Source organism: Ornithorhynchus anatinus, chromosome 5, assembly GCF_004115215.2.
Source record: "Ornithorhynchus anatinus isolate Pmale09 chromosome 5, mOrnAna1.pri.v4, whole genome shotgun sequence".
NCBI classification, from domain to species: Eukaryota; Metazoa; Chordata; class Mammalia; order Monotremata; family Ornithorhynchidae; genus Ornithorhynchus; species Ornithorhynchus anatinus.
In genome coordinates, this window is record NC_041732.1 from 2,645,767 (window position 1) to 2,779,120 (window position 133,354).

At 58.6% G+C, this 133,354-nt stretch overlaps 6 protein-coding genes across 9 annotated transcripts; 4 read left to right on the forward strand and 2 right to left on the reverse strand.

The window, feature by feature from the left end:
• Window positions 1-15,959: 15,959 nt before the first annotated feature.
• On the forward strand, window positions 15,960-30,789 carry MEIS3 (Meis homeobox 3). 2 transcript variants are annotated; one of them, XM_029064524.2, is made up of 13 exons: window positions 15,960-16,078; window positions 18,366-18,550; window positions 19,613-19,760; window positions 20,134-20,184; window positions 21,314-21,364; window positions 21,862-22,011; window positions 23,845-23,962; window positions 25,434-25,579; window positions 27,682-27,758; window positions 27,948-28,006; window positions 28,573-28,659; window positions 29,031-29,112; window positions 30,178-30,789. In XM_029064524.2, the coding sequence occupies exons 1-12, from the start codon at window positions 16,067-16,069 to the stop codon at window positions 29,087-29,089; spliced, it is 1,143 nt and encodes a 380-aa protein (XP_028920357.1). In that variant the 5' UTR covers window positions 15,960-16,066; the 3' UTR covers window positions 29,090-29,112; window positions 30,178-30,789. The 2 variants fall into 2 exon arrangements, with proteins under 2 accessions (XP_028920357.1, XP_028920358.1); XM_029064525.2 differs by having other exon boundaries at window positions 30,183-30,789.
• A 12,152-nt stretch (window positions 30,790-42,941) lies between these two features.
• On the reverse strand, window positions 42,942-76,985 carry CATSPERG (cation channel sperm associated auxiliary subunit gamma). 2 transcript variants are annotated; one of them, XM_029064501.1, is made up of 30 exons: window positions 76,912-76,985; window positions 75,179-75,419; window positions 72,421-72,474; window positions 67,340-67,481; window positions 66,759-66,885; window positions 66,414-66,483; window positions 65,946-66,101; window positions 65,635-65,794; window positions 63,651-63,788; window positions 61,592-61,651; window positions 60,918-61,034; window positions 60,147-60,197; window positions 58,579-58,708; window positions 58,229-58,340; window positions 57,793-57,951; window positions 55,461-55,594; window positions 53,964-54,177; window positions 53,498-53,560; window positions 52,621-52,849; window positions 51,642-51,757; window positions 50,679-50,759; window positions 49,324-49,380; window positions 48,360-48,516; window positions 48,015-48,078; window positions 47,219-47,314; window positions 46,249-46,338; window positions 45,688-45,780; window positions 45,479-45,578; window positions 44,944-45,070; window positions 42,942-43,338 (listed from the first exon to the last, which is right to left on the reverse strand). In XM_029064501.1, exons 2-30 carry the CDS (start codon window positions 75,404-75,406, stop codon window positions 43,145-43,147), a joined length of 3,519 nt encoding a protein of 1,172 aa, XP_028920334.1. In that variant the 5' UTR covers window positions 75,407-75,419; window positions 76,912-76,985; the 3' UTR covers window positions 42,942-43,144. The 2 variants fall into 2 exon arrangements, with proteins under 2 accessions (XP_028920334.1, XP_028920336.1); XM_029064503.1 differs by lacking the exon at window positions 45,688-45,780.
• Window positions 76,986-81,517: 4,532 nt separating this feature from the next.
• On the forward strand, window positions 81,518-87,561 carry PSMD8 (proteasome 26S subunit, non-ATPase 8). Its single transcript, XM_029064372.2, has 7 exons — window positions 81,518-81,682; window positions 82,000-82,072; window positions 85,074-85,176; window positions 85,720-85,885; window positions 86,069-86,169; window positions 86,636-86,747; window positions 87,367-87,561. The coding sequence occupies exons 1-7, from the start codon at window positions 81,536-81,538 to the stop codon at window positions 87,502-87,504; spliced, it is 840 nt and encodes a 279-aa protein (XP_028920205.1). The 5' UTR covers window positions 81,518-81,535; the 3' UTR covers window positions 87,505-87,561.
• Window positions 87,562-99,417: 11,856 nt separating this feature from the next.
• On the forward strand, window positions 99,418-103,881 carry SPRED3 (sprouty related EVH1 domain containing 3). The gene is made up of 5 exons (XM_029064748.2): window positions 99,418-99,659; window positions 100,586-100,754; window positions 100,884-100,951; window positions 101,684-101,842; window positions 102,378-103,881. Exons 1-5 carry the CDS (start codon window positions 99,489-99,491, stop codon window positions 103,143-103,145), a joined length of 1,335 nt encoding a protein of 444 aa, XP_028920581.1. The 5' UTR covers window positions 99,418-99,488; the 3' UTR covers window positions 103,146-103,881.
• Window positions 103,882-107,768: 3,887 nt separating this feature from the next.
• On the forward strand, window positions 107,769-114,392 carry FAM98C (family with sequence similarity 98 member C). Its single transcript, XM_029064960.2, has 8 exons — window positions 107,769-107,833; window positions 107,935-108,089; window positions 110,723-110,857; window positions 111,658-111,848; window positions 112,097-112,174; window positions 112,264-112,380; window positions 112,530-112,697; window positions 114,025-114,392. Exons 1-8 carry the CDS (start codon window positions 107,796-107,798, stop codon window positions 114,157-114,159), a joined length of 1,017 nt encoding a protein of 338 aa, XP_028920793.1. The 5' UTR covers window positions 107,769-107,795; the 3' UTR covers window positions 114,160-114,392.
• On the reverse strand, window positions 114,367-129,897 carry RASGRP4 (RAS guanyl releasing protein 4). 2 transcript variants are annotated; one of them, XM_029064954.2, is made up of 17 exons: window positions 129,763-129,897; window positions 124,144-124,346; window positions 123,416-123,521; window positions 123,224-123,286; window positions 121,838-121,969; window positions 121,592-121,745; window positions 121,213-121,386; window positions 120,063-120,179; window positions 118,175-118,450; window positions 116,712-116,792; window positions 116,407-116,511; window positions 115,920-116,038; window positions 115,554-115,698; window positions 115,207-115,243; window positions 114,970-115,095; window positions 114,732-114,889; window positions 114,367-114,608 (listed from the first exon to the last, which is right to left on the reverse strand). In XM_029064954.2, exons 1-17 carry the CDS (start codon window positions 129,783-129,785, stop codon window positions 114,378-114,380), a joined length of 2,250 nt encoding a protein of 749 aa, XP_028920787.1. In that variant the 5' UTR covers window positions 129,786-129,897; the 3' UTR covers window positions 114,367-114,377. The 2 variants fall into 2 exon arrangements, with proteins under 2 accessions (XP_028920787.1, XP_028920792.1); XM_029064959.2 differs by lacking the exon at window positions 124,144-124,346 and having other exon boundaries at window positions 129,763-129,887.
• Between the last annotated feature and the right edge of the window lie 3,457 nt (window positions 129,898-133,354).

Below are 133,354 nucleotides of genomic sequence, written 5' to 3' on the forward strand. Positions count from 1 at the left end.
AGACTCCCAGGGCCTGTACCACTACCTCGGGGAGAAAGTGCCACCTGGCAGGGGGAGGGGCCGCCGGGGGAGGGGAGGGTGGGCTAAGGGGAGGGACGGGGCGGGGGAGGGGGTGGGCGTGCGTGGGCGAGAGTGTGCGTGCAAGCGAGTGTGCGTGTCAAAGGGGGGAAGGGGCACAGTGCCCGCGGGGGTGCATGCCTGGGGAGGGGGGGAAGGGGAGGAGGGGCGGGTCGCGGTTCAAACCCTAATCTGGAAGTTCCCCCCCCAGCCGGCCCAGCGACCCCCGGAGGCTGGGGGCGGGGGGGAGGGGGGAGGCTTGGAGCTCGGCTGGGGGCAGGGATGGAGGGCTCGGGGACGGCGTGGGGGGCTGGGAGGGGGGAGGCAGAGAACGACCCATCCGGATACCCGCGGCCCCGGGAGCCAGCACGGGGGGCCCGGAGGGGAGGGATCCCGCCCTGGGCCCGGGGGGGTGGGGGGGTCGAGTCCGGGGGGAGGGGGGCGGGGCGGGGCGGGGAAGGGGAGGGTGCTGCTTGGGTGGGTGGGCGGTCGAGTCTCCGAGACACCCATTCCCGCCTCCCGTGGATCTCTTAGTCTCCCTCTTGTCGTGATGTGCTCCGGTCGCCCCCCTCCCCCCAACCCCCCACCCCCCAAAAACCCCGGCCGCCCCAGCAGGGAGCGCTCTGTCTCTTGAAATGTGATTTCTGTAAAAGTTGCCATAAACCTTTGGAAGTCAACACGTGCCGAGCCGCTGGGGGGGCGCGGGGGGTGGGGAGGGAAGGGGGTCTCAGTGACGTAGGACCCCGAGAAATCCCGGGGGGGGGGGTAGGTGGGGACAGTCCGGAGGGCCGGTCTTGCCCCCCACGGTCCCTCCCACCCAGAGATAGTGAGGATGCGGAGGGGCTCAGCCTGAGGAGGAGGCAGAATTCGTTCATTCAGTCGTATTTAGCGAGCGCTTCCTGTGGGCAAGGCACTGTACTAAGCGCTTGAAAAAGGACATAGCAATAAAGAGAGACAATCCCTGCCCATAACGAGTTCGCAGTCTAGCGGGGGAGGAAGACATCAGTACAAATAAACGGACATCACTATAAATAGAATTACAGAAACCCCACCACCAACACCTCCACCTGAGAAACTCGGCCGGAGGGGAGCGTGCGATCCGGGGGGCGACTCCTAGGTGTCTGGGGGGGTGTCCTGACGTCAACGGGGCCACGACCAACGAAGAACGGAGGTCCTAGGGTTGAATAATTAGGATATTTGCTAAGAGCTCGCTTCATTTTACTCAATCGCATTTACTGAGCCCTTACTGTGTGCAGAGCACTGTCCTAAGCGCTCGGGAAGGTGCAAGAGAACAATATAACGGACGCATTCCCTACCCGCAGTGCAGTCACTTGCCAGACACCGTGCCGAGCGCTGGGGTAAATGCAAGTCAATCAGATCAGAGTGTTTGGGGCCCGTGACGGGGATCACGGTCTAAGGGGGAGGAAGAACAGCTATTCAATCTTCCATTTTGCAGATGAGGAAACGGAGTGGGCCAAGGTTACCCGGTGGGCACATGGCAGAATCAGGATTAGAACCCAGGTCCTCAGACTCCCAGCCCGGTGTTCTGCCCACTAAAACCATGCTGCTTCTACGAGGCTTAGCGTTGCCAGGTTCCAAGCTTCACCCTCGGGTGGTGGGCGATGCCCACTCTACTCACGACTGCCCACAATACCCAGGGTTGTGGATTATCCAGGATCCTTCCTTCCTCTCCCATGCCTTCCCCTCAGCCCCCCCCCCTCCTTTAAATGGTATTAGTTAAGCGCTTATCATCTTTCAAGCACCGTTCCAAGCGCTGGGACAGACACGAGTTAATCAGGCTGGGTACAGTCCCTGTTCCAGATGGGGCTCCCAGTCTAAGTAGGAGGGAGAAGAGGTATTAAATTCCCCCTTTTGCAGTGGTGGAAACGGAGGCACAGAGAAGTTAAGTGGTTTGTCCCAAATCACACAGCTGGCAAGTGGCGGCGCTGGGGTGAGAACCAAGTTCTTCTGGCTCCCGAGGCTGTGTTTTATCCACTCTGTCACGTTGCTCCCTCGCTTCCCCCCGGATGGGCCAGGGAAAAGAGGATTGTCAGAGCAGTCTGCAGTGCCTCCCTGTGCCCACCCGAAAGCGCGTCTGATCGAGGGGCTCGTGGTTAGAAGGGTGCGAGAAGATCTTGGATTAAAAAGCTATTTTTTGGATTATCTGTTAATTCCCATTATCCGTGATCCCTCTGCCCCTAGAACCCCAAAGAATTAAGGGTCACAGTAGGTTCAGCCCGTCTGGTTCCACCTCCTCCTCCCCTGGCCCCCTTCCTGGCCCCCCTGCATGGCTTAGTGGCTAGAGCCCGGGCCTGGGAGTCAGAAGGACCTGAGTTCTAATCCCAGCTCCGCCACTTGTCTGCTGCCTGACTTTGAGTCAGTCACTTCACTTCTCTGTGCTACAGTTCCCTCATCAGTAAACAGGGACTGTGTCCCACCTGACTAATTTGTATCAATCCCAGCGTTTAGAACAGTGCCTGGCACATCGTAAACGCTTAAGACATACCGCTGAAAAAAAAAAAAAGCCAGTTCTTACAGGATATGAGGTTGCAAGCAAGCTCTCTGCCTGATTTCTTTGAGTGTCTTTGGAGAGCTGGATTGGCTGTCTTCCTCGTTCTGAGTGTCCGGAGGAGGGGAGGGAGGCGAAGGGGGTAGAAAGAAGGCAACAGGGCTACAGCCCGGCCAAACCCAGCCTCCCTCACCCCCTTCTCTTCCTTGAGGAGAGAGCGGGGCCCCCCTGCCCCCTGCCCTTCGAGTCCTGCCCCCTCTGATCCCTCCGAGCCCCGGTTCCCCCAACTTCTCTCCCCCTCCAACACCCTCCCTCCCCTGCTGGCTCCCCACCCTCTGGTCTCCATCTCCAGCCTGATCAGGGGAAGCCATTATTCACTTGTTCATTCCATCATATTTACTGAGCGCTTACTGTGTGCAAAGCATCATCAAACACGACGGGGAACCTTGGACCAGCTCTAAGCAAATCAGGTAAGCAGGGCTCTTGGAAGGGGCTTCTGGCTGGGGGAACTCCTGGATTCTCGGCCAGAAGCTGGGGGGAGGGGGCTCACTCCAGCCCTGGCCTCTGGTCAGTCGGTCAGACGTGTTTATTGAGCGCTTACTGTGTGCAGAACACTGTATAATACAGCAATGTAACAGACACATTCCCTGCCCACAGCGGGTTTATAATCTCCCTGGTAAGAAACCACCCTGACTACATGGGAGGCACGAGAGGGCCCATCGTAATAATAATAATAATTGTGGTATTTGTTAAGCCCTTATTATGTGCCAGGCACTGTGCTCAGCGCTGGGGTGCATACAAGCAAATCAGGTTGGACTCAGTCCCTGTCCCATGTGGGCCTCACAGTCTCAATCCCCATTTTCCAGATGAGGTAACTGAGGCCCCGAGAAGTGACTCACTCAAAGTCATGCAGCCGGCGAGTTGCGGAGCTGCTCCTCTGTAAGGGCTTTGAGATCCACAAATTGCTGCGGGGGCTGGCAGAGAAAGCCTAAAGGGGACCCCCTAGCCCACCCTCACCCGGGCCTCCGGGGAAGGGGGTGTCGGGCCGAGATTGAGAAAAGATTCTCAGGCAGGTAAGGAGGAGGATGTGAGAGAAGGGCTAGGAGAAGAGGTGTGCCCAGAGGCAGGGGGATGGCCAACTTGACCTCTCAGGTGGCCTTTTTAAAATGGTATTTGTTAAGCGCTTACTTTGTGTCAAGCGCTGTTTTAAGCGCTGGGGTAGATACAAGATAATCAGGTTGGACACAGTCCCTGTCCCACATGGCGCTCACCGTCTAAGTAGGCAGGAGTACAGCTAACGAACCCCCATTTTGCAGTTGAGGAAACCGAGGCCCAGAGAAGTGAGGTGACTTGCCCAAGATCACACAGCAGGGATAGTGGCAGAGCCGGGCTTAGAACCCAGCTCCTTCTGACCCCCGGGCCCGGGCTCTATCCGTTAGAGAAGCAGCGTGGCTCAGTGGAAGGAGCCCGGGCTTGGGAGTCAGAGATCATGGGTTCGAATCCCGGCCCTGCCACTTGCCAGCTGTGTGACTGTGGGCAAGTCACTTCACTTCTCTGTGCCTCAGTGACCTCATCTGGAAAATGGGGATCAACTGTGAGCCCCACGTGGGACAACCTGATTCTCCTGTGTCTACCCCAGCGCTTAGAACAGTGCTCGGCACATAGTAAGCGCTTAACAAATACCAACATTATTATTATTAGGCCACACTAAGTCCCACCAGGAAAAAGAAGGTTTAGGAGTAGCCCAGCTCAGAGCCGGGCGGTTTGCGGTAACCTGGAGGAGTTGAAAGAGCTGTGGGCGGCAGCGGGTGGGCAGAGGCAGGGGGTGGACCCCCGGAGGAGCTGAAGGAGGGGCGCTCAGTAAGTACAATTGAATGAATGAGGCTGGGAAAGGCGCCGGGCCCTCCGCTCCTCCGCCAAACCCCCTAATACCACCAGGGGGCGCCAGAAGCCCGGGCCGGGCCGGTGGGGGGCGTCCAGTTCACCGTCCAGAGCTCAGGGACCCCCCCCAACCCCAAATCCCCGGACCCCTCGGGGCTCGTCCCGACTGCAGAAAGACAAAATAATAATAATTAATAAATGTGTTTTTAAGCGCTTACTATGTAATAATAATAACGTTGGTATTTGTTAAGCACTATGTGCACAGCCCTGTTCTAAGCCCTGGGGTAGATACAAGGTAATCAGGTTGTCCCACGTGAGGCTCACAGCTAATCCCCATTTTCCAGATGAGGTAACGGAGGCACAGAGAAGTGAAGTGACTTGCTCACAGTCACCCAGCTGCCAAGTGGCAGAGCCGGGATTCGTACCCATGACCTCTGACTGCCAAGCCCGGGCTCTTTCCACTGAGCCACGCTGCTATGTGCCAGGCACTGTACTAAGCGCTGGGTGGATACAAGCAAATCGGGTTGGACCCAATCCCTGTCCCACGTGGGGCTCACAGTCTCAATCCCCATTTTACAGATGAGGGAACTGACGCACAGAGAAGTAAAGTGACTTGCCCGATTCCGCACAGCGGGCAATTGGCAGAGCTGGGACTCGAACCCATGACCTTCTGACTCCCAGGCCCGGGCTCTATCCACTAAGCCAGGCTTCTTCCCTGGGAGATCTAATTCATCCATTCAATCGCATTTATTGAGCGCCTACTGTGTGCAAAGCACTGTACTGAGCGCTTGGGAGGGTACGATATAACTCCCTCAGAGAAAAGGGCTAGGAAACGGAGGCGGGGGGAAAGAATGGGTGAAGACACCCTCACCCCCGCAAGGTCGACTCCAGCACGAGGCGGGGAGAGTATGGGAATTGGGGGGGACCCCCCCTTCTTGCCCCCCACCTCCAGCCCCCAGCCTTTAGGACGATCCCCTGACGCGCCCCCGGGACGTCGAGGCGGAGGGCGGAAGGGAGGAGGGCGAGGAATCAATCCATCAGTGGTATTTATTGAGCGCTTATTGAGTGCACAGCCCCGTACTAAGCGCCTGCGAGCACAATAGAGTGGGTAGACCCGTTCCCTGCCCGCAGCGAGCTTACGGTCTAGGAGCGGGAGGAGGAAGGCCAGAGAGACAGTAAGAAAGACGAAGAATGTCTCTCTGGGACTCCGAAGAGAGGAGGGGGGTCCTAGGGGTCGTTCCCTCGTCTCTCTGGGTCTCTGTCCCAACGCCCCCCACCCACTCGCGGCTCCCGAGGCCCCAGGTGTCCCGCCCGGCTTGGCTGCTGAGGCAAGGGGTGGGCGGGGGACAGGGGGTGGGGCGGAGGTGGACAGTGGCCGGGGGTGGGGGAGTGGACCGTGGACAGAGTGGACGGTGGGCGGGGGGCGGGATGGGGTAGACAGTGGTCGGAGAGATGGGCGGTGGGCGGAGTGGATGTTGAAAAGGGGGCGGGATGAGATGGACGGTGCCGGGGGATGGTCGGCGGATGGGGGCGGGAATGGGGGTGGACAGTGGCTGGCGAGGGGGAAGATGGACGGAGTGGATGGCGGTAGGGAGTGGGATGGGGTGGACAGTGACCGAGGAGCTGCACAGTGGCCTGAGTGGACGGTGGACAGGGGGCGGGATGGGGTGGACAGTGACCGGGGAGTGGACTGTGGACGGAGTGGATGGTAGACAGGGGGCGGGAATGGGGGTGGACAGTGACTGGGGGTGACTGTGGACGGAGTGGATGGTAGGGGGCCGGAGGGGGTGGACGGTGGTCAGAGAGATGAACAGTGGACGGAGCGGATGGCGGACGGGGGGCCAGATGGGGCGGACGGCGGCTGGTGGACAGGGGGCGGGACAGGGTTGGACAGTGGCCGGAAGGGTGGACTGTGGACGGAGTGGATGGTGAATAAGGGGCGGGGTGGACAGCAGACAGGAGGAGGGACCCGGGGCGGGGTGGACGGTGGAGGGGGTCGCTTGCCCCCATCCTCCAACTTCCGTCAGGGCCGGGCTGGACGGGAGCTTCTTAGGTCGGGGGAAAGACTGACCTGCCCCGACCCGGAGGGGACAATTCCTCAGCCGGGACAACGCCCGTCTCTCTAAGTCTCTCCGCTCACCCCTCCACGTCTCTCTCCTCGTCTCTCTGGGTCCCTCCCCCTCATCTCTTTCTCCTTTCCGCTCGTCTCTTTGGGCGTCTCCGCCTCGTCTCTCTGCGCGTCTCCCCGCTCGTCCTTCTATCTCTCCCCGCCTCTGTCTCTCTAGCTCTCTTCCCCCCTCTGTTTCTCCATGGGTGTCTCTGGATCTCTCCCTCGCCCCCTTCGGAGAGAGGATAGACCCCCCTGCCCCCCTGGAGGCCCCGACCACCCTCCCCCGACATCGGGGTCGGGGCTAAAAAGCGACCCCCACCCTGGGGGGAGCGCTGGGGCCCCCGCCCCCGGAAGGCGGAGAACAAACGGATGATCCGGGAATAAAAATCTGATTATTTAGTGGTGGGGCGGGGGTTCGGGGGCTGCGGAGCGGGCGGCGGTGATGGATCAGAGACGGAGGGGCCCGTGACAGTAAATCCGGAGCCGGGGGAGGGTGGGGGGCAAGATAAATGTTTCTGCACTGCCCAGCCGGCCGGGGCGGGCCGAGGCGTCGGGCGGCTTAATGATCTGCCAGCCCTCGGGAGATTCATGGCCTTGCCGCTCGCCCGTCTCACTCGGGAGATAAATAGCCGGGGTGGGGGGAGGGGGGGAGGGGATTTTCCCCCTTCTCGCGCAGTAGACGCCCCCCAACTCCCCCTCCATCCCCACGCGCGTCTCCTTTTCCTCCTGGGGAGAGCCCCCATCCCCTCGGTGGGCGCGGTCTGCCCGGTTGAGCCCCTCTCCTGCACCAGCTTGGGGTCGGGGGCGAGGAGAGGAGACGGATTTGATAACGGGCCAAGGGAGCGACGATCAGAGAGGCGGAGAGACGTACCCAGAGAGGGGTTCGGGCAGGTCGGGAGAGGGGGCCGCCCCGGGCATCACGACCCCTTCCTAGGGGGGCTTCGCACCTAAGGAGGCCCCTCTGGGCAGGTTCCACGGCGGGAAATCCCGGCGGCAGCGTGGAGGTGGTGGCATGGCCCTCTGAGGGCCGGGGGGGAGGTGTCCCCGTACCACTGCCGGCCCCGATGCCCACCCCCAACCTGCGCTCAGAGACCCAGAGACCCAGTGGGTGCACCGGCCTGGGAGTGTGAGAATCATAATAATAATTATGGCATCCGTTAAGCGCTTACTGGGTGCTCTAAGCGCTGCAGTAATAATAATGATGATGGTGTTCGTTAAGTGCTTACTACGTGCCAGGCGCGGGGGTTGATACAGGGTAATCGGGTTGTCCCACGTGGGGCCGACCGTTCTGATCCCCATTTTCCGGGTGAGGGAACCGAGGCACAGAGAAGTTAAGTCGCTTGCCCGAGGTCACCCCGCAGACAAGTGGCGGGGTCGGGATTAGAACCCACGTCCTCCGACACCCAAGCCGGGCCTCTTGCCGCTCAGTCACGGTGCTTCGCGAAAAGGGAGGGAGGGCGGGTGTGCGGTGGGTGTGACCGTGTACGCGTGTGAGTTGGGAGTCTGGAAGTGAGACCGATAGGCGTTTGTGTGTAAGTGAGAGTTGTGTGCGTGTGAGAGACTGAGGCTAGGAGTGGGTGTGAACGTGTGTGCGTGTGACTGTGTTTTCAACCCACTCCTTCTCGTCACCTCCCCTTCTCCTTCTCCCCGATCCCGCCTTTTCTGGTTTTTCCGGCTGCCCGTATTTTTTAGGCTGGGTAAGACCCCTTCACTTTCTTTCCCCGTTGAACTGAGGAGATCTATCCCCCGCAGCCCGGAGAGGAAGGGGAGGGAAGAGAGGGTCCGAAGAGAGCGGGGCGGGGGCGAGGGGGCTGGGCCATTTCCTAACCCCCTGATCAATGGGCAGAGATTGTCTCTATCTATGGTCCATTCCAAGCGCTTAGTACAGTGCTCTGCACATAATAAGCGCTCAGTAAATACTATTGAATGAATGAATGACCCCCGACGCGGGACGGGGGGCGGGGTCGCCGATGGGTGTCGGGAGAAGGTCCCCTCTCCTCGGGGGAGAAGGTCCACCCTCCGCTTGGGGGAGAAGGCAGCCGGTCCTGCTTCGACTGTGGGCCTGGATGGAGCTGGGGGGCGGAGGAGGGACGTCCTGGATTCGGGGTGGGGGGCTCCCCAAGCCCGGGTCCCCAGCGGAGACGAGCCCCGCGGCCCGCCCCCTCCCCGCGCAATTAGGAAGATTTATGTCCCCTCTGGTGTCCGGCAGCGGCTGTCACCGCAGCAGGCCCGCGGCCAGCCCCATCTATCAGTGCGGGGCGCCGGGCGGGGGGCGTGGGGGGCTCGGGGCGGCTCCCAGGGGTCAGCCCAACCTCTCCCTGCCCCTGGCTGCGTCTCGCCCGCTCTGTCTCTCCGGCCCAATCTGTCTCTCTGGCGAATTTCTCTCTATCTAATAGTGATGGCTCTGGTTAAGCGCTTACTATGTGCAAAGCTTACTATGTTGTAAGCGCTGGGGTCGTACAAGGTAATCGGGGTGTCCCACGTGGGGCTCACAGACTTCATCCCCATTTGACAGATGAGGGAACTGAGGCCCAGGGAAGTGAAGTGACTTTCCCAAAGGCACACAGCTGACAAGTGGCAGAAGCGGGATTAGAACCCACGACCTGTGATCCCAAGCCCGGTCTCTTTTCACTGCTATCTCTGAGCCCAGCTCTCCCAGCCTGATTTCCGCTCATTTTCTCCCTCCCCTCCCCTCCTCACTCTCTCTCCCTCTCAAACCCGGCTCCTTTCTCTGTCTCTTTTGGGGCTCTTTTTGGTCTCCCGGCTTCGCACCCCAATTTAATGCCCGCCCCCTCGGGATCCGTCCAGGCGACTCAGGCTGCTGCCCCCCGATGTCCCTCCCTTGGCTGATCAAGTCGCCCCGATTTCCCCGGGGCCGCCTCCTTCCTGGAGCCCCGGGAACTCAACCTCTAGACTGTAAGCTCATTGTGGCCAGGAAATGTGTCTGCTTATTGTTGTATTTTATTCTCCCAAGCGTTTAAGTCCAGTGCTCTGCACACAGTAAGCGCTCAATAAATACGATTGAACGAACGAATGCGTAGCGGATAGAAAAGGGGCCTGGGAGACAGAAGGTCATGGGTTCTAATCCCTGTTCCTCCACTTGTCTGCTGTGGCAGATCACTTCACGTCTCAGTCGCCTCATCTGTGAAATGGGGATTGAGACTGTGGGTCCCATATGGGACGGGGACTGCGTCCAACTCGATGGGGTGGAGGTAGGGGGATGGATGGGATGATCTCTCGAGGTAGAGGATTTCTCTGCCTCAGGGAGCTGAAATGGTGGGGAGGGGGGCCCTGAGAAGAGAGAGGAGAGAGTACCCCAACTCAAATCCACTTTTCCCCCTGCCCTTCCCCTACAGGGCTTCCATCCACAGTCCCTCGGAAACCAGCCGGGGTTTTACCACTCCCCATCTCTCTGAAGTCTCCTCTAGACTGTGAGCTCGTTGTGGGCCGGGGTTGTCACTCTTTATTGTATTGTACTTTCCCAAGTGCTTAGCACGGGGCTCTGCACACGGTAAATACTTAATAAATACGACTGAATGATGAACAAAGGGGGAGAGAAAGGATTTGAAGGCATTTAAGACTCCACTTGAGAGGTAATTGGAAAATTTGGGAACTGGGGAAGCAGCGTGGCCTACAGGCTGGGGTCTGGGCCTGTGGAGTCAGAAGGACCTGGGTTCTAATCCTGGCTCTGCCACTTTTCTTCTCTGTGGCCTCGGGCAGGTCATTTCACTTCTCTGTGACTCAGTTACCTCATCTGTAAAATGCGGATTGACACGGTGACCCCCACATGGGACATGGACTGAGTCCAACCTGATTAACTTGTATCTACCCCAGTGCTTGGTACAGTGCCCGGCACATAGTAACCGCTTAACAAAAACCACAATTATTATTAATATTATTATTATTCCCTTATCTGTAAAATGGGGATCGAGACTGTGAGCCCCATATGGGACAGGGACTGTGTCCAACCCAATTTGCTTGTATAATAATAATAATTATGGTATTTGTTAAGTACTTACTATGTGCCAGGCACTGTACTAAGCGCTAGAGTGGATACAAGCAGATCAGGTTAGACACAGTCCCTGTCCCATGTGGGGCTCACAGTCTCAATCCCCATTTTACAGATGAGGTAAGTGAGGCCCAGAGAAGTGAAATAACTTGCCCAAGGTCCCACAGCAGAAAGTGGAGGAGCCGGGAGTAGAACCCAGGTCCTTCTGAGTCCCAGGGCTGGGCTCTATCCACTGGGCCGTGCTGCTTCTCTAGCAACGAGCTTTAAGTCCTCCTGCCCAACTCCCTCCCTGCTCCCTGGGTGGGGTATCTAGTAGCCCTCAGGGAAAGCCCATCTCGCTGATTTCCCACTACAACGCAGGCACGTTAGCTTGGCTCCTGTAACGCCAACCAACCCACTGGGCCGCAGATTCATCTATCTCACCGTCGACCTCTCGCCTACTTCCTCCCTCTGACCTGGAACTCCCTTCCCCTTCACCAATCAATGGTATTTATTGAGCTCCTACTCTGTGCAGAGCACTGGGCTCATAGTGGGAAGGGATTGTGGCTCTTTATTGTTACATTGTGCTCTTCCAAGTGCTAAGTACAGTGCTCTGCACACAATAAATGCTCCCTAAATGTCACTGAATGAAGAGTACAACACAACAGAATTAGCAGAGGGCGTCCCTCCCCACAAGGAGCTTCATATGTGACAGACCATCGCTCTCCCCTCCCTGAAATCCTTTTTAAAATCCCATCTCCTCCAAGAAGCCTTCCCCGCCTAATCCCTCATTTCTCCTACTCTCTCCCTTCTATGTTGGCCTCTCACTTAGATTTGCACCCTTTATTCACACCGCCTTCAGCTCCTCAGCACCAACAGCAGCGTGGCTTAGTCGAAAGAGCACGGGCCCGGGAATCAGAAGGGCAGTAAGTGCTTAACAAATGTCATTATTATGATTGTTGTTGTTCAAGACTCTGTGCTAGGTCTCACCCTCTTCCGTCTCTGCTCTCTCTCCCACTCCTCCCCAGCTCGCACCCCTGGCTCCTTCCACACTCACCTCCTGACTGAACCTCTCTCTTGACTCCTCCAGCCAAACCCCTGGAGTGTGCCCTCCCTGCTCAAACCTACCCAGCCCCGGCCCTCATCTTGTTCCAACTTTCCCATCTCTGGCAATACCAAAACCATCCTCCCTGATCCAGAAACTGTAACCTTGGTGTCACTCTTGACTCCTCCCTGTCACTCAACTCTCAACTCTGCCATGCTTTTGCTGTGCTTGGCACGTAGTAAGCACTTAACAAAAAACCACAATTATTATTATTATTATTAATAATAAACAAGATTGATTCCCAGCCGCTCAACTCAGGGAAGAGGTGACCTCAGTTTTCCCTTGCTTCCCCCATTCCCACCTCCAGGAAGTCCTCCTGGCATCTCCCCCCCTTCTCTCCTGCTGCAGCGCCCACCTCATTCTCCCTCTGGTCCACCCTCCAGAGCCCCTTCCCCGCCCTCAGTCAATCAGTGATCTTTATCGAACACTTTCTGTGGGAAGAGCACCGGGCTTTTCCCTCTTCTCTTCTCTCCCCCCTCTCCCCCCAACACAACTGCCTATGGAGGAGTGAGCATCTCCTCGGGCTGTGGCCAAGTGCCCGGATGAGAAGTAGTGTGGATAATTCAATAAATATTCATTCAGTCAACCAGTCTATCAATTGTATCTATTAAGCACCTACTGTGTGCAGAGCACTGGACTGTGCGCTTGGGAAAGTACAATACAACAATATACAGACACATTCCCTGCCCAAATCAAGCTTACAGTCTAGAGGTGGGGAGACAGACATCAATACAAATAAATAAATGATAAGTATGTGCCTCAGTGCTGTGGGGCGGGGAGGGGGGAAGACTAAATGGAGCAGGTCAGGGCGATGCAGAAGGGAGTGGGAGAAGAGGAAAAGAAGACTTGGTCTGGAAGGCCTCTTGGAGGAGATGGGCCTTCAATAAGGCTTTGAAGGAGGAGAGTCATTGTCTGTCAGATAAGAGGAGGGAGGGCGTTCCAGGCCAGAGGCAGGACATGGGCGAAAGGTTGATGGCGAGACAGACAAGATGGAGGCACAGCGAGAAGGTTGGCACTAGAGGAGCGAAGTATGTGGGCTGGGTTGGAGTAGGAGAGTAGCGAGACGAGGTAGGAGGGGACAAGATGGTCAAGCGCTCCAAAATACTCTTCCCTGCTACTCTCGGCCCTTGGGTGAGTCACTTCACTTCTCCCCGCCTCAGTGTCCTCACCTGAGAAATTGAGATTCAATCCCTGTTCCCACTCCTTTTTAGACTGCGAGTCTGTGTGGAACAGAGGCCGTAGTCCGTCAGGACTACCTTGTGCATGTGCTGAGCGGAGCGCTTGGCACATAGCAAGTGCTTCGTAAATACCATAATTCGTTATCTTCTTCTTCTTGCTAGGTGTTGGGACTGTGAACCAAAGAGAGAACTAGGGAGGGCGAGAGTTGAAAGACTCAGGGTTGGGGGCAGGAGAGGAACAAGGACCACCCAGTCTGTGGAAGAGAAAGCTGGGGGGTCAAAATCCCAGGCTGGAGGTTCTCTGCAGGGCCGTGGTCCAGAGGAGAGAAACCCCACCACTCTCTAAGTCCCCAGGTACACAACAGGAGGGAACCGAGTTTATGAGTTTACAGTCTAGAGGGTCTGGCAGTGCTGGTGGAAGGGAGATATCGCTCCAAGATGGAGCCTCTTGGGGTAAGAGGGGCTGATGGCCCCAGACGAGTGGGAGGTGAGTTTGCAGGAAGAAAGAGGGGGGGGTGTGTGTGTGTATATGTGTATGCGTGCTTGCATGCGCATGTAGGTTTATGTGTCTGAATGGGTTTTGTGTGTGTGTGTGTGTGTCTGTAGGTGTTTGTGTGTATTTGTGGGTGTCTATGTGTATGGTAAGGTTCCTGTCTCTGTGATGTGTGTTTGTGTGTATGTGTGTGTCTATGTATGACTGAGTTTGTATAAGTGTGCGTCTATGTTTGTGTGAGTTTGTGGGTGCAGAGGGGCTGGGTGAAGGTAGTTCAGGCTGGTAGACAGGTCTGGAGACCCAGAGAACAGAGATAAACCAGATAAAAGTCTGCCTCCCTCATCCTCTTTTTCTCTCTCAGAACCTCTGTCTCTCCCTCTCATCCTGTCTCAGACTAGCTCTCAGAGATTCTCTGTTTCTCAAACTGTCTCTGTCTCTGCCCCAGTCTTTGTGTCTCTCTCAGAGATTCTCTGTCTCTGCCTTTAGTCTCCGCACTTCAATTCTCACCATACTCTCTGCCCCCGCAACGCTTACGCACATACCCTTATACCCTTCAGTTGCCCCTCGGTAGAATTTATGTTCATGTTTGATTTCCCCCTGTGGTCTGTAAACTCCTTGGAGGGCAGGGATTGTGTCTACCAACTCTTTTGTCCTGTTCTCGCCCAAACTCTCAGGAAGGCGCTCAGCACACAATAGCCTCTCAAGGAATACCATCGATGAATTGATCGGCTGATGGTCTCTCAGACTGATTCTGCCCCTCTTCTCTCCCTGACTGTCTCTGTCCTTAATCTCTGTCTCGCAGTCTGTTTCTGTTCCTAATCTCTGTTCCTCTCTCAGATGACCTCCGTCCCTAGCCTCCGTCTCTCGGTCCATCTGTCGTCTCCCTGCTCCTCTCTTCACCTCCCTCCTCGGCCAAGCCTTATCTCTCCCCTCAGCCTCTTCCTCACTTTCGGCCTCTGTCTGCTCCCCGATTTCTCTCCCTTTCAGCCCTCTGCCTCCGTCTTCCCCAGACGCCAGGCCGCAGGTCTCTTGGTCTCTGTCTCTCTGACAGTCTCTCTGCTCTGAGTGCTTCCTTCTGCCTCTGTAACTCGGGGTCTCTCTCCCTACCCCTCTCCAAGTGTCTCTCTCTCTAAGAGTCTCTCCGCCTCGGTGTCTGAGTCTCTCTGTCTCTATCTCTCCGTGGGTCTCTCTCTCTTAATTTCCTCCGGAGGGCTCTCCCCTCATTCCAGGCTGGACCTCAGGAGGGAATCGGTGGGCTCCCTCCCTCCTTTTCTCTTTCCTCCAGCCTTCTCTGCTCCGATCCCGCCTCTGTGAGGCCACCCAGGGGCCCCGGCGAGGGGGGGGGGGGGGGGAGGGAAGGAAGGGGGTGAGGAGGGGGAGAAGGAGAGGAGGGAGGGAAGGAGGCGAGGAAGGGGAGAAGGAGCGGAGGGAGGGAAGGAGGCGAGGAAGGGGAGAAGGAGAGGAGGAAGGGAAGGAGGCGAGGAAGGGGAGAAGAGGAGAGAGGGAAGGAGGAGAGGAGGAAGGGAAGGAGGCGAGGAGGGGGAGAAGGAGAGGAGGGAGGAGGTTGAGGAGGGGGAGAAGAAGAGGAGGGAGAGGGTTGAGGAGGGGGAGAAGGAGCAGAGGGAGGGAGGGAGACAGAAGGGAGAGATGCGGGGCGGTGGGGGCCGGGGGGAGGGGAGGGGGGGGGGCACAACAGGCCCCAGCGGGGAAGGGAGGAGGGAGAGAGAGGAGGGGCGGGCGGGGGTCTGGGGGCTGGGATCCGGGGGGTCCAGGGCCCGGAGTCCGAATCGGGGAGGGGGCTCAGGGCCCGGAGCCGGAGGTGGCCCTCGGGCCGAATCCAGGGCCGAAGGAGTCCTCGTCCTCCCTCGCCGCCCCCCGCCCCCCCGCCCCCGGCCCCGGGCGGCCCGGCCCGGCCCGGCCCGGCGGACAGCGGGTTAACGAGTGAAGAGGCTGGCACTTCCGGATGTGCTCATTGCTGGGGAGAGGGGAGAGACGGACACGGAGACACAGACACAGAGACAGAGACGGACACGGACACAGAGCCGGGGACAGCCCGAGCCCGAGCCGGGGCCGGGGCCGGGACCGGGACCGGGGCCGGGGCCAGCGGCTCTCCTCCGGGCTGCAGGGACACAGACAGCGGGGGGCGGGGGCTGGCCCCGGGGCTCGGCAGGACCCTCCAGACCACCGCCCCCCACCCCTCCCCCAGCCCCCTCCGAGGAGCCGGGAGGAGGTCCCAGCAGGGGCGACGGCCGGTCCTGACCCCCGGCTCTTCCCTTCTTTCTTTCCCCCTCCTCCTTCCCTCCCTTTCCCCAGCGCCTGCCCCAGACCGGGCCCAGGACAGCCCCCCTCCCCCCGCTCCACCAACACCCCCACGCCCCCCCCCTCCCGCCCCCTGCCCCGGGAGCCCCCTCCCCCGCCAGCCGGCCCCGCGGAGATGCCGGCCTGGTGACCCGGCCGGCCCGGAGCCGGACCCGAAGGGGCTGGGGAGGGGGGAATCCTCCCCCTCTCCCTCCCCCCGTCCCACCCCGCCCCCCGCCCCCGCCGGCTCCGTGGATGGGCTCTCCGGGGGGCTGCCGGCCGATGCCCCTCGCCCCGGCCCGTTGCACCCGCTGAGGGCCGAGGGGGCGAGGGTCCGGGGGGTGGGGGGGGGAAAGGAGCGCTCCCCTCCCCTCGCCCCCCGCCTGTCTCCGGAGACGGGGGGAGCCTGCCGAGACCTCCCGGCCCGAGACGAACTCCAGGCGGCCGATGGCCCAGCGGGTGAGTTTCCCGCCCCCTCCCCATCCCGCCTCGCCCCTCGCCCCCCGGACCCCTCGTCCCCTTGCGGGCCCTAGCTTGCCCTCCGATTCCAGCACCTGATCCTCAAGCCCGGAGAGACCAGAAGGGAAGGGAGAGAGTTTGACCTATGCCCACCCAGCCCCGCTTCGTTCTGGAGCCCGGGGGAAGGGCAGAGGCCGGTGCCGAGAGATCTCTGACCCGCCGGTTGGCTTGCCATCTCCCGGTGGCGGGAGGCGAGGGGATGCCCCCTCTCTCCCCTCTCTCTTTCCTGGGAGGTGAGGATGGGGGGCCTGGGGGAGCCCAGTTGGGAGGGAGGATGGGGGGCGGCACAGCCAGAAGCTCAGGCCCTAAGTTTGCAAAGGATAGTTGTGGTATTTGTTAAGCGCTTACTGTGTGCCAAGCACCGTATTAAGCGCTTGACCCACAGGGAACGGTGTTGGGCGGGGGCGGGGGGGAGTGGGAGAGGCCGGGGAGGCTCAATGCGTGTGCGAGTGTAGGACCTCGCGTGTGTTTATGGGAGTCTGTGTGCAAGTGTGTGCGTGACATCGTGCAAGTGAGTGTGTGTGTGTGTGCATGAGTGCCTTTGGGGGGGAGCGGACGCCAGTGGGGCCGTGTGTGGGAAAGCGTGCTGCTGTTTGTGTGCAGAGATGTGTGTCTGCGCAGCGGGGTACGCATGTGACACTCCCTCAGATGTTCAAGCACACACCCGGGCACAGCGGTTGTACAGGTCTCTGCTGCCTCTGTTGTACACGCCCTCGCCAACCCACGTGCGAACCCCAGAAACGGGCACAACCCACTCAATTCTGCCTCCTGGGTATGTCCCCTCCCCTGTTGTAGCTTCACAGTCCCCGATTTCCTCGTTTATCCTGCTCCACCCGGCCGCTTTTTCGTAGGGCGGTGCGTGTGTGTGTGTCTGTGTGTCTGTCTGTGTGTGTCTCGGAGAGACAGTCCGGGGACATCTCAGGTGTGTCTTTGGATTAGGTGTCCGCGGTTGGACCTGTTCGTCTGCACCCAATGTGTCTGTATGGCAGGGCTGTAGGTGTGACGGTGTGTACCTACGTGTGTTCAAGCGTGTGTCGGGGTGCACCTGTGAGCGCGTATGTGTGTTCGTGGTGTGTGACGGGTCGCCCGCATCCTCCAGAACTTGCCTCCGAGTTTCAGAATCGGAACCGCTCCTCGGGTTTCTTTCTTTCTTTCTTTCTTTCTTTCCCGGATCGAGCGGGAACCCCGCATCCCCCGCATCGCCCGCCCCGGCCCCGTTTCTCTCCCTCCCCCCCTTCCCACGACTCCGGCGGAGGAAAAGCCCGGTCTGACCGGGAAGATCGAAGGACGGACGAACGGGCGGGCGGAGGGTCGGTCGCAGTTTGGGGGTGCAGATGGATAAATGTTTGAATGGGGGGAGCAGACCCCCGGGCGAGGGCGAAGGCTTCCTCCCGGGCCTCCAGTCACAGCCTCGCTTTCTCCCCTGGTCGGGGCAGGGGAGGGCCTGGGAAGATTTCCCCCCTGCTATAGCGCGGATCTGCGTTTTTCTCCCTCCCTCGCTACAATGGGGTAGGCAGAAGGGGACAGTAAATAAAGCAGCAGAGCAGCCAGCCCTTACACACACACTCACACTTACACGTACACACTTACACTCCCATGTTCGAAAATAACCTCTGACCAAGAAGTGGAAACCCTTCCAGCAAAGGACGTTTCAGGACATTTCCATCTCTCCCGCTCCAATTCCCGTGTCAGGACCTTTCCCACGAGCACGTGCGGTCCACCCCCACTCCCCGACACACACACACACACACACACACACACACACACACACACACACCCCAACTCCCTTCCTCTTCCTCGCAGACAAGGCCCGGATCCGAGATGCCAGAACCACAGACGGGTCGAGTCCGAGTCGGGGCCCGAATCCCGAGGGAGAAAGACGGAGAGACTGAGGCAGAGAGAGTTGTGCGTGTGCGAATGCGCGAGTGTGGGGGGGGGGTTTGTGTGTGTGTGTGTGTGTAGGGGAGAGAAATGTTAGGGAGTTTCAGGAAACTGGGCTTGGCTCGGCTCGGTTGGGCTCAGCTGGAGCGAGTCGGGCCGGCTCAGGGCAGTGATGGGAAAACCAAATAACCGGGAAATTTCCAAGTTCCGACGGGAGGCCGGGGGGTCGGGAGGGTCTGGGGGGCAGGGGGTCGGGGAGGCCGGGTCTGCTGCTGCTGTTCTTCCTCCTCCTCCTCTTCCTCCTCCGGCCGCTGACCGTGTCTGTCCGGGCCCTCTCCCTCGGCAGTATGATGACCTGGTGCACTACCCGGGCCTGGACGGTGCGGCCCGGGCCGGCTTTGGCGAGCGCGCCCCCGCCCCCGCCCCCGCCCCGTCCCCCTACGGACCCTCCGGGACCCCTCAGCGCTCGGCTCTGCCCCCGGGGCTGGGGGGCGGCGACGGACTGAAGAGAGACAAGGACGACATCTATGGGTGAGGGGCCCTGCGGGGACGCGGGGAGGAGGAGGGGTGGTCGGATCCAGGGTCTGCTTGCTTTTTTTTGTGGTATTTGATCTGGGAGCCAGAAGGTCGTGGGTTCTAATCCCGACTCTGCCGCTTGTCTGCTGTGGGACCTTGGACAAGTCGCTTCACGTCTCTGGGCCTCAGTTCCCTGGAAAATGGGGATGAAGGCTGTGAGCCCCATGTGGGACAGGGACCGCATCCAACCTGATCAACTTGTATCTACCTCAGCGCTTAGAGCAGTACTGGGCCCATAGTAAGTGCTTAAGCAGTACCTACAATTATTGGCGCTTAGTAAAGTGCCTGGCATATAGCAAGCGCTTAACAAGTTCCACTGCTACTATCATTTGTTAAAAGCCAACTATACCAAGTACTGGGGTGGATACAGGCTGATCAGGTTGGACACAGGCCCTGTCCCACATGGGGCTGAACTAACCCCCATATTACAGATGAGGGAACCGAAGCACAGAGAAGCCCGTGGTCACGCAACGGACAAGGAAACGGAGCCCGGGATTAGAACCCAGGTCCTTCAGACTCCCAGGCCCGGGCTTTAGCCACTAGGCCACGCTGCTGCCTTTCCAGGGGAGGGGGTGGAAGCGGGCCCCCCTCGGGCAAACCGATCCCCATTACCTGCTCTACGTGTGCGGGCGAACACGGGCGTGCCTCTACCTGTGGGTTCTAATCCCGGCTCCGCCACTTGTCTGCTGTGTGACCTTGGGCAGATCGCTTCACTTCTCTGGGCCTCAGTTGCCTCATCTGTACCCTGGGGATTAAGACTGTGAGCCCCAAGTGGGACAGATCGATTACCTCGTATCTACCCCGGTGCTTAGCACATAGTGAGCGCTTAACGATTACCATTAATATTAGTACCTGTGAGTGCGTTCTCCTTGGGCCACGAATCCCCGTGGAGGTGGACCTTTCTGGCCTTCAGTCCGCTTCTGCTCCGGTGGGATGTGGGGGGTGGGGGAACGCTGACCCCCCGGGGCAGGCCCGGGCCTGACGCTGGCTGGCCCCCGGCCCCCTCCCACTCGCCAGGCATCCTCTGTTTCCGCTGCTGGCCCTGGTCTTCGAGAAGTGCGAGCTGGCCACCTGCTCCCCGCGAGACGGCTCCGGGGCTTACCCCGGCGGCGACGTCTGCTCCTCGGACTCCTTCAACGAGGACATCGCCGTCTTCTCCAAGCAGGTGAACCCCCCCGGGACCCTCCACACACGCCCCTGCTCCCCCAGGCGCGCACGACCACCCGTGGGTCCCGTCTGCCCGCAGAGGAGGGTAAACGTGTGCACACGCGGGCGAGGCCCGAGGGTCTCTGCGCGTCCAGATCAGTCATCCATTTATTCAATCGTATTTATTGAGCGCTTACTATGCGCAGAGCACTGTACTCAGCGCTTGGAATGGACAATTCGGCAACAGATAGAGACAATCCCTGCCCAATAACGGGCTGGGGGACCAGGCCTTGCTGGGGGGGGGGAGATGTAGCCTGAGCCCTGGGGGGCGGGGGTCCGCAGACGGTAATCAGGGTCTCCCCGTCCTCTCCCACGCTCGGTCCCGTACCTAGGTTCGCACGGAGAAGCCCCTTTTTTCTTCCAACCCGGAGCTGGATAACTTGGTGAGGATTCGGGCCCTGGCGGTGGTGGGGTGGGGAGGAGGGGATTAAAAGGATCGGGAGCCAGAGGGACTCCTCACGGAGGGTCGCCCTCTTTCTCGCTGTTTCTGCTACTGCCGGGTCTCTGTCGCTGCCCGGTCTCTGGTGGTGATGATGGTGGTATTTGTTAAGCGCTTGCTATGTTCCAAGCACTGTTCTAAGCGCGGGGGTTGGGGGCGGGGGAGGATACAAGATAATCAGGTGGGGCTCACAGTCTTAATCCCCATTTTACAGCTGAGGGAACTGAGGCACAGAGAAGTTAAGTGACTTGCCCAAAGTCACACAGCGGACAAGTGGCGGAGGTGGGATTAGAACCCACGACCTCTGACTCCCGGGGTCTCTGACACTGCTGGATATCTGGCTGTGTGGGGTCTCTGTCACTGCCGGCTCTCTGGCTGCGTCGGATCAGTCAGTCAGTCAGTCGTATTTAATGAGCTCTTGCTGAGTGCAGAGCACTGTCCTAAGCGCTTGGGAGAAGACAATACAGCAATAAACAGATGCATTCCCTGCCCACAACGAGTTTACAGTCGGGAGGTGGGGGAGACGGATGTGAACAGCAATAAATAAATGACAGATATGGACATAAGTGGTCGGAGGCTGGGAGAGGGGAAGAGCAAAGAGAGTAAGTCAGGGCGAAGCAGAAGGGAGTGGGAGAAGAGGAAAGGAGGGCTTAGTCAGGGAAGACTTCTTGGAGGAGAAGGGCCTTCAGTGAGACTTTGAAGGGGGGGAGAGTTGATATCGGTTATAGAAGGGAAGTCGTTCCAGGCCAGAGGCAGGACGCGGCCGAGAGGTCGGTGGTGAGATAGACGAGCTGGAGGTCCAGGGAGAAGGTTGGCATTGGAGGAGCAAAGTGTGCCGGCTGGGTTGGAGTCGGAAAGTAGCGAGTTGAGATAAGAGGGAGCAAGGTGATTGTTTTAAAGGCCACGGTGAGGAGTTTCTGTTTGATAGGGAGGTGGATGGGCAACCACTGGAGGTTCTTGAGGAGTGGGAAACCTGGACTGAACGTTTCTGTAGAAAACGCGCCGAATCTCCGGCTGTGCCGGGTCTCTGACGTTGCCGGGTTTTTTTCTGGCCGTGTCCGCCCCCGCCCCAGATGATCCAGGCCATCCAGGTACTGCGGTTTCATCTGTTGGAGCTGGAAAAGGTGAGTCTCCCCTGGCCTTCTCCCTGCCTCCCCGACTCCCTTCTGCTCCCGTCAGTGTTTCTCCTCTGCTCTGCCCCGCCTCCTGCCCCGCCGGGATCTCCTTTCCCGACTCTTGGAAGGCCAACTGCCCCTCCTCCAGGGTCGGATCCCCGCGCCCTCCCCCCCCCCCTCGGCTCCTCTTCCATCCCCTCCCCCCCAGACCTCGGGTCTCTCTCTGCCCCTGCACTATTCGACGGGGACATTCATTCATTCATTCAATCGTATTTATTGAGCGCTTAGTATGCGCACAGCACTGTACTAAGCGCTTGGAATGGACAATTCGGCAACAGAGACAATCCCTGCCCAGTGACGGGCTCACAATCTAAACGGGGAGCACCTTTCCCTGGTCCTCGCGACCCCTGTAGCCTGGCAGTGCCCCCTCCCATCCCGTCTGCCCCCCCCTCAGTGGCGCCCCCTGGCGGCTCTCCGACAACGGCGCCCCCCGGCGGTGCCCACAGGTGCACGACCTCTGTGACAACTTTTGCCACCGCTACATCACCTGCCTCAAAGGGAAAATGCCCATCGATCTGGTGATCGACGACCGCGATGGGCTCTCCAAGTCGGACCTGGAGGATTTCCCGGGATCCTGTACCAGCCTGGCAGACCAGGTGCGGCGGCCGTGCAGGGGGCGGGGGAGGGGAGACCCTTACCGAGGGGGGCAGAGCTGGAAGTAGGCAGTGGGCAGGAGAGACCGTGGCCATGGGAGTTGTGGGCACTCTCGCTTGAAGCAGCGTGGCTCAGTGGAAAGAGCCCGGGCTTGGCAGTCAGAGGTCATGGGTTCGAATCCCGGCTCTGCCACTTGGCAGCTTTCCGACTGTGGGCAAGTCACTTAACTTCTTTTGGGCCTCAGTGACCTCATCTGTAAAATGGGGATGAAGACTGAGAGCCTCACGTGGGACAAGCTGATTACCCTGTATCTACCTCAGCGCTTAGAACAGTGCTCTGCACATAGTAAGCGCTTAACGAATACCAACGCTATTATTATTATAGGCACAAACAGTCACACAAACACACAGATAAGTACATATGCCAATCACAGTCGGGCCCCCATATACACACCCAAACACACATATATACACCCACACAGACAAGCCCAGATACACACAGATGCACGAGCACACACATACATACACCAACACAGACATGCCCAGATACATACAGACACACACGACGCAGACAAGCAAACACACAGATAAACAGATAAACCCATATCAGTATTCAGACCCACCGATACACGTGCGTACTGACCGAAGACACAATTTCATGTATGTGCCGGGCAGGCTTTTGGGGGAAGAGTGGACCTTTTCCTCTCCTGGCCACCCCCGAACCTTGCTGGTTTGAATGCCGGCCCCCCACCTTTTTTAAAAAGGCCCCCAGCGAGCCCCCTCCTCCCACCCCCGGATGCCCTTCTGCTTGAGGAAGGGGCCTAGAAGCCAGGCGCCGGGCTACCTCCCAGCCTCCCCCAAAGGGGCCTCTCACCCGCCGAGACCTTTTAACCCAATCCTGACCGTATGGGGGCAAATGCAGACCCGCTTCCCTTTCTCTTCCCCCCCCCCCCGCCCCCAATCTTGCTGACCGCCTCCCCCCGGGCTGTCCGGCGCGGGATTGGGGGTGGGGTGGGGCTGTGGTTGTGTCTCTGGGTTAATCAGCGGGGCCGGGGGGCGGCACTCGGAGACCCGGGGGGTGGGGGTCGGGGTGGGGGTCGCGAGGTGTGGGGGGGGGGGGAGACGGGGACGCGGCGGGCGAGCAATCCGAGCCGACCCGCCGCAGCCCCTGCGGCTTAATTGTTCCCAGGAGCCGGGCCGCCTTTGAACTGGGATTTCGGGGGGTCGGGGAGGGGGTCAGAGCCGGGGGCCCCCCCGGATCGGGCGGGAAGGCCAAGAGCCGGGTCTTTCGGCTTTGATCCTTTCCCGCGAAACCGCTTGAGGCGGCCCGGCCCCGCAGCGCCCCAGGGACATTCGGAGCCGCCAGACCGGACCGTGGCCGAAGGGGCAGAGGGGGTCGAGACGGGCCGGACCGGGGCCGGACCGGGCCAGGGGGCGGGGACCTGAGATCATCCCAGGGGCAGGGTAGGAGTCGAATCCAGGTCCCCAGCCTGCTGCGGGCTCTGCCGGAGTCTCCCCCGGCCAAGACTGACCGTCTCCCTCTGCCCCGTCCCGGGACCGGCCAAGACTGACCATCTCCCTCTGCCCCGTCCCGGGATCGGTCAAGACTGATCATCTTCCCCTGTCCCATTCCGGGACCAGCCAAGACTGACCATCTCCCCCTGACCCGTCCCGGGACCGGCCAAGACTGACCGTCTCCTTCTGCTCCTTCCCGGGACGGGTCAAGACTGACCATCTTTCCCTGCCCCATCCCGGGACCGGCCAAGACTGACCATCTCCCCCTGCTCCGTCCCGGGACGGCTCAAGACTGACCATCTCCCCCTGCCCCGTCCCCAGTCTAGTTCGTGGATCCCCGAGCAGGACGAGGCCGGCTCCGCTCTTTCTCTCTCGGCGACCCCGGGGCCTTCCAGCGGCGGCTTGGTCTCCCAGAGCGGGGATAACTCCAGCGAGCAAGGTCGGGAGAAGGGGCTGGGGAGGAGGAGGGGGCCGGGGCTGGAAGGGGCGGGGGGAGGGGGGCGGGAAGAATGCGTCTGCGGTTTAACCCGATGAAGAAGTGGTTAGCCTTGCGGTAGAACTTCCCGCACGGGCGGAGGAGCGTTAGGCCCTGGGAGGACCCTGGAGTCCCCCCCCCCCCTCCATCTGGCGTCTGCCTCCCCGGGCCAGATTCCTCTGGCTGGGACCGTTGGGAGGGGGAGGCAGGGGGATGAACGCGGTGACCTCTCGAGGCCGTGGCCCCCTGTGATCCCATAGGGGTCCCTCACTGTAGATGGTCGTTCCCGGCCGCTTGGCGGTGGCGGGTTTGTAGTAAACACCTGGCTGGTACCCTTCCCTGGAGTCCAGCCCGGCCCGACCCCCTCCCAACCCCATCCCTCTGCCCAATCCCCCCCCTCCGCCCCACTTCCCCCTCCTCCAAACTCCTGGCTCCAGCTAATTGCCGTTCGTCTGGGTCAAAGGTCGGGCCCCCCGCCCTTCCGCGGGCCACCAGGAACACAGCGGCTTTGTGTCCCGGACCCCAGGGACCCCCGACCCCCAGGCCCTCAGCCGGGCCGGGGCAGGGAGCTCCCGTCCAGCCGCGGAGACCACGGCCCGGGGGACGAGGCTCGGGTGGGAGGTGGGAGGTGCCCCTGGCGCCAAAGGAACCCATTCCTCCTCCGCCGCCTGGCCCCCCACCCTTCCTCCTTCCCGAGACCCCCTAATCCGGCGCCTCCCGCCCCCCGCCTCGCCCAGTCCCCATCCAGGGGAGTCTCTGGGTGGAGACCCTCCCCAACCGCCCCCAGGCTTCATCTGCCCCTGCCCCAGCCTCACACCTGTTTTTGCCTCAGCCCCAGCCTCTGTCCCATCCTCTTTTTCCAGCCTCCGTCCCCGCCCCGGCCTCTCTTTCCGGGTGTCTCTCTGGTCACCAATCTTCTCTCTCCTTCCGGGCCTTTTCTGGCTGTCTCTGGGTGACACTCCGTCTCCGACGGTCTCTATCTCTTGCCTCTTCTCCCCGGGCTCGGATGCTAATTGGCCTCTCCTTCCCCATCTCCCCAAATCACAACCAGACCCCCAGATCCGTCCCTCGAGGGAGGAGGGGGAGGGGGAGAGTCGGAGGAGCACCTCCCCTCACGAGAGCAGGAAAATTACTCTCTATTTTCAAGCAAAAGCAAGACGGAACTTTTCTTTAAAAACCAGAGCGGGTCGAGTGATGAAAGGACTCCAACCGACCACCCGACCGGGATTATTTGGGGGCGAATTCTGGTCAGGGGCGGGAGGGCGGGACCCAGCGGACGGACGCCGGTCTTGCCTGTCCCCCCGCCCCCCACCTTGCCCGGAGGCTCCCGGGGGGCTCCCGGTGAGCGCTTGGTACAGTGCTCTGCACGTAGTAAGCGCTCAATAAATACGATTAAACGAATGACCTCCCCCTCCGCCCTCCGGCCCGCCCCCAGGTGACTGCCTGGAACCCAGCGTGGCCTCGCCCAGCACCGGGGAGGATGACGAGCTGGACCGGGACCGCAAGCGGAACAAGAAGCGCGGCATCTTCCCCAAGGTGGCCACCAACATCATGCGGGCCTGGCTCTTCCAGCATCTCTCGGTGAGGGCTCGCGGCCCCCCAACTCCCCAATCCCACGGAAAGGAAGAGGGCGTGGGGGGTGTCCACGACAGAAAGGCAGATTTGGAGGGTCTGGAGAGGCAGATGCCGGGGAAGGGGGGTCCGGGGTGAGACCCCCGCTCCGAGCCGAGCTGCGATTTCGAGTCCCGGGCCTGGCCGGGTGGAGGCCTTGGCTGCCGCCGCCACCGCCCGCCCGCTCCCCGGTTAGTTACACAAAGCTGAGTTAATGAACGCTGACCAATTAGGGACTAATTGAAGGAGCTATAAACCTATTAAGGGCTGGTGAGGGTAATCCATCCGAGGCAATTACCCTGAACCCAGCCTCTCCCGCCTGACTAACCGCACAGTCACCGCCAGCGACGCCCGCCCCAACCGCCCCCCCCCCCAAAACACACACACACTCACCCACACAGAGACACACGTGTTAACACACGGAGCCACACGCCCACTGACATGGAGACCCCCACTCACACAGACACAGGGAGTCATTCCCACAGACTGCAGGACACACGCGCACACTCACCATCCATCCATCTATCACTGGTATTTATCGAGCGCTTGCTGTGTGCAGAGCACAGTACTTAGCGTTTCGGAGAGCACAGATAAGAAGGGAAACAGATTTTTACACCCCTTAATTATCAGGGAAACAGCCCCAGAGAGATTAAATTACTTCTTTAAAAAACGGTGTTTGTGAAGCACTTATCCTGTGCCAGGCACTCTCACACACTGACACAGGGAGTGAAACTCCCAAGAGGCACAGAGACACCCAAATACACACCCAGGCACGACAATTCAGGCAGACAGGGGCAGGAGAGACTATACACAGAGAGGTACACACAGGCTTGCACACAGATTCCCTCCCCCAACCTCTCCCCCCAAGAGACAAGGAAAAACTAGTGGTCCAAGAGTCAGGCATATACACATCCCAAAGACCCCCCCCCCCCCACCCCAATCAGAGAGACAAGGAAAAATGTACAGACATGAGAACCCGTGTGCTCTCTCTCTTTCACTCTCTCTCTCACTCACATACACACACACTTTGATCCTCTACAGACACTCACCCATCTAGAGCTATAGACACAAGCCGAGTTGCAGTTCCATCCGGAGACGGACACACAGGCAGACACGGAGACAGAGTCACACGTACAAAGCTCAGAGACCAACGTACAGAGCAACAGAGACCCATGTACGCCGATGGGCTCGCCCTGAGGCCCGGACTAAATCTCTTGGCTAGCTGAGGCAGGCAGGTGGCCTCCTCTGGGCAGAATCTTGTAGCTGGGGGGAGGCGGGGAGGGTCTGGGACTGGAGGGCGAGGGGATTGCATGGCACAGAAATGTGAAGATCTTTGAAGGGGGAGAGGCTCAGACCAGTTTCCCAAATCTCCGGCCCTGGAGGCGTCTCTGCCCCCCCCCCCCGTAATGTGAGGGTCCACTCTGCCATCCCCCACCCCGCCCACCCCCACGCTGCCTGGGGCCCAAAGCTGGCAGTGCCCGGCTTGCCCCCCCGATCCCGATCCTATGACCCCTGTGACCTCTGGCCCAGGCGGTCGAGGCCCGGCCTGAATGGCGGATCCGGTTGTCATGGCAGCAGCTGGGGGTGCCCCTCCCCCCTCCCCTCCTCGCTTGATGGAGGGAGCCAGTGGAGAGGAGGGGGCGGGAGAAGGGTCTCAGCTCATCCATCATGGGGCCTGTCAAGCTCTGCGGCCCGGGGGCGGGTGGGGGTCCGAGGAGGGAGGATGAACAGCGTGGCAGGGCGGCGGGGTGGGGGGGGGAGTCCTCTCAGCCCTTTTATCATTGGGCTGCCCTGCCTCCAGCCCCCTCTCCCCTCCTCCCCCCCCCCCAACCCCCCGGCCTGGAGAAACAAGGGGCTGTGTGTTCTTTCGCCATCTGCTAGGGCTCAGGATGGGGGGAGGGGGCTGCGGCCCGAGGCGGGGGGCCGGGGGCAGTACTTGGTGGGGGCGATGTCCCTTGGGGGTCAGCGTGGAAGAAGGTGGGGGGCGGGGAAGTTCAGGGGGGTGGGGAGCCTTCGGGCATCTCCCAGGATGGAGGCTATGGCAGGTGATTTCCCGCGCCTTTCGCACTCAGCACCCGTACCCCTCGGAGGAGCAGAAGAAGCAGCTGGCTCAAGACACGGGCCTCACCATCCTCCAAGTCAACAACTGGTAAGGAACCAGGCGGGCAGCGGGCGGAGAAGGGAGGCCCTGAACCCCGTTCCCCCGTCTCGGTCTCCTCTTTCTCCTCTTTCCATCGCTCCCCTCAGCTATGCCCCCCGGCCTCGACCTCCCTCTCCTGCCTCCCTGCCCCCCAACCCCCGCTTCCCTGGGGGGTCACAAACGCTCCGACCCCTGCAGGTTCATTAACGCCCGGCGTCGGATCGTGCAGCCCATGATCGACCAGTCGAACCGCACAGGTAATAATAATAATAATAATAATAGTTGTGTTTGTTAAGCTCTTCCTATGTGCCAGGCACTGTACTAAGCGCTGGGGTGGATACCAGCAAATCGGGTTGGACATAGTCCCTGTCCCACGTGGGCCTCACAGTCTCAAATAATCATTGTGATATTGAGAAACAGCATGATGTAGTGGATAGAGCACGGGCCTGGGAGTCAGAAGATCATGGGTTCTAATCCCGGCTCCACCACTTGTCTGCTGTGTGGCCTTGGGCAAGTCACTTCCCTTCTCTGGGCCTCAGCGTCCTCATCTGTAAAATGGGACTTGAGACTGGGAACCCCATGGGGGACAAGGACTGCGTCCAACCCGTTTAGCTCGTATCCAACCCAGCGCGTAGAACAGTGCCTGGCACATAGCGCTTAACAAATAATAATAATAATTATGGTATTTGTTAAGCGCCGACTGTATGCCAGGCTGGGGCGGGGCCCGGCGGTGTGGGGGTGGGGTCTGGGGGGGGTGGAGCCAGCCTTGGGTGGGAGGGTATGTATACAGGAGGCTGCCCCCCGCCCCCTCCCCGCCGAACAGGACAAGGAGGCGTGTACAGCCCCGAGGGCCCCCCGATGGCGGGGTACGTCATGGACACCCAGCAGCACATGGCCATCCGCCCGCCAGGTCAGTCCCCCGCCTCGGTGTCTGTGGGTGGGTGGGTGTGTTTGGGAGGGGGGGGCCCGAAGAGGAGCCCGCGACCACCGTGGGCATCATTAGAGAGGAAATGCGTCGGTGGAGGGATGTGCACCGGCGGGGATGGTTCCACGCAGGATCCCCACCACGAGGGGCTTTGGGGTGGCTGGCCCCGCGGGGCGGGTCGTGGCGGATCGTGGACCCCGGCCCCACGGGCCCCGCCCCCCGAGGCCCACCCCTCAAAGGCCTTTGTCACCCCTCAAAGGCCCAGTGGGGGAGCTCCCTGCCTTCAGGGGTTCGATTTTGGGCGGGGGGAGTTGGGATGGCGGATGGGCTGGCCTGACTGTCTCTGTCCCTTCTAGGAGCGATGGGCGGCATGGGCATGGGGATGGGCATGGAAGGACAGTGGCATTACATGTAGCCAGCACCTTGACGTTGGGGACGGTAAGTGCTGGGCGGGCGGGAGGGGCTGGGCCCAAGGGAGGCCGGCTCACTCCTCCCCAGAAGCAGCTGCATGGGAGGGAGATGGATGGGAGACGAGAGAGCAGGGTAGCTTGGATGTTGGCCCTTAAAAAGTCGCTTTTACCCACCCTTGGGGTGCCCTGAGGCGAAGAGGGGACCCCCCCCCAGCCCCCCGCTCTGTACTGAGGAAGCCCCTGGGGTCGGGGGGTGGTGAGGGAGGGGCTGGGAGCTTGGGGCCGGGGCCCGGGCTTCCTTCCCTCCTTCTTGGTTCCCTGGAGCCGCACTAAGGACCGTGAAGAGTGAGAAAATCCGGCGGTGAATGGGAGGCAGGGGAGGGGGCTCGGGGAGGCCAGGGGTCGGGGGGTCGGGGGGAGGGGGGGAGGCCACTCAGCGGCTCCGTGGCCAATCGCTGTGACTGTTCGGACCCCGGCCCGGCCTGGGGTTAGAGCATCCGGGGCTGTCGGGAGGGGAGCCCCCCCACTCCCAGCCCCCTCCCCCTCTCTCCGACCCCCCCCCCCCCGGGCCCACCTCCACCCGGATCCTCCAATCCCTCCTCCCCTCGACCTCATTTGCCGCTTCTCCTTTTGCTTACATCCCCCCAACCCTCCATCCAATTTCTCTCTCCGACGTCCCCGCTGGCTCTTCTCTGTCTTTCCAACTCTGTCCAACCTATAGGGTTGGGATGGGGCCAGGACTCATTCATTCATTCAATCGTATTTATCAAGCTCTTACTGTGAGCAAAGCACCGTGCTAAGCTCTTGGGGGAGTACGATAGAACGATAAACAAGACACGTTCCCTGCCCACGATGAGCTTACAGTCTAGACGGGGAGACGGACATTAATAGAAATAAGTAAATAAATGAATGACGGTAAATTCCAGTTTTCTCAGGAACCCATCGGCCTTCAGCTCTGGCCTGACCTCCCTCTCTCCCTCTTTGCCCCATCCGGGGGCTGCAGCCACCTCTGGGGAAGGGCTGTCCCCTCTGGGCAGTGGGCCCTGGGTGGAAGGGGCTCTCTGACCGTGTCTCTCCCCCCTTCTTCCTACAGCGCAGGCTCTCAGCAGGCTCCAGGAACCATGGGGACGTCGGTCCGGGACCCCCCTCCCTCCCCCAGATAGGGTCCGTTCCCCCGGCCGGCCTCATCCGCTGTCCCACGGACCCCCCACCTTCCACGCCTACCTCCCCGGCCGATCCCAGGGCACTGAGCTGCGACCTCTGACCCCTGCCACTCACCGGCCTCCCAGCCTCGTTCAGACGGACAGAAATCTTTGGGGGCCGGGACGTCCCCCCCGCTCCCCCGGCGGGGCAAGAAAGACCCCCACGGTCTCACTATCGCTAAAGAAAGAGAGTGGCTGGGCGAGCGGGCCCAACCTCGAAGAAAAGCGTGGCTCAGCGGCCGGGGCCCTGAGGGTCATCCCAGCCATCCCCCAGCCTCCGGACGGCACTGCCCCTGCCCCGGCCCAGGCAGTGGCTACTTGGAAGGAGAGAGGGCTACGCGGGACAGACGAGCTGGCCGAGCCCGGGTCTCCGCCCCGGGTGGGCGGGGGGGTCGGAAATGGACGGGAGAGACCGTGGCTGTCTGGAGGAGGGGGCGATTTCTTTGCTCTTTTCTGGGGCTCGTTTCGGTCAATCTCGATTTTTATGATAAAAAAAAAAAGACTCAAAACACCCACCCGGTGATCATTTAGAGGAAGTCGATTTTCAGATCGCAAGGTTTGGGAATAGATTCAGAGAAGTGTGTGTGTATATAAGTTTGCGTTTCACTGTCTACATTTGATTCTGCGTGTGTGTGAGACTGTGCCTGCGGGAGCTGTAAGGGTGATGTATGTTTCCGAATGCGAGTACGGTTGGTCGGACTGTGTGTGTTTGTGTGCATTGTGTAGGTAATGTTTGATTCTGACTGCGGGTGTATGGCTGTGTCAGACTCTGTGTGTGTCTGTGCGTTATTGTGCGTGTCTACGCAAAGGGCTGCATTCAGGAATACAAAGCGGAGGAGGGCCACGTTTATTTTAATCAATCGGTAGTATTTATTGAGCACCTAATGTGTGCAGAGCACTTTACTAAATGCTTTCAGAGAGTATCGTGGAGTTAGCAGACTTGATCGCTGCCCTTAAAGAGTTTATAATCTAGCAGGGCAGACACACATTAAGCCACATTATAGTTGCAGGGAAGCAATGGAGTTGAAAGACATGTGCATAAGCAGCATGACTTAATGGATCGAGCATGGGCCTGGGAGTCAGAAGGTCATGGATTCTAATCCCAGATCTGCCACATGTCTTCTGTGGGACCTGGGGCAAGTCACTTCACTTCTCCAAGCCTCAGTTCCCTGATCTGTAAAATAGGGATTGAGTCTGTGAGCCCCACGTGAGACAGGGACTGTGCCCAACCTTACTTGCTTATATTTACCCCAGCGCTTAGTACAGTGCCTGGCACAAAGTAAGTGCTTAACAAATGTATAGAAAAATACCACAATTATTATTATTAAGTAAGGGTTGAGGTGGGGAAGTTCTGAAGTGATGGTAAGAAGGGAGAGTGGGCAGGTGAGAAATGAATCAGGGAAGTCTTCCTGGATGAGAGGTGATTTCAGAAGAACTTTGAAGATGGGGAGAGCAGGGATCTGCCAGGTGTGTTGGGGGAAGGAGTTCCAGGCAGAAGGGAGGGCATGAGCGAGAGGTTGACAGCAAGAAACAAGAGGTACAGGTCTCAAGAATAGCTTGAGAAGGGCAAAGCCTGCAAAATAAGGTCCAGGGGGAGAAGCAGCGTGGTCTAGTGGTTAGAGCACAGGCCTGTGAGTCAAAAGACCTGCGTTCTATTCCTGTCTCTGCTAGTGGTCTGCTGTGTGACCTCGGTCAAGTACTTAACTTCTCTGTGCCTCAGTTACCTCATCTGTAAATTGGGGATTAAGATTATGAGGCCCCAGTGGGACCCGAACTGTGACCAACATGATTAGCTTGTTTCTACCTCAGTGCTTAGTACAGCGCCCGGCACAAAGTAAGCGCTTAATAAATGTGTAAAAAAAAAAGAGGAACAAGAGTAATTGGAGGGGGAGGGAGGAGCTGATTGAAAGTCTTAATCATTCAATTGTGTTTGAGTGTTTAGTGTAGGTAGAGCACTATTCTGGTTGATGCAGAGAGAAACGGGATTCAGAAGGAAATTCGTTGGAGGTTTTTAAGGAGTGGAGAGACGTACAAATTGATGTTCCGGGCACCAGAGGGAAGTTTGGACTGAAGAGGGGAGAGACAGGAGGTGGGGCGGTCAGTGAAGAGGCTGATGCAGTAATCAAGGCAGGCTAGGAGGAGTGCTTGGACTAACCTGGTGGAAGTTTGGATAGAGAGAAAGTGATCTGCCCTAGAGGAGGAAGAACCACCAGGAGTTGGTGACTGACTGGATTATAGGGGTTGAAATCAAGGGAACAGTCAAGGATAATGCTTATTTGCACATAACCTTCCACATGCCATTTGATATTCCTTCCCTAGGGGGATAGGCATGGCTTACAGACCCCAGGCCTTTCGAAGGCTGAGGTGGGGGTGGAGAGGAGAGAAATGGGGAAGAGGATAAGGAGATCTGCTCATCCTGGCTCACCTGTACATCAATCAATCAATGGGATTTATATTAATGGGATTTGTTAAGTGCTTAGTATGTGCCAGACACTGTTTTAAACACTAGGGTAGATACAAGATGATTGGGTTGGACACAATCCCTCTCCCTCATAGGGCTCACAGTCTTAATCCCCATTTTAGAGATGAGGCAATTGAGGCCCAGAGCAGTGAAGTGATTTGCCCAGGATCACTCAACAGAGTGCTTACTGTGTGTTATACTAAACATTTAAGTCTCTCCTATGGCAGGGCCGGATCTGAGTTGGCCTCGAGCCCAAGTGCCCCGGCATTGGTCCCTGGCAGAAAGCCCGGTGGTGCCCCCAGCAGAGACCCTGGAGATGCCCTGGGAGACCCCAGCGGTATCCCTGGCAGGGGTCTCTGGCAGAGAGCCCAGTGGTGTCCTTGGCAGAGATTCTAGCAGTGCTCCTGACAATGGTCCCTGGCAGAGACCGTGGTGGTGCCCCTCGCAGAGACCCCGGAGACACCTGGCAGAGACCCCTGGCAGTGCCCCCAGCAGAGATCCTTGATAGTGTCCCTAGCAGAGACCTTGGTAATGCCCCTGGAAGAGACCCAAACAGTACCCCGCAGTGTCTCTAGCAGAGACCCTGGCAGGGCCTCCTGACAGATCTCAGAGGGCTTCCCAGAGGAGACAGTCCTGGGGCTGGACTTTGCCTTTCTTTGGGGCCCTGTCCCATGCAGGCTGCTTTCCCCAGCTGGTCTTGATTGCCCGGTGGAAAGAGGGGCCAGGGTGGAGGGGTCCGCCGGCGGTGAGGAACTGCAAGAGCTGTAACCCGCACTTTGCAGAAGAAGGATCTTTCCCAGCCGGTGGGTCCACCTTGCCCCCACCCCCGAAGAGAGGAGCCGTGCCTCAGAATAATAATAAAAATAATTATAGTATTTGTCATGCGCTTACCGTGTGCCGTTCACTGTTCTAAGCACTAGGGTAGCTACAAAGTAATCAGGCGGGACACAGTCCCTGTCCTACTTGGGACTCACAGTCTTTATTCCCAATTTACAGATGAGGTAACTGAGGCACAGAGAAGTGAAGTGACTTGTCCAAGGTCACCCAGCAGACTAGTAGCGGAGTCAGGATAAGAACCCATGTCCTTTGACTCCCAAGCCCGTGCTCTTGCCACGAGGCCATGCTGCTTCCCACTCCCCCAGCCTTGGGCCATGGGGATGGGACCCCTAGGAGCGTGGTGGAAAAGTGAGGTGGGGCTGGGCTGCAGGGGTGGGGTGGCGAGAGAGACGAGAAGGAAGAGAAAATCCTCCCCATTCTAGGTTATTTTCCAAATTGACAGTGCAGCAGTTGTTCACATGGATGCTGTACTGTACATACATGTGAACATATGCACACACATGATGCAGTGTGGCCTAGTGGAAAGAGCACGGGCCTGGGAGTCAGAGGACGTGCCTTCTAATCCCCGCTCTTCCATGTGTCTGCTGTGTGACCTTGGGCAAGTCACTTCACTTCTTTGGGCCTCAGTTCCCTCATCTTCAAAATGGAGATTAAAGACTGTGAGCCCCATGTGGGACAGGGGCTGTTTCCAACCTGATTACCTTTTTCTCACCCAGCACTTAGAACAGTGTTTGGCACATAGTAAATGCTTAAAAAATACCAGTTATTATTATGAAGAACCACTCAGGCTGAGTCCTGTACACTCACATTCTGTAGGTCTCACTCTCTCTCTTTCCCCAACCCCCCACCTCTACCAGGATTCAGTGTTGGGGTAACTGGGTAGGTCGGACCGAGTGCCTCAGAACCACTGAGCATGTGCTGGGCCTGGCTTGGGGTGCAGATCTGCCCAGGAGGAACCCCCAATCTGCTCCCAACACCCCCCGTACTGGCTGCCTCGTGCCCCTTTGACTCTGCTTTGGGTGTGGGGAGAGGAGGTTTAAGCCCCGGGGTTATGCTAGAGTCTTGCTTTTTTTTGTTGTTATTGCTTTTTTCTTTTTACGATATTTGTTGAGCACCAGACATTGTACTAAGGGCATGTGGCAGATACAAACTAATCAGATTGGACACAGTCCTATCCTACATGGGGAAAGCAGGGGGTTTGTTGTTGTTTTTTAATGGTATTTGTTAGGTGCTTACTGTGTGCCAGGCACTGAACTACATTCTGGGGTAGGTACAGGTCCCATCCCACATGGGGCTCACAGTCTCAATCACCATTTTACAGATCAGGGAACTGAGGCCTGGAGAAGTGAAGTGACTTGCTCAAGGCCACACAGCAGACAAGCAGCAGAGCAGGGATTAGAACCCATGACCTTCCGATTCGCAGGCTCGTGCTCTATCCATTAGGCCATGTTACTTCTCCACACTTGTTTTTGGGAGGGAAGGTGGAGGTTGTCGGGGGCAGGGGGGAGGGGGTCATGGCCCCCATACCTGGTTCTGCTCCAGAACTTGCCAGACCCCTTTCCCCACTCCCTGAGCCCCCAGCATGCTCCTGTGTTGGAGATAGTAATGGTATTTATTAAGCACTTACTATGTGCCAAGCCCTGTTCTAAGTGCTGGAATCAAGGCCCCGAATGGCCCAGTCCTGCCCTTTCCTTGCAGCTGCTTTGGGGAAGGAACAAGGGGTGAAAGGAACATGGTTGAGGTGTGGGGGCATCTCCCCCCAGCCCCACCCTCCCTCCTAGGTCCCCCTTCCACCACGTCCCTCTCCCCCATCCCCAACCTCAGTTCTTTGGGAGACATAAGCCTTGGGGAGGGAGACCCAGGCATCCTGGATCCAGTCCAGTCTCACCCTGCCAGCCTGGCGGGAGACACGGCCACTGGGCCGAGAGGGCAGGGGATGGGATGGATGGAGTTTCCGCCCCCTGGACCTCTTCCCTCCTGCCCCTCAGGGGAAAGAGGAGTGTGGGATCGTGAGGGTAGGAGCTTGGGGGGTGAGTGTGGGAGTGTGGAAGGGAGTGTCGGAGCTTGGGGATGAATGTAGGAGCATGGAGGCGAGTGTAGGAGTGTGGAGCTGCAGGTCGGCCCCTGGAGATCTATTTTGGGGTCCGGGCAGGCGCGATGCCCTAGGGCGGCCCCTGTCACCACCGTGATGGATGAGCCCAGCCTGGCCCCAGGGTGGGTAGGATCGGGGGGAGGGAGAACGAGAGTGGGAAGGACTGGGGGTTGGGGCGGTGGGATGGTCCCATAGTAAATTAATCTATCATCCACTGACAGCTGCCCGTCATGGCCTGTGCTGGGGGAGCGATCCAGGATCCTCCCTTCTCCTGGGATCTCCTGCATCCCCCCCTCCACACTTAGGCTTCACTCCCAACCTTTCTCACTCAAGTCCAACTTGGGACAAATAGGGACTGGGCTGGGTGGCAAAAAGGGATCAAAGGTCAGATCTTCCTCAGTCTCCCCCTCCCCTCTCCACCTGCGTGGGCCGGGTGAGGACTAAGGGAGTGGAGCCGGGGCAGGGGGATGCAGCTCAAGCCTGGGATAGAATTGAGGTCGCGAAGAAGGGAAGATTTAGATCAGGTATCAGGCAGAACTGTCCCATGGGGCAAGGTTGTAATACAGTCCTTCGTTCATTTGTATTTATTGAGCGCTTATCGCTTACTGTGTGCAGAGCACTGTACTAAGCGCTTGGAATGTACAATTCGGCAACAGATAGAGACGATCCCTGCCCAACAAGAAGCTCACAGTCTAAAAGGGAGAGAGAGACAGCAAAACAAGTAGTCAGGCATCAATACCATCAAAATAGATGGTTAGCTTGTGGAAGGCAGGGAATGTGTCTGTTTGTGGTTGTATTGTCCTCTCCCAAGTGCGTAGCACAGTGCTCAACACTCAGTAAGCGCTCGAGAAATATGATTGACTATAGAAGGAGATTGTAGGGGTCAGGGAAGGGAAAGGCAGGGGGATGGCCAGGTTGACCTCTTGGCCATGGTGATCATCTTTGGGGGCGAGGCTGGGGGTAATTTGGGCGTTCTGTCTCCGGGCCCCTCAGGCCCCCCTCAACCTCCGGCTGTAGGGCACTGGGTCCCCCAAACAGATGGGCAGGAGGGGGGGCGGGTGGGGCGGGGAGCCCAGGCTGCTGGTTCAATCCAAGGCTAAAGCAGCCCCATTAATCATGCAATTATCCACCTGTCAGAACCGGGACAATGACGAGGAGCTGGCGGGGAGCCGAGGGAGAGGCCCCCCCACCCCGCCAGAACTAATCCCCCATTACAAAGAGGCCTCCTGCCCCCTCACCCAAATGCAGGCACGCAGGAGGGGGGAGAAGAGATCAGCAGACGCTGGATTCGGGAAAGGGGGCCGGGCTGAAGGCAGGGGGCTCCTCCAACCCGATTTCAATTAGAGTGGGGAGGGGGCCGCCACGTTGGGTTTCATCCCCAGGCAACTGGGCTGAAAGCAGACCCAGGAGTCCCTCCACCCCAACACACCCATACCCTTGAGCCAGGCCTGTGTCTCCATGGTCAACCTCTCGGCGGGCTGGGGATCGGGAACGGGGGTCGAGGGTAGGGGCCCCGAGGAGAGAGAGGGGGCTGGGGGGCAGCCTGCTTGTCTTGAGCCCCCCAACCTCCCGACTCCCCCCTCCCCTCCCTGCCCCGCAGATTTTCAGCCTTGCTCGCAGCTTGGGCTGGCCGGTGAGAAGGCTGGGGTCAAAGAGACTCACACGCTGTGGAGAGGATGGTGGGAACCCCTGGGGACGCCGGGGTCCTAGGTGGGAAGTGCCTCGGTTCTCCCTCTGCTGAAGCCGTTGAGGGCTGGGGGCCGGGGGCTTGGACCTCTTTCCCTGCAGACCCTGGCCCGGGGGGAAGAGGGGGAGAGGAGGAAGAAGAGAGGAGGATGAAGGGGAGATGGCTTGTTATGGGCAGGGAATGTGTCTGTTATAGTGTTGTATTGTACTCTCCCAAGCGTTTAGTACAGTGTTCTGCACACAGTAGAGAAGGGAAGAAGGGAGGGAAGGGAGGGAGGAAGGGAGGGAAGAAGGGAGGGAGGGAAGGGAGGGAGGGAAGGGAGGGAGGGAAGGGAGGGAGGAAAGGGAGGGAGGGAAGGGAGGGAGGGAAGGGAGGGAGGGAAGGGAGGGAGGAAAGGGAGGGAAGAAGGGAGGGAGGGAAGAAGGGAGGGGGAAGAAGGGAGGGAGGAAGGGAGGGGGAAAGGGAGGGAAGAAGGGAGGGAGGAAGAAGGGAGGGAGGAAGAAGGGAGGGAGGAAGGGAGGGAGGGAAGGGAGGGAAGGAAGGGAGGGAAGGGAGGGGAGGAAGGGAGGGAAGGGAGGGAAGGGAGGGAGGAAGGGAGGGAAGGGAGGGAGGAAGGGAGGGAAGGGAGGGAAGAAGGGAGGAAGGGAGGAAGGGAGGGAAGAAGGGAGGAAGAAGGGAAGAAGGGAGGAAGGGAGGAAGGGAGGGAGGGAGGAAGGAAGGGAGGAAGGAAGGGAGGAAGGAAGGGAGGAAGGGAGGAAGGGAGGAAGGGAGGGAGGGAGGGAGGAAGGGAGGAAGGAAGGGAGGAAGGAAGGGAGGGAGGGAGGGAGGGAGGGAGGGAAGGGAGGAAGGGAGGAAGGAAGGAAGGAAGGAAGGAAGGAAGGAAGGAAGGAAGGAAGGAAGGAAGGAAGGAAGGAAGGAAGGAAGGAAGGAAGGAAGGAAGGAAGGAAGGAAGGAAGGAAGGAAGGAAGGAAGGAAGGAAGGAAGGAAGGAAGGAAGGAAGGAAGGAAGGATAAATGGTCCCTGGCTGCAGTCGGGCCAGGACAAGGCGTTGCATGCATGGTGTAGTGGAAAGAGCACGGGCTTGGGAATCAGGAGGTCATGGGTTCTAATCCCGCTTCTGCCACTTGTCTGCTGTGCGACCTCGGGCAAATCAATTCACTTCTCTGGCCCTCAATTACCTCCTCTGGAAAATGGCAAATGAGACCGTGAGCCTCACATGGGGACATGATGATGATGGCGGCATTTGTTAAGCGCTTACTATGTGCAAAGCACTGTTCTAAGCGCTGGAGGCGGGGGGGAATACCAGGTGATCGGGTAGTCCCACGTTGGGCTCCCCGTCTTCACCCCCACTTTCCAGATGAGGTCGGAGTCAGAGGTCATGGGTTCGAACCCCGGCTCTGCCACTTCTCATCTGTGTTGACTGTGGGCAAGTCACTTCACTTCTCTGTGCCTCAGTTACCTCATCTGTAAAATGAGGATTAACTGTGAGCCTCACCTGGGACAACCTGATGATCCTGTATCTACCCCAGCGCTTAGAACAGTGCTCTGCACGGAGTAAGCGCTTAACAAATACCAACATTATCGTGAGGTCACTCCAAGCCGCTTTGCTTGTATCCTCCCCAGTGCTTAGTACAGTGCCAGGCATATAGTAAGTGCTTAATAAATACCATTATTATTATTATTATTGTTATTATTAGAGCCCAGGGCTGGAGGGAGCCAAAGCCGCCGGCCGGGCGCGATCTGTGCTGCTCTGGCGCCCCCGCGTGGTCAAAACGGACGCTGCCCCGGGCTCGTTCCACGCGTGTCCGGGCGACTCGGTCCCACGGCTACTGGGGACCTGCGGACCCTCCCATAGGAATCCCCCCGAATTGGCGCGAAAGGACTATAATTATTATTATTATGTTGGTATTTGCTAAGCGCTTACTATGTGCCAAGCACTGTTCTAAGCGCTGGGAGAGCTAGCAGGTTATCAGGTTGGCCCACGCGGGGCTCACGCTCTTCATCCCCATTTTACAGATGAGGGAACTGAGGCACTGAGAAGTTAAGTGACTTGCCCAAGGTCACACGGCTGAGAAGGGGAGGATAAGGGGCGTGGCTCAGTGGAAAGAGCACGGGCTTGGGAGTCAGAGGTCATGGGTTCGAATCCCAGCTCTGCCACTTGTCAGCTGTGTGACTGTGGGCAAGTCACTTCACTTCTCTGTGCCTCAGTGACCTCATCTGTAAAATGGGGATTAACTGTGAGCCTTATGTGGGACAACCTGATTACCCTGTATCTACCCCAGCGCTTAGAACAGTGCTCGGCACATAGTAAGCGCTTAACAAATACCAACATTATTATTATTATTATTAAGGGGGTTCCCTGGAGACAGTGGCCCCGGAACTCCGGGTGCAGAGGTCGGAAGGGAGGGCCGTGGGATGGGGGTGGGAGAGAGGACCGTGGCCTAGTGGGAGTCAGAAGGTCCTGGGTTCTAATTTTGCCTCTGCCGCTTGTCTGCTGTGTGACCTTGGGCACGTCACTTCACTTTTCTGGACCTCAGTTACCTTGTCTATAAAATAATAATGTTGTATTTGTTAAGTGCTTACTATGTGCAGAGCACTGTTCTAAGCGCTGGGGGAGATACAGGGTCATCAGGTTGTCCCACGTGAGGCTCACAGTTAATCCCCATTTGACAGATGAGGTAACTGAGGCACAGAGAAATTAAGTGACTTGCCCACAGTCACACAGCTGACAAGTTGCAGAGCCGGGAGTCGAACCCATGACCTCTGACTCTGAAGCCCAGGCTCTTTCCACTGAAAATGGGGATTAAGTCTGTGAGTCCCAGGTGGGATAGGAACTGTGTCCACTCCAATCTGCTTGGATTCACCCCAGCGCTTAGGACAGTGCCTGGTACATAGTAAGTGCTTAACAAATACCATATTTATTATTATTATTAGGAGACCTCCTGCATCCTGCCCTTAGCAAGCTTCTAGTACAGTGCTCAAGCCCTTTGCACAATGCTCTGCTCAAAGTGAGTATTTAATAAATGCTATTGATTAACTCCCAGGACCTCAAGTTTCCCCTTCCCCTTCAGGAGAACATGGAGGTGGATGGGTGGGATCCAGAGGGGTCATCTAGCCCATCTCCCCATCTTCATGCCTGAACTGCCCAGAAAAGGGGCCAGAATGTATCTATTTATTCTGGTTAGAAGATCTTTACCTGGAATATGGGGCGGGGGGGGACAAAATTGGGGTTGGGGAGGAAGCAGGCGGCCCGGGGAACCAATCTTCTGCCCCCCCACCCCCGCCCTCGTTCATCTTCCCTCTCCCCCCTCCCCTCCTCCAGCTCCTTGCCCCCCCGCCCCCCAACCCTCCCTGCCGAGAAAAGGCCTTGGTTAATTTTAGCTGACATCCGTGGCCAAGGCTATGTTAAAAACCGAAAATTTCTGCTGCTATAATTGGGACACTTCTTACTTAATTCTCCTTAATTAAACAAATTGGCTGCAGCTTCCAGCAATTCGGAAGATAACCTAGAAGCAGAAGGGGAAAGGTTAATTGCAACTAAAAATATCTCCCCGGTGGTAACCTGTTGTCAGACCCTGGGGGCTGGCGGCTGGGGGCTGGGCCCGTCCCCTACGCCAAGCTCCCCCCCCCGCCCCCCCAAACCATCCTCCAGTCTCAAGTGGCCTCTAAAGGGGGAGGGGGCCCGCATTCTCCCCAGGCATCATCCTATCCCATACTTTTCCTCAGGAGCTCCGAATCCCACTAGTCAGAGTCCCGCCAGGGGGACGGACGGAATCCCTGACCCATAGACTGCCCCCCACAACCCCAGGGCTGGGGCGCAGGTCATAGAGAAGCAGCATGGCCTAATGGATAGAGCGCAGGCCTGGGAGTCAGAAGGATGTGGGTTCTAATTCCTGCTCTGCCACTTGTCTGCTGTGTGACCTTGGAAAAGTCACTTAACTTCTCTGGGCCTCAGTGATCTCATCTGGAAATTGGGGATTGAGACTGTGAGCCCCATGCAGGGCAGAGACTGTATCCAACCTAATTAGTCTATAATTATTATTATTATGGTGCTTGTTAAGCACTTACTCTGTGCCAAGCACTGTTTTAAGCACTGGGGTAGATACAAGTTAATTGGGTTGGACACAGTCCCTCTCCTATATGGGGCTCACACCCTTAAATCCCCATTTTATAGATGAGGGAACTGAGGCCCAGAGAAGCTAAGTGACTTGCCCAAGGTCACACAGTAGACAAGTGGCAGAGTTGGCATTAGAACCCAGGTCCTTCTGACTTCCAGGCCCGTGCTCTATCCAGCAAGCCACACTGTTATACCCCAGTGTTTAGAACAGTGCTTAGTGCATAATAAGGGCTTAACAAGTAATAATAATAATAGTGATAATGTTGGTATTTGTTAAGCGCTTACTATGTGCCGAGCACTGTTCTAAGCGCTGGGGTAGATACAGGATCATCAGGTTGTCCCAGGTGAGGCTCACAGTTGATCCCCATTTTACAGATGAGGTAACTGAGGCACAGAGAAGTTAAGTGACTTGCCCACAGTCACACAGCTGACAAGTGGCAGAGCTGGGATTCGAACCCATGACCTCTGACTCCCCAGCCCGTGCTCTTTGCCCTGAGCCACATAATTATCCAAAAAAAATGCATCTCATCCACATGGGCTTGCCCTTTTCTTTTCTCTGACCATCTCCGGCCCAGGAAAGGCCAGACCCTGGATACCCCTTAGAAGCTCCAGCTGCCCCAACCTCCAGACCCCGGGGGCCCCCCAGGCCTTCTGCCTTCATGTGGGAGCAGGGAGTCCAAGGCTGATTCATTCATTCAATCGTATTTATTGAGCACTTACTGTGTGCAGAGCACTCGACTAAGCACTTGGGAGAGTATGAGAACACCAAGGAGGACGTATATGGGTGTGTTTTGGGGTTTTTTTAAATGGTATTTGTTAAGTGCTTACTATGTACCAGAGCCTCTCAGGGTCGCCCCTGGGAGTTTCCAGTCCTCTACCAGTCTCGACTTCAGGAGGGAGAGTCGAGGAGAGGTCTGTCCATCCCATTCCTAGCTGGGGCAGTGGCTAGTGAGTGGAAGAACATCTGCTACAAGTCAAAACTCACCTGTGCTGGGCAGCAGCGGCCCGGGAGAGAGCCGAGGGCGGAGACTCAAGTTTTACTACGCGGAAGAAGGCGATGGTAAACCACTTCTATATTTTTACCAAGAAAACTCTGTGGATCCACTACCAGAATGATTGAAGTTGGAGGTGGGGCGTGCCGGAAGAGATGTGTCCATGGTGTCGCTATGGGTCGCAGACGACTCGACGGCATAAGGCAAGACAAAAAAATGTACCAGGCTCTGTACTAAGCACCGCGGTTGATACGAGTTAATCAGTTTGGACCCAGTTCATGGGGCTCACAGTCTTCGTCCCCATTTTGTAGATGAGGGAACTGAGGCCCAGAGAAGCAGTGTGACTTGCCCAAGGGCAGATAAGTGATGAAGCCGGGATGAGAACCCAGGTCCCGCTGCTGACTCCCAGGCCTGGGCCTTATCCATTAGGCCACGCTGCTTCTCACATTATAACGCCCTGAGGACACACTCAGTCACAAACAGTTTTATTGAACACTTGGGGTCACGGGGGGCAGGGGATCCGGGTGATAAGGGGAGAGGCAGAGCAAACAGAAAGGAAGGGAAGGAGGGCGAGAGGTGGGAAGGCGAGGGGGGCATTTGTCAGTCCCAGGGCACCTCCTAGCCGGGCGTCGAAGCGGGTGGAGACAGAAGGGGTCTGGCTTGGGCTGTTCTTCACTCCTGCTTCTCCTCCTGCTTCTGGATGGGGTAGATGGAGGGGTGGGTGGCGCGCCACGGGTTGGGCCAACGTAGTCGGGAGGGCCAAGGGGATTCACTGGGGTGCTGACTTTGGATGCTGGTGGCTCGAGAACTGGAACGGGGCTGGAGGCTGGAGCTGGAGGACGAAGGCGAAGAGGAGAAGAAGCTCTCTGCGGGGAGGAAGGGTAGGGGGCTTGGGTCAGTCATTCAGTAGTATTTACTGAGCATTTACTGCCTGCAGAGCACTGTACTAAGCGCTTGGGAGAGGGCAAATCAACAGTGAATGGTGACATCCCCTGCCCACAACGAGCTCACGGTCTAGAGGCGGGGGAGACAGACATCAATACAGATAAATAAAATGACAGATGTGGACATAAGTGCTTTGGGGCTGGGACGGGGGAAGAGCAAAGGGAGCGAGTCAGGGCGACGCAGAAGGGAGTGGGAGACGAGGAAAAGTGGGGCTTAGTCTGGGAAGGCCTCTTGGAGGAGATGGACTTTCAGAAAGCTTTGCTGAGGGGGAAGGTGGTGGTCTGTCAGGGAGGGCCTTCCAGGCTAGAGGCAGGGAGTAGGGTAGGGGTCAGCAGGGAGATGGAGGCACAGTGAAACGGTTAGCATTAGGGAAGCCATGTGTGCCGGCTGGGTTGTAGGAGAGAAGCGAGGTGGGGTAGGAGCGGGCAGGGTGATGGAGTGCTTTAATGCCAAAGCAGAGGAGTTTTTGTTTGATATGGTGGATGGGCAATCACTGGAGTTTTTTGAGAAGCGGGGTGACACGGCCAGAACGTTTTTGTAGAAAAATGATCGGAGCAGAAGAGTGAAGTATGGACTGGAGTGGGGAAAGACGGGAGCCTGGGAGGTCAGCAAGGAGGCTGATGCAGTAATCCAGTCGGGATAGGATGAGTAACTGTATTAATGAGGTATCAGTAAGGGTGGAAAGGAAAGAGCGGATTTTAGCGAAGGGTCCGACAAGATTTGGTGACAGATTGCATATGTGAGTTGAATGAGAGAGCGGAGTCAAGGACAACACCGAGGTTATGGGCTTGTGAGATGGGAAGGATGGGGTGCAGTCTACAGTGATGGGAGAGTCAGGGGGAGGAAAGAGTTTGTGGGAAGATAAGGAACTCTTTTGGACTTGTTAAATTTGAGGTGATGGGAGGACATCCAAGTCTTGGAGGTAGGAGGAGATGCGAGACTGGAGAGAGGGAGCGAGAACAGGGCTGGGGATGTAGAGTTGGGTGTCATCTGCATAGAAATGGTAGTTGAAGCCTCAGGGACCTCTCCGACCTGCTTCCGGGGTCCGAACGAACCACCCCCCTGGTGTGGGGAGGAGGGGTTGACTCAGGCACCGGGAAAGCCAGAAGAGAAGGGGTCGTCGATTCCTCCTTTTACGAGGGTAACCGGCAGCGCGGGCCATTCGGGGAAACCCATCTGCCCCCGGAAGGGCCGTGAAGAGGTGACCCTGCCAATCCCCCTGCCTCCGAGCAGGACCACCCTCACCCAACGTCAATCAGTCGAGACTCTCCCGGATTGAAAGGAGGAGCAGAAGGTGAACGGTCACCGAGCTCTCCCGCGTCCGACTCGCAGCACTTTCTTCCCACTGCCCAAATCCAACTCCCTCCTGCTGCGGGAGGAACACTTTTCCTTCGGCGTGCCCCCTCCCTCCCCGCGGTGGGGGTCCCTGATGCCCTGTAGGCCTCTTTCTCGGCGGACCGGGCCGGGCTTCCCACCCAACCGCAGAGGAAACAGAGCCACCGGCTCCACCCGGATTCTGCCTTCACCTGAGCGGAAGGTGGTCATTTCTTGGATCCTTTTCTTGATCTGATTCCAGGTCTCTGTCACCTTTGCTTTTATCAATTGGCAGAAAACGTAGAGGACGATGAGTCCGAGGAAAAACCCAGTCGACACCTGGAGGAGGTGGGCAAGGGGAGGGGGATTCAACCGAGAGGTCCTGGGGCAGTGGCCAGGGTGGGCCTGGGGCCTCCTGGGGCCGCCGGGAGGACCACCTACTTCTTTCATTCATTCATTCAATCGTATTTATTGAGCACTTTCTGTGTGCCCCAGTGACAAATCACAAATTTGTCTGTTTACAAATAAACAGACGTCAATATCAATCAATAAAATGACAGAGCTATGCGGAAGTGCTGTGGGGCAGGGAGAGGGGGAAGAGCAAAGGGAGCAAGTCAGGGCGACGCAGAAGGGAGTAGGAGCTGAGGAAAAGTGGGGCCTAGTCTGGGAAGGCCTCTCGGAGGAGATGGGCCTTCAGTAAGGCTTTGAAGGCTGGGGGAGAGTCATTCTTCTCACCGGGAGACTCACCATCAGGTAGTTGACGGCCGGGCCTGAGCTGAACGGGAGCCCATGGAGGTGCAGGATGAAGATGAGGTGGTAGTCACAGTACGTGCTGTTATCCACGTCCCTAGCCAGAAGGACACCAGGGACTGCTGCCTCTCCCTCCCCCGGCCCATCCGGGGGTGGGCCGGGGGGATGGGGAGGGGAGGAGGGGAACGGGGAGAAAGAAAGTTCACCTGTTGGTCACCATCAGTTTGAGGTAGAACTCGGGTGGGGAGAACCCTTTAGGGATGATTTCGTGGCACGGAGATTTCTGAAGGCACAGCCACCTAGTCGGAGGAGACCCCCAGGATGGCGGGAGGGTAGGTGGTCGGGGTCACGTCGAGGAGCCCCGGAGCTCCGGGGGGCGGAGGGGGGACGTGAGACTCCCCGGGCCAGGGGCGGGTGGGGGGAGGGTGACAGGCCCGAGGACATCACTGCGCGGAGAGGGGGCGGACAGGCGTGGAAGGGCAGCGGAAGGACGGGTCAGGAGTGGGAGGTGGAGGGGCGGGCTTCCCTGGCAAAACCTGACAATCTGTGTGTTGGGACGAGTGGAAAAGAGCGGGAGTGGCCTGGAGGCCGGTGGACATGTGGAGCTGGGGTGTGATGGGTTTGGGGACACTTGGCCTGGAGCATGGGCCGAGGGCGGTACCCAGGTGCCCCTTTAGGGAGGGAGGGAGGTGGGGCCCCAGGTCACTCAATAGGGTGGGTAGGGTTGGAGGAGCTACCAGTCCCCCCCTTCTCCCTCAGGGTCTTACACGATCCCAGGGTTTTTCCAAGACATGATGTTGAGTTTCTTCTTCTTCTCGGAGGTTTTTTCCAGGGCTTCCCAGATCAAACTAGGACTGCTGTGGGCAGATTGGACTCTGAGGGCAGGGGCCGAGGAGCCATGAGAGCCCGGATAGGGAGCGGGACAGGGAATAACACTAACAATAATAAGTATAGTGATAATGAAATATTACAATATAATTAACAATGATAAATGCCATTACTGTCAATAGCAACTATTTTATTATTATTATTATTAATTTATCATTATTATTATTATTTTTGGAGAAGTAGCATGGAGTAGTGGATAGAGCACGGGCCTAGGAGTCAGAAGGTCAGGGGTTCTAATCCTGACTCCACCCCTTGTCTGTTGTGTGTTCTTGGGCAAGTCACTTTACTTCTCTGGGCCTCAGTTCCCTAATCTGTAAAATGGGGATTGAGACTGTGAGCCCCAGGTGAGACAAGGACTGTGTCCAACCTGATTTTCTTGTATCCACCCCAGTCTTAGCACAGTGCCTGGCACAAGGTAAGCACTTAACAAATACCACAATTATTATTATTATTATTACTGTTAATAATAGTGGTATTTGCTAAGCACTTAGTCTGAGCCAAGAACGGTGCTCAGCATTAGGGTAGATACGAGATCACCAGATCCCAAGGGGGACTCACAGTCTAAGTAGGAGGGAGAGAAGGTATTGAATCCCCATTTCGCAGATGCGGGAACTGAGGCCCAGAGAAGCAAAGTGACTTGCCCAGGGTCACACCCAGCGGGTAAGTGGCGGGGTCGGGATGAGAACTCAGGACCTCTGACTCCCAGGCCCCAGGCTCTTTCCACTAGGCCACACTGCTCCTCTGCCGGAGGGACGCAGCCTTCCGGGCTGGGGGGCTTCGGGGGTGGTGGGCGGAAGGGGAGATGGAGAGAAGTTGGGGCGGGGTGGGGAGGGGATGGGCAGCAGTTGCCTCTCTTCCGGTTTGTTGTACTGTGAAATCTCCTCCTCGGAGTAATCTCGGATCTCTGCCATGGAGGGGCCTCCGCCGATGACTTTCAGGATGTAGCTGCCGTCGAGAAGCCAGCCGGTTAGCGGGGGAGAAGTCAGGCCCGGGATCAGCGGGGAGAAGACTCGGGGTCAAATCCAGGAGGTCAAGGGAGCCAACCCCCGGGGGGGCCGGGGCAGGGCCGGCTTCCAGTGGCAGCCGCCTCGGGGCACAGCTTTGAGGGGGTGGCGAGGGCGGGCAAGATGACGGTGACGGTTGAAAACCTTCCTCCGCCTCGCCTCCTGCCATTCAGGAGGGTCTCCTCCCGCCCACCCCGGGGATGAAGGTGGGAATCGTGGCAGAGGCAAGATTCCCCTGGTTGTGGTCCCAGCTGGGGCGGGCAGGCGGGGTGGCGGGGGGAGTCTGGGAAGGGTCCCTCCGCGTCCCTCCTCGAGTGGGCTGCTCTCCTAAGGGGCCCCCAGAGCTCAAGGGGCCGGGGACAGTCTCCCCATTTACTTTTGGGGAATTGCCGCCTGTCACAGGGAGCCTGGGGACAGGAGAGGGGGCACAAGGCCCGAGAGCTGCAGGTGGAATTTCCTTTGCCCATCTTGGGGCTTGGGGGGAAATCCAGGGAGTGAGGCCGGGAGCTGGTCCCAGCAGCGTGGGGGAAACCGAGGCTTTGGGAAACAATACCCCCAAGAGGCCCCAGGGAGCTGAATCCCAACGTCTACTGCCTTCCCTGATGGGGAGAAAGGGAGCGAGCCTGCCTCTGTCTCCTCACCTGCCGGTGAACCGGCCCGACTCGCCTGTGACCATGTCCTGGATCAAGAAAAAGGGGTAGAAAACTGTGGGAGAAAGGAGGGGGAGATGCCTGTTGTCAGAGGAGAGGGAGGAGGAGCCCCAGCTCCCAGATTGGGGGATGGAGCCCAAGGTACCCCCTTGGCATCTCTGCACCCCTCCACGCCCTCCTTACCCTCCCCCCAGGTCTGAGGCCTCCCTTGCTGGGACTTTTGAAGGGAAGTGGTGGTGGCAGGAGGAATGGGGGTGGGGAGTCCAGAGGGAAGGGCAGGGATTTCTGGAGGCAGGTTGTCGGGGGTGGGGGGCAGGGAGAAAATGGAGCCCTGACCATCCTTGAAGAGGAAGCAGGGCATCTCAGGAACATGGTAGGTGCAGTCAAAGAAGTGCTTGTTCTTGGTACTGGTGTACTCCATGGTGTAGGTGATGTCGAAGGCCAGCCTCTTGCCAGGCGGGCAGCCGATGAAGACCGAAATCATGTTGTGTCCCTGCCCCGGGCCAAGAGGTGAGGGAGACAAGCGTTGGGCAAGCTGTCAGGTCTTTCTCAGGCCTCCATCTCCCCAACTGGCTGGCTTGGGGAGGGGTTTGGTCTTGGTTTTTTTTTTAAATGATATTTGTGAAGCGCTTACTATATGCAAGGGACTGTACTAAGCGCAGGGGTAGATACAAGCTAATCGGTTACAGATGAGGTAACTGAAGCCCAGAGAAATGAAGCGATTTGCCCAAGGTCACGCCGCAGACTGGGATTAGAACCCACGTCCTCTGACGCCCAGGCCTGGGCTCTTTCCACTAGGCTGCACTGCTCCTTCTTCTGCCCCGTTCTCCCCCTCCCTGCTTGCCCCCCGCACTGGAGACTTCCTTCAGGATGAGCCCCTCAGGCTCCCCTCGGCCAGGATCTCCTGAGCCCCGACCTTCCCATCCTTTGGTGGCTCTCGTCGGCCCCGGTCCAAGCGTGTTTTAAGAACGTTAGACTCCCCGAGGTCCCAGGCAGGGCTTCCCCCCACTCTAGACTGGAATCTCTGGTGGGCAGGGAAGTGTGACTATCAACTCTCTCTCACTATCCTCTCCTGAACGCTTAATACAGTGCTCCTCGCTCAGTAAGCGCTCAATCAATATCACTGATCGACTGACTGATTCTCCTTTAGATTCTCCAAGCTGATCCCAGGGCGGCGTTGGCTCGGCACTAGATGGAAGGCAAAGATGATGGCGGATGGGAGGCCCCCCTTCCCCCCGGTCTCCCGGAGGCCCCCTCCCTCACAACAGTGGGGGAAGGAACTATTTTAAAGGCAAGTTACCTGCATCTTGGTTCCCCTGCTGGTTTTCTTGAAACAGTTTCCTGCCGACCCGACAATCTGAAAGCAGATCCAAAGCACGATGGGGGCTGACGCCGACCGTGTGGCTCCCCCCACCCCGGAAACTCTCCCACAGGGTCGGGGGTGGGGCAGCCCCCCCGTGGTGGCCACAGCTTCAGCTGCTGCAAATACTAATACTAATAATAATTGTGGTATTTGTTAAGTGCTTATTGTGTGCCAGGCCCTTTATTAAGCGCTGGGGTCGATTCAAGTAAATCAGGTTGGACACCATCCCTGACCCATGTGGGGCTCACAGTCTTAATCCCCCCCTTTACAGATGAGATCACTGAGGCACAGAGAAGTGAAGTGACTTGCCCAAGGTCACACAGCAGACAAATGGTGGAGCCAGGATTAGAACCCATGATCTTCAGGCCCCCAAGCCCGTGCTGCAGTGCCGCTGCCGCGGAATGAAACAGGGATATCTGTCTTTCCGCCCTCTTCTTCCTCCCATCAGTAAGTTTATTTGGTGTCAGTCTCCCCTGCTAGCGACTAAAGTCTTCGAGGGCTGGGATCGCTGTTTCGGAGCACTTTAAAACAGTGTCCTGAGCGCCCCTTCGGTGCTCATTGATTACTGTTGATTGGCAGGATGGTAACCACAGGGACTGATTCCACTGAGCCAGGCTACCGACCCTGTCCATGCCACCCCGTGGGCAGCAGAGATCCCGGCAAGAGGCCGGGAGGAATGCTGTGGGGGTGTGGGTTTGTTAGGGTGAACGTCCCCGGTTTACCTTCACAGCCGCATAATAATAACAATAATGTTGGTATTTGTTAAGCGCTTACTATGTGCAGAGCACTGTTCTAAGCGCTGGGGTAGATACAGGGTCATCCGGTTGTCCCGAGTGAGGCTCACAGTGAATCCCCATTTTACAGATGAGGTAACTGAGGCACAGAGAAGCGAAGTGACTTGCCCGCAGTCACACAGCCGACAAGTGGCAGAGCCGGGAGTCGAACCCATGACCTCCGAGTCCGAAGCCCAGGCTCTTTCCACTAAGCCTGGCTGCGCATGACTGCAGATCCATCGGTTGTACTTATCGAGCGTTTACTATGTGTAGAGCACCGTACTAAGCACTCGGGGGAGTCCAATACAGCAGAATTAGCAGACCAGTAGACAAGCCCACCGCTTTCCCAATAGCCCGGCACAGAGCCAGCCGGGACCCGCTCAGCTCAGCGCCATCCCGGAGCTCCCATTATGCTTTGATCCTAGAGGTAGCCCATGTGGGACGGCCACCGGAGGCACCCGCCGACCGCCATCTTGTCACGGCCTTGGTGGCAAACGGCGCTTTACGGGGTCTTCTTACTTTGAATAACGCAGAGGTCATCATTAGGTTTGCCCCGCTTAGGTCTTGTCCAAAACACATGTGCCTGTCACTTATGGTCACCTGGCCGAAGTGGGAAGAAAGGATAATAATGATAATAATAACTGCGGTATTTGTTAAGCGCTTCCTATGTGCTGGGCACTGAACTCAGTCATTTGTTGAGCACTTACCGTGTGCAGATCACTGGACTAAGTGCTTGGAAAGTACAATTCGGCACTACTAACAAATCGGGTTGGACACAGCCCCGTCCCACGTGGGGCTCACAGTCTCAGTCCCCCTTTTAGACAGGAGGTGGCTGAGGTGCAGAGACGTGAAGCGACTGGCCCAAGGTCACACAGCAGACAAGTGGCAGAGCCGGGATTAGAACCCATGACCTTCTGGCTCTCAGGCCCGTGCTCTATCCACTATGCCAAGGAGTCAGAGGGAGCAAGGTGAGGAGGTGAGGTGAGGAGGCCTCTCCTAGTTAAAACGGACGTTTCTATCGGCAAACCTTGGCTCGAGAGGGAAGCAGGAAGGTGAGATCATTTGAATCCCCTCCTCCGGGACTGTCTCCCGCAGACCCTTCCCCAGTGCCAGGGTGGATGAGGGTCTCTGATCCTGCCAACTGTCCCCCCCCACCGCCGGCACCCTCGAAGGGGATGGATCCCAACCTGAAAGGTGGCCCTCAACTTTGGAAGGTCTGTTTTACTTCCCTCCTGCCTATTTTTAAGCAATTTCAGTTTTATGACGCTTTGGTTTCTCCTTTAAGGCACTATCAATCAGTGGTATTGATGGAGCGCTTACTACGTGCAGGGCACTGTACTAAGCGCTTGGGAGACACGGTAGAGAATAACATCGTCGGTAGCCCCTTTCCCCTCCCACAAGGAGCTGACCGTCTGGAGGAGGAGCGGAGTACGTAGCGATGGGAGCTGCCAATATAACGGGGCGTCCAGTACCCCCACCTACCTGGTACCGGATGGCGTTCCTGCTGATCAGATCCTTGCGCACCATGGTCAGAGCTAGGCACTTCGGGTGGGACACCATCCCCGCCAGGCGCACGTAATGGGAGAAACGCTGGAATTCTGGGGAAGGAGGGCAGGAAGGAAATGGGAAGCGGAAACGCATCCCAACCCTAACAACCCCCTCCCCGCCGAGCCTCCCGGGGCAGCTCACCCACTGAGTTCGGGTTCCGTGATAATAGTAATGATGACACTGATGGTATTTGTTCATCGCTTACTATGTGCCAGGCACTGTGGTAAGCCGCCGGGGTGGATCCAAGCAAATCGGGTTGGACACAGTCCCTGCCCCACGTGGGGCTCGCAGTCTCAATCCTCGCTTTACAGATGAGGGAACTGAGGCCCAGAGAGGTGAAGTGACTTGCCCCAGGTCACACAGCAGACAAGAGAGAAGAGAGGCACATAGACAAGCCATATGGTGTAGCGGATCGAGCACGAGGCGGGGAATTGGAAGGTCATGGGTTCTAAGCCTGGCTCTGCCGCTTGCCTGCTGTGTGACCTTGGGCAAGTCACTTCACTTCTCTGGGCCTCAGTTACCTCATCTGGAAAATGGAGATTGAGACTGTGAATCTCACGTGGGACGGGGACCGTGTCCGACTTGATTTGCTCGTATTCACCCCAGCGCTTAGTCCGGTGCCTGACACACAATAAGGGCTTAACCTATATCGTCATTATCCCCCTCTAGACCGTCAGCTCATCGTGGGCAGGGGACGTGTCTGTTTATTGTTGTACTGCACTCTCCCAAGCTCTCAGGACAGTGCTCTGCGCACGGTAGGCGTTCAATAAATGCGACTTGAGTGCCAAGTGGCGGAGTTGGGATGAGAACCCACGGCCTTCCAACTCCCAGGCCCGGCTCTAGCCCTTGTCCACTCCGCCAAATTGCTTCCCATCACCCGGGGCGTGCTGGGAAGGCGACGCTCGGGGGTCACCTCGCCGCTCAGTCCCCAGGAGGTTGGGACACTGCCGGGCCGTGAGACTGCATCCCCCTAGATCAGTGCTGATGAAGATGGAGAAGGCATAGTCGTTGCCCTTGTCCAGGTAGATGCTCTCAGGCAGTTGTTTTTGGGGGGACAGGTGGTAGATCTTGCTGTAGTGTTCCATGTTGATATGCACTCCGCCCTGGCTCTTCCAGTTGCTGGCCAGGTAGGTGTAATAATCCTGCAAGGCAGGTGGTCCCTTCTTAATAATAATGTTGGTATTTGTTAAACGCTTACTATGTGCAGAGCACTGTTCTAAGCGCTGGGGGAGATACAGGGTCATCAGGTCGTCCCACGTGAGGCTGACAGTTAATCCCCGTTTTCCAGATGAGGGGACTGAGGCCCAGAGAAGTGAAGTGACTTGCCCACAGTCACACAGCTGACAAGTGGCAGAGCCGGGAGTCGAACCCATGACCTCTGACTCCGAAGCCCAGGCTCTTTCCACTGAGCCACGCTGCTTCCCCTGAGCCTTCTTCCCGTCACCCACCGCAAGCGCCCTTTCCTAGGGGGCGGAGGCATCCTGCCCTGGGTCGGGGGGCGAGCCGGGAGGGGGTGTGACCCGTGGCAGCCGGACTCTGCAACCCGGGGGGTCCTGGCCCCTGGCCAGGGGCAGGTCAATCGTAGCAATAATAATAATAATAGTGGTGTTTGTACAGCCCTTACTATGTGCCAGGCGCTGTACTAAGCGCTGGGGGAGATATAATAATAATTTGCAGCCCTGGCCACGTGTCCTTCTGCAGGGGAGGATCAGAGAGGGCAGCGGCAGGTAGACAGGTGCCCAGGTCGTGCCCAGTGGGGCGGTGGCCCCCGGCGTATTGCCCGCTCTTACCTGGTAACTCTTTTTATTCCTCCACCAGCTCCAAGTGGGGTCGTGGACAGGATCGGCATAAGGCTGAAAAGCGAGGTTCTCGGTTACGGTAGCTGGGCCGGGCCTCCCTCCCTCCTTCCCCCCCGGAAGAAGCGGCATTGCCTCGTGGAAAGAACCCCGGCTTGGGAGTTAGAGGGCCTGGGTTCCTAATCCCGACTTTGCCAAACGCTAGCTGGGTGACCTTGAGCAAGTCACTTCCCTTCCCTCCTCCGTTCTCCTGTCCTCCCTCCTACTTACACTGCGATCCCCAGGCGGGGGAGGAACTGTGTCTGAACTAATTCACCCCGGCGCTTAGAACAGTGTTTGACACATCGTAAGCGCTTCACGAATAGCATGCAAAAAAAAAGAGGGTTTCGGGAGGCGGCCCGGGGCGTATTCTAGGGAGGGGGGTTGTGGGGATGCCTGGGTCCGGGGCCCTCCGCTTCACTTTATTGTATTTCCAGTGGAGCCACAGCAGGTGGTAGACCAGGCCCTGGTAGATGGCCAGGGACACGTTGGTGTGGAAGCCCAAGGGGTGCAGGACATCGGGGGGCTGGGCTCGGTAGCGTTCCTGGCGGGTGTAGCGCTGGGGGGCGGGTAGGTCCTCTATCCTCATGGAAATGAAGGGGCACACACTGGCAAAGTTGATGAATCTTTTAGACCTGTGGGGAGGGGGAAGAGTCCTCTAGGACATACAGTCCTCTAGACTAAAATCTCGTCGTGGGCAGGGAAGGAGTCTGCTTCTTGTTGGATTGTCCTCTCCCAAGCGCTCAGTACAGTCCTCCGCACATAGAAAGTGCTCAATAAATGGGACTACATGAATGAACGTAGAAATGAGAGACGGAGAGACGGAGAGACGGAGAGATAGCGTCCTTAAGCAGTTGGGCAAGGGAGTCTGCCAAACCACGGGTAGTTCTGCTGGCCCGGTGGGCGGGACCGGTCCGTGGTCGTCGTGGCGATGGGAGAGTAGGGGCCGAGAGGGCTTTCCCGTGCGGCCCCCCCAAGCCACCTAACCTTCCCCTCACTTGATCTAGCAGCAGAGGTCTCTGGGAATCTGGGGGCTGGAAGCCCATAGTCCTGGCCGTGATGCTGGGGTTGTGGGGACCTGGGCCGCTCTGCCCAGCTGTGCTGTTTGGAGCTTCCTGGACAGATGGAAAATCTCGAGCGCATGGGAGACCCTGGTGGAGGGGCGGTCCCGGCCTAGGGGGGTGTGGGGAGCGATGCCCTTTCTCAGCTTGCGCTACTTCAGCCTCAATGCGGAATCCAATCGGTCAGTCCTATTTACTGAACGCTTTTTGTGTGCAGGATACCGTACTAAGTGCTCGGGGGAGGGCGATGCAACAGAGGTGGATAGGCTGGTTCCCTGCCCGTCAGGAGTTTAATCAGTCCGTCAGGCGATCATATTTTTTGAGGGTTCACTGTATGCGTGGCACTGTAGCCAGTGCTTGGGAGATAACAGTACAACAATAAACGGACACATTCCCCACCCACAAGGAGCTTAGAGTCTAGAGGGGGAGACAGATGTGAATAGAAATAAATGATAGATATGGACATAAGTGCTGTGGGGCTGGGGGTGGGGAGATGAATAAAGGGAGCAAGTCAGGGTGGTGCAGAAGGGGGCGGGAGAAGAGGAAAGAAGGGCTCAGTCTGGGAAGGCCTCTTGGAGGAGATGGGCCTTCAATAAGGCTTTGAGGGGTGGGGGGCCGAGAGGTCGGCGGGGAGATAGACGAGATGGAGGGCCAGTGAGAAGGTTGGCATTAGAGGAGCGAAGTGCGCGGGCTGGGTTGGAGTCGGAGAGTAGCGAGGCGAGGTAGGACGGGGCGAGGGGATGGACGGCTTTAAGGCCAATGTCGAGGGGGAGCCGGACATTAAAATGAATTAGGGATATGGATCTAAGTGTTACGGGGTCAGTCAAGGCCTCTGGACCAAACAAGGGGCCTCTTACTCAAGTATCTCCACGTTGTAGGAGAACATGCCAAGCTGTTGGTATTCCAGCACCCTGGAGATGGGGAACTTCCGCTTTATCAGCTTTTTCCTGCTCCGATGTTGTGTCACGTCTTCTTCGAAAATGTACACCAGCTGCAAGGAGATGCCAGCCGTTGGCCTGATGGGCAGCCTTTTCCCGTCCTGGGCAACCCATACCCCCTATTTGCCCTCTGGGGCGAGGGTGACCTTTGGAACGAAAGGTTGGAGCTGCGTGAGCGGAGCGACGTGGACTGGTGGAAAGAGCCCGGGTCTGAGAGTCAGAGGACCTGGGTTCAAATCCAGCTCTGCCTGTTCCTTGCTGGGTGACCTTGGGCAAATCGCTTCACTTCTCTGTGCCCTTGTTATCCCATCTGTAAAATGGGGATTAAATCCACTCCCTCCTACTTAGGCTGTGAGGCCCTAGTGGGACAGGGACTGTGTTCAACTTGATGAACTTGTATTTGCCCCAGTGCTTAGAACAATGGTTAGCACATAGTAAGTAATAATAATAACAATAATCACATTTGGTAAGCACTATTATGTGTCAAGGACTATTCTAAGTGCTGGAGGAGATACAAGATAATCAGGTTGAACACAGTCCCTGTCCCATTTGGGGCAAAACAGTCTTAATCACCGTTTTCCAGATACGGTAACTGAGGCCCAGAGATTTGAAGTGACTTGCTCAAGTTACACAGCAAATAAGTGGCAGAGCCAGGATTAGAACCCATGACCCTCTGACTCCCAGGCCCGTGCTCTATCCACTAGGCCATGCTGCTTCTCCGCTTGCGAGTGCTTAACAAGTATTCTTCTTTTTACTATGAGGAGACCCGGAGAGGCCAGAGGAGGGGTGGGAGCAGGAATCCAGGGACCTAACGGACCTGACGTGAACTCTGGCTGCACTTCCTGTGCCCCAACCCTGGCATCTGCCCTTGACACCCACTGTCAGTAGCTGAAATTCTAAGCACCTGGCAGGAGCAAGCCGGAACAGGGCCAACGTGTGGTTTTGCTCAAGGCCAGCTGAGTTTGAGGGTTGTGGAGTTAAGCGCTTACTATGTGCCGAGCACTCTACTAAGCACTGGAGTAGATACAAGGTAATCAGGTTTGACACAGTCCCTGTCCCACATAGGGCTCAGAGTCTTCATCCCCAGTTTACAGATGAGATAACTGAGGCACAGAGAAGTGAAGTGACTAACACAAGGTCACACAGCAGACAAGTGGTGGAGCCGGGATTAGAATCCAGGACCTCTGAGTCTTGGGCCTGAACCTTTTCCACTAGGCCACGCTGTTTCTCTTGTCCTTGTCGTAGAGTGGCACGAGCAGGGATTAGGACTCTGGGCACCCTAGTTTGAGGAGTTTCCGCTCCACCACTGGTCTGCTGTGTGACCTTGAGCAAGTCCCTTAACCTCCCTGGGCCTCGGTTTCATCATGGACGGTAACAGAGATCCGAGGTCGTGAGCCCCATGTGGGATGGGGATCGTCTCCTGGCTCATAACCTTCTATCGACCGCTGCACTGAGCCTGTAGTAACTGCTTAATAGCTGCGTGGCCTAGTGGAAAGAGCTTGGGCCTGGGAGCCAGAGGATGTGGTTTCTAATCCCCGCTCTGCCATGTGTCTGCTGTGTGACCTTGGGCAAGTCACTTCACTTCTAAGTGCCTCAGTTCCCTCATCTGTAAAATGGGGATTAAGACTGTGAGTCCCATGTGGGAAAGGGACGTTGTCCAACCTGACTGTTTTGCACCTACACCAGTGCTTAGAAGAGTGCTCGGCACATAGTGAGCATTTAACGGATACTACAGTTATTATTATTCTAATTCCGAACAGATTTGGGTAAGGGGTGTCCATCTCTAAAAGTAGCGCCTCAAGGCCCAGAAACCCCTCTCCCCGGGGGCTGGAGGGGCCTGTTGGGGGAAGCCCCGAGAATGCTTCAACCTATCAATGAGATGGACTGAACGCTACCTCTAGGCTGGGGGCTCTGAAGTGAAAGCTTCCCTTTCCTCCTTTATCCTGCAGAGCGTAGTAGTAGGCGAGACGCCTTTTCCACCGGCTTAAAATTTGGGGCGATAGAGGTCAGAGCCGAGATGGGGAGGGGAGGTCTCTCCCCAGAAAGTCTAGGGGAGTGGGGTGGAATTAGTTTGTCTCTGGGACCCCCATTGCCTGACGGTTGAAGGGGCTGCCGTCTTCCCCTTCCTGAGGCCGGGAGCTGCCTCATGGATCCCCGGGGGACCTCACCCCTCTCCCCTAGAGCGTCCGGCCCCAAAGCCATCCCCCCGAATGACACCCCATGCCGGGCGGGGCCAAGGGGAGGTCCAAACCTGCTGTAGCCCTTCGTGGTCGAAGAAGAGACTGATCATGGTCTCATTTGGGCTGTAGTCTTCCCCATTCTGGATGTGCTGCATGTCCAGGAACACTTGCCAGCCCTCGGACGGGCAAAGCCGGAAGATGGAATAGCTGCCCTCGAAGAAGTACCAGATCTGTGGACGAGGGAGCCGGCTGCCAGGATGCCAAGGGCAGAGGGGGCGAGACGGAGGGCGGGGTGGCCTGGCTGGCAATCTCAGCCCTTGATACTTGGGCCCTGGGCTCCTCTTGGCTCGGCTACGGCTCCCACCCCTCCCCTTCCCCGACGTCCCCAGGAAGGAAGCGGGCTCGGGGGCAAGACGGGGGAGCGGGGGCCGGCGGAGAGCCAGGAGGTTCTCTCCGGCAACCCCCCACCCCCGGGCCGGACCGGGGCGAGACTGGCCCCTGCTCCACCTCCTCGTTCTCCGTGACGAAGGCAATTTCCCCTCGGAAGGAGCTGATGAAGTACTTGATGGGTGACGGGCCTTGGAACTCGGACAGGAAGATGTAGTTGATTCGGTCGTAGCTACCGAGGAAACAGAAGCGGGGAGGTCGGGGGTGGGTGCTCAGCAGGGCCTACGGCAGACCCGGGGTTGGGGATTGGGCCGGACCGTGGGCCCCGACGTGTAAGGGGAGATTGGAGGTGGAAAATGGTGTCTCCAGGGAAGGGGGACGGTGCTCCAACGCCACCCACTTAAAATGGCACCCGCCTTCCCCTTCTCCTTCCAATCTTCCTCCTTCTCCTCCTTCTCCTCCTCTGGTACCTTTGCAGGATGGCATTGCCCCAGATGAAGAAGAGGTCGGTGAAGGGGTTGTAGGATATACCCTTGGGAATGAGGGGTTTGGTTGAGTATGTCTCCAAACCCAGCAGCATCACAAAACTGTAGTTGTATCCTGTGGAGAAGGAAGAGGAGGTGAAAAAGGAGGAGGAGGAGGAGGCGAAAGCTTGACTGAGCAATAAAGGAAGACCAAGACTGGGGCCTGCCCCAGAAGTGTCTGAGGGGGTGGAGCCGAGGAAAAGAACCAATCAGTCCATGGTATTTATTGAGTGCTTTCTGTGCCCAGAACGCTGTAATAATAACTGCCGTATTTAAGCGCTTACTACGTGCCAGGAACTGTACTACGAGCTGGAGTAGATACAAAATAATGAGGGTGGGCACAGTCCCTGTCCCACGTGGGGCTCACGGTCTCAATCCCCATTTTACAGATGAGGTAACTGAGACCCAGAGAAGTGAAGTGACTTGCCCAAGGTCAAACAGCAGACAAGTAGAGGAGCTAAACGCTTGGGAGAATACAGCCAATAGAGTCGGTATACACAATCCCCGGCCCTGCCTTCTTCTAGGCTGGCAGGGCACCTTCTGGCCAAGCAGGCTCTCACCGTCCATCCCTGGGGATGACCTCTTTTTTTTTTGGTACTCATTCATTCAATAGTATTTATTGAGCGCTTACTATGTGCAGAGCACTGTACTAAGCGCTTGGAATGAACAAGTCGGCAACAGATAGAGACGGTGCCTGCCGTTTGACGGGCTAAGGTCTGATCGGGGGAGACGGACAGACAAGAACAATGGCAATAAATAGAGTCAAGGGGAAGAATATCTCGTAAAAACAATGGCAACTAAATAGAATCGAGGCGATGTACATTTCATTAACAAAATTAACAAAATAAATAGGGTAATGAAAATATATACAGTTGAGCAGACGAGTACAGTGCTGAGGGGATGGCAAGGGAGAGGGGGAGGAGCAGAGGGAAATGGGGGGAAAAGAGGGTTAAGCTGCGGAGAGGTGAAGGGGGGGTGGTAGAGGGAGTAGAGGGAGAAGGGGAGCTCAGTCTGGGAAGGCCTCTTGGAGGAGGTGAGTTTTAAGTAGGGTTTTGAAGAGGGGAAGAGAATCAGTTTGGCGGAGGTGAGGAGGGAGGGCGTTCCGGGACCGCGGGAGGACGTGGCCCGGGGGTCGACGGCGGGTTAGGCGAGACCGAGGGACGGTGAGGAGGTGGGCGGCAGAGGAGCGGAGCGTGCGGGGTGGGCAGTAGAAAGTATTTGTTAAGCACCTACTAATACTAGGTACCGTACTAGCCGCTGAGGTAGATACAAGTTAATCAGGTTGGACCCAATCCCTGTCCCACGTGGGGCTCACAGTCCTAATCCCCATTTTCCAGATGAGGGAACTGAGCCCCAGAGAAGTGAAGCGATTTGCCCGAGATCGTACAAGCACCCAACCGGCGGAGCGGGATTAGGACCCAGCTCCTTCGGACTCCCAGGCCCGGGCTCTGTCCACTGGGCCACGTGAGTTCCCTCACCCCTCCAACCGGCTCCCGGGCTGACGAGGCTCCTACCTTCAGGGATGAAGGCTGGGATTTCATAGTTCACTTGCAGTCTGTCGGTGCCTAGGAGAGCAGAGAGATCAGAGGGTCCACCGCCAGTTTGGATCAGCCTTCTCTCCTCAGAGAAACGGGCAGGGAACGTGTCTGTTTACTGTTGCATTGTATTCTCCCAAGCGCTTAGCTCAGTGCTCCGCACACTGGATGAGTTTGCTCTGCTAGACTGGGAGTGCCCGGGGAACCCTTCCGCCTCAGCAGTGCCAACCTTCCCCGTCCCGCCCCACCCACAAGCCAGAATGTGACCCCCTGGATCGGATGGCCAAGATCCGCCTCAGTCCATGCCGACCCGAGGTGCATCGGGATGGGCCGCGCCTGTGCCCAGGAAAAGTAGTGACGCCAGGAGGGTTCCCTCCGCCCAGAGACGGGGCCTTCCGAGGCTGTCAAACTTAATAATAATAATTGTGGTATTTCTTAAGCACTTACAATGTGCCAAGCACTGTGGTAGATACATAGTAGTCAAGTTGGACACGGTCCCTATCCCACGTGAGGCTCCCCATTTTTCAGATGAGGTAACTGAGTCCCAAAGAAGTGAAGTGACTTGGCCAAGGTCGCACAGCAGACATGGGGCGGAGTCAGGATTAAAACCCATGACCTCTGACTCCCAGGCCCTTGATCCTTCCACTAGGCCACGCTGCCTCTCTAACTTGACCAGCCAGCCCGGCCCAGCTTCCTTCCTGCCCCTGGGGGCATCAGGACTCCATCCACTAGGATGGCCCCTCTTCTTACTTGGGAAGTAATTTAGGATGAAGAATCTGGTCTTGTTCTCCAAGAGCGTCTTCATCAGGAAGTAGAATTCAAAATTCTCCGAGTCATACAGGGCCCACTCGATGTAGCATGGAAACACTGCAACAGAGACCGCAGACAGCCTTCCTCGAAGACGGAGAACATCCGGACCCTTCCCCCTCTCCCCGTCCGACCCTCCTCCGGTCCTCCTCAACTCCTTCGGTCCCCGGAAAGGGGGACGTCGGGTTGCCGGAAGGGCTCCGGCCCTTTCTCCCAGACTGCCTCCTCCGATAGCAGAGCACACCCGGGATCAGCCGGCCTCCTCCCCTTCCCAGAGATGAAATAATAATAACTATTATGGTACGTTAAACGCTTAATATGTGCCAAGCACTGTTCTAAGTGCTGGGGCAGATACAAGCTAGGGCTCAGACTCTTAATCCTCATTTTACAGAGGAGGTCACTGAGGCCCAGAGAAATGAAGCGACTTGCCCGAGGTCACAGAGCAGACATGTGGCGGAGATGGGATTAAAACCCAGGTCCTTCTGACTCTCAAACCCGGGTTCTATCCACTAAGCCACAATGCTTAAAACAACAACTGCCCACCCCGGAATCCCCGACCCCGACTCCACCCTCCCGCTGGGATGTTCGGAAGTCAGAGGAGCCCATAGGGCACCTACTTTTCAGGCGGTCACACACGTTTTTATTAGGCGGGGTCCGGACAAAATCCACTTTGCCGTCTAGGAGAAATCAATCGATCATCCCATCAGAGGGAGCGACAAAGCTCCTACTGTGTCTACAGAGCTGAACTGCGCGTTGGGGAGAGGACGACAGAGGTCAGACACGCAGTCGATCCTCGCCCTCGAGAAACGTACAATCGATGGGGAGCAGTGTGCCTAGTGGAAAGGGCCGAGGCCTGGGAACCTGGGTTCTAATCTTGGCTCTGCTACTTGTCCGCTGTTTGCTCAAGTCACTTCACTTCTGTGGGCCTCAGTTCCCTCATCTGGAAAACGGGAATTAAGGCTGTGAGCCCCAAGGGGGATGGGGACCGTGTTCAACCTGATTTAGGTGGTATCTACTCCAGCATTTAACAAATACCATACCAAAAATGGGGGAGAAGGACACAAATTACGGATTGAAGGAAAAGGAGACTCAATAAGTGGCGAGGACGTGAATCAATCTGAGTTTGGTGACAGAGCGGGTGAATCAACATGAGAAGCAGTGTCACCTAATGGAAAGAGCCCAGGCCTGGGAACCCGAGGACCTGTGTTCTAATGCCGACTCTGTCACTTGTCTGCTGTGTGACTTTTGGCAAGTCTCTTCTTAACTTCTCCGGGCCTCAGTTCCCTCATCTGCAAAATGGGGATTCAATACCGGTTCTCCCTCCTACTTAGACTGTGAGCCCCATGTGGGACCTAATGATTTTATACTTACCCTGGCATTTAGTACATAGCAAGTGCTTAACAAATACTATAGTTTTTTTTTGCGGGGCGGGGGGTTCCTATCGTACTTGTTAAGCACTTACTATTATTATGTACCAGGCACTGTACTAAGCATTGGGGCAGAGATAGAATAATCAGTTGGACACAGTCCATGTCCCACATGGGGTTCACAATCTTCAGATCAGGGAACTGAGGCCCAGAGAAGTGAAGTGACTTGCCCAAATCATAACAGCAGACAAGTGGCAGAGCTGAGACTGGATCACAGATCCTTCTGACTTCCATGTCGGTGCTCTCTCCACCAGACCACGCTGCATCTCCATAGTTATAATGATGATGATGGTGATCATTTAAAAGAGTGTTGAAGCCGGAAGCGAGTGCCCAATGGGTGTTTGGAGAGATTTGGAAGTATGCGATGTGGAGAGAGGAAATTCCCTTGAGGAGGAAGTGGGATTTCAGAAGGGCTTTGAGGATGGGGAGGTCTGTGGTCTGGAGGATTCAAAAGTGGGAGGTAGTTGCCGGGAGCGGGAAGGAGGTGAGCCAGGCTGCTTCCCGCAGCAAGAAACAGGTCACTAGCGAAGATTTTCGAGGAGCGGGGAGAAGTGAGCCGAGGCGCGTCCTAGGAGATGATCTGAGCAGCAGAGTACAAGTATGGGCTGGACGGGGAGAGGCCGGAGGCAGGAAGGTCAGCGAGGAGGCTGATCAGTCATCTTGTCGCGATATGCCGAGGGCCTGGGCCAGCATGATGACCAATGGGGTGGCCAAGAGAGGGAAGATCAGGCAAGGATTTTTTTTCTTTTGTTTTGTTGTGTTTTTTTCCAAAGGTACTTGTTAAGCGCTTACCTTGTGTCAGGCACTGTACTAAGCGCTGGGATAGAAAATAATAATAATTCTGGTATTTGTTAAGCGCTTACTATGTTCCAGGTACCGGACTAAGCACTGGGATGGATACAAGCAAATTGGGTTGGACAAAGTCCCTGTCCCATGTGGGGCTCACAGTCTCAATCCCCATTTTACAGATGAGGAAACTGAGGCCCAGAGAAGTGAAGTACCTTGCCTAAGGTCCCACAGCAGATGAGTGGCAGAGCTGGGATTAGAACCTATGACCTGACTCCCAGCTCGCCCCGTGCTCTATCCACAAGTTAATCAGAGGAACCCAGGGCAGGAGGACGACTGAGCTGGGGGAACTGGATGCCCAAACCCCTATGGGATGGGAGGGGGCAAGGCTGTCTGAGGGCAGAAAGGGGAAGGGCTAGGTGGGGGTGGGAGAGGAAAGGGGCAGGAGAGAAAGCGGCCTCACCTTTGACGCTTCCAAAAAAGATATACCCTTCTTCGTTGCCCGCTCCCAGAGCGAGCACGTGCTCGGTACCGTTACTGGGGAAAAAGACGGGGCAGAGCTTCTTGATGCACAGATTGTGCAGGGTCCGGGTCCACCTTCCTGTCGGAGAGCGGGGGAGAGGACCGGCTGGCCGGGGCAGGCCGCCGGTCCGCCCGGAGTTGGGGGAGGGACCACTCGACGCCCCGGGTTTCGGGGGACGCCTCTGGAAGGGGCAGGGAGAAACGAGGAAGGCAGGGGTGGGGGATGGTTAGGAACAGATTAGGGAAAGCGGCCTGGGGTCGAATATCGGGAAACTCCGACCCTGGAGGAGGAAAACGACAAGGGCCTTGTGTCCGCCTATAGACGGTCAAAACCGATGTACGGTGAGCCCTCTTTTCGGATTACTCCACTGTAAGTATTTCTAGGTCTGCCTCGCTCTATGGGAGGGGATACTCCTTATGGAGGGATCACACGGGGGTCTGATTCTGCTCTACTTCCTCAAGCACCCAGGGGAGCTCAGCACAAATTGCTTCCTCCTCTTACTACTGCTCCTCCTCCTCCTCCACTGTTACTTCTGCTACTACTAAGCGGCGTGGCTTAGCCGGAAGAGCCCGGGCTTGGGACTCAGAGGACATGGGTTCTAATCCCGCCTCCGCCACTCATCTACTGCCTGCTCGGTCGAGCCACTTCACTTCTCCGGGCCTCAGTTCCCTCAGCAGCAAAATGGGGATTGAGACTGCTTCTACTTCTACTACTGCTATGATTACTACCGCTCCTACTGCTATTATGGCTACTATTACTGCCATTATTACTACTGTTACTGCTGCTATTACTACTAATACTGCTGCTACTCTCATTACTGCCACTTCTATTCATTCATTCAATAGTATTTATTGAGCGCTTACTATGTGCAGAGCTCTGTACTAAGCGCTTGGAATGGGCAAACTGGTAACAGATAGAGACAGTCCCTGCCCTTTGATGGGCTCACAAGTCTACTCGGGGGAGACGGACAGACAAGAACAATAGCAATAAATAGAATCGAGGGGATTTTATTTTTATTCTTTTATTACTGTTACTGTTATTATTACTACTACTACTATTACTACTGCTATTATTACTATTATTACTACTACTAATACTGCTGTTACTCTCATTATTGCTACTTCTTTTATCACTGTTGTTGCTATTATTACTATCATCACTACTGCTATTATTACTACTAATACTGCTGCTACTCTCATTACGGCTACTTCTATTGCTGCTGCTATTATTACTGCGACTACAATTATTGCTATTGCTACTGTTACTGTTATTATTACTACTAATACTGTCACTCTCATTACTGCTGCTAATTATTTTATCACTGCTGCTGCTATTATTACTACTACTATCATTCTTACTGCTACTACCATCCCTAATGCTACCACTACTACTCATAATGATGGCATTTGTTAAGCGCTTACTATGTGCCAAGCACTGTTCTAAGCACTGGGGGGATAGAAGGAGATCAGGTTGTGCCACATGGGGCTCACGGACTTAATCCCCATTTTCCGGATGAGGTCACTGAGGCGCAGAGACGTGAAGTGACTTGCCCAAAGTCCCAAAGCTGACAAGCGGTGGAGCCAGGATTAGAACCTGTGACCTCTGACTCCCAAGCCCAGGCTCTTTCCCCTGAACCACGCTGCTTCTATTATTGCTACTATTAGGACTATCCTTACTACATCTTCTACGACTACTACCGGAGCGTGTGAGACTGGATTGAGGAGGAGACCTAAGGGTAGATGGACAGAGCCCAGGAGAGGGTCACCGAGGACCCCCTCCCTTTCTAGGGAGCAACAGGGATTCAGTGGCCAGACCAGGGGAGCCTGGGGGAGCAGAGAGGACCGGGCGGGGGTGGGGGGCGGCCCACAGGGGACGGTCCAGGAGGATGGTGGCCCACCCCCTGCCCCTCTTCAGAGGTCCTCACGGGATCTGGCACGGAGATAGTAATTGCCGGTGAAGTAGTAGATGAGCTGGTTCTGACGGATGAAGAGGGTGCTCTCCATGGCGATGGCATCCAGGATGGTGGAAGAAGACTCTATCTGGGGGCAGCTGATGGACCCCAGCCAGCAGCTGTCGATGGCCAGCTGTCACAGCCCAAGGAGGAACACGGGGGCAGGGAGGGGAGAAGGGATGAGACAGCGGCCGTTCCCTCGGGTGGCCCGACCCCAAGCTGCCCCTTCTCCTGACCTCCGCGGACCCGGGATGGAGGTGGGGGACTGGGGTGCCCACTCTCACCTCCACCATGGTGAAGTCCTCGAAGGCGGTGTCGGACAGCAGTACTATCTTCTGGTTGTGGATGCCGCCCAGGATCAGAACCGGGGCGTGGTTATGGGTCGACCATATCGGCTGTGACTTAGCACTCTCCATCATGAACAGGGGCCAATTCTGTACCTGGCGTGGGCGAGGAGGTGCCGGCGTGGGAGAGGGGATATCCGAGCGGGGGAGGGAGAGTGGCGGAGATGGGGAGGAAGATGCTATAGAAAGATTTCACCTCCCCCTGGGCTCTCGGTGGAAAACGCCGTAGGGCCAGAGAAGAGAGGATGTCTGACCTTCAGGCCCACAGCCGGCCTGCACCTCCTTACAGAACTCCTTCCCTTTGCCTCCTGATTAGAGGGAAATGGGGGGGCCCCTGAAGAAGGCAGGGTTCGGACACCCCTGGACAGTTCTGGGCACTCACCCTTTGGGCTGCAGCCCTCCTCTCACCTCTTCCCCTAAGGAAGACGTCACGCCATCCTTCCTCTGCTCTACGAATCCGTTGATATTTATGGAGAACCTGGAAAATCAGAGCAAACACGGCCCTCCGGCCCTCTCCCTTGCCCTCGGAGACTTCCTCCCGAGCAGCCCGAGGGGGAGGAGGGAGTTGGAGTGGGCAAAATCCCTGGGTGCTGATCTCTGACCCATCATGGGTCCTCCTAATCTGGGGCAGGTGGGCAGCTGGGGACAGTGCCAGCCTTGAGATTCAGCCACCACCTTTCTGGGGTTTGGAGGAGGGATGGGTTAGAGGTGGCCCTGGGAGCGCCTGGGTAGGTGGAGAGCCGGCCAGCTCACGTTTTCTCCTCCACGGACAGGCCGAGGTGATTGCTGTAGATCTTCACTTTCATCACCACACTGCCATTCTTTATGGGCATGGGCGTGAACCAGTTCAGGGAGCAGAGTTCGTCAAACTTGCAATTCTCTGGGGGTCAGCAGAGCAGATGGGTGGTTGGGGGGATGGTCAGGGCTTGGGCCTCAGCTCCACCCCGAGGCGGCCGGGATTCTTCTGGCTACAACCGCCCCACAAACCAGCCCCCAGCCACCACGGGCTCCGAGACTCTGGTCTTCCTCCACCTCGACTCCGCCTCCAGAGTGGGCCGGGCTGGGTCAACGGGGAGGTGGGGGGGAGTGCGGAGAGGGGGTCTGCTCCCCACCTGGAAGGAGCCGCCCTCCCATGGCTGACTTGGATTGGATCCCCTCAGGCCCCCGGCCTTCCTTCGGAGGTCAAAAGTCTGGAGCTGGGTGGGGAATGGGGACCGTCTGGGAGAGGGAGAGCTGAGGTCCACAGCCACGGGAGAGCCCCTGGCCTCTGGGTCATCTGCAGAGGCCAGGCTAGGCTTTTTGCTTCTTCCAGCGGGACTCTGGCTAAATCTTACGGATTGGGTAGGGGGCCGCCTCCATCTCGATCTCCAGCTGCTCCGGTTTCCATTTCTTGGTGTTCAAGGGGGACTGGAAGGCCACCAGGGCGATGGGCTTCAGGCCGGTCAGGTAACCCTTCCGGATGATCGCGGCCTTGTTCTGCGGGGGGAGGAGAGGGGATGTCGGGTGGGGGTTGGCCCTACCGGGCCCCCTGCCCTGGCCTCCCTGGCTGTGGAACTAGGGGGAGGGGGAGGCCTGAGGCAGGTCATGTACTTTACCACTGAGCTCTGAGTGGGGCTGGTGATCATGGCGTTTCTAGGCACAGCACCCTACTAAAGCGTTTGGGAGAGTTCGCTCCAATAGCGTGGGTAGACCCGATCCCTGCCCACAAGTAGCTTACAGTCTAGAGGATTGCCCATTCATCCATTCAATCATATCTACTAAGCGCTTGGGAGAGTATAATATAACAATAAACAGACACATTCCCTGCCTACAACGAGTTTACAGTCTAGAGGGGGAGACAGACATTAACAGAAATAAATAAATGATGGCTATAGACGTAAGTGCTATGTTGGGGTATAGTGAAGAAAGGGAAAAAGTCAGGATGACGCAGAAGGGAGTGGGAAAAGAGGAAATGAAGTCTTAATCAGGGAAGGCCTCTTGGAGGAGATGAACCGTCAATAAGGCTTTGAAGTTGGGGAGGGTAACTGTCTGTCGGATATGAAGAGGGAGGGCGTCCCAGGCCAGGGAAGAGGGCAAAAGGTTGGAGGCGAGATAGATGAGATCTTAATAAGATAAATAGGTTGACATTAGAGGAGCAAAGCGCGTGGGCTGGGTTGGAGTAGGAGACTAGAATGGTGAGGTAGGAGAGGGCAAAGGGACTGAATGCTTTAAAGCCAACGGTGAGGAGTTTCTCTCTGACGCGGAGGTGGATGGGCAACCACTGGAGGTTCTTGAAGGGTGGGGAAATATGCTCTGAACGTTTTTGTAGAAAAATGATCCGGGCAGCAGAGTGAAATATGGACTGGAGAGGGGAGAGGCACAAGGTAGGAAGATCAGCAAGGAATCCGATAGAGCAATCAAGGTGGGATAAGTGCTTGGATGAACAGGGTGGCAGACTGGATAGAGAAGAAAGGGCGGATTTTAGCGATGTGGTGAAGGTGGAACCGACAAGATTTAGTAATAGATTGAATATGTGGGTTGAATGAGAGAGAGGAGTCAAGGATAATGCCGAGACAATCAGTTGAGTCACAGAACTGGGGGCAAAAATGGGGCATTTCCCCCAGGCTCCCTCCAGCCCTAAACTTCTCCAGCCGAAGTGCCTCAGGGCACTGGCAAGAGGGAGGGCAAAGGGGCAACAGAGGGCCCGAATCTAGGTTTAGATCCCAGTTTAGGAGGGTGTCCCAGTTGGCAACTTCAGCGTGGCCTCAGAGAGAGAGTATAGGATTTTCACAGAATCCCTCCACTTGGGCCTTGACCTCATCCCTTCACACCTTCTCAAAACACTGCCCTCTCCCTTCTTCCCTCCCCTGACTGCCACCTTCAACCATTCACTTTCCATTGGCATCCTCCCCACTGCTTTCAAACACGCCCCATGGGTCCCTTACCCTAAAGCAGCCCTCCCGGGACCGCCCGGCTCCCACCTAATATTATTCCTCTCCGAATTCCTTAATAATAGCAATAATAATAATTGTGGTATTTGTTAAGTGCTTACTATGCCAGGCGCTGTACTAAGCACTGGGGTGGATACAGGCAAATCAGGTTGGACACGGTCCCTGTCCCCCATGGGACTAACAGTCTTAATCCTCATTTTACAGATCAGGGAACTGAGGCACAGAGAAGTGAAGTGACTTGCCCAAGGTCACAGAGCAGATGAGCCGAAGAGCCGGCATTAGAACTCATGACCTCCTTGAGCGAGATGTCTATTTCCGCTGCCTCTGCTTCCTCTCTGCCAATTCTCTCTTTGACCCCCTCTGATCTGGCTTCTGATCCCTTTGCTCCATGAAAACTGCCCTCTTTAATAATAATTATGGTATTTTTTAAGCGCTTATTAAGTGCCAAGCACTGTTCTAAGCGCTGGGGTAGTTACAAGGTAATCAGGTTGGACATAGTCCCTGTCCCACATGAGGCTCACAGTCTTAATCCCTTTTTTACAGATGAGGGGACTGAGGCCCAGAGAAGTGAAGCGACTTGCCCAAGGTCACCCAGCAGACAAATGGCAGAGCCAGGATTAGAATCCAAGTCCTTCTGACTCCAAGACCTTGCACTATCCACAAGGCCATGCTGCTTCTCTTTAAGGTCACCAGGGATCTCCTTCTTGCAAATCCAATAGTCTCTACTCCACCCTAATCCTCCTCAACCTCTCAGCTGTCTTAGATAGTGCCGACCACCCCCTTCTGGAAACGGTAAGTGCAAGTGCTTAGTACAGTGCTCTGCACATAGTAAGCGCTCAATAAATCCGATTGAATGATTGAATGAGACGTGATCCAACCTCAACTTCTCTGCCCCCGTCTTCTTCTGGTTCTCCTCCTATCTCTCTGGCCGCTCATTCTCAATCTCTTTCACGGACTCCTCCTCTGCCTCCCGCCCCCTGAGTGTGGGTGTCCCTCAAGGCTCAGTTCTGGGTCCCCTTCTATCCTCCATCTACCCCTACTCCCTTGGAGAACTCATTCGCTGCCACGGCTTCCACGACCATCTCCATGCAAGTGATTCCCAAATCTCCAATTCCAGCACTTTCCTTTCTCCTCTGAATCCTCGCATCTCCTCCTGCCTTCAGGATATCTCTTCTCGCGCGTCCCTCCGACGACTCAGACTTAACGTGATCAAAACAGAACTTTCCTCATCTTTCCATCCAAAACATGTCCACCCCCGTCTTTCCCTTCACCGTAGACAACACCACTATGCTCCCCGTTTCACAGATCCGTAACCTTGGAATTATCCTCGACTCATCTCTCTCATTTGATATGTCACCAAATCCCGTCGGTTCTTCCTTCGCCACATTGCTAAAATCCGCCCCCTCTCCTCTACCCAGTGCTAATCCAAGCACTAGGCTACTTGTTAATCCAAGCACTTATCCTATCCCACCTTGACTACTGCGTCGGCCTCCTTGCGGACCTCCCGGCCTCCTCTCTCTCCCCACTCCAGTCCATACTTCACTCTACTGCCTTTTCCTAAAAAAACACTCAATCCCCATCTCTCCACTCCTCAAGAACTTCCAGTGGTTGCCCATCCACCTTGCATCAGAAAGAAAAACTCCTCACCATTGGCTTTAAAGCATTCAATCCCCTTGCCCCCTCCTACCTCACCTGGCTGATTTCCTACTCCAACCCAACCTGCACCCTTTACTCCTCTAATACTAACCTTCTCACCGTACCTCCATCTCATCTATCTCGCTGCGGATCATTTATTCGGTCGTATTTATGGAGCGCTTACTGCGTGGACAGTGCTGTGTTAGGCGCTTAGGATCCCTCATCCACATTCTCCCTCTGGCCTGGAACGCCCTCTCCCTTTATAGCCACAGACCACACCATTCTCCCCGCCTTCAGATATTATTAAAATCACATCTTCTCCAAGATGCCTTCCCCGACTAAGCCGTCATTTCCCTACTCCCTCCCCGTTCTCTGTCACTTACGCACTTGAATCTGTACCCTTTACATATCCATCCCACCTTTAGCTCCACAGCACTTATAGCCATATCCCATAATTTATTTTAATGTCTGTGTTCCCCTCTAGATTGTAAGCTCCTGGTGGGCAGGGAAATGTGTCTACTGACTCTGTTGTATTGCACGCTCCCAAGTGCTTAGGAAAGTACAGTACAGTATGCTGAAAGTGCTCAATAAATACCATTAATTACTTCATTGAATCAGAGCAGAAATCAGTGTCAGTCGTATTTATTGAACGCTTACTGTGTGAAGAGCACTCTACTAAGCGCTTGGGAGAGTACGCTGTAACAACATAACAGATGCACTGCCTGCCCACAACGACCTTACGATCTAGCGGGATCTGCGTTTTAATCCCAGCTCTGCCACTGGCCCGCTGGGTGACCTTGGGCACGTCACTTAACTTCTCGCGGCTCTGCCGCTCGCCCCCTGGGTGAGCTTGGGCAAGTCAGTTAATTTCTCTGTGCCTCCGTTTCCTCATCTGGGGATTTAATTCCTGTTCTCCCTCCTACTTAGAATATGAACCCCATGTGGGACAGGGACTGGATCGGACCTGATTATCTCGTCCCTACCCCGGCACTTAGTTCGGAGCTCGGCACGTTATAAGCATTTAACAAATAATACTAACGTTATGGTTATTATTATTACCATTATTACATCTAGAGGCAAGTCCTTGGGAAAGTTGGCTGATCAGAGCCTCATTTTAATGTCTGTTTCCGTCTGATCCTTGAGGGCAAGAATTGACTCTTCTAACTCCATTTCACTCTTCGCAGTGCTCGGTACAGTGCTCTGCACCCAGCCGGTGCCCAATCAGTACGACTGAGTGATTGACAAAAATGGAGTCGATGGCGATTTTTTATTTATCATGGGCCTGAGCCAGCCTCGTTTTTCCAACAGAGGGAACTGGATATACCATCTCTGATTCCCAGGCTTTGGTGCAGTGCTCTGCACAAAGTTAGTGCTCAAAAAATACCAACCCAACTACTACTCCTGGGCTCTGCCACTTGGGCGGAGGACCGTACTAAACGCTTGGGAGAGTCCACACGACAGAGTTAGCAGGCACGTTCCCTGCGTCGTCCTGACCCGCTCCCTTCATTCCTCCCCCTTCCCAGCCCCTCGGCACTCATGTCCGTATCCGTCATTTATTTATTTCTATTAATGTCTGTCTCCCCCACTCTAGACCGTAAGGTCGCTTTGGGCAGGGAATGTGTCAGTTTACTGTTGTATTGTACTCTCCCAAGCTCTTAGTACAGTGCTCTGCGCACCGTAAGCGCTCAATAAATACGAACGAATGAATGAATGAGCTTACACTCTAGCGGGACTAGCCTTTATACGACATGTTGTTGGGTGCAGATTCAGCCGGTCACTTTGGAGGGCTCGACACCCCTCCTCGCCGAGAACCTGACCGGGGCCGGGGTGGTGCTTAAATGCTCTCTTACCTCTTGGTAGCAGGTAAAACTGATCTTCAGGTAATAAGGGAAGCCCATGTAGAACTGAAAGCAGAAAAGACAACGAAGAACAAGGGAGAGTGGCTGAGATCTAAACGGCAATCAGGACGACCCAGTGCACCGTGCCTGGGACCACCCACCCTCCCCCACTACTCCTGGAACAGCTTGATAACCTTGTATCTCCCCCAGCGCTTAGAACAGTGCTTGGCACATAATAATAATAACGATGGCATTTGTTAAGCGCTTACTATGTGCAGAGCACTGTTCTAAGCGCTGGAGTAGATACAGGGTAATCAGATTGTCCCACATGAGGCTCACAGGCGTAAGCCCCATTTTACAGATGAGGTAACTGAGGCACAGAGAAGTTAAGTGACCTGCCCACAGTCACACAGCTGACAAGTGGCAGAGCCGGGATTTGAACCTATGACCCCTGACTCCCAAGCCCGGCCTCTTTCCACTGAGCCACTGAGCCGTGCTGCTTCCCATAATAAGCACATGGTAAGCGCTTAACAACAAATACTGTCATTATTACTCCCTCCGGACTGTGAGCTCATCGTGGGCAGGGATTGTCACTGTTTATTGTCATATTGTACTTTCCCAAGTGCTTAGTACAGTGCTCTGAGCACAGTAAGCGCTTAGTAAATATGATTAAATGAATTAATATTCCCCAGAGGCCACCCTCCACTCCTCCCTACCTGACCTCTTACTCCACTCTCTCACCTCTGGTCCCGGGCTCATCCCCTTCCTCCTGCCTAGACCTCAACTCGTCATGGGCAGGGAACGTGCCCGCTATTTCTGTCGTATTGTCCTCTCCCAAGCGATCAGTACAGTGCTCTGCACGTAGTAAGCGTTCAATAAATACCGTCGATCGATGAATAAAAATAACCATTAGAATATAATATTAATATCGGCGATGGTGATAATATTGAATGATATGATCGCACTTCTAATAATTATTATCAGGGTAATAATGGCATTTGTTAAGCACTTACTATGTGCCAGGCTCTGTACTAAGTGCTGTGGTGGGTACCAGAAAATTGGGGTTGGACACAGTGCCTTGTCCTACGTGGGGCTCACAGTCTTAATCCCCATTTTACGGGTGAGGTAACTGAGGCCCAGAGAAGTGAAGCGACTTGTCCAAGATCATACAGCAGACAAGTGGCAGAGCCGGAATTAGAACCCATGACCTTCCGACTCCCAGGCCCTTGCTCTATCCACTCTATCCATGCTGCTTCTCTAAGTTTACGTATTATTTATCTTTTTATTCATTTGTATTAATGTCCGTCTCCTCCTCTGGACTGTGAGCTCATTGTGGGCAGGGAATGTGTTTGATGTTATAGTGTTCTCTCCCAAGCGCTTAGTACAGTGCTTTGCACAGTAAGTGCTCAATAAATATGATTAATAATTAACAATAATAATAATAATAGGTTAGACCTCCCTCGCCCTCCAAATGACAATAATGATAACTGTGGTTTCTGTTTAGCGCTTACTGTGTGCCAAGCACTGTGCTAAGCACTGAGGGAGATATCTGGAAATCAGGTCTCACGTGGAGCCCACAGTCTAGGTAGGACGGAGAACAAGCATTGAATATCCATTTTGCAGATGAGGTAACTGAGGCACAGATCAGTGAGGCAACTTGCCCAGGATCACACAGCCGACGTGCGGCGGAGCCGGAATTAGAACCCAGGTCCTCTGACTCCCCGGCCTGGGTTACGCCGCTCCAGAGCAGCCAGGCTGATGTTTCAGATCCTCCAAACATCACTCTGCATTTAAATTAAAGCTGTCCGGAGCACACAGGTACATATCGATTTACGTACTCTACGATTGAAGAACTTGCTTTTTCAGGATCCTCTTCCTGTAAATTATTTTTTGGCCGTCTCCCCCATCTGACTGCGAGCCCTTTGAGGGCAGCACTCGCGTCTTTTACTGCTCTTGCATTCTCCCAAGCTTTTGAGTACAGTGTCCTGCACCCCTAGGCAGATACTAGGGCTAAGAGAAGCAGCACCCACCCATGAGAAGCGGCGTGGCTCAGTGGAAAGAGCACGGGCTTTGGGTTCGAATCCCGGCTCTGCCACTTGTCAGCTGTGTGACTGTGGGCAAGTCGCTTAACTTCTCTGTAAAATGGGGATTGAGACTGTGAGCCCCACGTGGGACAACCTGATTCCCCTGTGTCTACCCCAGCACTTAGAACAGTGCTCTGCACATAGTAAGCGCTTAACAAACATCAACATTATTATTATTATATTACTTGTTTGAGGATTAAATTGGGGGCAGGGGAATACATGCTCTTCTTAACTTCTGGAGGGACGATTCCCTCGATCGCAACTCTTTGAGGGCAGGGGCCACGTCTCCTCATTAAGAAGCCGCACGGTCTAGTGGATAGAGCCCGGGCCTGGGAGTCAGAAGGACCTGGGTTCTAATCCCATCTCCACCACTTGTCTGTCTTGGGCGAATCACTTCACTTCTCTGTGCCTCAGTTCCCTCATCTGTATAATGGAGGTCAAGACTGTGAGCCCTAAGTGGGACAGGGATTGAGTGCAACCCGAGTAGCTTGTAACAATCCTAGTGCTTAGTTGAGTGCCTGGCCCATTGTAAGTGCTTAATAATAATGTATTTTATTATTTTTAATCATTTCCTAGGGCCTGGGGATTCTCAAGACCCATTGACTGGGGGTCCCTAGCCCAAATATTGCCCGGGAAACATGAATCACAGCATCCTACCCCCATGGTTCTCACCCCCGGGTTCTCACCATGCTGTCCTTGGGGTCGATAGCGGATTCCCCTAGATTCTTGAAGATCTCAGCCACGTGCCTCACCGGCTTCACTTTAAACATGACATCCTTCTCCCCGCCCAAGTTGTCAAATTTATTCAGCGCCACTTTCCACAGGCATTCTTCCCGCGAATCCATCCCCAGCTGGGGCAGGAGCAGGAGCCGGGGCAGGAGCAGGAACAGGAGCAGGGGCAGAAGCGGGGCCATCGAGTCTGGCTTCCTGGAGAGAAAGGGGTGACTGGAATTAGCTCTCTGCCCGTTCCTCAGCCTCCCTAAAGCGGCTGGGTCTCGCTCAGGTGGGACGGTGACCCCTCCAGTCAATCAATCAATCAATGTTATGGTGAACACCCTCCAGTCAATCAATCAGTGCTATTCATTGAGCGCTTACTATGTGCAACCTCACTGTACAACGGGCTCGGGAGAGTCTGACAGAGTTGGTAAACACGTTCCCTGCCCACCGCGAGCTCGCAGTCTAGAAGGGGAGACTTCTTTCAGGAAGAGGACGCTTATTTCCGGTGGGAGGCCTTATTTCTGGTGATGAGGCCTCGATGAGGACCCCGAGTCTCTCCTCGGGTCCCCCGAAGGATTGCAAAAGAGAAGCAGCGTGACTTAATGGAAGGAGCCCGGGCTTGGGATTCAGGGGACATGGGTTCTAATCCCGGCTCCGCCACTTGTCTGCTGTGTGACCTTGGACAAGCAGCTTAACTTCTCAGTTTACCTCCTCTGGAAAATGTGGATTAATAATAATAATAATAATAATGTTGGTATTTGTGAAGCGCTTACTATGTGCAGAGCACTGTTCTAAGCACTGGGGTAGACACAGGGGAATCAGGTTGTCCCACGTGGGGCTCACAGTCTTAATCCCCATTTTCCAGATGAGGTCACTGAGGCACAGAGAAGTGAAGTGACAGCTGACAAGTGGCAGAGCCGGGATTCGAACCCATGACCTCTTACTCCAAAGCCCGTGCTCTTTCCACTGAGCCACGATTAAAACTGGGAGCCCCAAGTGAGGCAACCTGATTATCCTGTATCTACCCCAGCGCTTAGAACAGTACTTGGCACATAGTAAGCGCTTAGTAAATACCATAAGAACAATAATAATAATAAAATGGACTCAGAGGCAGAAAGTTATTGGCGGCCAGGTCTTAGCTAGGACCAGCCGGAGCCCCGGGGCTGAAAGATGGTGTGTGTATGGGTGTGCGTGTGCACGTGTGTGGTGCGTGCACGCGTGTTGCGTGTGTGTATGTATGTGCAGGGAAGCAACATGGCCTAACGGATAGAGCCCGGTCCTGGGAGTCAGAAGGTCAACGGTTCTAATCCTGCCTCCGCTACTAATCTGCCGTGTGACCTGGGGCAAACCACTTCACTTCTCTGGGCCTCAGTTCCCTCATCTGTAAAATGGGGATGGAGGCTGCAGGCCCCGCGTGGGACGGGGCCCAGTGGCTTCGATCCGCCCCAGCGCTTAGTACAGTGCCCGGTACCACAGTAAGCGCAAGAACAAATACGATCATTATTCATCGTTGCTGTGACGATGCCACCTCCCTCCGTGGGCCGGGCCCTTCTGTCCTGCGAGAGCCCTGGCCACCTCCTCCGGGAGGGCCACCCGGGTCGCCGCCTCCCCCCCGCCCCCCACCGTCTCCCCTTGCCCCCGCTGACCCCTGCACGGCCCCTGGCCCAGAGCCCCCGGTCACCCGGCACAAGGACGGACGAACCTCGGTGGCCTGGGGCAATGGGGAGCTCAGGGGAGGGTTAAAGTCGCCCTCAACGGCCTCGGCGCGTGGGATCCCTGAAGGGGGAGGGCGGGGCCGTCGGCGCCCGGGCCCCCCCAAGGGGGCGGGGCTACGGGTTTGGGAGTCCCGGGTCATGGGTTCGAATCCCGCCTCTGCCGCTTATCAGCTGGGTGACTACGGGCTTTGGAGTCCAGAGGTCACGGGTTCAAATCCCGGCTCGGCCATTTGTAATAATAATCATAATAATGTTGATATTTGTTAAGCGCTTACTGTGTGCAGAGCACTGTTCTAAGCGCTGGGGGAGACACGGGGGAATCGGGTTGTCCCACGTGGGGCTCCCAGTCTTCATCCCCATTTGACAGATGAGGGAACTGAGGCCCAGAGAAGTGAAGTGACTCGCCCACGGTCACACAGCCGACAAGTGGCAGAGCTGGGATTCGAACTCATGAGCCCTGACTCCAAAGCCCGTGCTCTCTCCACTGCGCCACGCTGCTTCTGTGTGACTTTGGGCAAGTCACTTAACTTCTCGGTGCCTCAGTGACCTCATCTGTAAAATGGGGATGAAGACTGTGAGCCCCACGGGGGACAACCTGATTCCCCTGTGTCTACCCCAGCGCTTAGAACAGGGCTCGGCACATAGTAAGCGCTTAACAAATACCAACATTATTGTTATTATTATTATTATTCACTTCTCTGGGCCTCAGTGACCTCATCTGGAAAATGGGGATTATGACGGTGAGCCTCCCGTGGGACAACCTGATGACCCTGTATCTCCCCCAGCGCCTAGAACAGTGCTCTGCACATAGTTAGCGCTTAACAAACACCAACATTATTAGTATTATTATTATTATCGGAGCGCGGCCCCCCAGAGGGGCAGAGTCATGGGCGAGCGGGCCCGAAAAGGAGCGGGGCTACGGGCTTGGGATTCCGAGGTCATGGGTTCGAATCCCGCCTCTGCCACTTATCAGCTGGGTGACTGTGGGCAAGGAGAAGCAGCATGGCTCAGTAGAAAGAACCCGGGCTTGGGATTCAGCGGTCATGGGTTCGAATCCCGGATCTGCCACTTGTCAGCTGTGTGCCTATGGGCAAGTCTCTTCACTTCTCTGTGCCTCAGTTGCCTCATCTGTAAAATGGGGATTAACTGTGAGCCTCACGTGGGACAACCTGATGACCCTGTATCTACCCCAGCGCTTACAACAGTGTTCTGCACATAGTAAGCGCTTAACAAACACCAATATTATCATTATTATTATTATCGGAGCGCGAGCCCCCAGAGGGGCGGAACCATCGGCGCGGGGGGCCCCAAAGGGCGTTCTCTCCCGGTTCTCCTCTTATCTTTCCGGCCGTTCATTCTCGGTCTCCTTTACGGGCTCCTCCTCCCCTTCCCATCCCTTCAGGGGTTCCTCGAGACTCATTTCTTGGCCCTCTTCTGTTCTCCATCTACACTCACTCCCTTGGTGAACTCACCCGCTCCCACGGCTTCGACTATCACCTCTACGCAGTTGACGCCCTATTCGACATCTCCTCCCCTGTTCTCTCTCCCTCCCTCCAGGCTCGCATCTCCTCCTGCCACCTGAAACTCAACGTGTCCAAGACCGAGCTCCTTATCTTCCCTCCCAATCCCCGTCCTCTCCCTGACGTCCCCGTCACTGTGGACGGCACGACCGTCCTTCCCGTCTCACAGGCCCGCAACCTCGGTGTCATCCTCGACTCCGCTCTCTCATTCACCCCGCACATGCGATCCGTCACCAAAGCCTGCCGGTCTCACCTTTACAATATCGCCAAGATCCGCCCTTTCCTCTCCATCCAAACGGCTACTGTGCCGGTACAAGCTCTCATAATATCCCAGCTGGATGATTGTGTCAGGTTCCTCTCTGACCTCCCTTCCTCCTGTCTCTCCCCACTCCAGTCTATTCTTCATTCCGCTGCCCGGATTATCTTTCTGCAGAAAGGCTCTGGGCCTGTCCCTCCCCTCCTCAAAAACCTCCTGTGGTTGCCTATCAACCTTCGCACGAAACAAAAACCCCTCACTCTTGGCTTCAAGGCTCTCCATCCCCTTGCCCCCTCCTACCTCTCCTCCTTTATCTCTTTCTCCTGCCCACCCCGCACCCTCCGCTCCTCTGCCGCCCACCTCCTCACCGTCCCCCGTTCACACCTATCCCGCCGTCGACCCCTGGGCCTCGTCCTCCCACTGTCCTGGAAAGCCTTCCCTCCTCACCTCCACCAAACTTTCTTCCCCCCTTCAAAGCCCTACTGAGAGCTCACCTCCTCCGAGAGGCCTTTTCCTCCTCTCCTCCTCCCCATCTCCCTCCCCCGGCTCTATCCCCTTCCCCGCCCCACAGCATTTGCGTCTCTATGTACAAATTTATTATTCTATTTATTCATGATGTGTATATATCTATAATTCTATTTATTTATATTGACGCTATTGATGCCTGTCCAAGTTGTTTTGCTTTCCTGTCTCTGTCTCCCCCCTTCTGGACCGGGAGCCCGTTGTTGGGTAGGGGTTGTCTCTGTTGCCGAATTGTACTTTCCAAGTGCTTAGTACAGTGCTCTGCACACATTAAGCACTCAATAAATACTGTTGAATTAATTAATTTTAATAATACTAATAATAATGGCGATATTTGTTAAGTGCTTACTCTGTGCAAAACACTCTTCTAAGCTCTGGGGGGATACAAGGTGATCAGGTATCCCACATGGGGCTCACGGTTTTCATCCCCATTTTACAGATGAGGTCACTGAGGCCCAGAGAAGTGAAGTGACTTGCCCAAAGTCACACAGCTGGCAAGCGGTGGAGCCGGGATTAGAACCCACGACCTCTGACTCCCAAGCCCGGGCTCCTTCCGCTGAGCCACGCTGCTTCTCTAACAGATGAGGTCGCTGAGGCCCAGAGAAGCGAAGTGACTTGCCCAAGGTCACACAGCAGATTAGTAGAGCAACCGGGATTAGAACCCGCGAATCTTTGGACTCCTAGTGCTCTACCCTTAGGCCACGCTGCCATAATTGTTGTCCTGGGCTTGAAAGTCAGAGGTGATGGGTTCTAATCCCGGCTCTGCCGCTTGTCAGCTGTGTGACTGTGGGCAAGTCACTTCACTTCTCTGTGCCTCAGTGACCTCATCTGTAAAACGGGGATTAAGATTGTGAGCCTCACGTGAGACAACCTGATGACCCTGTATCTACCCCAGCGCTTAGAACAGTGCTAGGCACATAGTAAGCGCTTAACAGATACCAACATTATTATTATTGTCAGCTGTGTGACCTTGGGCAAGTCACTTCGCTTCTCTGTGCCTCAGTGACCTCATCTGTAAAATGGGGATGAAGACTGTGAGCCCCATGTGGGACCACCTGATTACCTGGTATCCCTCCCAGCGCTTAGAACAGTGCTAGGCACATAGTAAGCGCTTAACAGATACCAGCATTATTATTATTATTGTCAACCTGATGACCCTGTATCTACCCCAGCGCTTAGAACAGTGCTAGGCACATAGTAAGCGCTTAACAGATACCAACATTATTATTATTATTGTCAACTGTGTGACCATGGGCAAGTCACTTCGCTTCTCTGTGCCTCAGTGACCTCATCTGTAAAATGGGGATGAAGACTGTGAGCCCCACGTGGGACCACCTGATTACCTCGTATCCCTCCCAGGGCTTAGACCAGTGCTTGGCACATAGCGCTTAACAAATACCAACATTAATCACTCAATAGTATTTATTGAGCGCTTATTCTGTGCACTGTACCGGCGGGGACTGTCTCTATCTGTTGCCGACTTGTTCATTCCAAGTGCTTAGTACAGTGCTCTGCCCATAGTAAGCGCTCAATAAATACTACTGAATGAAATAATACCAGCACTGAACAAATACCATTACAAAGAAACCAACGAAAATAATGTTGGTATTTGTTCAGCGCTTACTATGGGCAGAGCACTGTTCTAAGCGCTGGGGGAGATACAGGGAAATAAGGGTAAATGTCTTGTTGCGTGACAGAGAGGCTCAACAATGTGCCCGTCGATGACTTTGCAGCTGGAGGAAGCTGGATGCCGGCGTGGCGAGTGGGTGCGGGCGAGTCACTCGCCTTTATTAGACGCCCATGGCCTAGATGACCCCACTCGACCCCGACTTTAATCTTCGGCGTCGGAACCCGGCGCCTGCGCCTTGCCTTCCGGGCGGCCCCGCAGCGCCACCTGTCGGGAGGAGCGCAGATGGGCGATGACGCCGTTTCGGCCATCTTGAACCCGGGCACGTCGCGCGTCGACGCCAAGCGACCTCCCGCCATCTTTAGTCCGGGCAGCTCCCCCTTTCCACCTGATTTTTCCGCGCCTTTTAAAGACGATCATCCCCCCAACCGGCCCCTGACAGGAGGAAGTGAGGGCGAGCGCTTGACTCTGCTCTTCGCTTCCCCATCCCCAATCCCTCTCCCTTCCTCCCGGCACTTCCGCCCGGCCTTGCCCTTCCCCGAGGGCGGCGGCCGTCAAGCAGCGCCGTCGCGCTTGCGGAGGGAGTGGCCGGAAAGCGCGGCAGCCCGTGCGGCCTTTGCCGATTCAGCGGCCGGGCCGGCGTCGAGGAGGGCGGGCGGGCTGGTGGGGGGGGGGAAGGTGCGAAGATGGCGGCGGTCAACGGGGCGTCCGGGGCGGGGGTCTCCGGGGCTGTGCTGCAGGCTGCGGCCGGCATGTACGAGCAGCTCAAGGGCGAGTGGAACCGCAAGAGTCCCAACCTCAACAAGTGTGGCGAGGAGCTGGGGAGGCTGAAGGTACCGGGGGGGGGCCCGGGAGCCCCTCCCCCAACACCGGTCCATCCTGGGGGTCCCCTCCCCTGCTCCCTTCCTGCCCAGGCTCACACTCCTTTGCAGCCCCCCAAGCTCCGGTCCTTCCTCTCTTGCAGAGTCTGCCCTGGGAAACGGGGGTGGGGAAGGGTCGTGCACTGAGCTCCCTTGACCTCGCCTGACCCCCCCCCCCCCGGCAGGGTCTGCCCTGGGAAATGGGGGTGGGAGGTGGGGAAGGGTCGTGCACTGACCTCTCTTGACCTCCCCTGACCCCCCCCCCCCCGACCTCTCTGACCCCCTTCCAGCTGGCACTTTTGGAGCTGAACTTCCTGCCCACCACTGGCACCAAGTTGACCAAGCAGCAGCTGGTCCTGGCACGTGAGTCTGCAGCGCCCCCCGGCGGAAGCCCCTCGCGCCTTCGTTGATGGAGCCCCTTCCTGGGTGCAGAACCCTGCGCTAAGCGCTTGGAAAGTACAGTTCAGCGACAGGGACCATAATAATGGCTTTTGCGAAGCCCTTACGACGTGCGAAGCGCTGCGGGGTCATCACGTTGCCCCCACGTTCATTCAATAGTATTGATGGAGCGCTTACTATGGGCAGAGCACTGGACTAAGCGCTTGGAATGAACAAGTCGGCAACAGATAGAGACGGTCCCTGCCGTTTGACGGGCGCACAGGCTAATCGGGGGAGACGGACAGACAGAATGATGGCGATAAATAGAGTCGAGGGGAAGAACATCTCGTAAAAACAATGGCGACTAAATAGAATCGAGGCGATGTACATTTCATTGACAAAATAAATAGGGTAATGAAAATATATACAGTTGAGCAGAGGAGTACAGTGCTGAGGGGATGGGAAGGGAGAGGGGGAGGAGCAGAGGGAATGGGGTTCACAGTGTAGGAGGGGGGAGACGGGCATCCAAAGAAGTAAACGGGCATCGATATGAATCAAGAGGATTGGACGTGTGTATATACACACATCATTGATATACATGGAGTTATCAATGCGTACATATAGTAATGTTGGTGTTTGTTAAGCGCTTACTATGTGCAGAGCACTGTTCTAAGCACTGGGGGAGATACAGGGTCATCAGGTTGTCCCACGTGGGGCTCCCACTCTTCATCCCCATTTTACAGATGAGGGAACTGAGGCCCAGAGAAGTCAAGTGACTTGCCCACAGTCACACAGCTGCCAAGTGGCAGAGTCGGAATTCGAACCCATGACCTATGACTCCCAAGCCCGCGCTCTTGCCACGGAGCGACGCTTCCCCTGTGCTATATAGCACAGCACTGTATATGCAGGTGCTGGGGGGGGGGGGGCGGCGGGGAGAGGAAAGGGAGGGAGTCGGGGCGATGGGGAGAGGGAGCGGAAGGAAAGGGGGGCTTAGTGTGGGAAGGCCTTCTGGAGGAGGTGAGTCTTCAGTAGGGCTTTGAAGGGGGCGGGGGGAGTGTGGTTGCTCGCATCCCTGGGAGGGGGCCACGGTGGACCGCACGACCTGCAAGCCATCCTAAGGGCCTCTTTAATAATGATGGTATTTGTTAAGCGCTTACTGTGTGCCAGGCACTGGACTAAGCGCTGGGATGATACAAGCAAATCAGGTTGGACACCGTCTCTGTCCCTCGTGGGGCTCACAGTCTTGATCCCCATTTTACAGAGAAGTTAAGTGACTTGTCCAAGGCCACACAGCAGACAAGTGGCAGAACCAGGATTAGAAGCCATGGGCTTCTGACTCCCAGGCCCATGCTCCGTCCACTGTGCCGTGCCTATTTAATAATAGTGGTGATAATAATAATAATAAAAAATATTTAAGTGCTTACTATGTGCCAGGCACCGTACTAAGCCCAGGGGTGGATCGGAGCAAATTGGGTTGGACACAGTCCCAGTCGCTCATGGGGCTCGCCGACTCAATCCCCATTTGACAGATGAGGGAGCTGAGGCCTAGAGAGTGAAGGAATAATAATAATAATGTTGGTATTTGTTAAGCGCTTACTATGTGCAGAGCACTGTTCTGAGCGCTGGGGTAGACACAGGGGAATCAGGTTGTCCCATGTGGGGCTCACAGTCTCAATCCCCATTTTACAGATGAGGTAACTGAGGCACAGAGAAGTTAAGTGACTCGCCCACAGTCACACGGCTGACAAGTGGCAGAGCTGGGATTCAAACTCATGACCCCTGACTCCAAAGCCCGGGCTCTTTCCACTGAGCCACGCTGCTTCAATAATAATAACTGTGGTGTTTGTTAAGCACTTATTATGTGCCAGGCACTGTACCAAGCCCTGGGGTGGATCCGAGCAAATTGGGTTGGACACAGTCCCTATCCCTCATGGGGCTCATAATCTCAGTCCCCATTTGACAGATGAGGGAACTGAGGCCCAGTAAAGTGACTGACCCAAGGTCACACAACAGACAAGTGGCGGAGCAGGGATTAGAACCCAAGACCTTCTGACTCCCAAGCCCAGGCTCCATCCACTACACCATGCTCCTTTTCACCCCAGCCAAGCCTACCCCCGGTTTTAGCAGCAACACCAACCCCACCACCCAAGCGCTGAAGTTATTGAGCGCTTAACTGCCTGCAGAGCACTGGGTTAAGCGCCTGGCAGAGGACAGTGCCACAGAATCGGTAGACTCACTCCCAGCCCACAGCAAGCTTGCGCCTAGAGGGAGGGACCAGACATTAATATAAATAAATTACGGGCGTGGACATAACTGTGGGGTGAATAATCAAGCAGTGGTATTTATTGAGCTCTTACTGCGTGCAGAGCGCTGTACTGAGTTCGTGGGAGAGTATAATACAGCAGACACTTTCCCTGCCGTAACGAGCTTGCAGTCTAAAGCGGGCGACGGACATTAATGTGAATAAAGGGTGCAGATCCTACTGAGGACCTTTTGGGCTTCAGATACTGCAAACCTGTGGTCCCATACCCTGCCGGCCATGAGCCGAGCCAAACCCCGGGATCTGTAGGGGAGAGAAAAGACCTGCTCCTCGGGGAGAAATAATGGACGCAGACAGGTGAATGGGCAGAGAAACAAACACACACACCCGCAAGACCCTCACCCGATGGTCCTGGATATTGCCAACTGCTGGGGGTCCCGGGCTGACCGGCAGCTGCGTTGGATGGGCTCGATCTGGGAATGTTTCCCGGAAGATACAGGCCTTGAGTGGTGTTTGATAGCGGGAGTTATTTACGACAGTTGAGAGAGCTAGGGTCGTCTCGATTCTGACATTCTCCGGCTCGGTGCCGGGCGGAACCCAGGAGGAAGCCCCTTGCAGGGAGCAGGAGCCGACCTGGGTCCGTTTGTGGGATGTGGGACGTTACCCGGGTGTGTGGCCCGAGGGGAGCTGGGGGAGACGGTGCCTTTTGTCCCGCCCCCCCACTAGGTGACATCCTGGAAATCGGGGCGCAGTGGAGCATCCTCCGCAAAGACATCCCTTCCTTCGAGCGCTACATGGCCCAGCTCAAGTGCTACTACTTTGATTACAAGTGAGTCAGGGGAGGAGGAGGAGCAGGGCGGCCAGGGCCCCTGAGTCACCGGGGAGAGGTTGGGCGTGTCACGAGTTGGGATAGGCCAGCTTCTGGGCTGGGGGAGGACATAAAGTGACCCACCACCCACGGGAGGGAGGATCGGGGTCAGCCAGTCATCCTGGCCCACCCCCGCCCCGCGGGGTGACGGGTGGGAGTCCGCTGTGGGTCTTGGAGTACCATCCCGTGGATTTGGGGTTTTTTTAACGGCATTTCTTAAGTGCTTACTATGTGCCCGGCGCTGTACTAAGCTCTGGAGTAAATACGAGGCTGTCAGATTGGACACAGTCCCCATCCCGCATGGGACTCAGATCTTCATCCCCATTTTACAGAGGAGGGGCTTGAGGCCCAGAGAAATGAAGCGACCTGCCCACAGAGCAGTCAAGTGGCAGAGTGGGGATTAGAACCTGGGTTGGAGGGGGAGGTCTCAGAGCAGCCCTTCCGTGGTTGGTGGGGGGAGTCCTTGTAGACATTTGCGACCCCCCCCCCCGTTCCCTTCTGCAGGGAGCAGCTCCCCGAGTCGGCCTACATGCACCAGCTCCTGGGCCTCAACCTGCTCTTCCTGCTGTCCCAAAACCGCGTGGCCGAGTTCCACACGGAGCTGGAGAGGCTGCCCGCTAAGGACATCCAGACCAATGTCTACATCAAGCACCCCGTGTCCCTAGAGCAGGTGGGCCCCTGGAGGGACGGCTGGCCGCCCCCGGGAGGGCGGCGGGGTGGGGAGGGAACCGACGGCCAGGGGTCGGGGTGGGGGAAGGGCCAGAAAATCTGAGCCTGGCCAAGCCTGGGGGAGAGAAGTCTCCCACGCCAGCCGGCACCCCCGGCCTCACCAGCACTCCCACCCCCGCCGCAGTACCTGATGGAGGGCAGCTACAACAAGGTCTTCCTGGCCAAGGGCAACATCCCCGCGGAGAGCTACACCTTCTTCATTGACATCCTGCTGGATACCATCCGGTGAGTGTGCTGGGTTGCCCTTCCGGGCCTGGGAACCGTCGACCCCGAGGTGGGGAGGAGGGAAAGAGGTCTGGATCCCATATGTCTCGCCCCCCCACCCCGACCCACCCAACTCCGCTCGAACAGGGCCTTCCATTCCAAGGGTACAACTCCCGTCTGCAGCCACGTTTCCATCAGGCCTGGCGGGTGATTCCCCCACCGGTCCATCCAGTCAGTCGTATTTATTGCCCCCCCCGTACCCTCAGTCAGTGGTTTTTATTGAGAGCTTTCTGTGTGCAGCGTACTGTACTAAGCGCTTTCAATACAGCAAGAACACTCCCTGCTCACAAGGAGCTTACAGTTTGGGAGGCGGGGGACAGAGTTATGTACTCAATCCGAAGTGACCTGGGCAGTGGCGATGTGGGGGCTGGGAACTCGCCCCATTTGGGGTCTGCTTTGTGTTGTGACATCCCCTCTTGGGCCCTAGGGACGAGATCGCCGGCTGCATCGAGAAGGCGTATGAGAAAATCCTCTTCAGCGAGGCCACGCGCGTCCTATTCTTCACAGCCCCCAAAAAGATGACAGAATACGCCAAAAAGGTAATGGAGCCCCGGGGCGGGGGAGGGAAGGAGCGTTGGGGAACCGGTCCCGGGCTCAGCTCGTGCTCCCAGTATTCATTCATTCCATCGTATTTATTGAGCACTTACTGTGTGCAGAGCACTGCACTAAAAACTTGGGAGAGGTTAATAGAACAATAAACAGACGCATTCCCCGCTCACAATGAGCTTACAGTCTAGAAGGGGAGGTGGACATTAGTAGAAATAAATTAACCATAATAATAAAAAAAATTGAGGAGTTTGTTAGGCGTTTACTATGTGCCAGGCACTGAACTAAGCGCTGGGGTGGATTACAGATATGCACATGAGTGCTGTGGGGCAGGGAGCCGGGGGAGCAGGTCAGGAACCGGGGTTGGGCGGCTGTGGAAATGTACCCCAGCGCAGCAGGGGGTTTGCCCAGCCGGGGCAGGGGCAGGTTGGCAGTGAGCCCCCCACCAAAGGGCAGGGGGTAAGGCTGGCTGTCTCCGTACCCTCCGTTCCTTCTGCCCCTCAAAATCGGTCGGTTCCAGCCCCTCAGGCTGGGTTCGGGGGTGAGGGAGGGGCCGGTGGCCGTCTGCTGACCCCCTTCGTCCCTCCCTCCCCTCCACCTCCCCCCGGCCAGCGCGGTTGGGTCCTGGGCCCCAGCAATTACTACAGCTTCACGTGCCAGCAGCAGAAGCCCGAGGACACCACAATCCCGTCCACAGAACTGGCCAAGCAGGTCATCGAGTACGCGCGACAGCTGGAGATGATCGTGTAGCCCCGGCCGGGGTCAGCGGGGGTGTGGGGGGGAGGTCGTTGGGCAGTGGGGGGGGGGGGGCCCTCCGGCGGGTCTCCCCCCCACAATAAAAACAGTCCTTGGCCTCACTTCCCGTGTCGAGTCTCAGGACCAACAGCCGCCCCCGGACTCTCCGGGCACTGGGCTGGCGCGATGGTGGGGCCCGTTTGGGGGCTGCCAGGGAGGGTCCCGGACCCCGCTCCGGGCCCTCTCCCCCAACCTCGCCTCCTCGGTCGGTTGTGGGCCGCCCGTGACCCTGGCCTTCTCCCCACCCCCAGTCACCCCCACCTGACATTGGGCCCCTGCCCCTCCTCCAACCCCGCCCCCTCTACGTGTTCCTTCTCCCTCTCTCCTCTCACCGTCAGTCCCTCCTTGCGATCCCCCTTCATACCTCCAGTTCACTCAAAACCTGGCCATCTGCCGCTTCCGTCCCCCCCCCCACACCAGCCCGCTGCCCCCAAATGGCTTTCCCCTCGGATGCTAATGACCAGTCAGGCCAGAGCCCCCCCTTCCTCTCTCCCCGCAATTTACCCCTCTCCTCCTTTCTCTTCACTTTCCCCACGTTTCCCTCGCCATCTTTGCCACCCGGCACCCCTGTCTCCTTGGCCCTCTTCCCTATATGGGTCTCAGTCAGGTGGCTTGGGTTGTCCCAGGCCACCCAGTCATTCAGTGGTACTTAGTGCTTATAATGTGCAGAGCGCTGAACTAAGTCCTTCGGAAAGCGCAGCGCATCAGAGTTGATAGACAATCTCCACCCCCAGGGAGCCTCTCGGCTGCTCCTCACCCCTTGCTGCTGGGCCCCCCACCCTCCTCCAGCCTGTGAGGGGTTGACCTACCTACTGCTGCTTCTCCCTGTCCTGGATCTGGCCACCTCCTCCCCAGGTGTCATTGCCAGCTGGTGATGCTGGCTCTCACCCCGCCCCAGACCACCCTCCCCAGCCATATCCCCCTAGCTAGAATAATAATCGTCATAATTGTGGTATTTAAGCGCTTACTCTATGCCAGGCACTCTTCTAAGCGCTGGGGCGGATGCAGCAAATGGGGTTGGGTACAGTCCCTGTCCTACATGGGGCTCACAGTCTTCATCCCCATTTACCAGAAGAGGGAACCGAGGCACAGAGAAGCACAGTGATTTGCCCAAGGTCAGACAGACGAGGGACGGAGCCAGGTTGGAAGCACGCCCTCCACCCCGGGCCTGTCGGCCCACCAAATTCCCCAGCCAAACCCGTTCTCCTCGCGGACCTCGGGCAAGCTTTTCGGGTGTACCCCCAGCCCCAGGCCAGAGCTGCTCCTTCCCTAACCCTGGCGGCTACTGGTCCCCGGAATGCCGGCCTTTGTAGCCCCAGAGGAATGGCTGCTGCTCAGATGATGGGGAGCTACTCCTCTCCTCTCCTCGCACCCAGAGGAGGCCAGCTGCTACTCTTCCTCCACCCCCACCCCCGCCAAACCATAGGGGACCAGTTGCTGCTTGGACTCTGGGTGCTACTCCCTGCCAACTCACTCCCACCACGAGAAAAGGACCAGCTGCTGCTCCGACATTTTTTTTTTCTTCTTCAACTGGTACTTCTTAAGCACTTACTATGTGCCGGGCACTGTTCTAAGTGCCGCGACAGATACAAGCTAATCAAGCTGGACCCAGTCCCTCTCCCACTTGGGGTTCACAGTCTTAATCCCCATTTTCCAGCCGAAGTACCGGAGGCCCAGAGAAGTGAAGCGACCTGCCCAAGGTTACGCAGCAGGCAGGTGGCGGAGCCAGGATGATGAGGATATTAATGGTGCGATTTGTTAAGCGCTTCCGATGTGCCAGGCACAGTGCTAAGCAGTGGGGTAGATACAAAGGTTGGACATAGTTCCTGTCCCACATGGGGTTGACAGTCCTCATTTTACAGATGAGGGAACTGAGGCCCAGAGGTGACTCGCCCAAGGTCACACAGCAGATGAGTGGCAGAACTGGGATTAGAATGAGAACCGGGTCCTTCTGACTCCCAGGCCTGGGCTCTATCCTGCAGGCCACAATGCTCTCACCCCCTCTCGGGGGGGGGGACCAGCTGCCGCTTGGAATCCGGGGTGCTACTTTTCCCCCCGCCCCTTGTGTTCGGGGGACCCTGGGGTGCCGCTCACAGCTTTCAATCCACTTCCCTGGGGCAGCGCCCCCAACTCCAGCCTTCCCACCGGCGCCAAGTAAAGCCAACTTCCCCACCTCCACCCCCCAGCTTCTGATCCCAAACCCTGGCACCTAACCACCCTCCTAATAATGGTATTTGGCAAGTGCTTACTACTGACCTAGCACCGAGGCGGATACCAAGGTAATCGGGTTGGACGCGGTCCCTGCCCCACGTGGGGCTCGCAGCCTAAGGGGGAGGGAGAGCAGGTATTTCATCTCCGTAGCACAGAGGAGGAAACTGGGACACCGAGAAATTAAGTGACTTACCCAAGGTCACACAGCAGGCCAAGGTCAGAGTGGAAATTAGAACCCAGTTCTAATTGTGGGTTCTGTTAGGCACTTACTATGTGTCAGGCACTCTACTGAGCGCTGGATCCAAGCAGATCGGGTTGGACACAGTCCCTGTCCCACGTGGGGCTCACGGTCTCAATCTCCATTTTCCAGCTGAGAGAACTGAGGCCCAGAGAAGCGAGGTGATTTGCCCAATGTCACAGAGCAGACAAGCGGCAGAGTGGGGATTAGAACCCGGGACCTTCTGACCCCAGGCCCGTGCTCTCCACTGTGTCGTGCTGCTTCTGCCTCTGGGGCCTGTGCTCTAGCCACCGGACCACATTGCCTCGATGAGCAGCAGCATGGCTTAGTGGAAAGAGCACGTGTGTGTAGTTGAGTGCACGTGCATGTATGTGTGTGAGCAAGCTCGAGTGGGTTTGGTGCCAGTTGGGTGTGTTTGCATGCATGGAGTAGGGGGAGTGCGTAAGTTTGTTTGTTATTTGGTATTAAGCGCTTACTGTGTGCAAAGCACTGTTCTGAGCACTGGGGGCATACGGGGTGATCAGATTGTCCCCCACGGGGCTCACGGTTTAAATCCCCATTTTACAGATGAGGTCACCGAGGCAGAGAGCAGTTAAGCGACTTGCCCAAAGTCACACAGCCGGCAAGCGGCAGAGCGGGGATTAGAACCCACGACCTCCGGCTCCCAAGCCCAGGCTCTTCCTTCCCACTGAGCCACGCTGCCCTGTGCCGAGCACCGGCACGGTGCTGTGAAGAGAGTCAGACGAGAGCCCGGGAGTCGGAAGGTCACGGGGTCCCAATCCCTGCTCTGCCACACGTCAGCTGCGTGACCTCGGCCGAGTCGCTTCACTTCTCTCTGCCTCAGTGACCTCCTCCGTGAAATGGGGATCGAGACTGGGAGCCCCACCTGGGCCAGGGACCGTGTCCAACCCCTCTGTGCTCGTGTCCAAGCCCCTGCGGCGCTTACTACCGTTATCATCATGTGCATGTATGTGACTGGCAAGCTTGAGAGTGCGTGACCAAGGGAACACGTGTGCGTGCGGGGGCCTGGATGTGTGTGTGTTTGTTTCCCGGACCGACCAGGGGCCGGGGCTCTTTTTTACGCGCCCCCGCTCCCCCATCGAGGGCTCCGCTGCGAGCTGTGAATGAAGAGATGCCTGAATGGAGGGAGGGAGGGAACAACCAGGAGAGGAAGAATGAATGAAAGCCGGTGAGGAGGAAAGAGTGAATGAACGCGCCACCGAGCGCTCTCCCTCGGGCTCGGCAGCTCAGCACAGAGCCCAGCGCCTAGTAAGCGCTCCGTCGACGCCGTCCCGGCTGGGTCTCTCTGCCCGGTGGCCACCGGCTCCTCTCGGGTCCCGTCCCCACTCGGGGTGGGGAGCGGGGGGGGGACGAAGGGGACGGACGGGGAGGTCGAGGCGGTGGGAGCCTGGGCCGAGAGGGTCCGCATCCTTTATTGCCCCGGGCCCGGGGGGACGGGAGCCCCGAGGAGGGGGCTCAGTCGCTGTCGCCCACCTGCAGGTCGTAGCAGTCCAGGCCGGCCACCAAGGAGCCGGCCAGCTTCACGGTGGACACCCAGGGCGGCTCGCTCAGGTGGTTGGTGGGCGTGCTCAGCCTGGGCCGGGCCCGAGAAGGGAAGGGAAGCCTGGTGGGTCCCCCGCCCCCTGACCCCCGCGGTCCCACCCGGGGGGGCTCCCCGCCCTCCCCCGGGCCCCACCCTCCAGCCCATCTCCGGGCCGGTCCCGTGTGCCCCCCGCCCTCTCACCAGGCGGTAACGTTGCGGGGCAGCCGGCGGCGGGGCTGGTGCTTGCAGTGACAGCGGGAGGGGCAGGAGTTGAGCACCTGGAAGGGGGGCCAGTGGCGGGGGGCTGGGGCTGGGGGCGGCTCGGGGGTGGAGGCCGCCGGCTCCTTGGCGGCCGCCCCCTCCTCCCGCCCCCCGCGGGCCCGCCCGGTCTTGCTCCTCTTGGCGGCCTTGGGCTTGGGCGGGGGTCCCGGCTGGAGGGGCTTGGGGGCCGCAGCCTCGGCGGGCGGCGGGCCGGGAGGCGGGGGAGGGACCCTCGGAGCGGCCGCCGGTTCCTCCGGAGGGGGCCCCCGGCCCCCGGCCCCGCCCGCGGAGGGGAAGATGAAGGTGGGGGGCGCCAGGAGGCTCTGTCCGGGCCGGCGCGGGTAGGGGGTCGGGGCCCGCTTCGGGGGCTCGGGGGAGCCCCGGGGGGCGAGCTCCGGGCCCCCCGCCAGCCCCCGGCCCGTCCTCCGCGGGGCCCCCCCGGCGCCGTTGCCCCGGAAGGGCCCCCGGAGCCCACCCGGGCCGGGCCCGGTCCAGTCCGGGTGCGGCTTGACCCCCGGGCCCGGCCCCCGGGGCGGCGAGCGGGGTCTCGGGGCCACCGCCTCCTGCGGAGGGGGCGAGGCCCCCGGCCCGGCCCCCGGCGGGACCTGCTGCTTCAGGGCGTCGGCGTAGGAGGGGAAGGAGGGCCCGGCCCCGCGGGCCCGGAGCGGGGGCGGCAGCTGGCCCGGAGGGAAGCTCACTGGACACATGAGGTCGAGGAGCGGGTCCGGGCGCGGGGCGGGGGCCCGGCCGGTCCCTCCCGCTCCGGGCTCGCCCTTGGCCTCCCCCGCGGCCCGGCCCGGCCGCCCCCCGCCGCCGGCGGGGCTGGCGGCCTTCTGGGCCCGGGGGTCGCCCTTCCCCGGGCCCCCCGGGGCCGTCCAGCCCCTGCGGGCCGCCTCCTTCTCCTTCTCCTTCTCCTTCTCCGGGGTGCGCGGGGTCGGGCCCCGGGGGACGGGCCGGGCGGGGGGCCGGGCCGGGGCGGCGCCCTCCGGGCCCGGGGAGCCCCGCGGGGGAGCGGCGGGGGAGGCCGGCGAGGACGGGAGGGGGGCCGCCGGGCCGGGCAGGTCCCCCTGGCCCCGCTGGGCCGCCGCCTCGGGTCGGGTCCCCGCGTCCGGAGGGCTGGGACACGGGGCCGGGGGGGCGTCGGGGCCGGACGGCGGCGGAGGGGGCGTCGACGGGTCCAAGGCGGCGGCGGGGAGGGTCGACGGGGCGTCCAGGCGGCCCCGGGGCAGATCGGGGACCAGCAGGCCCCTAGGACTGGGCGGGCCCGGGGCCCAGAAGCCGCTCCGGGCCAGGCGGAGGGCCAGCGGGGCCGGGCCCGGGGGGCGGCGGGAGGGCGGCGGGGGTTCGGCCGACGGCTCCTTCCGTCCCCCTCGGGCGGCGGAGCCGGGCTCCGAGCCGGCGGGGGGCTCCGACTGCACGTTCCCCATTCCCACGCAGGCCGGTCGCGGGGGCTGCGGGCGGGACCGGGACCCCCAGACGGACACGGACACGGACGCAGACGGAGACACACATCAGACGGCCGGACAGCGAGGGGGACGCCCCCATCCCCGCCCCCCGCCGGCTCCGCCCCGGCCCCGGCCCCGGGTCCCGCCCCTCGTACCCTTCTTCCCCTCGGGCCGGTCTCAAGGGCCGCGGGTGGATCGGGTCTCCGTTCGGACCCGGGGGCCCGGCCCGGGGGGGGGGGGGGTGTCCGAGAAGAAGAAGCAACCGGAGCGGCTCAGCACGAGCGGAAAATAACGGCCACGACGGGGTCGCGGGTTGGGGGGGGGGGGGAGGGACCCCCCAGGCCCGCCCCCTCCCCCTTGGAACCTCCCCTTTCTGGCTCCGCCCCTTTGGAAGTCTTCCCCTCTGCCCCCGCCCCTCCTGACCCTTGACCCCTCCCCTTCGGACGTCTGCCCCTCTAACTTCACCCCTCGTGGCCCTTGCACCCTCCCCTCTGGAAGTCTGCCCCTCGTGACCCTTGACCCCTGCCCTTTGGACGTCTTCCCCTTTAACTTCATTCAATCGTATTTATTGAGCGCTTACTGTGTGCAGAGCACTGGACTGAGCGCTTAAGAGCATGGGCTTTGGAGTCAGAGGTCACGGGTTCGAATCCCCGCTCTGCCACTTGTCAGCTGGGTGACCGTGGGCGTCACTTCACTTCTCTGGGCCTCAGTTACCTCATCTGGAAAATGGGGATGAAGACTGTGAGCCCCACGTGGGGCAACCCGATTCCCCCGTGTCTACCCCAGCGCTTAGAACAGTGCTCTGCACATAGTAAGCGCTTAACAAATACCAACGTTAATTACCCTTCCCTCTGGAAGTCTGCCTCTCTAACCTGTCCGTGTCCCGTCCCCCCCAGCCCCGTGGTCCTTGATCCCTCCCCTTGGGAAGTCTGTTCCTCGCGACCCTCGACCCCTCCCCTTTAGACATCTTCCCCTCCAGCTTCATTCAATCATATTTACTGAGCACTCACTGTGAGCACTGCACTGTACTAAGCGCTTAGTAGTCTCCCCTCCCCTCTGGAACCCTACCCCTCTAACCCCCACCCCGTGGTCCTCGATCCCTTCCTTTGGGAAGTCTGCCCCTCATGACCCTTGACCCCTCCCCTTTGGACGTCTTCCCCTCTAACTTCAATCGTATTTATCGAGCGCTTACTGTTCGCAGAGCACTGGACTAGGCGCTGAGTACCCTCCCCTCTGGGGGTCTATCCCTCTAACCCCCACCCCCCGGGGTCCTTGATCCCTCCCCTCTGGACGTCTGCGCCCCCCCCCTTCCGCGACCCTTGACCCCCTCCCCTCTGGACGTCTTCCCCTCTGCCCCCCCACCCCTCGTGTCCCTTGAACCCTCCCCTCCGGACGTCTGCCCCTCCAAACCCCACCCCTCGAACCCGCCCCTTTGGAAGCCGGCCCCTCCAGTCCCGCCCCTTCGAGCCGAGCCCCTCTCGCTCCTCCCCCTTTAGGACCAGCCCCTCTTGTCCTCACCTCCTTAGAGCCCACCCACCCTGCCCACCCATCGTGTGCGCGCGCGCTCTTCTGTCTAAATGTGTGTGTGTAAGGGGGGGGGGTCTCCGTGTCCGTGTCCCCCGTGGGAGGGGGGTGAGTCTCAATTAGGGTCTGGGGCTTCCCCGCTGGATGCGGCCCGCTCCGTGCGCATCTCCTGCTCCGGGTTGGGGAGGGGGCGGTGTGGGGGGGGGAATGGGGGCGCTAGGACCGGGCGGATTCCTTCCCTCCTTCCCTCCCTCCTCTCTCCCACCCCCCCCCTTGTCCCTCCCTCCCTCCGCCCCCCCACCAGCCCCCCTCCCCTCCCCTCCCACCCCCGGCTCCCCGCTCCCGTCTCCGCCGGCGCCTCAACGAGCGAGCGAGCGAGGGAGGGGAGGGGAGGGGAGGGGAGGCGAGCCCAGCCGCTCCGGAGTCCGCCAGGACCACCGAGGCAGGTGCAGGGGAGAGGGGAGGGGGGGGGGCCCGGGATGGACAGGGACCTGGGGCCTGGAGGAGGGCGGGGGGCAGATGCAGGGTGTGTGTGTGTGTGTCGGGGGTGGGGGGAAGAGTCGTGTCTCTCCGTTGAAATATGGCTGCTGTCTCTTTAGACGGATGCATCTGGGAAAATAAGAGGGAATCAGGCTGCGCTCGTGGGGGGGCGAACCCCAATTCCTCACTTCTTCCCCCTGTCCCTAACCCCCGGCACCCCCTTTCCTCTCTCCCCCTCCCCCTCAACTGCCGCCGCCATGGATACCGACATGGCTTGGATTTGATTTCCCATGGGGGGGGGGGGAGGGAAGGGGGCACGGGAGAGGTTGGGGGGCTCCTCGGCCCTTTAACTCCCTCGACCCCCCCACCCCGAAATAACCCCCTAATGAGGTTCGGTATTCCCTCTCCCCCTGCCTCTCCGGACACCCGGCTGTCGCTCGCCCCTCTTAAGTCTCGGCGTCTCCTCACTTTATTTGGGGGGCGCTGCTCTGGGTGGGAGGGGGGAGGGATGGAGAGAGGGTTGAGGGGATGGTTATAGATGAACGGGGGATTGGGTCTGGGGGTCGTCGTCCCCCACTCCCCGCTCTGCTCCTCGACTCCATTCCGGGTGGGAGAAGGGAGAAGGGCAGATATTTGTTTGTGAATCAATCCTATTTGCATCTGGACTCATTCATAAAAAAATCAACCCCTCAGCCGGCGAAGGATCAGGTCTCTCCGGGGCTGAGGCAGCGGAGGGACGGGGACGGGGTGAGCAGGGAGAGACCCGGGTCCCAGCGGACGCTCTCCCCCCCACCCCCCCCCCCAAAAAAGGTCTGGACGCCCCTTCCTGATGTTCAATTCCCCCCAGATCCCTCCCCCTTTCACCTGTTGTTGATGGAGAGAGGGAGGACAAAGAGGCTGGGTCATGTGATTGCTCATTCACAAAATTTCTCAGCCCATTGAGAAAGGGGCTGGGAGACCCCAGCCCGTCCCCACCGGGTCCACAGGGGCCGGCCCGGAGGGGGGAGGGGAGGCGTGGCCTGGGCCCAGGGGGAAGGAGGGGAGGGGATGGGGTGAAGGGCCAGAAAGGGGGGGGGGGATCCCCCAGGGGCCCGACGCTGGACAGCGCACCGAGGTGAGCCAGCGAGGGGGTGGGAAGGGGTGGGAGGGGGCGCAGGAAGCGGAGAGGACACCTCTGGGGTCGGTCCAGACCGGGTGGGGGGCTCGGCAATGGGGGCTTTGGGTCCCCCGTGAGTGTGGAGGGGTGAGGGGTTGAGAATTGCGGGGGGCGGGGGAAGACAAGGTCCTGGAAGACTGGAGAGACAGAACCTGGGCAATGACCGAGTTGGGCGGACTGGTTGGGGGTGGGGGGCAGGACCCCCTGGGTCTCAAGTCCTTAGGTCAGATTGGCCGAGTCTAGGCCTCGATTTCCCCTCTCGGGCTGAGAAAGGGAGGGAGGGGCGAGGGGAGAGAGGGGGAGGAGGACTTCTCCGGTGTCCTCGTCCCCCTCGACCCCCGTGAGAGAGCTGGTCCGGTGGGGAGGGTGCTGTCCCGACTAGGACCCTCTGCCTGCTCCCCCCCCCCCCCCCCAAAGCCTCCCCTCTCCCTCAGACCACCCGAGGCTTGCGCTAATGCTGCACCTTTGGTCCACGGGGAGGATGGGGTTGGGAAGGGGGCTGGGGGTCGCGCCCTCCCAAGCCGGTCCGATCCTAGAAGGGCGGGAGGGTGGGAATGGGCATCCGTCTCCCCCTCCCCTCCCCCCAGCCCAGCGCCCCGAGCCCCTCCCCCTTCCTGGCTGGGAGCTTGGAGGACGGGACTTCATTTTTATGAATGAAGCAGAATCTCATTCTCTCACCGTGTCTCTCTCTCCGCCTCGACATTCCTCTATCTCTGTCTCCTTGTCTCTCTGGGTCTCGATTTTTCCCTCTCTGGGATTCTGCTCTCCGTCTCCCCGTTTCGCTCTTTGTGTTTTGGAGCATCTCTGTCTCTCCCAGTGTCTCTGCACACCCCCACACCTGTCTCTCTCCCCCTTCCCCTGTCTCTGGGTGCTGGTGCCGGGGGCGGGGAAAGCGGGGGGGATGCAGCTGAGTGGTGGGGGTGGCTGGGGGGGATCGATGGGGCGTGTGAGCACCGTTGGCCTCATTCTTATATCTGGCCGGGGGGCGACTACTGATCTCTGGGCTGCGCTTCCCCGGCTCTTTCCCCTGGGTCCGCCCTGATGGGGGGCAAAAAGGGGGAGGGGGCAACAAAGAGGGGGAGAGAAGGTCAGGCCCAGTAAGGGAGAAAGGGGAGAGAGGGGAAGGTGGGGGACATATTCTCCCCCACCGGGGGGGGAAGGCCCCGGCGTGTGAGTTCCAGCTAAGCCCTCTCTCCCCATAATATCTGGGGTGGAAACCCGTGTGAGGGTGTTGTGAGCCTTCTGTGTGGGTGTGTGTGTGTGTCTGTGTCTGTGCCTGTGAGAGACACTGCCCTGTGCATTTGCACACTGGTGTGCAATTGTCCTCCAGCGTGCCTGTGCTTGTGTATGACCGCTTCAGGTGGATTCTTGTGTGACTGTGTGTGTTGTGCTTGGGTGTGACTGCTCTGTGTGTGAACCTGTTCTGTTCATGTGTGATTTTCTGGTGTATATGCTTGTGTGGATGCATCTCTGCCCATGGATGTGCCCACCTTAGGTATGGGTGTATGTATAGGTGCCTGATTGTTTCCGAATATGCTCGCTGAAGTATGTGCATGTCCACGTACGGGCATAAGTGTGTCTGTGTGTGTATTTATGGAGGATATGCATACACATATTTACATACATTAATATCCGTATGTTTGTATCCACGTGCCTTCGGATGTGGAAGCGGGCATACGTAAGGGTGAACGGATGTACACGTGTGTATCTGGTGTGTGCTCGGGTGAGTGTATGCCTTTATACACCTATGTGTTTGGATGTGAATGGACATGAGAGAGGGTGAGCCTGTACATGTTTATATGTGTGCGTGTGTGATTGCATCTGTATCTCTCTGTATGTTTGTATGGAGGTACCTGAATATGTATGCGTGCTTGATTGTGTCAGCTTGGGCTGGTTTGTTTGTATATTTGTGTGTGAGGCTGTATGTGCCCGTGACTCCGTGGTCTGGTCGTGTGTGTCTGTGTGTTTCTGTGTGTGTGAGCGCATATCTATGGCAGTGTAAATGCGTGTGTCAGTGTGCCTGAGGGGAGAGGAGGCCAGGTGTCCTGTCTCCCAGCTGCAGAGCCTTCGGCTGTGCTGCCATCAGGCTGGGTCCAGGCCCGGGCCTGGCGTGGCGAGGAAGGTGGATGGAAAGACGAAGGGGGAGGGCCGGGGTCCGGCTGGCCGACCGGATGGACGGAGGGACGGCCAGCGCGAGCCCGGGCCCGCTGGAAGCAGCGGCGGCTGCAGCTTCGGAAGAGGGGCCTGGCGGCATCCGGCCTTCACGGCCCAGCGGGGCCCCGGGGGCATCAGGGAGGGGTGCAGGTGGAGAGTGGGGGCGTCTGGGGGGCCCTGGGGAGGAGGAAGGACTGAGCCCTGTGCCCCTGAGCCTCCTGCAGGCGCATGGTAGCAGTTCGGGCGGTGGTGATGGCGCCTGGCGATGCCAGTGGGGGCTGGTTGCCCTGGGAGGCCACGGATGGTGGGGAGGTGACAGAGCCCTGGGTCTCCTGCAGGCACATGGTGCGGGTGCGGGCGGTGGGGATGGCATGAGGTGATGCCAGCCGAGGTTGGCTGTCCTGGGAGTCCGGGCTGTGGGGGGTGACCGAGCCCTGTGCCCCCGGGCCTCCTGTAGACATGTGATATGGGTGCAGGCGGCGGTGAGAGCGCACGGTGATGCCAGCGGGGGTTGGCTGCCCTGGGAGACCGGGGTGGGAGAGGCCGAGCCCTGGGCCCCCGGGCCTCCTGCAGGTGCAGGGTGTCGGTGTGGGCGGTGGTGATGGCTGGTGGTGTTGCCAACGGGGGCTGGCTACCCGGGAAGCCCAGGGGGAGTGGGGAGGTGACCGAGACCTGCGCTCTTGGGCCTTCTGCAGGCACATGGTGCTGGTTCGGGTGGTAGCGATGGCACAGTGATCCCAGTGGGGACCGGTTGCCACGGGAGGCCGAGGAGATGGGGGGTGACTGAGTCCTGCACCCCCGGGCCTTCTGCGGGCACGTGGTGCGGGTGCAGGCGGTGGCGATGGCGCGCGGTGATGCCAGCGGGGGCTGGCCGCCCCGGCCAGGGTGCGGGCGAGGGTGACGGAGCCCTGGGCCTCCCGCAGGTCCATGGTGCGGGTGCGGGCGGTGGTGATGGCGCGCGATGACTCCAGCGGGGGCTGGCTGCCCCTGAGGGGCGGCGGGCTGAGCCACGTCAGCGTGTGCCGGGGGCGGCCTGCCGAGGGGGGCACCCGGCGGACCCAGTACCTGATTCGGGGAGAGCGGCTGCGGGACCAGAGCGTGAGTGTCTGCTGGGGAGGGGACGGGGACGGGGATGGGGGGGGGGGAGGGGCCGGGGCCCGAGGGCAGGGGGACTAAGGGGAAAGGCCACGGGGCTGGGAGGCGGGGCACCTGGGTTCCAATCCGGCCTCTGCCACTTGCCTGCTTGTGTGACCTCGGGTGAGTCCCTGAACTTCTCGGGCCTTCAGTTTCCTCGTCTGGAAAATGGGGATTCAATGCCTGTCTCCTTCCTACCTGTGGGACAGGGATTGTCTCCTATCTACCCTGGCACTCGGAACAGCGCTTGACACCTACTAAGCGCTGAACAGATACCACAGTGATAATTACCCCCCAGAATATAAGGGGACCATCAGGGCAGGAGGACTTGGGAGCAGGAAGGCCATGGGAGCATGAGACCACGGGGGCAGGAAACTCAGGGGAGTGGGGGGCGGGGGTGGGAGGGGGGCGTCCCCGGAGCAGAGGATCACGGGGGCAGGGGGCCCGTGGGAGCAGGGCGCCATGAGAGTAGGGGGCCATGGGATTCATCCAGTCGTATTTATTGAGCACCCGCTGTGTGCAAAGCACTGTACTAAGCGCTTGGGAGAGTCCAATGTAACAATAAACGGACACATTCCCTGTCCAACCACCGAGCTTACGGTCCGCAGGGACACTGGGCAGGGCCCCACAGGAACAGGGGGACATAGGAGCAGAAGATGAGGAAACAGGGGGCCATGGGGACGGGGGCAACGGGGACAGGGCTGGGAGGGCAGTGAAAATAGCGTGGAGGGTCCCAGGAAAGCGAGAGCGGGCGTCAGGGTCGGGGGCCGCGGGAAGCGAGGGGCTAAAGGGACGGAGGAGCGTCAGGAGCCGAGGCCGGAGAGGGTTTGGGACGGCGGTGGGGCCGGGCGGGGCCTGAGCCCTCCGGCCCGGCCCCCGCCCCCGCCCAGACCATCCTGGAGTGCGTGCTCAAGCCGGACCTGGTGTACAACAAGGTGAACCCCATCTTCCACCACTGGCGCCTCGACAACAGCAAGTTCGGCCTGACGTTCCAGAGCCCGGCGGACGCCGACGCCTTCCAGAGGAGCCTGCAGGCCGCCCTGGCCGAGCTGGGCCGAGGTCCGGGCCGCCGGGGGCGGGGGGGGCTGGGGGCGGGCCAGGGCAGGGGAAGGAGGAGGACCGGGGCGGTGGCCCGGGAGCCGGGCCCCAGATTCTCACGGCGTCCACCCCGGATCTCTCCCTCTCTAGGTTCGCTCTCCCCGTCCTCCTCCTCTTCCGCTCAGGATGAAGCCGAAACGGCTGAGCACCCCGCCACGGTGAGTGTCGGCGTGAGAAGCGGCCTGGCGTAGTAGAGAGAGCCGGGGCCTGGGAGGCAGAAGGTCACGGGTTCTCATCCCGGCTCCGCCGCTCGTCTGCTGCGTGGCCCTGGGCGAAGCACTTCGCTACTCTGCGCCTCAGTTGCTTCATCTATAAAATGGGGATTGAGACTGTGAGCCCCATGTGGGACAGGGACTGTGTCACCCCGATTTGTTTGTATCCACCCCAGCGCTTCATAAAGTGCCTGGCACGTAGTAAGCGCTTAACGAATATCACCGTTATCATTATCGTTGTTATTAGTGTCCCGACAGGGGAGAGGAAAGTGGGAGAGGGAGGAGAAGGAGCTCCCTCTGTGACGGGGTGGGAGAGGGGTCCCGGGCAGAGACCCGCCAACCACTCCTGTGCCCTAAAGGCTGGATCCGTCCCCCTCTCCCTCCCGACCCTGGATGAGGAAAAAACTGGCTACCGAACTATTGATCCACACACTGAGGGGACTGAGCCTCCGTGAGTGAGGCCTGGGTGGTGACCTCTCACCCGCCCGCAGAGGGGACTGACCCTCGGAGATGAGGGGCGGGACGGGGACCGCTCACCCACCCACCAAGGGGACTGACCCTCGGTGAGCGGGGACAGGGTAGGCACCGCTCCCCAACCCACAGCGAGCTGACGCCGGCCGGGCTGGAGCCCCGGGGCGGGAGGACGGGGAGTCAGACTGGTCCCCTTTCTCCCCGCAGACGCGCACGGACAGCGAGTCCTCGTCCAACGGCCGCCAGGAGATGCGGCCCAAGCCGCTGACCATCATCACCAGCGAGTCCTCCTCCAGCTGCTACGGACGCTCGCCCACGTCCGACGAGTACGCCCCCCCAGCACCCGGGGCCCCCGCGCCCTCCCAGGTGAGGACCCCCCAACCCCGCCCTGCGTAAGGCCCCTCTAACACAGCCCTTCCCCGGCTGAATCGACCGTTCGTATTTACCGGGCAGTGATGAGGGAGGGCATGGCTTAGCGGCTAGAGCCCGGGCCTGGGAGTCAGAAGGTCGTCGGTGCTAATCCCCGCCCCGCCACTTTGTCCGCTGTGTGACCTCAGACAAGCCGCTTCACTTCTCTGGGCCTCAGTTCCCTCGTCTGTAAAACGAGCCCCACGTGGGACGGGGACTGTGTCCAACCCGATTTGCTCGTATCCACCCCAGCGGTTAGTACGGTGCCCGACGCACAGCCAGCGCTTAAATACCAAGCAGAAGAGCTTACGATGTGCAGGGCATCGTCCCAAGTCCAACGGAACAGAGTTGGCAGACACATCCCCTGCCCTCGACGGACTTAGAGTCTGGAGGAGGAGGCCTCCGTCCCTCCTCCTTCCCCCTCCCCGGTCTCGGGGCCGGCCGGGCAGCCCCCGGGCGACGCCTGGGTTCACCCCCCTCCGTCTGCCCGCAGATCCGACCGCCTCCTCCGCCCTTCGCCGAGGTGGAGGAGGAGGAGGAGGCGGAGGAGCCCTTGGAGATCGCCGCGCCGCCCCCCGGCCGGGACCCGTGGGTGACCAAAGGCTACGAAGACTACCGGCGGGCCGAAGCCCAGCGGACCCCCGGCCCGGCCAAACCCGCCGTGTGCGTCCACTTCGACAAGGGCGGCCTGGGCCGAGAGGGGCACCACCGCCCCCCGCCCCGGGCCCCCAAGACCTCCCCGTCCTGCCGGATCCACGGAGCCCCGCTGTCCCCGTCCAAGGGGGGCTCCGGGGCGGGAAGCGGGCTAGGCCTGGGGGAGGCGGCGGAGGAGGAGGAGGAGGGAGACGAGGGCGGGGAGGACGACGACGACGACGACGACGAGGAGCGGGAGGGCGAGGCCGGAGGCCCCGGAGGACCGGTCCCGCGCTGCGTCTACTGCCGGGACGTGCTGCGCGGCGAGGAGAAGGGCCGAGGCCGGTGCCAGGACGCCCCGGACCCCGTGGGCCGCTGCCTCCGCCAGCTGACCTGCCTGTGGTGCGCCGAGAGCCTCCTCTACCATTGCATGTCGGACTCGGAGGGCGACTACACCGACCCCTGCTCCTGCGACCCCGGCCACCCGCAGTTCTGCGCCCGCTGGGCCGCGCTGCTGGCCCTGGCGCTGGCCGTGCCCTGTATGTGCTGCTACCTGCCCCTGCGAGCCTGCCACTGGGCCGCCCGGCGCTGCGGGTGTTGCGGGGGGCGGCACAAGGCGGCGCGGTGAGGGTGGGCACCCGGGTGGGCGAGGGGGGGGGGTCCCCCCTCCCTCCCTCGCCCGGACTCCTCTTGGCCGGACTCGGGAGTCGCCCGCCCATCACGTCCGCGGGATGGGGGAAGGGATGAAGTGGGGCGCAGACTGGGGGGGGCGTCCCCTCCCGCCACCCACCCTGATTCTCAAGCTTTCAGCTTGTGCTCCTGCACTCCGTGCCAACCTCTCCATTTTTCCTTTTGCCCCCCCATCCCACCCCCAACCCCCAGCTCCCATCCCCAGGGCCCCTCTCCATCCCCCGCTCCGCCCTAAGCTGGGCACCGTGCCCTCGGGGAGGAAGTGGGAGCGGGCATCGGCGGAAGCCAAGGAGAGCGGGGCGCAGCAGGGTTGCGGGGGTGTTTGCGGGTGTGTGTGTGTGTGTGTGTGTGCGCGCGCGTGTGTGTGGCCTCTGCCCTCCCCCCTCCCCAACACCTCTTTCCCCTCCGCCAACGGCCTCGGCCCATCTGGCCGGTGCCAGGGTGCCAGGGATGCCAGGCAAGGTCAGTGCGGACGGCCCGCAGGGTCCATCCGGCCCCCGGGGCGGGCAGGGCCGGGCTTTATTTAATTTAAATTATTGATTATTTATTGTGCTGACAGATTCATTGATTTCATTGATTGATTGATTGATTGATTTAGTGCCTTTTAGCGCATTTCACGTTCACGCCCACAAGCTGGGTGGGTTCAGCGGGGCCTGTGGGGGAGGCAGCCAGAGCCCCCCTCACCCCCCCAACCCTCCCGCCGCCCCCCTCCCGCCCCCTCCCCGGCTTTAATCAGTGTTGGGGGAGACTCCTGGGGCGAGGGCGAAGATCTCCTGGGGTCTGTGGGGGTCTGAAGGTGAATGCAGGTGTGGGGGGGAGTGGGGGAGGTGGGGACGCCTGCGGCCTCTTCCCCTTTCTGTGTCTCAGAACTCAACGTACCTACCTCGCAGTGGTGATGGAGGGTGGGGGGAAGCCCGCGGTGCTTTGGGATCCTCAGTCGGGGACCGGGGGAGGGGCTGAGGGTCTCGGGGTGCCCTCCCCGCACCCCCAGGGCTGGGGGACAGTGGCCGAAACCCTCCCACGCCCAACCCTCCATTTCTCTGCCGGACACCCACCGTTTATCCATGAACCCCTGGGGACACCAGGTTGCGGAGGAGGAGGAGGGCGCGGGACCCTCCCTCTCCCGCATTGTCCTCTCCCCAGAAAGAAGGGGAGTGGGGCGCCGCGTCCCAGAGCAGGGTAATGGGGAGAAAGGGGAGCAAGGAGAGGAGGAAGGCCCAGCCCCGCTCCCCCAGCCACGTTTAGTAACCCCGGGGTCTCCTGGAGCAGGCCTGGCCTCACACCGTCCCATAGAGCGCAGAGACCCCTTCTGCGCCGTGGGGGACGGGGGAGAGAACGGGGCACCGCCAGGCTGCCGGAAGGGCCCGACGGGGTCCCCCCCTCTCCCCTCAAATCGATTTTTCTTTTCCTGTTTTCGTATTTGAGCCGGTTTGTATTCGATATTGTAACTTCTGTGCGATCGAGTGGGAGAGCGAGCGGGTCCTGGGGGGCCGGGGTGGGCCAGAAGCGAGCGAGGTGTGGGCCTTAAAGTGTCTGTTGTTACTCAGTGGCAGAGTCTGTGGCTTCTTTGCTCCGCCCCCGGCCCCCCAACTCCCCTGATCCCCGGCCGCCCGACCGGACCACCCCCAAGGAGGGGACGAGGAGGCCCGGTGTGGGTCTAACCGTGCTCCCTCTGATTCCCCGAAGGTTCCCAGAACCAAGACGTCCTCCTCCCCTCCCGCCAGCCCCAAGATCCCCCCGGCACCCTCCTCCTCCACATCGAGGATCAGTGCAGAGACTCGTCTGATCTAATCTAATTTAATCAATGGTATTCATTGAGCGCTTACTACGTGCAGAGCGCTGTACCGAGTGCTTGGAAGGGAGCCATACGACGCAGTTGGCAGACACGTCGCCTGCCCGCAACGGGCTTCCAGTCTAGAGCGGGAGACGGACATGAGTATAAACAGTTTATAATATACAATTTAAAGATATGTAAAGAAGTGCTGTAAGGTTGAGGGTGGAGCGAATATCAACCTGATTAGCTTGTATCCTCTTCACGCTTAGTACAGGGCTTGGCACATAGTAAGCGCTTGACAGATACCATCGTCATCATCATAATAATATCAGATGCCCACAGGTCGCAGATACGGATGCAAGTGTCCTTCAGAGGTTGCTGCCCGGCTGGGCCTCAGTTTCCCTCACACACACAGGGGAGGGAGAGGCAGGGAGAACCAAATGCACAGGCCGTGGGGGAGGGGAAGGAGAGGAGGCGCTGAGAGCAGGGTCCCTGGGTGCCCACCAAGAGTCAGGTAGTACTAATAATTTCATAATAATTGTGGTATTTGTGAAGCGCTTGCTATGTGCCGGGCTCGGGACCAAGCACTGGGGTGGATACAAGCAAATGGGGTTGGACGCAGTGCCTGCCCATCTGGGGCTCACAGTCTCAGTCCCCCTTTTACGGAGGAGGTAACTGAGGACCAGAGAAGTGAATAATAATGTTGGTATTTGTTAAGCGCTTACTATGTGCAGAGCGCCGTTCTAAGCGCCGGGGGAGATCCAGGGTCATCAGGTTGTCCCACGTGAGACTCACAGTGAATCCCCATTTTACAGATGAGGTAACCGAGGCACAGAGAAGTGAAGTGACATGCCCACGGTCACACAGCTGACAAGTGGCAGAGCCGGGAGTCGAACCCATGACCTCTGACTCCGAAGCCCAGGCTCTTTCCACTGAACCACGCTGCTTCCAGTGACACGGCAGACGTGGTGGAGCAGGAGTAGAACCCATGACCTTATGACTCCCAGGCCCGGGCTCTATCCACTAGGCCGTGCTGCTTCCTGGAGGAATATGGAGTCTGCCTAGTCCTGCTATCGTAATAATAATGTTGGTATCTGTTAAGCGCTTACTCTGTGCAGAGCACTGTTCTAAGCGCTGGGGTAGATACAGGGTAATCAGGTTGTCCCACGTGAGGCTCACAGTCCCCATTTGACAGATGAGGTAACTGTGGCACAGAGAAGTGAAGTGACTTGCCCACAGTCACCCAGCTGACAAGTGGCAGATCCGGGATTCGAACCCATGACCTCTGACTCCCGAGCCCGGGCTCCTTCCATTGAGCCACGCTGCTTCTCTACTGGGCTAACCCTGGGCCGCTGCATAAGAGACTGCTAGGGAAGTGGAGTGGACGCAACCTACCCTAGGGAAGCGGCGTGACCCAGCGGATAGAGCACGGGCTAGGGGGTCCGAGGACCCGGGTTCTAATCCCGGTTCGGCCACCGTCCTGCTGGGTCACCTTGATCAAGCCACTTCTCTGGGCCTCAGTCCCCTCATCTGCAAAATGGGGATTCATTCCCTGTTCGTCCCTCCTACTTAGACTGTGAGCCCCACGGGGGACCTGATTTTCCTGTATCTCTCCCGGAGACCAGGATAGTGTTCGGCGCCTCGTAAGCGCTTAACAAATACCACCATCAATATTATTATTACCCTACTTTGGGCCTCGGGCTCAAGTTCTTTCCATCATGGTTAGCAGCGTGGCTCAGTGGCAAGAGACCGGGCTTGGGAGTCAGAGGTCATGGGTTCGACTCCCGGCTCTGCCACTCGTCAGCTGGGTGACTGTGGGCAAGTCACTTCACTTCTCTGGGCCTCAGTTCCCTCATCTGTCAAATGGGGATTAACTGTGAGCCTCACGTGGGACAACCCGATTACCCTGTATCTGCCCCAGCGCTTAGAACAGTGCTCGGCACAGAGTAAGCGCTTAACGAATACCAACATTATTATAGACTGTGAGCCTCATGGGGGACCTGATTTTCCTGTATCTCTCCCGACGACCAGGATAGTGTGCGGCGCGTCGTAAGCGCGAGAAGCAGCGTGGCTCAGTGGAAAGAGCACGGGCTTTGGAGTCGGAGGTCATGGGTTCGAATCCCGGCTCTGCCACTTGTCAGCTGTGTGACTTTGGGCAAGTCACTTCTCGGTGCCTCGGTTCCCTCATCTGTAAAATGGGGGTTAAGACTGTGAGCCCCACGTGGGACAACCTGATTCCCCTGTGTCTACCCCAGGCGCTTAGAACAGCGCTCGGCACATAGTAAGCGCTTAACAGATACCAACATTATTATTAACAAACACCACCATCAATATTATTATTACCCTACTTTGGGCCTTGGGCTCAAGTTCTTTCCCCCATCCCTTCCTAGCTCTCCCCCAAGAAGCGGTTCTGCTCCCGTTTGGAGGGGCCCCGGAGCATATCGCGGCGCCCAAAGCCTGTCGCGACCCAAGGATGGGTCGCGACCCTGTCCCGAGGCGCCCGGAGAGAAGCGCGGCCACCGCAGGCCGCTTTCCCATTGGCTCGGGCGGTTTCAGAATCCGCCTCCGCGCTCCCCGGTTGCTATGGCAACGCTCCCCCTAGCGGCGGCTCGGACTCCCTCCCTCCCTCCTCGTCCGGACCAATCGCAAGCGCCCTTACGGGCCGCAACCCTTCCGACCAATCGGAGCCTCGGAGACGCCCGGCCGTTGCCGCCCCTTCCAATCGGAAGCGTCTTCCCGGGGGAGGGGCGGGAGGGGAGCGCCGCGCCCGGGGGGGGAGGCAGGGGGCGCTCTCGGCCGGCGGTGCGGGCGGAGATGGAGGAGGAGGTGGCGGGAGACCTGCGGGTCCTGGGGTAGGGCGAGGGGCTCGCGGGGCGGGAAGGCAGCGCGGATCCTCGTCCCGGTCCCCTTTCCCTCCCCGAGCCGCCGCCCCTCTCTCTGCCCCGGTCCGCAGGTTCTCCGGGCCCCCGTGGACGGCCGGGCGGGTCGGGGAGGCGGCGGCCCTCGGCGCCTCGTGCGGGGCTTTCAGGACGCTGTGCGCTCGGTTGGCGGAGGAGCTGGCAGCCCGCGGGGCGCTGGAGGAGGCGGCGCTTCTGAGCACGGGAGACGGTGAGCGGCGGGGAGGGGCAGCGCTGGGCGGCGCAGTGCCGCGCCCGGACGGAAGGGGGAGCCCGCGGGCCGGGCAGCGCAGTGCCGCGCCTGGCCGGACGGGGGCGCCCGCGTCCCCCGGCCGGGCGAAGCAGCGCCGTGCCGGGCCTGGCCGGAGGGGGGCGCCCGCGGGCAGTGCGTTCGCACCCTCTAGCGCCCCCTCTCGTTCGTTCATCATTCATTCATTCAATCGTATTTGTTGAGCGCTTACTGTGTGCAGAGCACTGGACTAAGCGCTTGGAATGGAATAGAGAAGCAGCGTGGCTCAGTGGAAAGAGCATGGGCTTTGGAGTCAGAGGTCACGAGTTTGAATCCCGGCCCTGCCACTTGTCAGCTGTGTGACTGTGGGCAAGTCACTTCACTTCTCTGTGCCTCAGTGACCTCATCTGTAAAATGGGGATGAAGACTGTGAGCCCCACGTGGGACAACCTGATTCCCCTGTGTCTACCCCAGCGCTTAGAACAGTGCTTGGCACATAGTAAGCGCTTAACAAATACCAACATTATTATTATTATTGTAATGGACAATTCGGCAACAGATAGAGACCGTCCCTGCCCCACGACGGGCTCATAGTCCAAATGGGGGAGACGGACAGCAAAGCGAAACAGCACGAAACAAGTAGTCTGGCCCCTCAGTTCCGCAGCGCTTCTGTCCACGTCCCTCACTTAGCTATTACATAATAGTATATATATGTATCACTATTACATAATAGTAATAATAATGATGATGGCATTTGTTAAGCGCTTACTATGTGCCCAGCTCTGTTCTAAACGCTGGGGGGGATACAAGGGGATCAGTTTGTCCCATGTGGGGCTCACAGTCTTCATCCCCATTTTACAGATGAGGGAACTGAGGCCCAGAGAATAATAATGTTGGTGTTTGTTAAGCGCTTACTATGTGCCGAGCACTGTTCTAAGCGCTGGGGTAGACGTAGGGGAATCAGGTCGTCCCACGTGGGGCTCCCAGTCTTAATCCCCATTTTACAGATGAGGGAACTGAGGCACAGAGAAGTGAAGTGACTTGCCCACAGTCACACAGCCGACAAGTGGCAGAGCTGGGATTCGAACTCATGAGCCCTGACTCCAAAGCCCGTGCTCTTTCCACTGAGCCACGCTGCTTCAAGTGAAGTGACTCGCCCAGAGTCACCCAACTGACAAGTGGTGGAACCGGGATTAGAACCCACGACCTCTGACTCCCAAGCCCGGGCTCTTTCCATTGAGCCACGCTGCTTCATTAATAGCCGTCTCTCCCAGTGATACTGATTATTATGGTATTTGTTAAGCGCTTACTGTGTGCCTTACTATCCGCTGGGGTGGGTACAATAATAATAATAATAATGGTATTTGTTAAGCGCTTACTATGGGCTTAACAGAAATACACTGTTCTAAGCACTGGGGGAGATGCAAGGTAATGAGGTTGTGCCACGTGGGGCTCACAGATCATAATCCCCATTTTACAGATGAGGTAACTGAGGCACAGTGAAGTGACTTCAGTAACAGAGAAGTTAAGTCACACAGCTGATAAGTGGCAGAGCCAGGATTAGAACCCAAGACCTCTGACTCCCCTGCCCCTGCTCTTTCCACTAAGGCATGCTGCTTCTCTATTTAAGTACTTACTATGTGCTGGGCACTATAGTAGGCGCTGCGGTGGGTATAAGGTAATCGAGTCAGACCCAGTCCCCGTCCCACATGGGGCTCACAGACTCAATCATCCTTTTACAGTTGAGGAAACTGAGGCACAGAGAAGAAGAAGAATGATGATGGTATTTGTTAAGCGCTTACTATGTGCCAAGGACTGTTCTAAGCACTGGGGTAGATACAAGCTAATCAGGTTGTCCCTCGTGGGGCCCACAGTCTTCATCCCCATTTTACAGATGAGGGTACTGAGGCCCAGAGAAGTGACGTGCCAAAAGTCACACAGCTGACAAGTGGCAGAACTGGGATTAGAACCCACGACCTCTGACTCCCAAGCCCGTACTCTTTCCACTAAGCCACGCTGAAGTGACTTGCCCAAGGTCACACAGCAGACGTGGTGGAGCTGGGATTAGAGCCCGTGATCAAACTGTAGACTGAACTCGTTGTGGACAGGGAATGTGGCTCTTTTACTGTTCCCTCCCAAGCGTTTAGTACAATGCCCTACGCACAGTAACCGCTCAATAAGTACGACTGAGTGAATGAAACTCCTCGTGTTTACCAAATCGGTTGTATGGTACTCGCCCGAGCGTTTAGTACGGTGCTCCCAACCCTTAGCCCTACAGCACTTATGTCCACACCTATATTAATGTCACTCTCCTCCTCCAGACCGTAAGGTCGTTGTGGGCAGGGAACGTATCTACCCCGTGGGTTCAGTCGTGCTCTCCCAAGCGCTTAGTACAGTGCTGTGCGCTCAGTAAATACGATGGAATGAAATGAAGCTCGTGGTGGGCAGGGACCGTGTCTACCAAATCGGGTCTGTCGTCTTCTCCCAAGCGCTCAGTACAGGGCCGTGGATGGATGGATGGATGGATGGTTGAAATGGGCTTGGGGTTCGGACGGTGCATTCGGGGGGCGGCCGGGGCTCTTTGGGCCCGGGCTGAGGTCCGCGTCCCTGCCCAGAGCCCGGCGTGGAGGAGAGCTTCCTGCTGGAGCTGAGCGGGCTGCTACGGGAGCTCCGCTGCCCCGACGCCGCGCTCACCGACGGGGATCCCACCACGCGCCTCCGCGAGCCCCGCGGCGGCCTGCGCCTGCTCCGTGAGTGCCGACCCCCCCCGGGGGGCGGGACCTGGGCCTGGAGGGGGTGGGCCCAGGGCCGGGAGGGGCAGAGCCGAGGAGGGGGTGGTAATAAATAATAATAATGACGGCACGTGTTAAGCGCTCACTGTGCGCAAAGGACCGTTCTAAGCGCTGGGGGGATACAAGGTGATGAGGTTGTCCCACATGGGGCGCACAGTCTTCATCCCCATTTTACAGAGGAGGTCACTGAGGCACAGAGAAGTTCAGTGACTTGCCCAGAGGGCCAGGCTGGGGCCCGAAGGGCAGGCAGAGCTGTGGGGAGGGGGCTGGGAGATGAGCAGAGCGGGCAGGGGGTGGGGCCGGGGCTGGCAGGGGTGGGGAGGGGCAGGGCCGGGGAGGGGGTGGGAGGAGCTGACCTGGGAGTGGGCAGAGCCAAGGAGGGCGTAATAATAATAACAACGGTATTTGTTACGTGCTTACTATGTGCCGAGCGCTGTTCTAAGCCCTGGGGTGGATATAAGGCAATCAGGTGGCCCCACGTGGGGCTCCCCGCTCTCAATCCCCATTTTACTGATGAGATCACTGAGGCCCGGGGATATTAAGCGACTTGTCCGAGGTCACACAGCGGACAAGTGGCAAACCCACATCCTCCCAGGCCGGTGTTCTTTGCACTAAGCCACGTTGCTCCTCTAGGGGTTAGGGGACCGGCGGAACCCCGGGGGGGGGGGGGCCGGGCGACTAGGATGCCCGGATCCAGGGCGGCGCGGGGGGCGGTCCACCCTCCCCGTCCCTCCCTGTCCCCGTCTCCTTCCCTCCAGGTTTCCTCTGCTCAGAGCTCCAGGCGGCCCGACTGATCGGTCGCGAGACCCCCCGGGCCCCGTCGCAGGAGGAAGGGGAGCGGCTCCGGGAAGCCCGGGAGGAACTGACCCTGATCTGCCAGGCCCTAGGACTGCCCTCGGCCCATCCCGGCACCGCCCCCGGCCAACTATTTCAGGAGCTGCTCGCTAAGGTGAGGAGCCCGGACTCCTCGGAGTCACCTCCCCGGCGCTCGGTCCGGTGTGGGGACACGGGAGGTGCTCGGGAAATCGGACCGGTGGGTCGACGGCTGCCGGGGAAAGGAGAGGGCGGGGGTGCCCTCCAGCCAGGATGACCTGGTGCCGCCCTCGAGGGAGGGAGAAGAGGTGGGAGAGGCCCCTTTCCAAGGCCAAGACTGAAAGGCCTCCTCCCCCAGCCTCTCTCCCCCGTCCGTTCCCCCAGATCTCAGCCCCGCTGTCCCTCGTGCCACCTGGACACCTGGCTCCTCTCCTGACCAGCTCCCTGGACTCTGCCCGCTGGGTAGGACCCCCGGGGTGTGGTGGGGGGCCGGGCTCCCGGGGGGGAGGAAGGCGGCCGAACCCCCCGCCTGCTCCTCCCCCTTGGGACAGGCGGTCCTGGGCGAGATTGACCGGAGCCTGCGGGCCGAGTACCGTTGCCGCCGCCGCATGCTGCTCACCCGGTTGGACCTCACGGCTGCCTCCTTCCACTGGGCCGAGCGGGCGCAGGTGAGACCCGGGCAGCTCCGCCCCGCTCCTTCAACCCCGGAATCCTGCGCCCCGCCTGGGGGATCGGGGGACCCGGGATCCCTCAGGGCCTCTCCCGGCGGGGACCCCGACTCTGACGCTTGACCCCCGCTGGTCTCGCTAACCTGCAGGCCCAGAGTGCCGCCTTGACCGCGAGGCTGGCGCCCCTGCGGCGGGCGCTGTGTCCGGAGCCCGGGGTCTCCCTCGCCCACCTCCTGGCCGCCCGGGCCGACCTCTCCCGTCTCGTGCCCGCCACCAGCCCGGCCTCCCGCGCGGCCACCAGCTGCCCCGTCAACAAGGTGGGTATGGGGGGGGGGGGGGGGGCGGTCGTTCGGACCGGGATCCCGGGACCCCGTCACCGGGCGGGGTCGGTCTCTATATCTGTTGCCGAATTGTCCGTTCCAAGCGCTTAGTACGGTGCTCCGCACATAGCGCTCAATAAATACGATTGAATGGGCAAGAGGGCCTAGTGGGTAGAGCATGGGCCTGGAGTCAGAAGGTCATGGGTTCTGATCCCGCCTCCGTTGCGTGTCTGCCGTGTGACCCTGGGCAAGTCCCCTACCTCTCTATGCCTCAGTTACCTCATTTGTAAATGGCGATCGAGACCGCGAGCCCCCGTGGGACAACCCGATTACGCCGTATCTGCCCCAGCGCTTAGAACAGTGCTTGGCAAATGCCAGCGGTATTATTATTATTACGGCGCCTGGCATATAGTAAGTCCTTTAACAAATACCATGATTAGTCATTATTATCAGGGCCTGGTGGAAAGAGGATGGGCCTGGGTTCTAATCCTGGCTCTGTCACTATTTTGGGGCTCGGTTTTAAATGATGATCGTTAAGCGTTAACTGTGAGTCAAGCACTCTTCTCAGCGCCGGGGTGGATTCAAGCTGATCGGGTCGGACGCGGTCCCTGTCCCGAAGGGGACTCCCAGACTAAGTCGGAGGGAGAACGGGCGTGGAATCCTCATTGTGCAGATGAGGAAACCGAGGCACAGAGAAGCGAAACAGCCTTGGCCTAGTGGATAGAGTCAGACGGACCTGGGCTCTGATCCCGGCTTCGCCACTTGCTCGCTGCGTGAGGTTGGGCCGGCCATCGAGAAGCAGCGTGGCTCAGTGGAAAAGAGCCCGGGCTTGGGAGTCAGAGGTCATGGGTTCTGATCCCGGCTCCGCCGCTGGCCAGCTGGGTGACTTTGGGCAAGTCGCTTCACTTCTCTGGGCCTCGGTGACCTCATCTGGAAAATGCGGATTAAAACTGTGAGCCCCACGTGGGCCAACCTGATCGCCTCGTATCCCCCCCCACGGTGCTTTGCACATAGTAAGCGCTTAACAAATACCGCCATTATCATTATTATTATTTCACTCTTCTGGGCCTCAGCTACCTCATCGGTAAAATGGGGTTTAAGACTGTGAGCCCCATGTGGGACGTAGTCACACTTCTCTTGCCTCAGTGTCCTCATCTGCAAAATGTGGATTCCTTGCCCGGCCTCCTTCCCACTTAGACTGGGATTCTCCTGGGGGACAGGGACCGCATCTGACCCGATGTCCTTGTATCAACCCCAGTGCTTAGAACAGGGCTTAACACGTACCGCAGATGTTATCACTCTCTCTCTCTTTCTTCCCCTCCAGATTCTGATGGGCACTGTGCCAGACCGGGGGGGCCGCCCCAATGAACTCGAGGCGCCCATGCCCTCCTGGCAGAGTCGGCGAGAAGGGGGCCGACAGCGCTGGGGCCAGAAGGGCGGGAAGAAGAGAAAGAGATGATGGAGGAGGTGCGGCCGTACCCCTTGTTCCCCGCGGCTCCCGTTGGTTCAGCTGACCTCCCGCTCCCCCCCGTTCACTGCTTGGGTTCTGCCCATGCCCGGCGGAGGGAGGGTCCCGGGCAGGGAGACGGGGAGGGCGACGAGAGCCCTGCTGCCAAGGCCTAGATTTCTCCCCTCCCCCCGACCGAGAACTGCTGTTCCGTTTCTGGAAAAATAGATTTAATTTATAGCGTCCGTGCCTGGTGTGCCCGCCCGTGCCCGCCCCGGGCGCGGCTCCTGTCCGCCGCCCCCTCGGCCCGCCCCTGCCACGTCGGCCAGGATGAGCGTCACCGGGTTCGGGCTGCCCGCCGGCGGCGGCTCCCCGGGACCCCGCTGCCGACTCCGCTCGCTCTCCAGGTGGGCGTTGGCGCAGCGCAGCCCCATGTTCTCCAACAACAGCCGCTCCCGCTCCTGTGGGCGCGGGATGTGTGAGGGTAGCCAGGCTCCCCTCCCCGCCGCTTAGATACCCCCTGCCCTCAGCCCACTGGGAGGGGCATCGATCCCGGGTCGGGGCAGGGCCAACCGGCCCCTCACCTGCTCCAGATCCTTCATGTGTTGGAGCAGCTGGGCACTGTGGCCTTCAGGTGGCGGGGAGCCGGGTGGGAGCGGGTCGGTCTGGGTCCAGGCGTGCCGGGTCTGCGTGCCGCCGCCCGGCCCTCCCGAAGCGGGGAAGGAGAAGCCGTCCTCCGACCCTGGGAGGGCACGGCCGCGAGCGGTCAGGCCTCTGGGCTCTGTCCTAGGGAGCCGGCCCCCCCCGGGCCCCCCGACTCACCGGAGCCGGCCACGGGGGCGTACGGCGTGAGGGACCCCGTTGGGCCGCCGTCCCCCTTGCCGCCTTGTTTCTTGCATTCCACCTCCACCTGGTCCTTGCACTGTCTGTGGCAGCTCAGCCCGCAGTCTGAGGGGACGGGAACGGTCACCGAATGCCGCTCTTCCGGTGCGGGGGAGCCCCCCGGCCCCCTACGGCCCTCGCTCCCCCTCCCCGTCACGGGGACCCTGGCCCACCTACCCCGGCAGCGGAACCCCTGCTTGCTGACACCCCAGAGCTGTGGAGAGGAGAGAGATTACTGTCGTCGCCCCCCTCCAACACCACCCGCCGGGCCCTGCCGGCCAGCCGGCGGGGCCGGGGGTGAACCCCAGCCTGGCCGGCGAGCGGCCGGCTCTAGCCGGGGCCGGCGGGGCGGTGGAGACGGAGACGTGGTGTCATTTGCCAGGAGGAAAGAGAAAGGCGGCAAGGGTATCCTTGGCCACCTTCCCCGTTGGCACCGCTGGGACCCCAGAAGCGGGACGAGGCCGCGGTTCGCACGAGGGGGCGGGACGAGGACGGGGTTGGGGGGGGGGGGGGGCGGCGCTCACAAAGCCGTTGCAGCTGTCACAGAACGTGGGCTTCTTGAAGGTGACCTCGTGGAAGGCGTGGAGGAAGCCCAGGCCCAGCTTGGCACAGATGGCGCTGGCCTTGAGGAAGTAGCCGGTCAGCTCTTCGCGGCTGAAAGGCCCGGCGCTGCCCGGGCCGGGCGGAGAGGGGAGCGTGTGGGCTCGGACGTGGCGGGGTCCACCCCGCCCCCAGCCCGGCGACCCGGGAGTCCTCCTCCCCCCCCCCCGGCCCCCGGGGACACGCCTCCGGCCGGGCCGTCTCCCACGGGAGGGCGGCTCGTGCCTGGCGCGGGCTCCTGCCCCCGCCTCGCCCTCCCCTTCCCCACAGGTGGGCAGCGGGCGGCTCACTGCCGGTGCGGGGCCCGGTGCAGGTCGTGGCAGGCGAAGGGGAAGCTGGCGGCGATGCACTCAAAGTCGTCCCGGGACACGTAGCCTCTGCCTTCGGGGTCGTAGTTTTTGAAAACCGACTGCGGGAGCGGGCAGGGCCAGGAGCTCAGCTCAGCCGGGCCTCGACGTCAACTCCCGCAGGGCGGTTATTTTTTTCTGTTGTTATTTGTTAGACGCTTACTATGGGCTAGGCTGGGGAGGACACAAGCTAATCAAGTCGGACCCAATCCGAGTCCCACGGGGGGCTGACGGTCTTAGTCCCCATTTTACAGATGAAGTAACTGAGGCACAAGAATAATTACGGTACCTGTTAAGCTCTCACCGTGCGCCACGCGCCCGTCCAAGTGCTGGGGCAGACTCAGGTTGGACAGAGTCGTCGTACCACGCGGGGCTCGCGCTCTTAATCCCCATTTTACAGATGAGGTAATTGAGGCCCAGGGGTACTCACCTCCACCAGCTGCTCCACGTGGCGGCTGAGGGTGTCCCGGTCCGGTTTGGGGGTCACCCCGGGGGCCCACTCCACCACCAGGGGAGGCTTGAAGGGGGTGGGCGGCTGGGAGGCCGGGGGGGGGGGAAGGTCAGAGGTCATTACGTCAGTCCCGGGTCAAGCCTAGGAGTCGCGGCTCTGAGATCTCGGGAGGAGCCGGGGCCGAGGCCAGACTGGGTGGGGGGGTCGGGGGTCGGGGGGGGGGGTCCGGATGTGGGGGAGGGAGAGGGGTGGGCTTGGGGGTCGGGGCGGAGGGGAGGCCTCACCAGGCTTTTGGGGTTACGAGGCTCCCGAGCGTAGGACAATTCGTAGATCTCGTCCTCCGTGTAGAACAGGTCCAGAGACAGCTAGGGAAAGGCTGGGGTCAGTGGGAGCCCCCAATTCCGACCCCCCCCCGTGCACGGGGTCCCCAGGATAGGACACTCTCCCCATCCTCTGTCCAACCCAATTTTCTTGGATCGACCCCCGCGCTCAATACGGTGCAGAAGCAGCGGGGCTTTAGTGGCAAGTGCCCAGGCTGGGGAGTCAAAGGATGTGGCTTCTAAGCCTGGCTCTGTCCCTTTTTTTTATATATATTATGGTATTTGTTAAGCGCTTACTACGTGCCGGGCACTGTACTCAGTGCTAGGGTGGACACAAGTAAATCGGGTTGGACACAGCCCCTGCCCCACATGGGGCTCACAGTCTCCATCCCCATTTTCCAGATGAGGTATCTGAGGCCCAGAGAAGTGAAATGACTTGCCCGAGGTCATCCAGCAAGCGGCAGGGCCGGGATTAGAACCCATGACCTGGACGTAGGCCCGTGCGCTATCCACTAGGCCGTCAGTTTGCCGCATGACGGGGGGCAAGTCACAACTTCTCTGGGCCTCAGTTGCCCCATCTGTAAAAGGATTAAGTCTGCGACCCCCATATGGGACCACCTAATTACATATGAGAAGCAGCGCGGCTCAGTGGAAGGAGCCCGGGCTTGGGGGGGGGTCCGAGGTCATGGGTTCGAATCCCGGCTCCGCCGCTTGTCAGCTGCGTGACTGTGGGCGAGTCGCTTCACTTCTCTGTGGTTCGGTGACCTCATCTGGAAAATGGGGATGAAGACTGGGAGCCTCACGCGGGACAACCTGATGACCCTGTAAATCTAACCCAGCGCTTAGAACGGTGCTCTGCACATAGTAAGCGCTTAACAAATACCCACATTATTATTATAGTAAACGCTTAAATACCAGCATTATTTTTATTACCCCAGCGCTTAGAACAGTTCTTGGCATACAGTAAGTGCTTCAATACCAGCATTATTACTGGCAACTGATCACCTTTTATCTACCCCAGCGCTTTCAACGGTGCTCGGCACATAGTAAGGGCTTAACAATTATTATTAGTGACTGGCAGACAGTAATAATAATCATAATGCTGGTATCTGTTAAGCGCTTACTACGTGCCGAGCACCGTTCTAAGCGCTGGGGTAGATACAGGGGAATCAGGTTGTCCCGCGTGAGGCTCCCAGTTAATCCCCATTTTCCAGATGAGGTGACCGAGGCCCAGAGAAGTGAAGCGACTCGCCCACAGTCAGACGGCGGACAGGTGGCGGAGCCGGGATTCGAACCCATGACCTCCGACTCCCAAGCCCGGGCTCTTTCCACCGAGCACTTACCAAATCACCCCATCGTTACTCTTCCCACGCTCAGTCCCCCCCCCCCACCGTTGCGCTCCCCCGCCGCGCCGATGCAGTGCTCACCGTGAGCAGATGCAGCAGGTCCTTGTTGGCGCTGCAGGGCGGGCACTGGCGCTGCAGCTCCTGCAGCTCCTGCAGCCTCCGATACAGGCCCTGCAGCTTGGGCAGGTGGAGCCGCCCGTCGGGCAGCCGGTCGGGCAGGGCCTCGTGCAGGGACACCAGGTCTTTGAGGTGGACCCCCAACACGGGCAGCTTGAACCCCCCGCACTCGCCGAAGGCCCGGCGGTACTGCCCGTAGTTGCCGCCCGATGCCAGCAGCTCTGCCAGCTCCAGGAGCGTCTGGGGGAGGACAGAGAGCAGGGAGTTGGGGGCTGGGCCTGCCTCTCCCTTTGAGGGCCCCCCCCCCCGAAGCTGGGGGGGGGGGGTGTTTCAGGGAACATGCCAGTTATAATAATAATAATGTTGGTATTTGTTAAGCGCTTACTATGTGCAGACCACTGTTCTAAGCGCTGGGGTAGACACAGGGGAATCAGGTTGTCCCACGTGGGGCTCACAGTCTTAATCCCCATTTTACAGATGAGGGAACTGAGGCACAGAGAAGTTAAGTGACTTGCCCACAGTCACACAGCTGACAAGTGGCAGAGCTGGGATTCGAACTCATGAGCCCTGACTCCAAAGCCTGTGCTCTTTCCACTGCGCCACGCTGCTTCCCATATGTTATGTGAGAAGCAGCGTGGCCCAGTGGACAGAGCCCCCGGCTCGGGAGTCAGAGGGCATGGGTTCGAAGCCCGGCTCTGCCACCTGGCAGCTGGGTGACTGTGGGCGAGTCACTTCTCTGGGCCTCAGTGACCCCATCTGGAAAATGGGGACTAAAACTGTGAGTCCCACGGGGGCCAACCCGATCACCTTGTATCCCCCCAGCGCTTAGAACAGTGCTATGCACGTAGTAAGCACTTAACGGATACCACCATAATCATTATTATTATTACCAACCTGATGACCCTGTATCTCCCCCAGCGCTTAGAACAGTGCTCTGCACGTAGTAAGCGCTTAACAAATACCACCGTTATCATTATTATCATCAACCTGATGACCCTGTATCTCTCCCAGCGCTTAGAACAGTGCTCTGCACGTAGTAAGCGCTTAACAAATACCAACATTATGATGATTATCGTCGCGTCGCCGTCTCCCAAGCGCCCAGGAGGTGCTCGATAAATCCAATCGACCGATCGAATCAAAGGGAGCAGAGATTGGGGGAGCTCGTTCATTCATTCATTCAGTCGTGTTTATTGAGCGCTTACTCTCTGCCAAGCACTGTGCTAAGCGCTTGGAAAGTATAATCCGATAGAGAGGGGCAATCCCCGCCCACGGCGGGCTCGGTCTAGGGTGGAGAGACGGAGCTCACCGCGGGCAGGGAAGGCGTCTAGTAGAGAAGCAGCGTGGCTCAGTGGAAAGAGCACGGAGTCCGAGGTCATGAGTTCGAATCCCGGCTCTGCCACTTGCCAGCTGTGTGACTGTGGGCGAGTCACTTCTCGGGGCCTCAGTTCCCTCATCTGGAAAATGGGGATGAAGACTGTGAGCCTCACGTGGGACAACCTAAAGTTGGTATTTATTAAGCGCTTACTCTGTGCAGAGCACTGTTCTAAGCGCTGGGGGAGACACCGGGGAATCGGGTTGTCCCACGTGGGGCTGATGACCCGGTGTCTCCCCCAGCGCTTAGAACAGTGCTCTGCACAGAGTAAGCGCTTAACAAATACCGACATTATTATTATCATTATTATTATTATTCCAGCGTAGTTTCCCAAGGGCTCGGTGCAGCGTCGCGCACGGAGTAAGCGCTCAGTAAAGAGGCCTGAATGCATGAGGTGAGAGGGGGTGGGGGGGTGCGGGCGGCGGGGGGGACAGGGAAGGTGGAGGGGAAGGGGGCGGGGGCGACGAGGGGACGTGCGACCTTGGTGCTGTCGGGGCTGAGCAGGGCGTGCGAGTCCTTGAGGCGGGAGATGGCGCTGTGGCACAGGCCCCCCGTCACCGCCATCAGCGTGTTGAAGTTGTGCAGCTGCCGGAGCTTCTGCAGGGGACGGCGACAAGCTGGCACCGGGCACCGGGCAGCGGGCCCCGGGCCCTCCCCAGGGCTGGGGGGGGAGGGGAGGGGGAAGGGGGCGGGGCCCGAGGGGAGGAATCTGATAGGGCGGGGCCGGAGGGGGCGGGGCCGGAGGGAGGAGCCTGATAGGGCGGGGCCGGGAGAGGGGCGGGGCCGGGAGACGGAGGGGGCGGGGCCTGATGGGACGGAGCCTGATGATAGGGAGGAGCCAGGGGAGGGGCGGGGCCTGAGGGGAGGAGTCTGATAGGGCGGGGCGGGAGAGGGGCGGGGCCTGAGGGGACGGAGCCTGATAGGGCGGGGGCGGATGGGCGGGGCGGGAAGACGGAGGGGGCGGGGTCGGAGGGGACGGGGCCTGATGGGGCGGGGCCAGGAGAGGGGCGGGGCCTGAGGGGACGGAGCCTGATGATAGGGCGGAGCCAGGAGAGGGGCGGGGCCGGGAGACGGAGGGGGCGGGCCCGAGGGGACGGAGCCTGATAGGGCGGGGGTTGAGGGGCGGGGCCGGGAGACGGAGGGGGCGGGGCCCGAGGGGATGGAGCCTGATGATAGGGCGGCGGTTGAGGGGCGGGGCCGGGAGACGGAGGGGGCGGGGCCCGAGGGGATGGAGCCTGATGATAGGGCGGCGGTTGAGGGGCGGGGCCGGGAGACGGAGGGGGCGGGGTCAGAGGGGGGCGGAGCCTGAGGGGCCGGGAGGCGAATGAGGAGGGGCGAGGCATGAGGGGGCGGGGCCTAAGGGCGGCAGGGCCGCGGAACGGAGAGGGGTGGGGGCTGCGGGGACGTGGGCAGGGAGAGGGGGTGGGATCCGATTGGCGGGGCCAGGGAAGGGGCGGGCCCCGATTGGCGGGGCCAGGGAAGGGCGTGGCCGCGGAACGGCGGGGGGAGCTGCGGGGGCAGAGAGGTGGTTTGGGACCCGATTGGCGGGGGCCAGAGAAGGAGCGGGCCCTGATTGGCGGGGCCAGCGAGGGGGCGTGTCCGGCGCCCCGAGAGGCGCGCGCGCTCTGACCTGGGCCACGTGGATGAACTTGGTGAGCACCTCCGCCCGCTGCTGCGGCGTGGGCCTGCTGAGCACCATGACCTGCACCCACTGCGACACGCTGTTGCACAGGGCCACGGAGCGCTCCAGCGCCGGGTTTTCCCGCACCGAGCCCTGCAGCACATAGCTCCGCAGCTCCGACGCCTGGAGGGGCAGCGCACGCCATGGGCAGGCCTCCCGCCACCGCCCCCGAAGCCCGGGGTCGACCCCGGGGTCAAGCGGGACCCCCCCCCCCCCCCGGACCTCGAGGTCGGTCTCGGGCCCGGCGTCCCCTCCTCCACCCCCGGGAGCGCAGTGTCTGCTCAGGGTCTAGCTCTTCCCCCCCCCCTCCTCCTCCGCCGGGACTCACGGTGATGCCGCAGAAGGCCTTGAACTCCAGATAGGTCAGGTGCTCGGCCAGTTCCCCCGTCTCCAGGTGGTCAAAGAGCAGAGAAACCTTGCGCTTCTTCCCGCAGCTCGGGCTGCTCAGCTGCTGGGGCTGCTGGGGGTCCTCGGGGCTCAGGCTGGGGGGGGGGGATGGATCGGGCCATCAATCCGTGGGCACGTACTGAGCGCCTCAGGGAGCCACACACCGCCTGGGGGGACGCCGACTCACAGGTTGGCGGAGTCCATCAGCCGGCGCTGGGCCGCGTCGCCCTCGAGCCTCACGGCGTTCCAGAAGCCGCCGACCACCTCGTCCAGCTGGGGCTCCAGGCGGAAGGCCTCCGGGAAGTGGTTGACCCAGTACCTGGAGGTCGGGGCGCAGAGGGCTGGGCTCGGGGAGTAGCCCGGTGCACCCCGAGGAAGAATCGAGGGTGCCTAGCGGGCGCTTCCTCTGCCGAGAGCCCCGGAGCCAGCGCTTGCGAGAGGACGGTGGCACAGGGCGGGTGGGGAGACACTCGCCCTGCCCTGGAGCAGCGGTGGCGGAGACAGACGCCAAAATAAGAAACGTGGCCTAGCGGAGGGAACACGGGCCGGGGAGTCAGAAGGACCTGGGTTCTAATCCCGAGGCCGGAAGCAGCGTGGCTCAGTGGAAAGGGCCCGGGCTTGGGAGTCGGAGGGCACGGGTTCGAATCCCGGCCCTGCCGCTCGGCAGCCGGGTGACTGGGCGAGTCGCTTCTCTGTGCCTCAGTGACCTCCTCTGTCAAATGGGGATTAACTGGGAGCCTCACGTGGGCCAACCTGATGACCCTGGATCTCCCCCGGCGCTTAGGACGGTGCTCTGCACATAGTAAGCGCTTAACGAATACCAACATTATTAATTGCGGCTGTGTGACCACGGGCAAGTCACCGGGCTTCTCTGGGCTTCCATTTCCTCAGCTGTAAAGGGGAGATACTTGTTCTTCCTCCTCTTTAGGCCGTGAGCCCCGTGCGAAACAGGGACTGTGTCCAAACTAATTAATTTATAACCACCCCTGCACCTAGAACAGTGTTTGACACATAATAAGCAGCATGGCTCAGTGGAAAAAACCTGGGCTTGGGAGTCAGAGGTTCTAATCCCAGCTGTGTGACTTTGGGCAAGTCACTTCATTCATTCAATAGTATTTATTGAGCGATTACTATGTGCAGAGCACTGTGCTAAGCGCTTGGAATGTACAAATCGGTAACAGATAAAGGCAGTCCCTGCCCTTTGACGGGCTTACAGTCTAATCACTCTTTGGTGCCTCAGTTCCCTCATCTGTAAAATGGGGATGAAGACTGTGAGCCTCACGTGGGACAACCGGATTACCCTGTACCTACCCCAGCGCCTAGAACAGCGCTTGGCACATAGTAAGCGCTTGTTTAGACTGTGAACCCATCACTGGGCAGGGACTGTCTCTATCTGTTGCCGAATTGTCCATTCCAAGCGTTTAGTCCAGTGCTCTGCACATGGTAAGCGTTCAATAAATACTATGGAGTGAATGAATAGTAAGCGCTGAGCAAATTCCCTAAAAAATGTTTCAGGTAGGAGGAAGCAAGAGGTGAAAGGGGGGGGGGGGGCGGCAGGGCTTGGGATTCTCACCTTATTAAATTACAGATCCGCAGGCGTCTCTGCCCCTGTTTCTCCCCAGTGGCTTCCTGGTATGTAGCTCAGGGTCAAGGTTCTCTCCTGTCTGTCCGTGGGATGAGGACCTGGGGGACGGGGACGGCATCCCCTCCCCCCGACAAAGCCCCCAGCCCTGGTCCCTGGGATGCCCCCCGACGGAAAGGATATAGGGCGAGCAGGCGGCGGGCAAATTCGGCGGAGGGCAGGACCCAGCTGTGCATGGTCAGTGCCATGTTGACCGTGTTGTCGCTGCAGCACAGGCTGCCATCCGGGTCTGCGGGGGACGGAGAGAGTCGGTCGAGCCCGGAGCTACGCCCCAAACTGCGCTCCGCCCACCCGCCTGCCCCCACTTGGGCCAACCGGGTCTCTGTGCACTCTCTGCCCCAAGAACGGAGCTGGAATCAGAAATGGGATGAAAGGTAAGTCTGGGTCAGAGGTCGGGGATCAGAAGATGGGTTGGGTGGTGATGGACCACAGGATGGGGTCGAAGGCCCCAGAGTTAGATGGAGTCGGGATGAGGTCAGGGGAGGGACCTCGGGGAGGTCAGAAAAGAATGAGGTCAAAGGTTGGAGGATCGTACCCTGAGAGTGAGGGGGTCAAAGAAAGAGAGGGTCAGGGAACGGAGGAAAACGGTAGACCGTAAACTCATCGTGGGCAGGGAATGTATCTGTCTGTCGTTAACAGTGGACTCTCCTAAGTGCTAAGTACAGTGCTCTGCACCCAGTAAACGCCCAATAAATAGGGCTGACTGACAATGAGTGAATGAGTTAGGGGATCGGTGAACCTGGCACCCAGGGGTCCAAGGACGAGGGTGCTGGGTTTGGATAGGGACCAAAGGCCGGAGGAGTCAGGGACCGGGCAGGGGGCTGGGGGCGAGGGAGGGGGGGTCCCCTCACCGAAGGAGAGGATGCATTTCTCCAGCAGCTCGTCCAGACTGCAGCCTTTGCTGACGGGCCCCAGCACCATGGTGGCCATGACCTTGGTGATCTCCCGGGGGTTGGGGCACGTCATGCGTCTCCGATTCTGCCTCAGCCGCCCCTTCCCCACCGCCCCCAGGGTCGCGGACATGCCTGGTCCCTGGCATTCTAGCTGCGACTTCCTGTGGGGGCAGAGAAACCCGCACGGCTTCCTCGGTGAACGCCGACAACTCCGCAGTCTGATGCGCTCCCCTACGCCGCCCCGCTCCCTTCTCTCCCCAAGCCCAGTGCCCGAGGGTCAGACTCAGGATCCGGGGAGAGCTTTCAGCCACCTCAAGGAAGCAAGGGGCTACAGTGGGAACTCTGAGGGAGGGGGCGGGGGGGGGGGGGGCTTGCCACACGTCCCCCCCCCCACCCCCAACCCCCCGGGAGTCCAATGGAGAACCATTCCCGCTTCATCCCACCCTGTCTGCTCCTCTCCTCCTGGCCCTCCTGCCGTAACCCTTCCTCCGTGGAGGGGTGAGAGAGGATATACCTGCAGCGGAAGGTGGGGTTGAGATGATTTTCTCCTCCCTTTCTACTCCCTCCCTTCCCTCCTCTCCTTTGCCATTTCTCCTCTCTTTCTTCCCTTCCCCTCCTTTGCCTTCTCTCCTCCCCTCTGCTCCTCCCACCTCTCCTCTGCTGTGGCCTTCTCTCCCCGCTTGGCTCCCTAGGGCCTAGGTTGAGACCCCTTGGGGCCAGTAGCTTCAAGGAAAGTTTAAAAATAAAATCCTCCAGTTAAGAATCAGGAGTCCCTGAAGGCGAGGAGGAGGAGAGGGAGCAAGGTCACGCGACACGGTTCACCCGCGCGCACACCAACGGGCATAAGCACGAACGGACCCACAAGCCACCGACAGAGATTACGAATCCCCAGACCCACTTAGATACACCATCTCTGTACACCCCCACTTTGAATCCTTTGAAAGTGGGCTAAGACATGTACACCTCACCCCAACTCACCTGAAAACAATCACACACCCTAGCGGGGGACGTGTTTACAGAGATACCCACTTCCCTTCTCTGAGGTACACACCATTACCTTGCAAGTCTTGCACAAGGCTTGAGGCAACTGTAGAAACGCACAGCCCAGAGATGAGCACCCCGTACACCTCACTCAATCGACCAATCGTGGTTATTGTGCACTTACCGGGTGCAGAGCACTGTACTAAGAGGATGGGAGGGTACAATATTACAGAGTTGGGAGACACGTTCACAGTGGCGCGTTCTCACGTTCGCACGCACAATTTTCCCGGAAGACCGTAATCCCTCTTGGTGTCCCTCTCTGTCTTCCCCCCTGCCTCCCCAGGGGATTATAAAGCAGCACCCCCAACTCCCCCTTTTTTCGTGAACTATAAACTGTCCCCATCTACCCCTTCTGGGTGAGATAAGGGGAGTCACTCTCTGGGCTGGGTCTCCATCTCCATGCCCCCTGCCCTCCCCCCGCCCCATATAGACGCACACCTGAGAGTGGAGTCAGTGAGATCTATTCTTCCAAGCGCTTAGTACAGTGCTCAGCACCCAAACAGCCCTCCATAAATACGATTGAATGAATCTGCTGAGAGGAACTAGGTGAGACGGATTGGGATCGAGGAGGGGGGGAGTCCTTCTAGGGCTGGGGGCAGGGCCGACTCACCGCGGGAGGGTATGGGGCAAACAGAAGGCCCTGGACTCTACTCCCCTCCCCTAGCCAGGGGCATCAGGGCGGCGGGCATGACCAGGGCACGGCTGGGGCATCTCTGCCCTTGCCCCCGCCCACCCGCACGGGCTCAGCTGTGACGCACGGAGCCGGTCCCCAGAGCCGACCTTCCCACCGGCCTCCCAGGAGGTCAGGACCCCTGTCTTCTGAAGCCAACCTTTCCACCAGCCTCCCAGGGGGTCAGGACCCCTCTCCTCTGAAGCCAACCTTTCCACCAGCCTCCCAGGAGGTCAAGACCCCACTCCCCTGAAGCCACCCTTTCCACCAGCCTCCCAGGACCCCCTCCTCTGGCCTGGAAGGGCTGTAAACGTGTGGGAGCAATGACAGCGGAAGGGTTGGGGGACAGGGGGACTGGCCAGACCTCCAGTCTTCTGGCTTCCTGTTTCTCCCACTCCCCGGATAGTAGCCGGCCTCCCATCCACCCACTTCTCTCCTAGGAGCTGCAGGGGACCCATGCGTCCGGCCCACCCGCTTCTCAACCCCTCCCAACTCGGGGAAGAGAAGGGGAAGTTTCCTTCTTTGGAAATCCCCCCAACGCTCCCCGTGCCGCTCCCCCTGTTTAGGCCAAACCCAGGACTGGATCACAGTGGACTGGAGCCCCGCCTTCGCCCCGGCCTTCCTGACCCCGGGTCCTTCCTTTTTTTGCATCTGTTAAGCGCTTACTATGTGCCAGGCGCCGTACTGAGCGCTGGGGAAGATACACCATAGGTCGGACACAGCCCCTGTCCCACTTGGGGTGCGCGGTTTCGGCGGGGCCTGGCGGCGACATCGGGAGTCAGAGGACGTGGGCTCTGATCCCTGTCTGCTGTGTGACCTTGGGCAAGTCGCTTCACTTCTCTGGGCCTCCGTTCCCTCGTCTGTAAAATGGGGATTAAGACCCCGAGCTCCATGCGGGCGGGGACCGCGTCCAACCCCATTACCTTGCATCTCCCCCAGTGCTTAGAACGGTGCTTGGCACAGAGTAGGCACTTAACAAATGTCATTATTACTATTATTAATCCTCATTTTACAGATGCGGTGGCGAGGAATGAAGTGACCTGCCCAAGGTCACACAGCGGGCAAGTGGCAGAACTGGGATCAGAAGCCAGGTTGCTTGACTCCGAGACCCGGGCTCTCTCCGTTAGGCCTCGCTGCTTCCCAGTTGTTGTGTGAGAGCCCAACCCGGCCCGCGAATGGATATTTTGGCGGGGGATTCGGGGAGGTGGGGAAATGGGGAAAGGGTCCCAGGCAGCGACCAGTTGGGTATCATGAAGGGGCAGGAGGGGAGAGGAGGGAGAGGAGACATTTACTCTACGGCATGACAGTAATACCTAAACTGATATTACAGCAGGACAAGGAGCGTGGCCCAGTGGATAGACCACGGTCCTGGGAGTCAGCAGGACCTGGGTTCTAATCCCGGCTCCACCACTTGTCTGCTGGGTGACCACGGGCAAGTCACTTAACTCCTCTGGGCCTCAGTGACCTCATCTGCCAAATAGAGAATAAGACTCACTGCGGGTCAGCGAGCCCGTCTTTGGGCAGGGATGGTCTCTATCTGTTGCCGAATTGTCCATTCCAAGCGCTGAGTACAGTGCTCTGCACACAGTAAGCGCTCAATAAATACTATTGAATGAATGGATGACAGGGACTGTGTGTCCGACCTGTATCTACCCCAGCCCTTAGAATGGTGCTTGACACATAGGGAGTGTTTAACCAATATCCTATTATTATTCTTATTGTTAACAGCCCATTGACACCGAGTCATATTGAAAGAGTGACACCCATGCAAGAACACAAACACACAGCCCACCCACATAGTGATACAATCACACACACCCTGTCATCTAATGTTATATTGACACTGAGCTGTAGAGACACACACTGTCACAATTTAATATAATAATAATTGTGGTATTAAGCGCTTACTGTGTGCCAGGCACCGTACTAAGCGCCGGGGTGGATCCAAGCAAAGCGGGTTGAACACAGTCCCTGTCCCACGGGGGGCTCACTGTCTCAATCCCCATTTTCCAGATGAGGTAACCGAGGCACAGAGAAGTGAAGAGACTCGCCCGGGGTCCCACAGCGGACAGGTGGCAGAGCCGGGATTAGAACCCACGACCAGCCGACTCCCCGGCCCGTGCTCTATCCGCTACGCCGCTTCTCACGTACCATCTGGTCCCGTATTATATTGACACAGAAGCATAGAGACATGTAGTGTCACAGTTAACAAATACACCAGAGCACAGGCAAGCTGTTAGTCGCTCACAGCATCCCCACACTGTGATCGCCTCACATACACTTGCCATAACACTGACACGATGAAACAGTTCCATTCATTTAATCCTATCCGTTGAGCGCTTGCTGTCTGCAGAGCACTGTACTAAGCGCTTGGGAAAGTACAACGCGACGATACACATTCGCTCCCCACAGTGAGCTTACAGTCTAGAGCGACGGGGAGACAGACGCCGGTACAAATAAATAAAATACCCGATAGGGACGTAAATGCTGTGGGCCTGGGAGGGAGGAAGAGCAAAGGGAGCGAGTCAGGGCGACGCAGAAGGGGTGGGAGATGAGGAAAAGTGGGGCTTAGTCTGGGAAGGCCTCTTGGAGGAGGTGGGCCTTCAATAAGTCTTTAAGGTGTGTGTGTGTGTAGGGGGCGATTACATCCACACCGGAGCAAAGACACACGCTGTCCATCACACTCGGTGATACAGTCACATGCGCATCCTCTGATCCAGTGTTGCTTGGACAACGGGACACACGCAGAGGAACACAGACGCAACCGTCAGTCACACCCACACAGAGACAACAGTCACACACTGATTCAATAGTCCATCGTCACTGAGGCGGTCACACCACCAGAACCGTCCCCCACGCACAGGGGCGTGGACGTACCGTGTCAGTCACACCCACAGCGTCTACCTTCACACCTACATGATGATACATTCTCACACCCTGATGCAGTAGCCCACTGACAGATGCAGACCGTCTCCCCCTCTAGAATCTGAGCTCGTCGTAGGCCGGGAACGTGTCCGTTGCTTGTCGCGAGTGTACAGTGCTTTGCACACAATCAGCGCTCGGTAAATACAAGTGAATGAGTGCACGGGGGCGCTGAAAGATACCCTCCCCCGGGGGCACAAGGGGAGACCGTCACCCACAGCCTACCCACGCTGTGACTGCAGTCACACGTACACACTCACTGATCCAACAGCGCACCGATGCCGACGCAGATAGGGCCGACGGTCACACACGCGCCGATCCACTATCACGCTGAAGTTGCGACACGGGCTCCGATCCGGTATCACACGAAACACGGGGGCCACCCCGGTGACCCGGCGAAACACATCCACTCCCTGACACCATCCACCCCTTCCTCCCGCTCCACCCCACCCTTGCGGTCCATCTCTCCCTCCTCGATAAGGCCTCGCTTGGCTCCCCCTCTCTCCCTTCCCAGTTGCCCCCCCCGCCCCGAGGGCGAGGAAGGAGTCCAGAAAGGAACCCGCCCTCAGACCTCCCACCCCATCACCCCCACCCCTCCTTACTCCTCCCCTCTCCCCCCTCCCCCCGCCCCCGCTGGATTTCCTCATCTGCCCTCTCAGAACTGCCGGGTCTTTCGACACTGCCAGGAAGGGAAGGCCTGGGGACCCCTCTCCCCATCCCAAGCAGTCCCCCGGACCCCCGGCGGGTCTCCCCTTCACCCCCCCCCCCCCCAGAGCCTGGGCCCGGCCGGACCCCCGGGGTCTTCTTTCCCGGGACCCCCCGGTCTGAGGACCGGAGTGTACGCGGAGCGTTGAGGAGGGAGGGTTGGGTGGGCTGGTGGAGAGGGATCCAGGGGTCGGGGGACAGAGGGGTCACAGGGGAGACCGGGGGAGAGGTCGGCTCACCTTTTGCTGTCTCTGCGGTTCATGTTGGGTCCCCGCGGCCCGGTCCAATCTGGGTGTCCCAGCCCCGGAGGCCGTGCGGGTGGCGAAGGACCCCCTCACCGCCCCCTCCCCAGCCCCCAGGGGTGCCGGGGTGGGGAGGGGGGGGGCGTCTGCAGGGAGGCACAGACCCGAGAGACCTCCCCCCCTCCCGCCCCTTCCTGGCTCCCCAGCTGTGCACCTGCCCCCCCGGCGCCAGGCCTCTTCGCACTGCCGTGGCCTCTGAGCCTTTTCCGTCCCACGAAAGAGGAACTGCCTCCCCCTCCCCCTTCCCCTCCCCCTGCCCCGGCGGGATCTGCGCCAGGCGGGGAGATCTCTGGGCGAGGAGGGAGGACGGCGGGGCGGGGGAGGGCCATCCTGCCCTCCCCCTCCTTCGATGGGCAGGGCCAAGGGAGCATCCCGTTAGCTGGGCCCGGAGCTCCCCGGAAACACCTGGCTTCCAGCTCCGCTGCCCACCTGGGCGCCCCCCTCCCACCCCCGTCTGCCTCCCCTGAGCGGGGGTGTCGTGCACGTGACCTGCCACCCGGGGAGGGGGTTCCCGAGCCCAGGTGACCCCGGGCCAGCTGCGCCCTCGGGCCCAGGTGCGAATGGCCCACGTGTCCGTGCGCGATCCCTAGTGACGGGGACCTGGTGGGGGGGTGGGCCCGGGCTTGCCCCCTTTAAAGCAGCAAGAAATTAGGGGTCGCCTGCAGGAGAATTAGCCCCTTCCTCAGGCACTGGTGTCCCCCCCCCCCCCAATCTGCCCCTTGAGGAAATCGGGGGGCGGGGGGATGGTCGGGAGAGGGAATCCCCAAAGGTTGAGAGGAGAGAGTCGGTGGGGGCAGAGAAGGGAGGGGGTTAATAATAATAATAATGTTGGTATTTGCTAAGCGCTTACTCCGTTCTAAGCGCTGGGGGAGATACGGGTGGTCCCACGTGAGGCTCCCAGTCTTCATCCCCATTTTACAGATGAGGGAACTGAGGCACAGAGGAGTTGAGTGGTTCTGGGGGCGCCCTTCGTCATCCAGTGAGCGCCCCTTCCCCGGGGCCGGAGACACTGTCTCTTTAACAGTAGCTGAGATGAAGGCAGATGCGATGAGAACGGAAAACCACCGCTTTCCTGAGCTGTATCATGCAGGCACTGGCAGGGAACCTTCCTCCTCCCTTCCTCCGACCCTTCTCCTCTCCGCTTCTACCTCCGCGACACCCAAGTCGCCAAATTTCCCGCCTTTCCCCCCTCCTGCCCACGATGTCTGGCCAGGCTCCGGTTTCAGTAAGGTTTGGGGTTTCAATCGCTTATAGGTTTAGGAGGCCCAGCAACGGCTCCTTAGGAGGGGAGTCCGGACGGGGGGGGGGGGGGGGGGGAGAGCCCGCCAGGGGGCGCGGCGGGGAGAAGGACCGGGGCCCGCCAGGGGGCGCTGTGGGGAGCGGGGCCAGAACCCAAACTGAGCCCTCCTTTTCCCCCGCACTGAGCCCACCCCCTTTCTCCCACACTGAGCTCCTCCTTTCCCCCAAACTGAGCTCCCTCTCTCCCCCAGTCTGAGCACCCCCTTTCTCCCAGACTGAGCTCCCCTTTCCCCAAAACTGAGCCCCCCTCTCCCCCAGACTAAGCCCCCCCCCCATTTGCCCAGATCGAGCCCCCTTTTCCTCCAGACTGAGCCCCCCCTTTCTCCCAGAATGAGCCCCCTTTCTTCCAGACTGAGTCCCCCTTTCCCCCAGACTGAACCCCCCCTTTTCCCCAGACTGAGTCCCCTCTTTCCCCCAGCTGAACCCTCCCTTTTCCCCAAACTGAGGCCCCCCGCAGACTGAGCCCCCCTTTCCCTCTACTTCTCTTCCCCTTCCCCGCCCCCCGCCCTCTGCTCTTCCCCTTCCCCTCCCCTCAGCACTGTGCTTATTTGTATATATGACTTCTTACCCTGTATCAGGGAGGTGTATATGTCCCTGATTCTATGTATAATCATGTTGGTATTTGTTAAGCGCTTACTATGTGCCGAGCACTGTTCTAAGCGCTGGGGTAGATACAGGGTCATCAGGTTGTCCCGCGTGAGGCTCACAGTTAATCCCCATTTTACAGATGAGGTAACTGAGGCACGGAGAAGTGAAGTGACTTGCTCACAGTCACACAGCTGCCAAGTGGCAGAGCCGGGATTCGAACCCATGACCTCTGACTCTTTCCACTGAGCCACGCTGCTTCAGCAAGGAGGCTGAGGCAGTAATCTAGGCAGAGTAGGATGAGTGATCCTATTAACAGGGTGGCAGTTTGGATGGATTTTTGCGATGCTGTGAAGGTGGGACCCCCACGTCGTTTAGCTACTTAGCTTTAAATTATATATGATAAATGATGTACTTATGATGTGGTCTTGTTTTGCTTTGTTCAGTTTTGCTTTGCTGTCCGTCTCCCCCGTTTAGACTGTGAGCCGGTTGTTGGGCAGGGGTTGTCTCTGTTGACGAATTGTCCGTTCCAAGCGCTCAGTACGGTGCTCTGCGCATAGTAAGCGCTCAATAAATATTATTGAATGAATGAATGAATCCGGACGGGGGTGCTGTGGGGAGAGGGGTGGGGGCCCGGACGGGAGCGCTATAGGAGAGGGGGAGGGGGCGTTGGGGAAGAGGGACTGGACCCCAGTCGGGGGGCACATTGGGGAGAGGGGCCTGGGCCAGACCGGGCCGGGGCGCTGGGTGAACGGAGGGGCGTCGAAGAGGGACATTCATGAATTCAATCTTATTTATTAAGCGCTTCCTGGGTGCCGAGCACTGGACTAAGCGCTTGGGAAAGCACAATAAGAAGCAGCGTGGCTCAGTGGAAAGAGCACGGGCTTTGGAGTCCGAGCTCATGAGTTCGAATCCCGGCTCTGCCACTTGTCAGCTGTGTGACGGTGGGCAAGTCGCAACTTCTCTGTGCCTCAGTTACCTCGTCTGGAAAATGGGGATTAAGACTGAGCAACCTGATTCCCCTGTGTCTACCCCAGCGCTTAGAACAGTGCTCTGCACAGAGTGAGGGCTTAACAAACACCAACATTATTATTAGAACAGTGCTCTGCACATAGTAAGCGCCTAACAGATACCAACATGATTATTATTACTATTAAAAGAATAAACAGTGACAATCCCGGCCCACACCGAGATCACGGTCTAGAGGGGGGGAAGACAGACATCAGTACAAGTAAAAGGACATCAATATAATAAATAAAATGACAGCCGCGGGCATAAGTGCTGCGGGGTTGGGAGGAGGGGGGAGGGAAAGAGCAAAGGGAGCAAGTCAGGGCGACGCAGAAAGGATTGGGAGACGAGGGGCCGCGGCCGGGAGCCGTTCATGGTTTCTTAATGACATCCACGGAGCATGTTAATACTGCTCCGTTATTTTTATTTCGAGCCACCAGGTCAGAGCGCCCGGTCAGATGATGGTGGGTGGGTCCCCTGGGAGCCCCCTAGCGCCCCCTCGCCCTGGGGCGCCCCCTGGTGGCAGGGGCCGGGCGCCTCCGGCCGGGCGGGCAACATGGGGACCAAGCAGAGGAGTCGCTCATTCGTATTTCATGAGCGCTTACTACGTGCAGAGCCCTGTACTAAGCGCTTGGGT

Bases quoted from the DNA above. Each gene is read 5' to 3' on its own strand.
- MEIS3 (XM_029064524.2), top strand. The intron at 21,365-21,861 runs GTGAGTCTCCCC...CGGTGCCCACAG, and splicing joins ATCTGTTGGAGCTGGAAAAG to GTGCACGACCTCTGTGACAA. The intron at 28,007-28,572 runs GTAATAATAATA...CCCGCCGAACAG, and splicing joins CGACCAGTCGAACCGCACAG to GACAAGGAGGCGTGTACAGC.
- CATSPERG (XM_029064501.1), bottom strand. From the start codon at position 75,406: ATGGCCCCGCTTCTGCCCCTGCTCCTGTTCCTGCTCCTGCCCCGGCTC. The intron at 58,341-58,578 runs GTACCAGAGGAG...TTTCCTCGGTAG, and splicing joins GGCAATGCCATCCTGCAAAG to CTACGACCGAATCAACTACA. The intron at 52,850-53,497 runs GTAAGAGCGGGC...CCTGCCTTGCAG, and splicing joins GGAATAAAAAGAGTTACCAG to GATTATTACACCTACCTGGC.
- PSMD8 (XM_029064372.2), top strand. From the start codon at position 81,536: ATGGCGGCGGTCAACGGGGCGTCCGGGGCGGGGGTCTCCGGGGCTGTG. The intron at 81,683-81,999 runs GTACCGGGGGGG...ACCCCCTTCCAG, and splicing joins AGGAGCTGGGGAGGCTGAAG to CTGGCACTTTTGGAGCTGAA. The intron at 85,177-85,719 runs GTGAGTCAGGGG...TCCCTTCTGCAG, and splicing joins TGCTACTACTTTGATTACAA to GGAGCAGCTCCCCGAGTCGG.
- SPRED3 (XM_029064748.2), top strand. From the start codon at position 99,489: ATGGTGCGGGTGCGGGCGGTGGTGATGGCGCGCGATGACTCCAGCGGG. The intron at 99,660-100,585 runs GTGAGTGTCTGC...GCCCCCGCCCAG, and splicing joins AGCGGCTGCGGGACCAGAGC to ACCATCCTGGAGTGCGTGCT. The intron at 100,755-100,883 runs GTCCGGGCCGCC...CTCCCTCTCTAG, and splicing joins CCTGGCCGAGCTGGGCCGAG to GTTCGCTCTCCCCGTCCTCC.
- FAM98C (XM_029064960.2), top strand. From the start codon at position 107,796: ATGGAGGAGGAGGTGGCGGGAGACCTGCGGGTCCTGGG. The intron at 110,858-111,657 runs GTGAGTGCCGAC...CCTTCCCTCCAG, and splicing joins CGGCGGCCTGCGCCTGCTCC to GTTTCCTCTGCTCAGAGCTC. The intron at 112,381-112,529 runs GTGAGACCCGGG...GCTAACCTGCAG, and splicing joins ACTGGGCCGAGCGGGCGCAG to GCCCAGAGTGCCGCCTTGAC.
- RASGRP4 (XM_029064954.2), bottom strand. From the start codon at position 129,785: ATGAACCGCAGAGACAGCAAAAG. The intron at 121,387-121,591 runs GTGAGTCCCGGC...CTGCCCCTCCAG, and splicing joins AGGCCTTCTGCGGCATCACC to GCGTCGGAGCTGCGGAGCTA. The intron at 120,180-121,212 runs GTCAGAGCGCGC...CGTCCCCTGCAG, and splicing joins AGTTCATCCACGTGGCCCAG to AAGCTCCGGCAGCTGCACAA.